The 144,179-nt window shown below is 42.8% G+C and overlaps 1 protein-coding gene across 1 annotated transcript; it reads right to left on the reverse strand.

Moving 5' to 3' along the window:
- Window positions 1–5,899: 5,899 nt before the first annotated feature.
- ADRB2 (adrenoceptor beta 2) lies at window positions 5,900–101,782 on the reverse strand. The gene is made up of 2 exons (XM_054978523.1): window positions 99,705–101,782; window positions 5,900–8,118 (listed from the first exon to the last, which is right to left on the reverse strand). Exons 1-2 carry the CDS (start codon window positions 100,903–100,905, stop codon window positions 8,084–8,086), a joined length of 1,236 nt encoding a protein of 411 aa, XP_054834498.1. The 5' UTR covers window positions 100,906–101,782; the 3' UTR covers window positions 5,900–8,083.
- Between the last annotated feature and the right edge of the window lie 42,397 nt (window positions 101,783–144,179).

Raw genomic sequence — 144,179 nt, forward strand, 5'->3', positions numbered from 1 at the left:
TTCTCTACAGGCTTTAATGACTGGAATTCATCAGTATCGGTATCATCTCCCCTTTTCACCAACTGGGAAATGAATAGAACAAATAACTTGTTTGGATTGCTGTTAGTTTTCATTACTCAAATTAATGTAATGAATGGGGCTTTAGGGTTTAATTTTTTTACATTTGTTTTGTAAGTGATGCACATCTGTGTAAAGTACTGGGAATCTTCCACTGATTATTTTTTATTTCCAGATTTTGTACTGAGTGCTGCGCATGCATGCAGCTTTCAACTCATTCATGCCATTCCCCCTCCTGCATTGTGTACTTGGTGCACTGATAAAAAATGACATAAAAGTAATCTGGAGTCAGAATGCTGCTTTTTTGCAGGTTTATATCAATGCACGCATGCACATCAATAAAGGGGGGGGGTGCCAATGAACTGATTAAAAATTGCAACATATTATGGAGTTAATTTTAGAAGTTTTCCTGTTATACTCAGGGCCTGTGCCAGGGTTTCTGGCGCCTGAGGCAAGATACCTACTTGCGCCTGCTGCCGCCCCACCCCCCGCTAACCAATATTAAAAAAACAGAAGAAATGTAGGAAAAATGAAAAGCACAAAACTTGAAACTTTTTACATTTTAAATTTAATTTTTTATTTCTTAATCTAAATTTTAAATTTTAATTTTTTAAATGTGTGAGAATAACAACAATCTTTGTTTTTCTTATTGTGAGCCAAAAATCTATTTTATGAGCAGAAACAGCAACTTGCATTGAAGTTTTGAGCACACCTCCTTTTGTATGTGTGTGTAAAATTGTTTCCCTCTCTCTTTCTTCCCACCTCTCTCTGAACCCAGAGACTCTTGGCAGTAGAAGGAGGGCTTCTCTTACGGAGCCCACTTGGAGGAGAGATGTTTGGAAGGGGGAGACTGAGCTGAAGCCTTCTCTTTCTCTCCGACCCTCTCCAAGCCTTAAAATATTGATCACCTTTGTCAGAGATCCCTTTCAGGAACTACATGCTCATCCTTCTCCCCCACCTTTGGGTTTGAAGTGAACGGCAGCTGACAGCTAAGCATGTGCTGTATAAATATTGAAATAAACTATTGGGGGAGAGGGGGAAGGTGGGGCGATACACATAAACTAGGGAATGAGAGAAGGAAAGTGATAAAGAGGGGGGTGCAGTGCGGGGGTGCTGCTCTGCTGGAGTGAAAGGGGAGCAGCATTGAGATCAGAGAAAAGCAAGGGGAGAGAACTAAAGGGAGAAGGGGGGAGAGAAGTAATAGAATTTAAAACAACAACTTTAAACAGTGATTTGCTCCTACCTGTTGCACAGGGACTGAAAGGGAATTGTGTGTGTCTTACCTCACTTCCTCCTTCCTCTGTGGCAGTGCACACACAACCAGCCACTCTTTCCACCAAAAGCAGCCCCCCCACAAAAAGCCCGAGGAAAGGTGAGAAGTAGAATTGATGCCAGCTGGGGAGGGGGAAAGGGATGTACTAAAAGCAGGGCTCATTTTGCGGGGGAACACACAGGAACACAGTTCTGGCAGTTCCCCAAAGAGGTCACATGTCAGGTAGCCCTGCCCACCTGACTCTTGGCCATTTTGGGCCCATTTCGTTCTGGATTGGGGCCGAAACGGCCTGGATCGGGCTTCTGATGGGTGGTGGATCACTCTCCCGCTCATCAGCGGCCTGATCCTGACCATTTTGGGCTCCTTTTCAGCCATTTTCAGCCCCTTTTTGCCATTTTGGGCTCAATTTTGGCCCTGAATGGCCAGGATTGGGTCCAGAACAGCCAGAACAGGTGATGTCAGGGGTGTGCGGCATATGCAAATCAGTTATACTATTGACACACTTCCAGTGATGGCAAGAGGCGTGGCATATGCTAATGAGATATGCTAATAAGTTATGCCAATGAGTTCCTCCAGCTCTTTTTCTACGAAATGACCCCTGACTAAAAGGAATGACAAGAATGCCCATTGGAAATAATGGGAGAGGCTTGAAGGCTCATTGGAGAAAATGGGAGCCAGGAATGCCGATTTACTTCCATGGGCTCCATTGAAATGCATTACAATACAAAAAAAGTACAAGAGTCCAATAGTGAAGCTGTGGCTCATGAAAGCTCATACCTTACCACAAATGTTGTTAGTCTTACAGGTGCTACTGGACTCTTGCTTTTTTCTACTGCTACAGACAAACACAGCTACCACACAGGCCCCAGAGTGGAATGACAGTCCCTGGGAGAAGAATCAGTGGACTGGGACTGGAATGGCAGTGGGTGTGGAATGACAGGGCTGTCATTCCAGTCCCAGAGTCCTGACCCTATTCCCAGGAGCAGTCGTTCCACTCTTTGACCTGTCATTCCAGTCCCTGAGCACAGGTTCTATTCCTAGGGGCTGTCATTCCACTCTAGAGCTGTCATTCCAGTCCAAGAACACTTCTGCTACTCCCAGGGGCTGTCATTCCATTGTGGTGCCTGTAATTCCAGTCCAAGAATGCTTCTCTACTACCAGGGGCTGTCATTCCACTGTGCAACCTGTCATTCCTTCCCAGAGCACTGCACTCTAGGGGCTGTCCTTCCAGTCCCAGAGCACTGAGCCTATTTCAAGGACTGTCATTCCACTCTGAAACTTATCCTTCTGGTCCTGCAGCACAAACTCTACAGCTAGGGACCGTCATTGCACTTTGGGAGCTGTCATTCCACTCCCAGAGTATTCCATCTGGTCCCAGAGACCTTTATGGAAAATCCATTCCACATTTTCCTTGCAACTTTTTTTGTGTTGTGATGCATTTCAATGGAGCCCAGGCAAGTAAATTGGCATCCCTGGCTCCCATTATCTCCAATGGGCCTTCAAGCCTCTCCTATTATTTTCAATGGACAATCCCCCTGTCATTCCTTTTAGTACATGGCGGGGGGTGGGGGGGGAGAAGCAAGCAAGAAAGGAGGGAACAAAGGAGACAAAAGGTCAGACGGGAGCTTGCTGCTCCCTAGCCAGCTAGAGTGTCTCTTGCTCCCAGAAGCTTCTCCCAAGGCTTAAATTGAGAGTGAGAGAGAGGAAGAGGGGGGGGGGGAAGGCAGAAAGAGAAATGTCCCCGTTGATGGGGCTGAACTCAGGTGCTGAACTCCTCAGGCGCTGGCTGAACAGGAAGACAGGGCTGCCCTTCTGCACTCCAGAAGAAATGCCTTGCGCCAAAAGAGGAGAATTCCTGTGTGAGTGCACGGGAGCGCGCACACTGCAGGGAACTCCAGTTGTTGGGGGGCCGGCACAGCGTCTCCTTCAGAGTACAGCGCCCGAGGCGGGGGCCGGCTCCGCCTCAATTGAAGAGCTGGCCCTGCTTATACTGAATTGTAACACAGCACAGAATGAACAGCCTGTTGATTACTTGGTTACTTGTACACCCAGCAATTCAGACCGCACGATCATGACTGATCTGATGAGCACCTGTGTGGGAGCAGCAGAGCACACTCTGTTTACCCATTCACTTTCAGGGTTCTCCTTGCTTCCCTGGCATTCTTCCTCACAACTGATCTATGGAATAGGAAGAAAGTTATAGTAGGAATGGTACTCCTTGCCCTGTATGGCTTCCTGGTGAAAGGACAGTTGCTTGTAGGCTATTGGATGTTTGTAAACTCCCACCAAGAGCCCTGCAGCATGTACCTGCCAGCATAAGTTACTTATTACTGCACTAGGAAGAGAGCTGTAGTGTTTACTTGGCCAACTGGATGTGCTTTGTGAGTGATCCAAAGACGGAGGTTTCATGGAGTCATTTGGCCATCCCTGTATCTTGGTACATTCCTTCTGTGTACAGCTAATGTAGAGGAGGCACAGTTGGGGTACAATGCTGATTGGTGTCTGCTTGTGACACTGGAGGAATGTTGATGTGGTTACAGAATCTCGTTTATTGTTTTAGTTATTTACTTTGCTGTTTTATGATTTTTGTGACAATATTGTTGTGATTTAATGCTGGCATTATTCACACATTCCATTTTGCAAATGACAAACATCATACTATACTTCCTTACCAGTTCTATGGGTTTCACAGTGTTATTTGCATGTTTGTATTTTGCATGGTGCCACCTCCATTAGTCTTTTCTATGCAACTTCAAAATAAATGTGATTATATTATGGTCTTGCCTTTGCTAGGAATGGACCTGGAAGCAGTTTGGTCAGTGGCATCTGGTGTTACCACGTTTAGAGAATAATTGGTACTCCCAAACAATAATCTTGGAATGCCATCCCTGGGCTATCACATGTAGCTTGTTGGAAACCATGATAAGACTCAAACTTGATCTTACAAAAGAGATTTTCTTCTAGCAGAGAAAACATAGCTTTACTTTGCAGAATATGGTAAAATATTTTTAGATCTGGTTTCTGCTATTGCCTTCTCTTGTTTTCTGGTTTTGCAAGAATTGTGTAGAGGAAGTTTGAAGGGAAACTTGATTACTTGGCACCCAAAGGGTTTCAAGCCCCCAGTTCCTCCTTCCTTGTCTTCTTGCTACTAGTGTCCATGTAGCCTGTGATGAACTGAGCAAATTCATTTGAGCTCTATTTGTCTCCTACCCTCCACTCTTTTCCCTAAGAGTAACCACCCCTTTTCTTTACAGCCAAGTCCCTCTCTCTTTTTTTTAGCTTTCATTTTCAGTCCCCCCCCCCCCCCATTACATCTTGCAGTTTAAATGACATGGCAAGGAGGGATTTTCAAAGTCCTTTGCTATTCTGAAGAAGGATTTCCATGTAAATGTTGTCAAATGGTTGTACAAAAGATATGTTGACAAAGTGTACATGTTAACTGCTTTGTCTGACTCCAAATGTATTTTCTTGACTTATGTAGAAATCTGGTCTGTTGTTTCATATTTGGCATTTTCCTCCTTATATCATGGACCTGTATAAGTTTGTCGTATTAGAAGCATCTATGGAAAACTGCAAACATAGCCAGGATATTCTACAAATTGCAGCTATCATCTGACTAAACGCCAGTAAAACGGAAACTTAATTTGATGCAAAGCTTTTACATTTTTTGTTAAAGTCTGCTCTGTGACTATAATTTTAAATTTCAGTTGTTGCATACACAGAAGGGATTAGAGGCTAGAACATGGATCTTTTCCCAAGACCTCTTTGATGGATTTGCAGATATGAGATGCAGCAAAAAGTCTCCAGCACTATTACTGCAGATAACTTCCTAGCGATTAGGAATAAGAGGATCCAAACATGGCAATGTAATGGTATGTAAGCTGTGCTAAGTGAGATTGGTAGGAAAATAAAGACATCCCTCTTACTTTTAAGGTTCAAGATAACATCCAACCTCTGTCAATCCATAAATTGTCAGTTACATGAATAACTCCTTGATTTCAGTAAAAGTTACCCCTCATCTCATATGATCATTCTTACAGTGGAGAAGGAACACTCATACATATCCTGCTGAGTTATACTTCTTCTGTAGAACACATCCCGATAGATGGTGGTCACGTCACGTGCCAGTGGTTGATGAAACCTGTTTAATTGCAATGCGTGCCTCCACAGCTAGTTCCAAAGCAGTGTGTGCCTCCGTGCCACTCACCGCTTATGACTGCAAGACATAGTGGAGAACCTCAGCTGGAGAAATATGCAGAGATAAACATAATGACTTCAGTAAAACTAGGCTGGTTTATATCCACCGAGGCTCTAGGCCTGCAGATTGTACACACGGAGGGCATGCAATGGACTGCTCTGTATTAAATCAGATTTGTTTTTCGTATTGCACATAGTGTAACTAAGAAAGCAGCACTGAAAAGAGAATGCATACTGAGGAGACTGCTAATGAAGTATATAGAGAAATTCTCCCATGACCCCTTTTCTGGGCTTGCACAATTAGAAGGAAAAGACAGACTACATACCACCAATGATTCTTCAAAGATTTTCGAAACTGCAGTGCAATATCTTCAGTTTTATTTGGGTGGAGCCAGTGGCTCATTGCACTGAGAGATTTATCACTGCCTTTCTCCTTAGAAAGGAAGAATAAAAAGCTAGGGGGGAAAGCCCTGTTCAGTTGTACAAAGTGTGTATCATGAAGGAAAACAGGACTACCTCCAATGGTCCCACTTGAGATATCCATGGGTACAGATGAATGCTTGCAGGGAGCCCTACATGTGGACGTGCACATGGGTATTTATATGTGATTGGGAATGCTGTGATAAGCAGGGTTCCAACCATGTGTACAGAACCTATGTTCAACCACTTGTATGCTCACAGGGTTCCCTGCAAACATTTGTCTATATGCATGGAAGATCAATGGGTAAGGCCAGCAAGCACAATCTTGCTCATCTCTTCACATTTTGAATATCTGAACAGGTTTAAGAAATTCTGCAATCTCTTCTTATGGCATTGTATAATAAATAAATAAATACTAGTCACAATTGTACAGCAGCACAGGTGGAAGCCCAGAGAGTCTCAATTTCACACCAAACATTCCTATTCTGGATTCCTTCCTTCCCCTCCCTGCTCATGATTCTTCAGGGTCCAAGAGCTAAAAGCCAACTGATGAGTAAAGGTTCATGCTTGTGCAGTCACTGAGACTAAACAGCAATACAATCATTTGTCATTCAAAATAGCAAAGCCATCAGCTGCTCTTCTGGCTGATTATCTTTCCCACAGTTTTTAGCATGAATTTCTTCTTCTCTTTAGCCACACAGATGAAGCCTGAATGACCTTTTGATTCTTGGCATTATCACACTTCTTGCAGACGGGATGGCATACAACATAACTAGTTGTCTGAAAATAATTTGTGGAGAGCTCCAGGCATCTCTTAAATCATATGGGACAAAGTCTCTACCAGAATAACCAAATCAGTAGCTTTTCTTCTATATTTTTGAGCTGAGCTGGAAAATATTACACTTTTACATATCAGAGTTCCTAATACCTAGGGAGAGAGGCTTAGGTATAAAATCACAACCACGAAGATTCTCCCTTCTCCTGAAGCCACCTTCTATCATCTACTTCCCTTTTCTCCCCCTCATGCTGAACCCTCTCACCCCAGCACCATTTTTACATTGTCTTTTCCAGGCACTCTGTACAGCTCCCCCTCTCCTTCCAAAGGCTTGGAATAGTCCTATTGTCTCCTTGCAGCCATGCTAACATAGGGCATGACCTAGCAGCAGCACCTGTAGGGAGGTGAGTAATCCATGTCAGCCCTCTCAAGAATCAAGAGGAAGGATTCAGTTATTCTGTGATCATCTCAGGCTCGTGCCTGAAAACCTAGCTTCCAAAAATGTAAATGATGAGCATCTGGATGCTGAAAAGTAAACAAAAAATAAAAATAGTGCAGCTGCCTTACAATCTTGGGCTCTTCAGGTCCTCACTTCCGGTCCTTTCTTAGATTGCATGGAAGCCGTATCATTAAGAGCCGTGTCTGAATAAGCTGAATACAAGTTCTTAAATTCTATCACAGAGTGATAATTTACCCCCATCTGTGTGATATCACATGACTCTAGGGATGTTGGCTTGGGGAAAAAGTCAGGAAAAAGCTTTCAGCAAAAGAAGCTGATGTAGAAAGCACAATATTAATCAACTGGGTTGTGAAGATGCTTCTTTGTTTATTTCTTCCAAGGTTCTTCTCCCATTTGAATTGTGAAGGCCGGCTAGAGGTCCAGACAGAATCCCAGCACTCTGCTAGTTTCACCTCAAAGCCAGATGTTTGGTGCCCCTTCCACAAGTAAGCAATGAAAAAATGTATTTTCCAGTCCCTTGAGGATATTTGCTGTAGAGATTGAGTGGATAAGAAATGTAACTCTGAAACTGCTTCTGGGGACCCATATCTTTCAGCTTGGAGAAAGTCTTTCATTACTGCATTGTCTATGTAGTCTTCAATCCCATCTCAAACTCTGTTTCACAAAACTGATTCTGTTTCTACAGCTGGATCCTTGAAACAGCTCATTTGCTGCACTTGCCCCACATTTCTCAGCCTGGTTTCTCCGCTTGCTAGCGGCCCTTTCTGTTACTTCTCTGTAAAGGAATGTATGGGAGAAAGAGCATTAGTTCCCCATACTGGCAGAAGTAGGGCTGAACTTGGGCTTCTCTCTTCACAAACTTCTTTGAGTTGCAATTGGTGAGGAGGAATGCTTTGCCCATTCAACTTTCAACCACTCCAGGACATCCAGGAATCTCTGTGGAGTAAAGAGAAATATGATTGGTCAGGTAAGTATATGAAAAACCCCTCAAAGTGAGGTGGAATGGTTATATTGTTTAGAATGTGCTCTCACCCATAGTTATAACCCTAATTTTGACAGACCAGTTACACATTATATCCTTACTTCCAAAACAAGTGAGCATGCACTACTGGAACATAGGAATATGACTATTGGTGGATCATAATAAAAATCCTTCTAATTTAGCATCTTACTTCCCATAGTGGCCAATCAGATAACTCCAAGAAGACCACACAACTAGGGCATGAATGCTTCAGCCCAGTACATACTGCATTCAAAGAGAAGCTAAATTTAATCTTAGCAGAACCTCATGAACAAAAACTGTGCAGTCAGTCAAGTTTGAACACATAACTTCAGCTCATTCAGTATGGTGGCTGCATCTGTAAAACAGGTCAATGGAGAAAGAGAGCACGGAGTTTCCATTACCCGACCTAGTGTGAAACTGGTTTCTGTTGTCTGTGCCATCTTTGATATTCCATAAGTACAGATAGACAAGCTTTGGTCTTAGCCCAGACCCCCTTCCCTGGCAGAACCATGGCCACACCAATCAGCTTCCTGCACTCACTACCATTGTTGCTGGATTGTCTGGGGAATTTGTTTCACTTTCATTTCCCAGGCATCCCAGCCCAGCCTGTTTTCTATAGGATGCTGAATATACAAAATTATTCCAAATATCCAGAATTATAAAAATTTAATTCAGAAATATTAAAAATATTTGATATATTGTATTATTTAGTGAATTCCAAATATTTCTGAATTTGAATTACATTCCTACTTTGCAGGTGTAAGAAAAGAGTACACTAAGCTGTTTTGGTTTCCTGCTTATAGCTATCCATTGTTCTCCAGGAGAGCATAGCCTGTCCTCATTTTGAATAATGGCTTGGACAAAGAGATCTGACTTTTGGTTGGGTTAGAAGTGCAAGGCAGAAACTGAAGCAAAACAAGACTTTTTGCTGGTTTAGGGCATCCCAATTTCCTCAAGTCCTAGCTAAAGGAGGTTGATTTTTTTGTGGGAGATGGATCTCAGAAAAGTAATAGAAAAGCCAGACCTGAGCTAGGAAGAACCTTTGGTGAGCAGAGGTATCTGGGACAGGTCTCACTGGAGGGGAGGAGACTAGCTGCCATAAATTTTAAAAAGGAATGCTCCTAAATGGAAAACAAACACAGTCCCATTTCTGCATGGAAGCTGGCATGCCACAACCTTTAAACCTTTTTTTAAAAAAAGGTCTTAACTGGCTGTACTCAGTGGTCCAGGCGGGGCAGTGCTCTTACTGGCTCCACCCTGGTTACAAGCTTTCATATATTGCCATTGAATATTCAACACAAGAAGGATATTGTGTAGCTTATGTTTAGATTTGCTGTTTCTGTTTTTGAAGGTCCAATAAATTTTGCTGAATGGCACGATACTTTTACAGAGAAAGCTGAGTCATCTGACTGGCTGAGATCATGCAAACCTGAGCTGGGAGTTTTAAGACAACAGCCTCTTTTTTTCATTTGGGGTCAGTTGCTCAAGCAGGACGGCAATGCCATGCTGATGCTGCAGTTAGTTTGCTACGAGGGCTATGCAATTTAAGACGTATACTGGTCAAATTTGCAGAGATAATTAAGGCAACCCTTTTGAGTTCCCCTGCAGCCATGCACTGACTTCATACCTTTATCTTTGTGGAGTTTAAATATTTTCTAGTTTAATGACACGGTCTCTAGGCATGTAACACAGCTCCTATCTATAATTTTTCACTTTATTACTTTATTTTTTGCCCTTAATAACAACAAACAGCAGCAACAACATTCAATTTATATACCACCCTTCAGGATGACCTACTCAGAGTGGTTTACAAAGTATGTCATTATTATCCACACAACAACAATCACCCTGTGAGGTGTGTTGGGCTAAGAGAGCTCTGGAAGAGCTGTGACTGACCCAAGGTCACCCAGCTGACTTCAAGCAGAGGAGTGGGGAATCAAACCCGGTTCTCTAGATTAGAGTCCCACGCTCTAATCCTTTGTCGTGGGGATAATAATAATAACATACTTTGTAAACCACTCTGAGTGGGCATTAAGTTGTTCTGAAGGGCAGTATATAAATCGAATGTTGTTGTTGTTGTTATTAACCATGTTGTTGTTACTAATTCAGACTAATAAATCCTTGTCTCCGATCCTGACTTCCTTTTTCAACATCTCCATAGACTTCTTTTTGGTCATTAACAAGCAGTTCAAGTCTAGTAGATGTATTTTATCAGAAATATCTTGTCATCTTCTGATCTTTAGGTATTAACAATGTGGACTGACATAGCTTCTCTGCACAAAGGCTCTAAAACCTGTCTCTCATTGAGGGTTTTTACTGGCTCCCAATACAGGAAGGCTATACACAACCACATACTCCAAAGCCTCTTGAGTGTGCGGCTGGCCGTTTATTTTCTATCTGCTGTGCCTGTGACTAGTAGTACTTAATGATAGGCACAAAAACACAATTTGTGATATCACAGCTCAACTCTCTTTAGGGCTGTTGGCAAAGGCAGAATGAATCACAGTTTATGGCAGCAGTGGAGAACTCTGAAGGCCCTCACTACAGTATCATATCAGAGAGAATATAAGCAGCGAGCCAAGTACATGAGAGCTAAGCTACAAGAGACGAATTACACGAGGAGGAGCACGTGAAGGGAGTCGCAATGTTAGCCGGGAAGCTGAGTTTTAAAAGAGATCTGAAGGCTTTGTCAATTTTCCCTCTCTACAGAGCCAGGGAGATGGCTGCTCAGAAGGTTTGTCTATTGTCTCTTAGAAGGGGAGGTGAAACTGACAGAGTCTTTGGGAGGCAAACAGGAAATTAACAAATACTCTGAGCAGCAATCTCCTTGACTCTGAACAGAGAGGAAATTAACAAAGCCTTCCGATCTCTTTTAACATTCAGCTTCCCGGCTAACATTGCGACTCCCTTCATGTGCTCCTTATCGTGTAATTTGTCTCTTGTAGCTTGGCTCTAAGGGATATTTGAACCAGACCTTAGTGTGGGATATTGTTGGGATTTTACGAATGAAGAGCTGAACATTGGGAAGGCTGCTAATCTGACCAGAATTATTTCTGACACATGAGAGCAGGCAAAAGCCTTCCATCTGACTTATCTGGCACCCTGTTCTCTGGTTTCATTTTCAAGAGCAGCAAGAGGGCCAGGGCAGCAATGGGAGAGAGTGAGTCAGCACCAGCAGTTATGTGTGTAGCAGGGACACTGTCTAACTGAGAGAGAATTGGCCTGGTTTGCATTTTTGTGCTTGGGGTTTCTACTTTATGCTAAGTATTTCATTGCCTCTCTGGTTTGTGGAGAACATTGTGATTCTGTATAACTACAGGTCCTGGTGGCCAGAGCTATTCCATTATCCAGGGATATGCATGTGTTAGACTAGACTGGGGAAGAAATTCTTTGGTTGTATCCATTGTAAGGCTGGATAGATAGGGGAGAGAATAGATGCACCAAGGCTGCAACTTGCCTCACCCTCATTGATAATGAGAGTATCTGCTAGCCTGCCTGCCCTGCAAAGAGCAAAGAGAAACACTGCTTGCTGGCAGGCAGCTAGGGCTGCAAAGATGAGGGGCAGTAGGGGCCAAGCCGCTTAACTGTTCTGAAGACAACTTGGAAGTGGTAGAGACAGAGCCTAAAGCTTCCCTCACCCGGCAGCAAAAATATACACATATGCATCAAACTAGACAAGATGCGAGATATCAGTGATGGAAGAATCAGACCATCTCTTTATATAAGGGAAATTAGAATCTGAAATCTTTCACCACCTGCCAAAGTCACACAAAAGCACTAAAGAGCTGCACTTTTCCTCGATACAAATCATCTCCTCTCATTATCAGCCCTAGTAGTGAAAAAAAAATCCTCAAGTAGCTCCTCCTTTTAATGTGTAAAGAGATGATCTATTTGTAAAGAAAGCAGAGTGCACGGGTCACTGGAGTTGGTCAACACCAGCCCATATCTTTCTCTAGTGCTTAAAACATTTTTCTCCCAGCCAGGCTTTAATACAAGAAGTCAGCCAAACTGGAAGAAAAGTACTGAAAGAAATGGATTGCAGTGAGGTAAGATGCAAGTGGTCCAGGGCACAGCACATTCACCTTTATCTTTACTTCATAGCACCAGGCCTCCATGTATGAGTCATCTACATAGTGTCTACATGGAGTCATCCTGTTGGTTGACAGGATAGAATAAATTTGCTAATAAATTCATGAATTTTTGACTCTAGTGAGTCAGGAATAACTGATTCTGGGATCCATCCTGGAGAGAATTATCAGAATTTCTCATTGTTGTAGAAAGGTTCTGGAAAAATTCCACTTCTTGGCTTTGTTAGGCTCTCACCAAGGCCTCATATGCTCATGTTGGAGCACTAGGTCCGGCCGTAGTGAAAGATGGGGAACAATACAGCCTCAGTCAGAAGTGCCACCTGAAGCCTCTACTTGTTAGAGTTCAGGCTGCCCTATAAAGTATAGGCTATTTGTGACTTTTTAAAAGAAGGCTGGGGAAGTGAGCAGGCACCAAGGATCAGTTCTACTGATCCAGTAGCTCCAGCTCCTGGGTGGAGGTAGGGGCAGCTGAAGCAGTGGCTGAGGAGGCAGCAACAATAGAGATTGAGACAGAGGAGAAGGGTGGGTGGGAAGCCACTGCCTCTCCAAAATCTACCGCCTATAGTCACCTCCCCTGTTGACCTTGTTATAAAGCTGGCTGTGATAGTAAATAATTCAGAATCCATATTTACACATCAGAAATGGTGTGCATGATGAAATTCCCAAGCTGAAAATATACAAGAAAACAGCTGTTTCAGGTCGCTACTATGATTTTCTGAAATACTACAAATCTGAGATTCTTAGGCATTACAAAAAACATCTCCCCCCCCCCCCAAATCTGTGTTGTTTTTCATGTTTGGCTGTTTAGCGTCTGTCATCTTGTTTTTCTTTGATTTTCCAAATTTCCCAGGCAGTGCCATTTCTCCCTTCCAATCAGATCCTTGAAAAGGATCAGGAGGTGAGTTTTCCAGCCATTCACCTTTTGAGAGAAGCTCCAGAGAAAGAATTTCTACGGAGGAGTCTGTTCTGAGCTGTGAGTGCTCAAAAATTACTCCATGTACTGCTCCAAATTTATGCAAATATCTTCCCACTGGGCATGCTTTAGCATAAGGAAAAAGGCCGGTGGCAAAACAAGAACCCTCTTCCACATGTGTTGTCCCTTGTCAGCAAAATCAGCTTCTATAACTTTTAAACAATGTTCTTGGAGCTGACATGTGACTCTGATCAAAGCGTTGAACCCAGAGACAATCAATAAACAAAAATAAAATGTAGCTTAGCCCTCTTACTCCCCCACACCCCAGCTCCCTACTACCCTGTCATCCTCCTCCTCCTTTAGGAATTCCTTAAAAAGTAACAGGACTCAAGACGAGACTAATTAAGGGACCCCTATAGTGGATGCCCAGTACATGTGTCTTACAGCAATTGGATGAATGACTAATCACATGCAATCACAAACACACGATTGTTTTAAAAATGTGAACTATTTTTTTAAACTGCAGTTCTGGGTGGGGCAGGGCAGGGTGGGATTTCTGCAAAAGAAGTCTTTATTTTGTGAAAGGAAAAAATGCACCACAGCAAGGAAGGATGGCAAACACAGCGTTTTCAGTGGAAAGGTAATTTTTTAACTAGTCAGGCAGTTACTGTAAGATTGCATGAAAAAGATAGATGCAGACAGGAGGTTTTTCAATGTTGGTGGCTGGTGCCATTTCCCCCTGATAGGAATCAGTGGAGAGAAGCGTGCCTGCACCAAAGGGACCTGGTTTGAGGGTCTGTAAAATCAAGCCCCTTTGGCCATTCTGCTTGAAATCTGGGAGTCTTTCTATTAGAGAGATGTGAGGCTCCTTCTGCATCCAACACCCCTCGGCATTTGGAGATTTTCTAGGAAGGTTCCCCCAGGCCTCAGAATAGGGAAAGGAGGGGGTTGTGTCACTTTGTTCCTTTTTTAGTGCTGGATTTGGCCTCTCACACTGCAGAGCCACATGCAGCTTCTTCACCAGCCTGCTTCTGGACGCTCTCTTTTGTAGGCCTCTGCTACCTCCCCCCTATTAGCCAATCCTGATCCTCCTGCCAGGAAGACAGGGAGGGCTGCCTTTGGCTGGCTGGCTCCCTGTCACAGCAGCCATCACTTCTGTGGTGATGTTGCTGGCTAATATAGGGCAGAGGGCCACTTCTAACAGCCCCACCCCAGCTTCCTTAGGCCTGCCCTGACTGGGTTCCTGCCTCTTGAGCCCACCCCAGGGGTTATTCCCTTGCTGCCCTGCTAGCCTTCTCCAGGCTGAGCTGGTTCTGCTGTCAGGCTGGCACAGGGTGATAATGCCACTGCAGGTGCCTCCAAGGAAGGCTGAGCCCCACCTGCAACTACTACTAGTTTCTTCTACAACCTAGTTAGGCTTGCCAATTCCCTGTACCCTCCCAGCACTTTGAGTACACACACTCCTGGCAAGGTGCTATGATGTCACTTCCTGGAAGTGACATCATTGTGCCAGCAACAGGAGTGTTCCCATGCTTTGCATGGGGCCATTTCAGCTCATCTGGGGCCAAAATTGGCCCCTGCAAAGCACGGGAGTATGTCCGCTACTGGAGTGATGATGTCACTTGAGGAAATTATATCATTGAGCTTTGCTGGGAGCATGCTTTCCCAGGTTGCCTTCCAGTGGTGGCCAACTGCTCGGCCATTTGCCAACTCCTGCCAGTCACTAGCTATCGATGGGCATCAGGGCAAATCCCCAAGAGATTGCCTGCCACCGGCAGGCAACTGGAAACCCCAAGCCTGGGCTACACTCAACTCTTCTCCTCCAGACTTCTGGCTCCTCCTTCTCTCCCACAGGTAAACTGGGCCAGGGGGGTGATGCTGTCCCTGAAAGAGATTTGCAAGTTCCAGCAGTGGGCAAGCTGGCCCCAGTTTGGGTGACAGCCGCCACAGTAAGTTCAGGCCAGGCATTGGCCCTAGACAAGGGTGGACTATGTTCTGTGCAAATTTGGCACCATTATCTTTAAAAACTGCTGCCCCAGACCTTTGAATTGGTTTCCCATTGAAAACAATGATACTGAAAATATGGAACCTGACATTTGAAATTTGAGCTGGTAATGTCCTATCGGCTCCAAAACCAGCAACCATCCTTTCTCTGAATCCTGGATATGAAATTATAACACAATGTTTCCCAGTGCACACCCCTACAAACTAGATGTCCAGACAACATCTTGAAAAAAAACCCTAGTATGTCTGAATTATTTCTGGAATGGAAGAAACAAACTTCATATGTCCCTAGTTAAATGACGTCAGCTCTCAGAATAATATAGCATTTCAATTCTTCTTTCATTTAGATTAACTAAATCCATTTAACAATTTTCAGATGATTGATAAACTACCATCACTACTATTTTTTATATTTGCATGTTTGGTAATCTAAAGTATTTACAATCATCTAGTGACAATGATAATATCTCCTGTGAATGGACATTGTTGATGTTACATTACTGTTCTAAATATGCAACAACCCATATTCCCAAGCAGGGAAGCCTGTTGTTGCTGAACCTGTTTCTGGGTCAAGAAGACAATATAATTGGGATTATGGTTGTTGTGGGTTTTCCGGGCTGTATTGCTGTGGTCTTGGCATTGTAGTTCCTGACGTTTCACCAGCAGCTGTGGCTGGCATCTTCAGAGGTGTAGCACCAAAAGTCAGAGATCTCTCAGTGTCACTGACTTTTGGTGCTACACCTCTGAAGATGCCAGCCACAGCTGCTGGCGAAACGTCAGGAACTACAATGCCAAGACCACGGCAATACAGCCCGGAAAACCCACAACAACCATCATTCTCCGGCCGTGAAAGCCTTCGACAATACATAATTGGGATTGTATTACTTTCTGTGTAAACCAAACAGTACTCGGATCATGTTCAGCCATAAGGCTATGCAATGCTTCTGGAACAGCTCTCAGCAAGCATTTCATCTACAACCCAAACCAACTTACTGGTGACTGTAAAGCGATATTAAGGTCGAGGATTTCCTGTGCAAAAAAAAAATATTTTTTTGCCATTTCCTTTAAGTAAAGTTTTTCAGCAGTTGCTCTCAATAAGCTCTTCTCCTTTAGCCAGTTCTTGTCAGAACATTTACAGAGAATGAAGACGTAAGATAAGACCAAGGTCAGCATAACTTGGGACATTCTTCTACTCAGATCATACTTAATATCTAGCACTTGCATTCTTCTCCTTCAACTCAGAAATGGTTTATTTTTGTGAGACTGCTGGAGCTGAAGAGTTTATATACAATTAGATTGCTGAAGAGAAAAGGCTGTCTGTGTTGCATCTTTGATCAGTGTTTCATTTTTTACCCTGCCAGAGCACATTTGCCAGTTATGCTTATTCAGCTGACCTCAAAGGGATTTCACGGAAAGCAGCATGGGGCATCTTTCATTTGCCACTACCTCTTCATGACAGTGATAACCCCCTGATGTTTTGTGAAGAATTCTTCTGTGAAAAGACCCAAACATACAACAGTTGGCAAACCATTATTTCATCTCTCTGAATCTTAGTTCTGTGAGTAGGCTAGGGATCTCTAGCAAAGACATGGCAGCATCTTTATCCAATTGGCAGGGAGCCTGCTTTGCATGCAGAAAATCTCAGGGTCCATCCCTACCATCTCCAGCCAAAAAGATCTTAGAGAGCAGTTGTTGGATAGTCAGAGAGAACAATACTGACTTTGATAGGACAAGGTTTTGACTTTGTACATGGCATGATTATTCAGGTACAGTCAGGGGTTTTTTTTCTGGGAAAAGAAGTGGTGAAACTCTCAAGAGGGAAATTTGGAAGAAGTACACAGGATTCTTTGAAATAATATTATTTTCACGCACTATTGCCAAGTATTTTCAAGAGGTGCCGGAACTCTGTTCCACTGCGTTCCTGCTGAAAAAAAGCCCTAGGTACAGTCCACAATATTATCTGGCTTAGATTCACTGGAAATTTCCATGGACAGAAGGGGGTTTCTGACCATGAAGTATCATCATCTCCTCACCCCACAGTACAGAATATCCTTCTTCCCAGATTTTGCTCCCAGGGTACAGGGGACCCCCAGGAACAACATGAGGGAGAAGTTAGAAGTCTTTGCAGTGTAGATGTGCCCTTATGGAAAGTGTAGTTCTCTCTCTGTGATGGATACATTCCTCCCTGCTGTTTTGTAACTAAGGGGCAGGACAGTAGTCCTGTGCAGACATTCTAACTGGATAGAATGAATGTGACATGAAAGGAGCGGTGGTAAATTCCCCACCTCAGCTTCTGAGGAATTTAGGGTTCCTGATAATGTGCAGAGAATACATTTGAACGAACATAGGCTCTACAATATGTACCAATTTGCATGCAGTGATCAGAGATGGGGCTGGATGGCAACAATATTTTCTTCCCAACACCACATGCATTCACTTCAATTAAAAAGGGCATGTCTCTCTTTTTTTAAGGCTACATCTTTGCTTTGCCATATAAATGACCATCAAGAAAGCTTATTCAAGATGACCCTTGGTGAATTTATCCTGCTGTAAAATTATAGAAAATGTTACAAGAATTCAGCTCGAAACATTGTCCACATTGTGATGGAAATTGGGGTTATACATTTAAACATTAAAACGAAATCTTTATTGCTACACACAAAACAGGAATGAGATAAAGAGAGATATTTTTTTTAAAAAAAGAGCAGGAGGCTTATTTTTGTGAACATCTGCCTTATGAAGTCAAAAATCAGATGTTGTGCTGGAATTCTAGCTATCTGCTGCTTTTTGGGTAACCCAGTGGGAGATTTAGCTTTTCTGACCTCTCACGGCCATCCCTCTGACCCATGAATCAAGTTTGGCTGAGTTCACTAAGCCAGACACTTCAAAACAAAAGTCAGCTGAAGAAAACCCTCTCAATGTCTGCTTGCCTGCCACTCACCACTGGTTACCCCTAATGAAATCTTGAGTTTGTGATAATGTAAAATGAGCTGCCCTCGTTCTAGAGGGCAATTGGTGTTTCTTATAAAACCAAGAAGTATGACTGGCTGAATGAATCACATGAAACACTAAACACCATTTACTACTCATTTGCCCTCCTTGGTCCATGGGCCATCACCTATACATTTTTATTTATATTTCTATAGCAAATTTTTATTCTGTCTTTCCAGGGAACCTGCCTGAGGAAGCTTACAAATGAACAATAATAAAAACACAGCATTGAAAGTTACTGCTTAAAATCCAGTGTTACAGACCCAGCCACAACAACTCGCTACTCTGGAGGGCCAACTGGGTATAGAGGCCAAGGTGTTTCCCTGATGTTGCTTCCCATTGCTGGAATTCACAGGTTTACTACCTCTGAATATGAAGGTTCTCTTTAGTCACAGAAGCCACTGATAGATCATCCTCCCATCTTCTATCTAATCCCCTGCTTGCGGCCATCACTACAACCTCTGGCAGCAAATTCATTGAGTAAAGTATTTCCTTTTGTCCATCCTCAATCTGCTGCCCATCAACATCATTGGATGCTCTTCAACTTAAACTTCATTGGATGCCCTTGAGTTCTAGTATTTCAGGAGAGGGAGGAAAAAATTCTCTGTCCATGTTCTCAGGCACACTTTTATAAACTTTTTTCATGCCCCCCCCACAGTTATCTCTTTTCTAAACTGAAAAGTCCCCCCACTCTTTTCACAGGAAAGGTGTTCCAACCACTAAATGACCTTGGTTGCCCTCTTCTGTGTGTGTTTCAGCTCTGCAATGTCCTTTCTGATATACAGTGACCAGAACTGCACAGAGTATTCCAAATGAGGCCACATCATAGGTCTATACAGGGGCATTATAATATTGGCTGCTTTATTTTCAGTCCCTTTCCTACTTTGCCTTTTTCACCACTGCAGCATACTAGGTTGACACTTTAATTGAGCTATCCACTATGACCCCAAGGTCTCTTGCTCTTTCAGTATCATTAAGTTCAGACCCTATTAGCATATTACTTGAAGTTGGGGGTTTTTGTTCCAATTTGCATCACCTTATACTAAAGTACATTGAACTGCATTTGTCATATGGGAGGGGGATTTATCAAAGGTGGCCAGTACCTGGCAATGCTGCTTGCTGCTCATCTAACCTCTCTAGCACTTTAACAGTTGACAAGGCAAGGGCTACTACCACCCCACTGCTACACTAAAATTATGCAATACCAGATCTGAAGGGAACAAAGCTGTAGGCCTTACTAGGTTGTTGCAGGAAGAGGAAATAGATGTGGCTTGTATAACTGAGAATTGGTTGGGTGAAAATGATGTAATATGTCTGCCTAGCTATGTGGTCTTATACCAACCTTGCAATAGTTGAGGAGGAGGACTCCTTTGTGAGTTATTCAGCTTCCACAGACTTCAAGTACAAACTACAGCTGGCATCAACTGTATGCTCCTTTCACTGGGACCTAAAGATAGACTGGCTGTTCTGCTTTTTTTATCAAACATGCAGCACCCCAGTAAGCACCCGTTCTGAGTTGACAGCAATGCTCTCAGATGTAGTGTTGGAGACACCTAGATTGTTTTGACTTCAACATTCATGCTAAATGCTCCACATCAGAGCTGGCCCAGGAATTTATAGCTTGCCTAGCAGCCCTGGGCCTCTCTCTGATAGTGACACCCCCCCCCTGCATGAAACAGGTCCCACCTTAGACTTAATTTTGCCTTGAGCTTTTGAAGTAAGGTCTTGTTTCAGGGTTGCAGATTTGGCCTGAGGTCTGACCATTATCTACTGAATGCAAAAGTGATTGATTGATTGATTGATTACATTTGTAGCCTGTTCTCCCCACAAACGGACTCAGAACAGAAAAGTGAATATGGCCCCAACACCCCAAAATAAGAAAGGACCCATTAAAATGGTTCAACCACAAAGGCTGATGAACCCTTTTAGATTCCAAACTGTCCTGGGAGATCTTAGGATTTCAAACACTTGTTCTCTTTAAGCTGCAGTAGGAGCTTGGAATGTGAAGCTCCTCAAAGCTATTGACAACTTTGCTTCTCGCCAACCTCTGACCCTTGTGATGGAAGCTGGCCCTGTGGTTTACCATGGAGCTGGGTGACCTAAAGAGGGCTGGAAGATGTCTGGAAAGATGCTGGTGGAAAACTTGCTCTGAGACTGATAGAGCACACTGCAAGCATTGCAGCAATTACTTCACAGCCATTCCAATTTTCAAGATTTCTCTCAACATCTTCTAATTTCTTTGAACCTTACAATCTCAAGAACAGGCAATTAGCAGTGGTGCCTTTGCAATGTGTTTAAAAAAAATAAAATAGCACTACTGTGCTTTCATCTAAATGCCAGTTTAAAATAGCTGAGGTAGAAGAAAAGCTTCATACACTATCTGGCCCATATACAGACCAGTTTGACCCAGTTAGAATGATGGATGTTAACAGGATCCTGGCATCTGTGAAAGCCACTACTTGTGTGCTGGATCCTTCCCCATCTTGGCTATTAAAATCAAGTAAGGATTGCATAAATGCACCTTTGAGGCCAATGATAAATCAGTCACTAACGCAGGGTATCTTCCCTAAGCTATTCAAACAGGTGGTTTTCCGCCTGCTAATTAAAAAACCATGCCTAGACAAAAATGATGTGGCCAATTATTGCCCAGTCTCTAATCTACCCTTTCTGGGCAAAGTCATTGAGAGAGAAGGAGCTGACCAACTCCAGGTCATCTTGGATAACTCTAGTGCTTTGGACCCTTTTCAGTCTGGATTCAAGCCAGGCTATGGGACAGAGTTGGCTCTAGTAACTTCAGTTGATTATCTTCACCTGAATGTAGACAAAGTCCATACTTCTCTGTTGCTTCTCCTGGATCTATCTTTAGCCTTCCCCCATGTTATTCAAACCTCTATGTAACCCCTTTAGGAAAACTCATCTGTAGCTATGGAATTAGATGCCATCAATATGTAGATGACACCCAGCTCTATATCTCACTATCCAAATTACAACAGGATGCAGTAGAGATCTTGGGTCACTGCCTGAGAGCTGAGGTCAAATGGCTGAAAGCAAACAAATTGAGACTGAACCCAGACATGATGGAAGTCTTGCTGATTGGGAAGGCAGAGATCTTGAAGGACATTGTCTGATGCTTGCAGACTCAGTTAAGAACCTAGGTATTATACTGGATCTGGCACTTTTGGTAGAAAAGCAAAGCAGCTGCAAAAATCACTTTCTACAAATTTAGTCTAGCCTGAAAGATGGCCCAGTACCATGACATGGCTGATCTGGGCCCATGCCATGGTAATATCGAGACTTGACTACTGTAATGCACTCTACATAGGTCTCCCCTCTAAGTTAACTCCAGTTGATGCAGAACACTGTAGTTCAGTTATTATTGGAAACTAGAAGGAGATGAATAGTACACTCCATTCGCTACCAGGCTAAATCCAAAGTACTGGCTATCACATACAAAGCTCTTTATGGCCTTGGTCTATCTTATCTATGGGACCACCTCACTCCCTATATTCCACCACGACAGCTTTGCTCATCTGCACAGAGCCTTCTGCAGGTGCCACCTTGCACATCTGCAAAATCAACAGCTGTCCATATACATGTATTCTCTGTGGTAGTCCCCACTCATGGAACGGCCTACCTAAAGAGGTCAGGAAAGCTCCTGGTCTCCTGGCTTTCCATGAACTAGGCAAAACTGAATTATTCCAATGGGCTTTTTTACTCAGATAATAGGAGGGCTACACTGTAAGGAAGTGGTCTCAGAGAGATTCATAAGTGATAGGGAACATAGGCTTTCCTACTATGTACTGTCTGTTGCTGTAAGTATGATCCTATAGAATAGTTTCTATGTTGTTTAATATGTCAGTCTTAGAATTGCTTATGCTCTTTTTAGCATTTCTTCAGCTCTGTATTGGATTCCTGCTAGTTTAAATCTTTGCAAAGTGCATTGCTATACGGTATTACATTGTTTATTGAATTGTCTCTGAAACTGTCTGTACTGACTCACATTGTATAATCCATCTTGTCCTTGAGTCTCAGTGAGAAAGGCACACTATAAATAATGTAAATAAATAATTTTTTTTAAAATGAACTCTGATTTACAGCAATAAAAGCAAACTAAAATGGCATTTAAAGATGCCCTACTTAAAACATCGGTGAACAGAAACCTTTTCATCTGGTGCCTAAAAGACACGTAGTCTTTTTCTGATTGCACAAGTTCTTTTCTGTTCCTAGGGTTATGTGATGACCCCCCCCCCCTCCTTTAGAGATGTACTATTTGAAAATCTCATTGCTAGCACCTTCATTCTGAGAAGGTAGAATGTTTGTGAACAGTAGTCTAGCCCATAGAGCAAGAGCTGGAGCATGAATATAGGCAAAGAAGAGATAGGTTTATCTCACTGCATATAATACAAGATAAATACTGAATAGTCAGACTGAGCTGTTTTATCGTATGATCACAATAATTATAGAGCCTGTTCTAAAAAGTGATTAGTTGACCATTTGATCATATTGATTGTATGAATTAGCCTTTTATGTCTATACATCAGTAGAATTAATGACAAAGCAAATTACTGGCTCCAGGTGCACGTGCTATGAGAATCTGATACCTATCCTTTAGGACAGATACTTCTCACTGGTACATGTGCTCATTAAGGTATCTCTCTCTATATAAAGACAAGTGTCCTGACTGACTCATCAACACCCAGCCCAAACCCCTAGATCCAGAAATATGAAATTTGAGGAGAACATTCCTTTCATGATGTAAACACCTACTAAGAAGGGATTTTTAGAAATTTGACCCCTAGGGGAGTAAAAAGGGGTAAAGTGTTTCCCCAAAGGGATAGAGCTTCCCTGTGTGGCTGGCAGGCTGCTGCCTGTTTTCGCCACAGCCCACTGCCAGCTCGGCCACTCTTCCCTGATTGGGCCAGCCTTTTAAGGTCATTTGCATATGCAGGCTGATTGGGGCTCCCAACATTCCACACCTCATCACCCCCCCCCCCCGCCCCGAGACAGTTGGAACACAGAGGTCATTTGCATATGCAACCTGATTAGTCCTCACTCCCCACATTTTAAAAGTATGGAGTTGCTATTGGGAGTCATTGAATGTGTTCTGAGGTGAAATGCACCTCCCAGTCTTCCCCTCAAAGTTAACTAGGGTTGCCAAACTCCCTGCGGGGCCTGGCTTTCCCCTGTGTGGCTGGCAGGCTCCTGCCTGCTTGCACCCCCCTCTCTTTGATTGGTCAGCTGTTTAACACTTTATTCTGAGGTAAAAATCAGGTAAAGGAAACTGCAGACAGTTGAAGAAAGATGGTACAAGACTACTGAATAGGGATTTTATATAAAAGTCAGTATGGCAACTGAGTCTTTAAATGTTCATGGGGAGATGGCGCACAAGCTTTCTAGGGGCCATTTCGATGCAAACCTCTCACATGAACCTGCTGAAGTGCCCACCACACCACCCCTCCCCCAGTCCAACTCCACCTCACACCTCTCATAGCCATCACCTCTTACTGCCCCCAAGAAGCCTCCTGGCAGAGGTCATGCAAGATATACGGATGCTAAAAGGAGGAAGCAACTTAGAGATGCAGCAAAGAAATACGCACATTGTTTGACCTGAGAGAGGACTGCTTCTCACATGGGCAGTTCTACATGGCCTGCTGCAGAGTGAGTTCACCCAGCAGCCTGGTGATTCTAGCATTTGAGGGGGAAACCACCAATGAGAACCCTGGCTGAACATAGTTTCACTTTATTTATTGCACTACAATCTTTGCCTTTTAAAATCTCTTCAATAAATGTTACATTTCAAAATTCACTTAATCGGTTTTTGGCATCAACACGCTTCACTTTATTCAAACACCTTTGTGAAGCTTGGGTACTATGCTATTATACTACAAAAGCAACTTTAAAAAAACACAAATCAAAAAATGTTACATAGCCATAAGTATTATAACTGTATTTAAAGTAGTTAAATACCGTAGTGAAGCACGGGTATCAAGCTAGTACAGTATATACTAACTGCTCAGTGACCACTTGTTAGGATTGGTTCACTAGAGACAATTGCCAATTAGTATTTTTTCCAAAATTCCAAGAGCTCACAGGAGAGTGTGTAATTATGCTCCTGTTTTGCGAGGAAAAGGCTTGTGATAAAATTGTTTCATTTGAAAAGTTGGGAAATCTGAGAGATGTAAATGGTAATCATGGTAATGTGAGAAAGATGTTTTATGGGAGAAACTGTTCTATTTACTCCAACATCCCAAGAAATAAAGGGTAAGGAATATTCAGATTCTTTCCCCATATAGATTAAAATGGACTATCCAGGACTCAACATTCTACTTAATGGTTTGAGTTGTTCATAACATATTCCGTTTTAATCTATATGGGAAAAGAAGGATTACTTTCCTTAAATTCTCAAATATTTCCCATTGAAATCAAAGTGCTTTATTTAGGGTGAACTGCTACAAAGTAACATATAGACTCTCTTGCTTTTTGCAGGCAGATTTTTTTTACAAACTATACAAACTATATCTCACTCCTTCCCTCATAGTAGCAGGCGATGAAAAGGATTTTTTCTACCAAAAATGGCTATGAATAGGACTTACCCAAACAATGCTCAGTATATCCATCTGTTATTTTAATAACGCTGCTTTTTAAGAGATAGACAGCTCGACCCCTTTCTTGTCACTGTGCTACATTTTTATGGCACCCAAATAACCTACATAGGAAGAACATTCATTTTATGCACCACTGAACCATCATCTGCCATTCATGCCCTGCATGACTCTGCCTCTAAAACACTGCCTAAATAGCCTCTATTCTTAGCCATAAAAGCACACACATAATGAAGTATACTGAAAAGAAATAATTCCCTAGTTGGTTCCTCATAAAATGTTAAGATTATTATTGGCAGGGTGGTATGAGGGGAAGCAATGATGACATGCAACAGCTGGAGCACAAAGTCTTTAGTATGCCCACTTCCTGTGGCTGCGGTGCACGGGGTGCTTTTTGAGGAGCCCTTCATATGTGCATCCAGCAGTGATGCTGCTCCACTATGGCACAATATTCCATGCCGCTGTGGGCACGTCTGAATAAGGCAACAACATAGGAGGGATGCCACCCTCTGGTTGCTGCATCTCCTTGCTGTTTGTAAAAAAGAAACCCAAGAGATGTGTTTTACTGGAACTATAAGTTATTTTTGCAAGGAACCACTGGGTGCTAGGAAATTACTGGTCCGGCATTCTACCTTAAGATGCAGGTGTAAAGTGCTGCTCTCTACCCCATACATACTGACACATTCCAGTATTTTTAGGAGGTTCTCATAATTCAGCATTGAGGTGAATCAACTTACCTCAGACAATATTGGACTCAGCTGCAGCGCTGGATGTTCTTTAATGTTTGATTAGTCTAGAGTGGCATTTGGCTTGCTAGTTAGCATGAAAATATCTACAGACAGAATAGGGCCATGGCTCCATCAGCTTTGAATAAAAAAGAACATAGGAATGGAACATCATCTCTTGTCTTGCTATAGAATTTGGCTCTAGTGGCTTTCAAATCAATGAGGCTCTTTAATGTCAAAGAGGAGGAAAAGGTTCAAGCTTTCACACAGAGGGTTCAGTACATGCATTTTGTTTTCCCTACCTGAAAGTTAGCATAACTTTTCCTTAGCAACAAGCAGACCAGCAATCATCTAGGGAATCATTAGTAATGTAATATATTAATGGTGTGACCTTACAGTATATTAATGGCAGTGCTATAATGTTAAAAGGCCTCTTAAGCAAAGCGTATGAAAAGTCACTAACTGGAATCCTGAGCAGAGTAACATGCTTCTAAGTCCACTGTCTTGGAAGGGTGTGGCTCTGCTCAGGAGTGTACTTTAAGTCCTGGCATAGTTGGAGATGTCTTGCCCTACATTTGTTGTATTTTTACACTTACTTCAGTAGCTTTGAAGCTGAGAACAAGGCAGATCATCTGTGTCCTCTAGTTTGTAAGGTCTGCTTCATATTTTGAGAGCCACGGGCATTAGGAAGTCTGTTTTACCTTGTTCTATTCAATTACCACTTTTATGTAAACAAATAAGAACATCACAATTTGGGGGTGCCCATATGCCAAAGAAACAAATTGTTTCTAGATCTACTGAGGGTAAGAGAGTGTTTCTTTACTGTATCAAAGGGGGGGAAATATACCTTGAAGTTTAGGGGTTCCCCCACCCCCAGCAATAGACAGTTCTGAAGCTCATCATGAATGTAGAGTAGCTGTAAGTCAGCAGGCAACAACAAAGCACAATTCTGTATTTCTCTTCCTTGTTTACTTTGCCCTTTACCTATACAAGTGTAGTGACTGGGAAAGTCTGTAAAGACTCTACGTGAGTGTGGAGTTTTAATGATTATCCATAGAATCAGTGAACATTTACCAGCGTTTGCATGATTGCCTGCCTGCAAGTCTCCTTTCAAAGGTAATGACATATCTGTTTCCCATGTAATGAATGGAAAGAAGAGCTTTGGTATGGGATGGGAGCTTACTGTTGAAAGCTGGAAGAAAAACATTCAAAATCCCACCCCCAACCCCAGTAAAATGGAGTTCATTGTTTTTAAGGATATGGATGGAGATTAGAAACTAGAGAACAGAAGCCCGCCTGCCTGCATGACTACTTTGTGTTGATTCATGGGAAAGTCACTCCTGGGACTGTCATTTGTCCCTTTGTTTTTTTTTTAAAAAAATCAAACTAGAATTGGGCTCCAGAGTTGGATGAGAGACTTTACCATGCAATGAAGTTTCTATTTATTTACAGACACTTTAACAACTGAGAATAAGGAGGACGGGTATGTGTTATAGATAAATCAAATCAAAACACAAAGAGCACAAAATGACTGACGAGGGATTAGCATTTCCAGTTTTGACCATATTTCAAAAGGAAAAGATCTTTTGGTGGAGGGATGTACCAGGTCAACATCTGAAAAATGTTTTAAGACTCATACATTAGCATAGGAATAGAATGATGGGAGAGCTGTGTTGCATGCTGTCCTTCACATTACAGGCAATAGCCATAAATGGTACGAGCACTCATACAGCCATATTCTACACAGCAGTTGTAATGGACACACTATTTATTAAGCTCCCAGATGAAAGAACGGATTATGCCTACCTTGCAGGCCCTGCACAGTATCATGTGAATCCTGACAGCCATGGACTCAGGGAACTTTCCGAGGTGGAATGAATGGGCTATATGCCTCCAGTTCCTTGTGCCTGCTGAAGTCCAGCATGCCTGCCTGGCCCTCCCTCTCCATGGACCCTTTCCAAAGAAGCATCATCGAAGCCAAGTCTGAACCTTCCCCTCCTCACACATAGATTCAGTTCTGGCCTGGGCAAGAGGAGGCAGGGCAGGCAGCACACATTTGCCATAGGATAGGAGCAGCATGGAAAGAGGCAGCTAGGTTGCCATCTTCCTCCTGCAAAAGGAGATGAGAGCAGGAGGAAAGCAGTGGTGGCAGCGCATGGAGGGCTAAGGGGCAATTCCCCATCTCAGGCACACTGGGGTAAATAGGCGAGGCCATGCCTCCGGGTAAGCTGGCCAGCCAGCAAGACCACACAGCTAGGACTGCTCCACTTGTGCCTATTGTGGGAGAGGGGGGGGAGGCTTTGCAGCTCTGTGTTAAAAAAAACTACAAATGAATTAAAAATGGTGTCAGCACAGCAGACATGAGTATAAACCCAGGGAAGCTGTCATTTCTAGCTTGGCTCTATGACTCTTTGTAATATTGTGTTTCTGTGAAACTGGGAAATGGAAGAATTGGAGGAGGTATGTGCATATATAAAATCCTAGCATACTTTTTACATTCTTACTATCTACAATGAAAAAAGTTCTGAAACTGAGAAGGAGATGGGAATGCAAAATAACTGATTAAATCAGCAATGTCAGGGGGATTAAAATAACTAAATACAGTACTTTCAGTGGTTGATGAGTGCTTTGCTCTGAATATTGTACTTCATGGCTGTGGCTTATATGCAGAAGGCTAATTGCTTCCATTCCCTCCTGCCATGGTTACACAGTCAGTCATTAAGTGTCAATTGTCACATTTAATTTCCTTGCAAAATGCCTCCCCTTTGATTACCACTAGCAACCCTGTGCCATCTCAGCTCCAGGCAGGCATTCACGCCACCCTCACCCATACTAATAGAATATCACAGAGCTCTTGAAGCTGACTGGGAGCAATCATTGTGAAGCAGAACCCAGAGAAGCCTCTCTACATTGCAGTCTCACTCAAGGACTCCTGTTATTAAACACTAACAGCATAAACCTTCAGTGAATGTCATTTAGAATGAGAGGAATCACATGTGCAAGATTACATAGTTAACTGTTTTCTCAATTAAACCTGAAAGATTATTACATTAAATGATGATTATGAATGCTTGGTTTTTACTCTGGATTTTTTTTGTTTTGTTATTATGGGCATTTATTTCTGCCTATAGATGCCCCTAAATTAGTCCCATAAGTATAAACTCACTATAAGTGGCAAGAAGAGGTTCCCATTTATTTCTGTACCAAACCAATGACCCGTTGGCTCTTAGGTGGCAGGATTCATGTTAAGGGAGAGAAAATATTGCCTGTGTGCTCTTAAGGCCCAAGACACCTTGAGTACATTATGCCTATTTTAACACATTAAGGAAGACAAATGTTGGCCAATGGATGACTCCTTGACATGTGTATATGGCTTTTACATCAATGTACATTCATCTTTCTCTCCACACATGTAGCATCTGAAGGAGACAAATACCTTTTTCAAAAGATGTGTATATTTATGTTAATGTACATGTGTTAAACAACAGAAACTTTTTTGGGATCCCTGCCATATGTATACATCTTATGCACTAATAGCAAAGTGGCCCTGATCTGTGGATGCTTAAATCCAGAGACTGGCCATGAATGGACAAGACAGATCTTCCTACACACCTGAAAAAATGCCCCAGATTTGCAGAAAAATCTGAAATTGAAAAAAAGAAAAAGAAAAAAAAGGGGGGGGGGGAGTTTTAAAAAATGATAAAAGGAACCCCTGTAGTTTTAAGAATCAGATGCCCTGAGTGGCTGTTGCTAAGCAGCCATGACAGTAGTCCAGGCTTGGTTGCTGTCGGTAAAAGGAGAGTGCCCTTTCTAGGGCTGTTTGGGCCTTTGAGGGAGGACTTATTGGGGTCAGGCCCAGAAGCGACCACCAGACAACTTAGATACCACATAACCTGCATGACTCACCCAGACCCAACTGCTTGCTACCGCCCAACAGCATCCCTTCCAACCCTGAAAGCCAGTGTGGTGAAATGGTTAGAGTTTCAGAGCAGGATGTGGGACAGCCAGGTTGGAATCACCGCTCTGTTGTGGAAGTTCACTGGGTAACTGATACAGTCACCTATTCCCAGCCTAACCTAACTCTCAGGGTTATTGTGAGGATAATGTGAAGGCCAGGAGTTTGATGAAACCTTCTTTAGGTCCCCACTGGGGAGAAAGGCAGTATATAAATGAAGTAAATTAATAAATATAGATTAAGAGGGGGGACAGGTAACAGCCAAGTCGTTTAGTGGGTTTGAAGGAGAGAAGGATATAGGGATAGGTGAGCTTACGGAGACTGTCAGAAGAAGGAAAAGAGGAAATAATGTGGGGAAGGGGATACAGAGAAAAGTGAAGTACCCCGACAAGTCCTTGCAGACTCTCCACCATACTACAGCCTGGCTCACCCAGCACCACTCAACTGGGCCACAGTGGAGAGGCTGCCAGGGTAGGGTTGCCAGCCTTCAGGTGGTGGCTGGAGATCTCCTGGAATTACAACTCATCTCCAGGCAACAAAGCTCAGTTCCCCTGGATAAAATGGCTGCCTTGGAAGGTAGACTCTATGGTATTATACCCAGCTGAGGTACCTCCCCTCCCCAAACCATACCCTCTCCGAGCTTCATCCCCCAAATCTGTAGGAATTTCTAACCTAAAGTAGGCAACCCTACTCCTGGGTGTGAACATAAGCAACATAAGCATAAGAACATAAGCAAAGCCATGTTGGATCAGGCCAGTGGCCCATCCAGTCCAACATTCTGTCACACACAGTGGCTAGAAATCCAGTGCCATCTAAAGGACTGTCAGTGAGGCCAGGACACCAGAAGCCCTCCCACTGCCTTCCTTCCAGCACCAAGACACAGAGCACCACCTCCCCACAAAGAGAATACCATCTATCTCCTGTGGCTAATAGCCACTGATGGACCTCTGCTCCATATATTTGTCCAGTCCCCTCTTGAAGCTGGCAATGCTTGTAGCTGCCACCACCTCCTGTGGCAACGAATTCCATGTGTTTATCACCCTTTGTGTAAAGTAGTATTTTCTTCTATCTGTTCTAACCCGACTGCTCAATAATTTCATAGAGTGCCCACGAGTTCTTGTATTGTGAGAAAGGGAGAAAAACACATCTTTCTCGACCTTCTCTAACCCATGCATTATCTTGTAAACCTCTATCATGTCTCCCCTCAGTCGTCTTTTCTCCAGGCTAAAGAGCCCCAAGCGCCTCAATCTTTCCTCATAGGGAAAGTGTTCCAACCCTTTAATCATTTTAGTTGCCCTTCTCTGTACTTTTTCCAGTGCTATGATATCTTTTTTAAGGTGTGGCGACCAGAACTGTACACAGTACTCCAAATGAGGCCTCACCATCGATTTATACAGAGGCATTATGATACCGGCTGATTTGTTTTCAATCCCTTTCCTAATAACCCCTAGCATAGCATTAGCTTTTTTTATGGCAGTCGCACACTGTGCTGACGTTTTTAGTGAGTTATCTATCATGACTCCAAGATCTCTCTCTTGGTCAGTCTCCGCCAGTTCAGACCCCATCAACTTGTATTTATATTTTGGATTTTTGGTTCCAATGTGCATTACTTTGCACTTGGCTACATTGAACCTCATTTGCCACATGGATGCCCACTCTTCTAGCCTCGACAGATCCCTTTGGAGTGCCTCACAATCCTCTCTGGCTTTCACCACCCTGAACAATTTCGTGTCATCTGCAAATTTAGCCACTTCACTGCTTAATCCCAATTCCAAATCATTAATAAACAAGTTAAAAAGCATTGGACCCAATACCGACCCCTGTGGCACCCCACTGCTCACCATCCTCCACTGTGAGAAGTGCCCGTTTATGCTCACTCTCTGTTTCCTATTAATTAGCCAGTTTTCGATCCACAAGAGGACTTGGCCCTTTATCCCATAGCTACTGAGCTTACTTAGGAGCCTTTGATGAGGAACTTTGTCAAAAGCTTTCTGGAAGTCAAGATAAACAATATCTATCGGGTCTCCCTTGTCCACTTGTTTGTTCACTCCCTCAAAGAACTCTAACAGATTGGTGAGACAAGATCTTCCCTTACAGAACCCATGCTGAGTTTTCCTCATCAGCTTTTGGTCATCAATGTGCCCACCCAGTGTGCTCCCAGGGTGGCACAAAAACATCACACCCAGTAGTGATTTCATCGCACTGCCCTGGGAGTTGGGACCCAAATCAGTCTGCTGTGAAATGTGGGAGCAATCCCAGGCCCTGCATGATATTACTTCTCAGATGTGACATCATCATGCTGTCCTGGGACAGAACGGTCAGTGCATAAGGGTAGTTGTGAGGTAAAAAAGGGATCTTTTTTCTTAAACAAAAATAGAATTTATTTATAAGTACATAAGCATGATAGTTGCGGAGTTTTGATAAGGGTATTGGTTTCAGATTAGTTTTTAAGATTGGTAATTTCAAAAATAATTATATCTTCTTGAAGGTATATTCACAGACACAGTCACACAGACTAACTCTCCACACAGATCTTCACTAACAAAATAAACTCTCATCTCATCCACATAGATGTAAATTTCAACACTTTCAACACTGCTTGCCTGACCTAGATAGATTAATCTCTGTCTCAGAGACAAGCTAGAAGTGACTTCTTTCACTTGGAGAACACTTGATTGTTCTTGCAAGTTTACCTAGGAAGTGGAGACTCCTTCCCCTCTGAGAGAATCGCTGACTGAAGAGCCAGAGAGAGCTGGCAGCAGCAGAAGCTTTTTGCAAATTGTTCCTCCAGTCACAAGCCAGCTGGACATGAGGGCCCCCAAAGATTGTTTGGGGGCGGGCAGCTGCTACTCTCTCCCAGGGAGTCCTGTGGGCTGCCTGCTCCAGGGGAGCTGCTCTGGAGAAAGCCACTGCGTTGGTGAAGCTCCAGCTGCAGCGACAGCAGAGGAATCTGCTGCTGCTGCTGCTCTAACAAGCCCTCACTCCAATTTTTCTCCAGCTCAGGAACAGGGGAAGAGCATGTTCCTGACCATATTCCATTCCTGAGAGTCAGGGAATTCTCCTGAACAGCAAGGGGACAAAGCAAGGGGTCTATAGTAGAGGTGAGCTCAAACCGAAAAATGGACCAAAATTTGACACAAACCAGCCCAGTTCAGCATTCACGAACAGGCGGATCGTGGGATGCGCATTTTTCCTGGATGTGACAACTTTGGGGCTGGTCCGTCAATCCATGAAACCAGACATCCTGGTGCCGAGCAAACAATTCCCTAGGCAATGTAAGGGAGTTGCCTGCAGACCATCTGCTGCCTTTCGAACACATCAATCTTAGACCTGAAAACCTTGATAGGCAGCTCTGGCTGACAACCAGAGAGCTCCCATTATTGTCTATGAGAGCAAGCAGTATATATAGCACCCCGCGCTGAGCTGCGGTTTCACTTTCCAGCTGGTTACTGAGGGAGGAACTGCTTGTTGAGGGAATTTTTTTGGAATGCACCAGAGGGAGACTTGGGGCGTGTGCTGCAGCAAGGCTCTGGGAGCAAGCTTATTGGGTTTCCTCAGCTGAGGGCTCACTTTTCTGTTTAATATTTTTTTAATTTCATTTCTTATTTGCTTGTGGGGTGGTGGGCTAGCCTAGGGCTCTGCCCCAACCCAGTCTCAGAGCAGCAGTAAGGCTCTGGGTGCAAGCTTATTGGGCTCCTTGAAGTCTTACTCTTCTGTCTCATTCCCCCCCTTTCAGTTCTTATTTGAATGTGGAGTGTTGGGCTAGCCTAAGGCTCTTCCAGTTGCTGCAAGCCAATGCAAGCCAATTGGAATTTGTGGCTCCTACTCTATCTACTGGAAGTTTCCTGGGGGTGGCCGCTTTGGGGGTCTGTAACTCGAACCTCCGAAATGCAATCTTGGCCGAACTTGGAGTTTGGCATCTCTGAGTGTGAAGGGGGTGGTCCTAGGGTCCCCGGAAGTGACAGACCATGGATTGATGAACTGGTCCGTGAACAGGGGCAGCTCTGTGAAAGTTTGTGCTCCGTAAAATGCAACAAACCACGGTTTTTTCCCAGTCTGTGCCCATGTCTAGTCTACAGTAGTTGGGAGAAATCAATACATTGTGCTCCAAATGATGACTATATTTTCTGTGGTTCTTTGTATCCCTGGATAGTCCTCAGCATGGTCATAGCAACGCATAAGGGCCCAAAGCCTGAGCTTTGCTACTGTGGTGGTTTCCAATGCATCCTTACCCTGGAAAATGTGAACACTGAAGAGAACTCCCAGAAACACCTCCAAGCCAAATAGATCCATTTTTGATCTGCATGTACTCTGGTCAGGTTGCCAGGTCCCCCGGAGCCCTAACTGGAGGATGAGAGGGTTGGGGGGAGGGGTGCACAGAGGGAACTTACTCCAGAGGACTTCCTTGTCGTGATGGGAATAATGTCATTCCTGTTGTGACAAGGAAGTCCTCCAGAGTGCGCAGGAACTCTCTGGAGCTCCCAGGCTTGTTCTCTGTACTTTCCCCCTGCCCTTGCCAGCCAGGTAAAAGAAGGTGGTGGAAGAGGCTGGAAGCAAAGGATCCCCCACCCCACCAGGGGAATGGGATCTCTATATTCTGGATAAGCATCAGTGTGATTTACCTGAGATTTGTACCTGAGGAAGTGGATACCAAAAACCTAGCATCCAAATCTACTGAGGAGGACTATAAAAACTGATATGTAATTTCTTCCCCTTTTAGGGACAAACTAGATGTGACTAGACTTACCAGTCCCCCAGTGAAGGAAGGGAAATCCCTCCCCAGGCTCCCTACCACCTCTCATCCAGCTGGTGGGGGGAGGTGCAGGAATGTGGGGGGGGGGGCAAAGTGCGCTCCAGAGTGCTCCCACATCATCCTGGGAATGATATCATTCCAGCTGTGACATGGAAGTGATGGGTCGTGCAGGGAGTCAATTGAGTAAAAATCAGCCCCCGATTTAGTGTTTGGGGTCAATTTAGTGTTTGGGGGTCATTCCTGGCATGATGTTGGGCACTCTGGAGTACACACATGCTGTGCACATGAGCTAAGTGCCCCCTATCTGACTCCTCTCCATGAAACCCCATCCCCTGCTTTTATCTCCAGGGGACCTGGCAACCCTAGATGTAACAGCTTCTTCATGTCCAACCCAAGCATATTGCCACTATTTTAAATAACAACAACATTTGATTTATATACCACCTTTCAGGACAACTTCACACCCACTCAAAGCGGTTTACAAAGTGTGTTATTATTATCCCCACAATGATCACCCTGTGATGTGGGTGGGGCTGAGAGAGCTCCAAGAAGCTGAGACTGACCCATGGTCACCCACTTGGCTTCAAGAGGAGGAGTGGGGAATCAAACCTGGCTGTCCAGATTAGAGTCCTGCCACTCTTAATCACTACACCAAACTGGCCTAAAATGGGTAATTAAAAGATTCTGCAAAGGCCTGCAGCACAGCAGGACCAAGCACTTTTGTTCCCCCATACACCTTTTCAAGTGTTGTGTTGTACATGAGGAAGCCACGACGTCTAGTTTGGCCCTTAGATATTGTCCCATCCCTCCTTTATCATTTTCAGTATTCATTGAAAACTATGAAATCCTGTTTTAGACAAAGGTCGCTGTTGTAGCATAACTTTTTTTGACACTAAGGTCTTATACACACTGATCCATCCAAATAATTTTTTCTGTAGCAGTGTAAGACTAATCAGAGATTCTACCTGTGATACATCATATTGCAGACTTCACCAGCAGTTCTAATCATGAGACTTTTCCAAGAGGAAAAGCAGAAGGGAATACACAACAATCACAACAGGCTCGCTACTTTATGAGGGAGAACATTAAAAGTATAAGTTTAAATTTTTTTTTACAATTTTTAGGTTTGTTTTAGAATAAGGTATCCAACACTGCTAAAATCAATACCTAGGTGGGGGTGGGGATGTATATCAGACCAGGTCAAAGGCTTATGTCAATTTGGGACATGACGCAAAGAGATGCAAGGAGATGATGCGAGAGGTTTGAGATTTCAAGATAGGGTTACAGGGACCTTCCTTATTGGCATGTGAACATTTTAATAGCTGCAGTAAATTATTTTCAAATCTTTCAGAATAAAATGGATCCTGACTCTTAATGAGGAAACCTCTGTAAACACTTGGCTCCATGTGATGGAAATATTTCTCCAGATGTAAGGCAATTGTTTGTGGAATTTGAAAGAGCTGCAATTCCCACAAGCAAGTTAACTATTGGAACTATTTCTGGGAAATGTTGCTTCCTCATGATCATACTCCTGGGTTTCTTTCTGATGACAGGTTTATGAGGTACTGACAACAACCAGGAGGTATATGTGCAGTCTTTACAACTGAATACAGCTCTGACATCACTTCTTCTATGGCATGTATCCTAGGGCCATGATAACTATCAGCACATGTACATCTGCATAGGCCTGTACCACAACTACCTTTCTTCTTTCCAATCCTAGAGGCTACTCTAGAGATATTTGTAGATCTGTCAAGATATCTAGCCAGTTTCTCTATTTTTCTTCTACAGAATACATTCATTTTGAATTATCATCCAAGAATTCACAGGCAGGTATAATCCTCCATGAGCATGGTAAAAGAATATTTAACAACGAAGGCAAATTGTCGTGGGCTCTGAGTCCTCAGAGGATGAAGACCTCAGGGAGGACGACAGGAGTGGGGATATTCCAAGCCCCTCCAGAGTCAGCCGCTTGGAAGACCAACAGGGAGTGGAGCAGCAGGAACCCTTGCCAGAGCAGGCTGAGGAATCCAGGGCAGACTCAGGGACAGAGGCTGTTCCCTTACCTGCACCAGCAGTTGAGACCAGGGCAACTTCCCCACCAAGCTCCCCTGAGCCTGATAGGCAGCACAGAGTGAGGCAGTGTCTTGCTGCACAGGAAAGGAGGCGAAGTGCAAGGCTTCAGGCACTCAAACAGTGGCGTAATGACCTTGAGTCTTAACAGGATGCAGCACTGCCCTGGAGGTGAGAGCTCTTAAGCCAGGACGCCCTTTCCCTCGTTGCAGAAGCACCTGTGCACAGACCCGCCCGGCTCTACTGAGACCTAGCTCCGCTCTGACTGCTTTCTTGGCTCTGACCTTTGAATTCGGCTCCCTGGACTACGCTCCCTGTTTGCTCCCCTGTCGGCTTGGTTGAACGCTGGACTTTTAGAGAAGCTCGTGGCAGACTCCCTGCCTGCATTCCAGCACACAAATAAATGCACTATTGTATTATCACAATGCGATTAATTACTGGCAACCCAAACAAAAAGTTATCTGAATTATAGACAAAACAGACTCAAAGAGAAAACTAACCAAGAGGAATGATATATAGAGATATAAATATTAATATAAATTTTTAGTATTTAATTTCAAATCACCTAATATTCTTAAAGTGCAAGTGCCTAAAGGTGCTCAAGAGGTAAACCAATACAAAAGTTCAAGCAGTTAATCAAAATACAATAGTCACATTCATAACCCTCAATAAAATATAGTATGCCAGCAGGAGAAGGGGGAGCTAGGAACTTACCAAAGGGGGCACGATCTTTGTCCCAACATGATGACACAACTTGCAGCAGACCTGGAAGTGACATCACTGCGCTAGGGACAATGCTCTAGCATTCACCCAAAATTCTATGGAAACCATAGTTTCAGGATGAGTGCTAGCGCGTTGCCCCCAACATGATGACATCACTTCCAGGTTGTGCCAGAAGTTATGGTGTTATGTGAGGTTGATGATTACATCCTCCTATTTGGCTGACAGTTTCCTCCCATTGCCCAGCTGAGTGGCAACAGGTAGCGGAGGCCCACTGTGGGAAATCTCCCGCTATTAGTAGGTAAATGGGAACCCTACTGATCTGACATAAATTAATCTTACAATGCTCTTTGGTGTCACACTGATCTGGTCCTGCAACTGAGATCCTGATTAATGGGGGAGACCTCAATGAAATTCACATTTTACGTGTAACCGCACTCACCTTCAAAATGGTTGCGGGGGGGGGGGGGGTGGACTCATGAACACACAGAGGGAGGAGAGGCTTCATCAGTCTCAACCTTGTGGGCTTTTGCAGATAAGCCAGAGGTGGTGGTCTGTTTGTCTTATTGCCAGAAAGACATGTCTCCTGGGCAGACACATGAAAAAGGCAATACCGCCTATCCCTCCATGGATCTTTTGTATCTGCAAAAGCACATTGGGTAGAAAACAGGGACTGACAAAGCTTCTAATTCCTCTGTGTGTATGCTCATAAGCCTATTTCCCTCCCTTAAACCATTTCAAAGATGAGGGTGGTCACACGTAAAATGTGAGTTCAGTTGGAGTTTCCCCCCATTAAACTTGTAATCAAGCCTTCAGTAACAGAGCCCCTGACAGCCACTGACTTAGCTACTCTGATATCACAGTAGTATTAATGTGCCCTGGTGCCTTGGCCCCTGCAGCCAAGTGCTTTGAGCGTTCCTTGGAGACTTGAATCAGAAACCCAAGATCTAACATTCTATTGAAACTATTGGCCAGTATGATTTGGGCCTTCAAATAATCATTTGTGGTTGTATTTCAGCTCAGAGGTCTCAGAGCCTTTTGCTGGAGATGCTCAGAAGGTGGGATGAAATTAGCCAGGGAGAGAAAATGGTGCAACTTATTTTATGAATATCAGACTCTGTGGGCATCCAACTAACTGAATAATAGATAGACATACACTTGGAATGCAGTCTACTACTGTAGCACATGAAAGCTAACTTTGCTTCTACCATTTGGGAAATTGTTACTCTGCTACATGATGCTGCTGCAGGAACGAACTAAAACAGCTGAACAACTGATATGGTTTAAGCAACTAGATACCAGACTTCATAAAGGTGCCTTCACTCTCCTCTTTATGCATTAACGTATTTCAAAATTCTCTTAGAGATGCATCAGCTAACAAAATACACTGCAAGGCATACATTTATACTGCTACTTTTTAAGAAAGGTGCACAATTGAATATCTAAAAATTAAGTCAACACCTGTCCAAGCAAATATTATTAAAACAGATGGGGGGAGTTATTAGAAGGCACTAGTTTTAAATTGGGTACTTATTTCACTTTGCTGTCTTGTGAACAGATGATATCAAGAAATTTACAAGTGTTCCATGATAAACATCAACCATTATAGAACACTTAGAAAAACAACTATAGCCCAATCTGAAGGCGTGTCCACACTAATACTCTTGTTATATTATACTTCCTTTCAATTATCATTCTTCCTGTCTTTGAATAAGACTTTGTGTGTTTCCCATAATACCTTCAAATCTTCACACGCACATTCACAGGTCTAAATTAAGTTTCCTTTGCTGCAAGCGCTTAAAATTGGAGAGTTGCTGAAATATTGAGTGCACTGCTGACATGCGGCAGAACTGCTGCTGATAGCTTTGCCTGAGTTATGATAAATTAGTTGAATGGAAGAATTACTGCATGCTGCATTACTACCTGAACTCTAGTCCTGAGCTGAAATCACCACTATGGGAATAGCTCTTCTTTCTCAGCATCTTTGCTTGGGACATTAGATCATTGCTGAGCACCTGACTACATTTGGGGCCAGTTCTCCAGCCAAGCCATCTAAATGACTGCTTGATACGGCGTAGTCAGGATGGGCTTTCTTCTGGCCATAGGTGGTGCACGAGGTGATGGGCAGTGTTGCAAGAGACAATGCGTGTAGTTTGTTGGGGTGATAAAATAGTTTGAACCAGCCCTTACCCTATATGCCAGCCTAACTACAATTTAACAGGAGCAATTCTTTCAACTTGGAGGTCACCCTAGAAGTGGACTAGATAGGACATCAAGCAGCAACTGCACCTCAAAGGAATGCTGAGTAGCATTCAGTCCGAGGTTTCTATCACATATCAGGTGAGCAAGAAGCAGGGCTTTTTTTCTGGGAAAAGAGGTGGTGGAACTCAGTGGGTTGCCCTCAGAGAAAATGGTCACATGGCTGGTGGCCCCGCCCCCTGATCTCCAGACAGAGGGGAGTTTAGATTGCCCTCTGCGCCACATGGCGCGGAGGGCAATCGAAATCGAGATCAGGGGGCGGGGCCACCAGCCATGTGACCATTTTCAAGAGGTTCCGGAACTCCGTTCCACCACGTTCCTGAATAATGAAGATAATCCTTAGATCTTTGAACTCATCCTTTGATATAAAGCATAAGCATCTAGGTTTCTTCCTTCCAGCACTGCAAGTCCAATTTTTTCACAGAGAAAATTAAACTCAGGATTTGTGCAACTGAACCCATTTGTCCCTTGATAAATTTAAAAGAAACAGGGAGATGAGCTTGTAAAGTAGGATGACTTTGGGTTCCTGCAAAAGTAAGCTTTAGCTCCAAAACAACCAATGTAATTGACAACAGATGCAAATGACACTGAACAAACTGACCAGGAGGGGCAAGGCAAAACAACGGACAGTTCAAAGCATGTCTGAAACAGTTGCATAAAACCTTCTTGCTCTTTAATGAGGAAGAAAATTCTTCATGAAAAAGATAAGGAAGCAGAGAAAAAACAGATGAACATCCCGAGATGCTGTATGGCGTGTGCCACTTCTTTGCATGAACATTTGTAATAGATCATGTGAAAAGTTGACACATGGAGGAAACAGCAACTCAAGTGCTCAATACCAAAAGCAAGACAACTGTGGATTGATATTAAAACTCTTATAACCTTTTTTACAATAAGTAATAGTAGTTCTATATGTGGTAGGACAAAAACCACAATTAATAAAGATAAATGTTTCTCTTGAGCTTCACAGGATGTGGCAGAGGATATATTGCCTCACCCACAACACTAGTTTGCCCCATCTAAGAATGTTCTGAAACACAAGCTTTTAAATTTCTGGTGTGACATGAGAATGAGAGCTCGTTTTTAGAATAAGAATGTTTCGGGCTTCAAAAACGAATTCAGGACAAATGATGCTCCCTAAATGGATAGCAGTCCAAAGTCCACATATCCTAGCCTGTCCAGCTCTGCCAAAGAAACTCTCCAATATCACATTTGAAAAAAAACCCTCTATAGCTATATGCCTAAAGCACAGTATCACATGTGAAGACGATAGAGAAACTGAAAGCAGAAATAATCAAATTTTTCACCGTATGGGCCAGACCCTCCACAATCAGCCCAGTTGGTGAGTGGACTTATTTCTTTTAATACTTCCTACTCCTTTATAGGTACTTTCTTGAACTCATCGTGAGCAAATGGTTATAAGTGGTTAAAAGGCAGATTTTTACTCCCAAGCTCCCTGTGATAACCAAGAGCAATGGTGTGTTATTAACATCCTAAGTTCTTATACCACACTTACCTAACAGCATTTATAATGAATTTTCTTCATAAATTTATTCATAAATCTTTCTTTACATAAGAACACAACAGCAGTTATGCAGGATCAGGCCAATGGTCCATTTGCAGTGCAATCCTATGCAGTTGTTCCAAATGCCCTACAAACATGGCATGGGGCCATAGCATCTCCCTGTTGTTGCTTCCTCTTTACAACAACCGATATGTTTACATATCATTCTTAAGGAAGATGTTCAATACAAGGCAGTAAAAGCTGCTGAAACAGAAAATAATGGCTCTTACTCAGTTTTTTATGTCTGACACTAAGAATTCATAACAACTAAAATACATGAAGGGCTGGAGGCGGGATTATGGACATTTCTGTTCGTTCAGGGAAATGCAGGGATTTTTCATTCATTTTATCAAAGCTCCACCTGGAAATTCACCCCTACCTAATTATAGTTCTGTTCACCAGCTACAAGCTCAGCAGTATAACCCACATTATAGAACCTTCTTAACATTCTGCAGGATCTGATCTGATTCTCAGAAAACCTGAATGTGAAATTTATAAACCAGTAGCGCTGCACAAACAGAGAATATCAAGATACACAAATTAGCACAAAGAAATATAATTGTGAATGCTTACTAAAGAGCAAATCTAATCTACCAATCATCTTTGCCAAGCTCCTGCAAAAAGGCATCAGCCTTTTGGCAAGGATGCCATTTCAAGAGTAGAACTCTACCTGGATATTATTTGGATATGTGACTGCTTCGAGGAAGATAACGAAACAGGGCAACAGAACGAACTGGGTGACCAATACAGTCACATGTGATTTCCGGGCTCCACTATTCAGCTGCAGATTATCTCACAGCAACTTGGGACTCTGATTGGACTTATGAAAAGGAATTACAAGTGAATGGTGTTTTTGTATGTCCAGAGTTGCTTGTGAATTTTGGATAATGATTCTGAAGGGAATGGTGTAATACTTGATTGATTATTTATTATAAATTTTGAATATTTATTATAAATTATGGATTTGTGAAATAGATGTGTTAATAGGATCAAGCAGTAGCACCTTCCAGTCATGAAATGGTATACAGTAAGTGTATTAACGGGTAATTGACATGTGAATGTTTTATTGTATTAGTGGGGATTGTGTCTTGGAGGCTGCTTTATCTTAGTACCCTTTGTGATTATTTGCCCATCTCAAATGTAAATAACTCATTTATTCAGGAAACCCCATTGGGAATTCACAACAATCAAATATCCAGAAGCATGAATTTATACCTAGGGAATTAAGTGTTTCAAATGCATTAAGTGCTTTATCATTAGCATTCACATAGACTATTTTTAAAAGAACTCCGGAGCTACTGGAAACTCTTTAGTCAAAACCATCTCCCAAGTGGGTCTGGTTGGAGCCTTCATGACTTAAATTGGTATCCTTGAAAGAGCTGCCCACCTTGTATTTCAGCACCAGGTAGGCAAGTTTGCTCTTAACAATGGCAACTGTGTGAATGGTGTGGACACCTGTGGGGAAAGTGTTTTAGCCTAAATCCAGCAGTTTAAAGTACTTTCAAACCTCAGTATGAAGTTAATGGATTAGCTATTTTGATAAAAGGAACTTTCATAGGATATCATTGACCTGGGAGTGAGAGAGGATGTTTTATACAGTGCTTTGGAATAAAAGTTAATCAAGTTGCTCCATGTTTTTAGAAATGAAAAATTCTTCAGTTCCAGGTAGGATTGCCACACTTTCCTGACTTATTTATTTAAAAGATTCATATGTCACTGCTCTATCATTTTGGTCTTCAAGACATCTTACAAAAGTATGTAAATGAAGTTGTCAGTCTTAGCCAAATCTGACTTCTTTTTACAGACAGCTTGACTTGATGTCACTTAAAATCCTCACAGGTGGGGGTTTAATAAATACATAAAGCTGCCTTATACTGTGACAGTCCATTGGTTCCACTAGCATAGTATCACTGTTGACTCTACAGGTTCTTCAGCAGAAAAGACCTTTCTCAGCACCTGCTACAGTGGTCCTTTGCCAGGAACTGCCAAGAACTGAACCGGACACGTTCTGCATTCAAAGCAGGTGCTCTATCATTGAGCCAAGTTTCTCAGAACTTTTTGCAGGCATATGTTCCCAGGCATACATTGCAGGCATACCATTCTCTCCTGCCTGCATTCTTGATGTAACTTCAATGCACAACCCAAAGGACAACACTGAGACATAATTAAGCATCAGAAATGCAGCAATTCGGTGTACTACTGGAGATCCAAGTTCCTTGATCCAAGCAGCCTGTTAACTGTATGTGCAAATGCAAACTTGCATGCTCTGGAGACAAGGAAGACTGTGAATGATGCGAGTCCAAAACGTTTCACCCTCTCTTTTCATCCAATCAGGCTGCTCTTTGCTGAAACACAACTGGTGATTTGATACAATTTGAATCTACAACTCATTAACCATATTTTGTTGCTGGAAAAAAAGGACAATTAAGCTAAACATTGCTGAGCTGAACACCAGTGTTGTTACAAAGGAGACTTTTAGCACTCTTCTTCTTTTGGTCTTGTCCTAATTTGCAGTACATATGCTCTACTTCCACATCTCACTTTTTCATATTAAAAACACTTTGCTGAGATCAAAAATGCAGAAAAATGTAATGAAGGCATCAGCCTTTCATGAGAGTGGCTACCAGCTTGATGCAGTGGTCAAAGTGTTAGACTAGGGTCTAGGAGAATCAGGCTCAAATCCCCACTCTGCCATGATGCTAGGTGGCCTTAGGCCAGTCACACACTCTTATCCTAGATTTCCTCACAGGGTTGTTTGCAAAGGTAACATGGAGGAGGAGAAAGCCATGTGCACTGACCTGAACTCTTTGGGGAAAAGGTGGGATGCAATGTACTAAATAAATAAATTCAGTGTCCCTTCAGTGGCACCAGGCAACGTTCATGGGGTGCCTTAACCTTTGGTAATTCACCATCTTTCTTCATGCTAGCTACCATCTACTTAGCAGGAAAGAGAGAAAGCCTTAATGGTTCATGTCTTTAGCAGCAGCCGCCTCCATAGACCATAAACAGGTCCCAAACACAAGAATCCTTCCCATCTCTCCTATCCTTTCATATGCTCTGAGGATGACCACCACATTAGAAACCAAAGCCACATGGTTTATAAATACAAGGTTAGGTGAGTTCTTTTGTAATAGTGCATGTTTAATGCTGTATCACTGCCTCTGCATATATTATGAACAGTAATTTACGGATGTGACAATGCTGTACAGGCCTACATGGTGTTCACTTTGTGCAGTGAGATGTGTCCATATTGTACAAACGTAAATCCATTTTGAAATGTGCTTGATGGTTATCATTATCAATACAGAGGTAGGCCACCATAGACAAGGTTATTTCAGGACAAGACTGAAAAAGAAATGGCCAAATCCATTCTCACAATGGATTCAAAAGAGGCAATTCCCTATAAATGTACTGTAAATGGAATCTTAAAACTCCCTGAACTTCTGACAAGAACAAAAGGAAATTCTATCCCGTTTCCTACCTAGAATGAATGTGTCCAGGGAAATGAGTGCTACAAGAAAAAAGACCAGAAAAAGGCCTGGTCTAATATTGCTGATAGGATTGCACAGCTCGTCTCACTTGTGTTCCTTGAAGTCTGGGGCAAATATATCATTGGCGGAATAAGTAAATATAATCCAGAGTCAGAGTGCTCCTGGTCTTTTTTCTTGTAGCACTCATTTCCTTGGACACATTCATTCTAGGTAGGAAACTGGATGCTCCTATGAAAACAGAGTGTGAGAAATAAAGATAGTCTCATTTATAAACTAATAGAGAGCTTAAGTACCTTGGGCAAGATTCTCTATTGATGTTATAAGGAACCAGATGTTATAAGGGAAACGTGGGGTCTCCAATCCCGTGGGGTCTCCGATTACAGATAGTGAACAAACCAGGTATAAAGACTGTAACACATGTTGAACTGTAGAAAAGCTGCATAAATGATTGTATAATGATGGTGCCTACTCAGCTGGCCTTGCCTTCCTACAGGATGTTGTTTAAACATTGCTTCCCTCTCATACCATATGCTGATTATGGATATAAAATGGCGCGCGTGCACACACACACAAATCAGTCCAGAGAAGCATCCTGACTTCTTCCAGTTATGTTCTGCGTGTGGTAGGCAAACTTCACATGTTCTTACTCTGTACTCTAGTTAACAATATTTTATGTGGAACACTTTAGCCAAGAGGAAGCATTAGTTGAGCCATTTGTCTTGCTGTGCTCCAGGCTCAGAGCTCCCTTTGTGTCTATTAGTTTTGTCTCTGATAGGGAGCGGCAATGAAATTCAGCTGCTAAGGTCTTAGGGAATTTCCTTTTGTGACTGTAGCTATCTTCTCTATACTCGGACTCTATTACGAATGCAATAACAAATCCAAAATGTGAACTTTGTCAAGCCACGGCCTATGGCCTGCTTCTAAAAATGTTCTTCTTATCAGGCTTCAACATGGCAACTGCTGATGTGTGACTGAGCTAGAGTAGCTGCCCTCTGACTTTCTCTATTAATTTAATTTGTTTTTTTCTGCTTGCTGGAGGAAAGCCACTTCTATACAAACATACCCCCCCCCCAACGCGCACACACAAATAAAATACAGTTGCACTGAAACTTTGTTGATGGTAGTCAACTTTCTTCCATGATTGCCAAACTCTGCCTTTTGGTTATCTTTTTCCCCCCTGAAATGCAGGAACATCCTCTTGCTAGGAGGGATGTTATTTTGTCTGTTTCTTTATGCTGTTTTGTGTGCCATTTCATTTGGAAAATATTCTTTGTTAGGGCTGATGAGGTCCAAAGTCCAAGAGGCTGCCAGTTCCTAGCTGAATTCGCTTCCATGCTGTACTTTAGGCTTGGTATAGCTCCTTCTTTCTCTGAAAATCAGTGATGCTTAAAAGGAGTCTTCTTTTCTTTTACTCCAGTTGCCAGTGAATATTATTGCAATCTGAGCCTCCCCTCCCCAAACAGAATGAATGTTTGCGTACAATTATTCTTTTTTAGAAATCAACCCATTTCTCTGAAAGTATTAAAGATTTCTAATTGAACAATATTTAAATTGATTCAGTTTGTTTGAATCAGTCATTACAGCTTTTGCTCTTTCTTTGTGTACACACATGTACAGATGTACAGGCTCCCTTCCCTTGACCTGGGAGAGGTTAGCTTCTCCATGTTCCTATGGAGAAGTAACGGTGTGCCACCAGAGGACTATCTATGAACAATTGTACCCTCTGAGAAAATATCAACCATCTGTTCTGAGCCATTAACCTAACAAAGGCATGGTCAGCCAACAGTTGCAGTAATACTATTACAGATCACAACCAGGCATGAGCTCCTGAGAAAACACACCCAGTAGGGGACAATAATAATATCTCAAGTATAAAAGAAAGAAATAGAGACAGAGAAGCAGTGTGTGAAAAAAGAGACCATCAAGAAAAGGAAAACAGATTACAGAAATACGTTTTCACTTCAATGGGGTTCAAATAAGTTTGAAACTGTCCTGTGGCACAAAAGAACTCCTTTGAAACTTCCTGATTCAAATTTAACTGTGAGGAGTGTGAGAATATATTTTATAAACCTAAAAAAACACAACTTCCATTGCTCTAAATAGTGGGTGAGTGTTTGTCCTCTGCTGATAACATTGCTATTGTTATTATGAAGTGTTAAAAAGGAATGGCAAAAATGTTATCAAATGCACTGTCTTTTTTTGCAGTTTGTGTGTGTGTTATGTCATGTGCTGTCAAGTCACCTCCAACCTATGGCGACCCTAAGAATGAAAGACTTCCAAAGCATCCTATCATTAACAGACTTGCTCAGATCCTGCAAACTGGAGGACATGGAGGACATGGCTTCCTTTATTGAGTCAAGCCATCTTGTTTTAGGTCTTCCTCTTTTTCTACTGCCTTCCTCTTCTCCTAGCATTATTGACTTTTTCCAGAGAATCTTGTCTTCTCATGATGTGACCAAAGTATGATAGCCTTAGTCTTGTCATTTTAGCTTCTAGGGAGAATTCAGGCTTGATTTGATCTAGTACCCACATATTTGTCTTTTTGGCTGTCCATGGTATCTGCAAAACTCTCCTCCAGCACCACATTTCAAATGAATCAATTTTCTTCCTGTCCAACCCTCACATCCATACATGGCAAAGGGGAATACTATAGTTTGGATTATCTTGATCTTAGTTCCCAGAGAGACATCCTTTATCTTTAAGGATTTTATCTTGCTCCTTCACAGCTGCTTTTCCAAGTCTCAATCTGATTTCTTCATTGCAGTCTCCCTTTTTGTTGATAATTGAGCCAAGGAATAGAAAATCTTGGACAATTTCAATTTCCTCATTGTCAACTTTAAAATTGTGTAATTCCTCAGTAGTCATTACTTTTATCTTCTTGATGTTTAGCTGTAATCCTGCTTTGGCGCTTTCTCCTTTAACCTTCATCAGTAGTCGTTTCAAGTCTTCACTATTTTCTGCTAGTAGTGGGGTGTCATCTGCGTATCTCAAATTGTTAATGTTCCTTCCACCAATTTTCATACCACCTTCTTCTGGATCTAATCCAGCTTTCCTCATGATATACTCTGCATAGAGGTTGAACAGGTAGGGAGATAATATGCATCCTTGTCTGACACCCTTGCCAACTGGAAACCATTCTGCTTCCCCATATTCTGTCCTGACAAAACCCTCATGTCCAAAGTACAGGTTGCGCATCAAAACAATCAGATGCTGTGGCATCTCCATTTCTTTTAAGACTCTCCATAGCTTTTTATGATCCATACAGTCAAAAGCTTTGATGTAATCTAGAAAACACAGGCTAATTTTCTTCTGAAATTCCCTGGTATGTTCCATTAGCCATCGTAAATTTGCAATGAGATCTCTGGTGCCTCTTCCTTTTCTGAATCCAGCTTGAACATCTGGGATTTCTCGTTCCATACATGGTAAGGGTCTTTGCTGTCGAATTTTGAGTATCACTTTGTTTGTATGGGAAATTAACGTGATAGTCCAATAGTTGCTGCACTCTGGCACACCCTTTGTTTGGAATTGGAATGTAGACTAAGCGTTTCCATTCTGTGGGCCATTGTTTTGTTTTCCGTATTTGTTGACAGATTCTAGTTAAGATTCTGATGGACTCCATTTTTGTAGCTTGAAATAGCTCTATTGGTATTCCATCTACTCCAGGTGCTTTGTTTCTCCCAATTGCTGTGAGTGCAGCTTTTACTTCACTTTCTAGGATTGCTGGTTCTTCATCAAAAGATTCTTCATCAAAAGTACCTGTCATCCTTCCATCTCTTTTGTATAGTTCTTCAGGGTATTGTTTCCATCTTTCCTTTATTTTGTCCTGATCAGATACTGTATTTCCGTGTTGATCTTTCAGCATTCCAAGCTGTAGCTTGAATTTCCCTTTGATTTCTCGGATCTTTTGGAACAGATGTCTTGTTCTTCCTTTTTTGTTGTTCTCTTCCATTTCTTTGTACTGGTTATTATAACAGATTTCTTTGTCTCTGCGTGCAAGTTGCTGAAAAGCTGCATTAAGAATTTTGACCCTATTTGTCACTTTTTGCTTTTGCTTCTCGTCTATCTTTAGCAATTTTAAGAGTTTTCTCAGGTATCCATTTAGGCTTCTCCTTTCTTTTGGCTACAGGAATAGTCCTGAATATATCCAAGAACCGACTTTTAAAACTGGCTGAAAACTCCCTCTGCTGAAGCTGCCAAATGGAACTCGCTGCTGTTAATAACCTACATCCATCCATGGTAATTTCTGGTCTCTATGTTTGTATTTGAGTGGAATCCTGAATTTTTAAGTGTTCCTTTCTGTCCCATAGTTTCCCCCTATAGCTGCATTATTGCCTTTATGTTATGACAAGGGCCAGAATTGCAAGGGTTTTTTAAAAAGTCCTCCTCAGGTTAATTTTTTTTACTTAAGATTTTTCAACATTTTGAATTTGAATCCTAAAATGTTGCCAACTTTGAAACTTTCGTTACATCTCTGCAATATTTGTCATCATAAATAGAGTGAAGGATGAACAACAGGTTTTTTGCCTTTAATTAGGGATTTCCATCACACTTATAAGGAACTTGGTTAAAATATGTTAAACTTTACCTCATCTATCATCCTGACACTATAGCAAGTCAAGCTACTAACCTCCTTCTAAAATGCTTGACATCACTTGCTATATAGCAAACAAAAATTAGCAAGACACAATAGAGTCTATGAGTTTTAAAATATAAATACAAGACAAGTAATGACTTGAATCTTATGGGTGGGGCAAGAGTAACACCCAGCTTTAAGCTTCTTTTTGGCTGTGATTGCACCATGTCATCCCTTGGGGATTTTTTGGCAAAAACATTTCGTAATAGAGCTAAACTAAAAAGGAAACCTATTTTCACAAACATTTTTGCCAGCATCAAAAAACGCTGCCACTTCTCCTGTGGGTTCAATGTTCATCTATTTAAGAGCTGCGGCACAATAGACATTGCCTTCCTTTGCAATGTCATTGTGTTGCTTTTGTGAATCCTGATTGCTTGGGATCACTCTACGAAGGAGAAAGAAGTCCTAACCTGGAGAAAAAATGGAGGTGAAGCACAAGGACATAAGGGAAACAAAGGGTAATGAACAGGATCACAAAAAGATGAACATTGTTATGAACTGTTTTTCCAGGAAACAATTCAACCCCTCCCCCAAGTGCTACCTTTGCTCAGGCAAACATTTGATGCTGCCCTATTTAATTATCACCAATTTAATCTGGGTCGCTATTTACCATCTAGATATAAAAATGATGGCATCATAGTTTCAGTTTTGGAAATATTAAGTGTTTGATTGGCACTCCAATACCTTTTTTTATCTCCCCCCCTAGGTATCTGATGAAACTCTTAACTCTAACTTTAACTCTTGGAAGCTTATACATGGGCAATCTTGTTGGTCTTTAAGGTGCTACTTAGGGGTGTGCCTAACAGAAAAAATGAGCCAAAAATACACAGAGAACTTGCTAGTTCGGCTGGTTAAAGCAGCTGCCAAAATGGTGAACCAAATCTGGGAAACTAAACTGAAATGAGTTTCTCCCTCCAAAAAGTCTGTGTGTTTTGGTTTGTATCTTCCAGAAACAGGGAGGCACTGTGCTTGCTTGTTTTCCTGAACAGCAACAATCAGATCCCAAGAGGAGAGAGAATGAAGGGGCAAGTTAGTAATTAAGTCTGTTGACAGGAAGGGGGAATGAGACCAATGCATGTGGCATAAGTGCATCTCCCTGCCCCTCCCCCCACCCAATAGCTACCTAGGAAATGGCATTCTCTCCTCCATGCCAATCTGGTCCTCACAAGGGGAGACCCCTCCACTCCCCTCCTATCAGCTTTGGAAAAGTTTAGAAGGGAGACTTCAATCATAGGCTGCAATTCAAAAGACACTTCCATGAGAGTAAGCACTATTGAATAACATGGGACTTTCATTTGAGTAGACCTGTTTAGGATTGCTTCCACAGTCTTTCAGGATTCTCTTTGTCTGGCAAATATGTACCTACTCTGCCCTTTCAAAAACAATCCTGCCTGTCCACACAGCAAAAGGAAAACTTACAGAGAAAACATAGGTCTGGATGGGTGAGTAGAGTGTTCAGCCAATCACTCTGCCTGCCTGCACCTGGGCTATGAAGAAGATTGGCAGTGAGAAGGCCCCATTTTGCAGCGGAATGCTGAGCATCAAAAGGAGGTGTTTGGATTTGCCCCTCAATGTGGAAACAAAGCACAGGAAACACAAAACCAACAGGCAGCAGCAGAGGAGAATGGTAATAAGTCTCCTGGAATTACAACTCATCTCCAGGCCACAAAGACCAGTTCACCTGGAGAAAATGGCTACTTTGTGTGTGTGGGGGGGGTGGACTCTATGGAATTATGCCGTGCCGAGGTCCTTTCCCTCCCCAAACCCTGCTTTCTCCAGGTTTCTCCAGGTTTCACCCCCCCCCCCCAGATCTCCAGGAATTTCCCAACTTGGAGCTAGCAACCCTGTCTAAGAGTATTACTTCAATATTTATGAACTAAGAAAGCAACAACCTAGTGTTCTCCAGCTCAGATCTTCTAAAGACACTGGCTTGGATCCTAAGCCTTGCTTCTGTTTGCACCTCTCTTTAGCCATGGCAAAGGTAGTCATCTGCTGGGCATCACTTTCCTCTGGTGCTAGGTGCTTTTATGTCCATTGAAGGAAACTGGTCTTGTGTGATCAAATGTTCCTACCATTGAAGGGATGCGTTTTGCAAGAGAGGACTGCTTTTGCTATAGAAAAGAGTGCTGCATTAGCAAAAAGCAAGGGTTAGGATTTTAGCCTTAATACTGCTTATTTCATAATATATTACTCCAAGCCTATAAGAGCTGAGTTACTTAAGCTAAAGCATTATCTAAAAGTAGAAGATCTGATATTCCACAAGGGGGAAGCCATATTGAAATTCTTCCATCAACATTAGGAAAGATCTATGCTGCTTTATCAAATAGCATTCCCAAGTCCCTTGAGCACAGGGCTGTGTCTGGACTGGAACCTTCATGTTGTGATCAGAGATGTTTGTCTGACTGCACACATAGGTGGTTCCAAAGGATTTGGCATGACAGTGAGCCAGTATTTATGATTCAGCTTTTGCCAGAACAAAAGAATTACAGAAGTTTAAAATATTAAAATAGAATTACCATAACAAACTGAAAGCATGCAGACATTTGACTTGCCCAGGAATGTGCCAACTACTCAAAGAAATCTTAATTGTTGCAACCTGCAATTCTTGTGAAATATTTAAAAAGGTGGTGATAAGTGTACATTTTGATCCATTAAAAAAATGGTCTTGTATGATCAGAAGCTCCTGCCCTTGGAGGAATGAGTTTTGCAGGAGAGGACTACTTTTTCCATAGAAAAGAGTGCAGCATGAGCCAAAAGCAAGGCTTAGGAGCCTAGCCATCACCCTATCTTAAGGAATCGCCTTAATTGTTGCAACCTGCAATTCTTGTGAAATGTTTAAAGAGGTAGTGATAGGTGGATGTTTTATTGGTGAGTATATTTATTATAGAAGAAGACATCAAAAGCAGCCACGATGTAAACTTGCCGCTCCCAGCACCATTACTTCAAGCCTTACACTGCATTCCCAAGTGTATTATAAGGTCCTAATGAAATCAATGGGACTATAGTATCATACATACATTTTCAGATCTGAACAGTAGAAGGATTTTCTTCTGAGCTCACATGGTTAAGATTGGACTATCATGCAATGGATCTGAGCACATTTCCATATATATTTTTATTGATTTTAAATATTTAAATTCCACATTTCTCCTGAAGGGCCATCAGTGGCATACCATAGGCATCGAAAATTGCTATTAAAAATTAAGCAATTATAATAACTAAAAATACATTTAAAATTGTGAGTTAGAGGTGATGAAAACCATCATTTCTGCTTGATTTTTGCAATGCAGAAACTGAGGACATCGGCCTATGTGCCAAAGATACCACATGGTTCCCTTTTTTTTTCTTAGCATACTCTTGCTTTTCAGTGTGTATAGAACTGTGGTTCTCAAGGCATGTAAGTGGAAGAAGACTTCCTAAATCAAGGGATGAGGTATTTGAATCTCATACCGTTTCAATTCTTTAAAGAAGATGTAATCATCATACTTCCTGACCACAGAAATGTTCTAATAAAATTGCACAACATGGTTCTGTTCCAGTATCGTCTTTTGTGACTTCTGATAACTCTAGTGCTTTTGAATCACCATGGCAGCCCACAGTGTTGCATATTGATCAAGACTGGGGAGCTCCTATCCCTACCTACATCCTGGGCCTACGGGCAAAACCAATTAAACAAAGAGCATGCTGAGAATTACGTAACATCCTTCCATATTATGGCCAGCTTTGAAAAGGCCAAGCAAAGCAACTGCTCTGTAGAATTAGTGCTTTATTATTGACTCTCATCAAGAGTGTGCCTAGGATGGAGAAATGGCACACCCTTCCTTTCAGTCCTGTTAGTGCAGAATTGTGAGGCTAAAATGTCCTTAAAGAAAAGTTAACAAAAGCTGTTATCGCAAAGAACATAAGATTAGGAAGTTATTTTATTTAATGAGGAATTACAGAACAAAATTAACGACGGGAAGATGCAGGCAGGAGGATTGCAACTCAGTATCTTTCCCCATAGAATGGAATATACTCAGGAAAGGTTTTCCAACATTTTAACCTCTCCTAAACATGGGGAGTGTCTTCCTCTGCACTAGCTAGAGAGTATGTGTGTGGTGATATCTGAAAGGGGAAATGTATCATCTTGTGAACTTTAGAAATGTACATTACCTTAAGTGGGGAAAGACTCCTCCTGAGCAATCATCACTGACAGTGTTATTTTGGCATTTGAGTATGCCATGGTCCAAAGTCAATTAAATGGTAGGCTTTGAGGAAGTGACTAAAACATCACAATTTGTCTTTTCCATTTATACTGCTCAGCTTTTGTCATACAAATCACCTTTCTGGACCAGACTGCTTGAACCACTCACCGGGCCAAGATAGGGTTCTCCTGCTTTTGGAATAATGTATACTGTGTTTCTTGGTGAATCCAATTAATGTTCAGTTTTCCACAGCTGCTTATGTCACAATGCTTTCCTTGGGGCTGGCTTTTACAGACAAATTATGTTATTGCTTAACTGGAAGAACCATCAGACAGATGGGTGTGAAGGAGGAAAGTTATGTGTAAACAGAAACCTATTTGTAGCTAGCACACGGAAGGAAATAAAAAAATAACTACTGAACTTTTCAGGAAAATGATAGCCTTTGATATAAGTATGGACTCCGCTCAAGTGATTTAGCACATAGAATCACTTGCTGCATGATAACTGCAACTATTCCATGTGTGAATCTACTTAAATCACACAATCAGTTTCCTCCATATTATGAACTCTTACATCAGGCAGTTAGTTACCTAACATTCAGGCTGGGTGGTAACAAACCAGTCATGGGCCAGCTTTAATGTAAATGGAGCATGTGAATTCATCTAGAAGTCTTACCCTTTGAAGGAACATCTTCCTTCCCTTAAAGCTAATGCCTGTTGGGCTAAAGTTCTTGGTGCATAAAAAAAAGTTTCACAGGACTCTGGGTTGTAAAACTTGAGTGAACAGATTTATACAGAACAACATCTTGCAGCTAAAAATAGGTCTGTGGGGAGGTGAACAGAGAAAGACTTGGATACCTACCCAGGATGCCAGCTGGTCAGCAGTAGGCAATTCAACCAATCATCTCAACAGCCATTACAGAGACTGAGGTAGCTAATTATTATCATGATTTTAAAGATGAGGGACATATACAGGGGTAGTGAGTAGTTCAAAGATGAGAAAGAAGCTGTGCTTCCAGGTACTCCCTTCTACACATCTTTATATTTCTAGGGATCAATACATTTTTTCAGGTTTTTTTTTTCTGGGAAAAGAGGTGGCGGAACTCTCAAGAGGGAAAAGACGAAGAAACACACGGGATTCTTTGAAATCATATTATTTTCAAGTACTATTGCCAAGTATTTTCAAGAAGTGCCGGAACTCCGTTACACCGCGTCCCCCCTGAAAAAAGCCTTGCATTTTTTTTTCTTAAAGAGACTTTTCCTTTGTCCAGCAACTGTTCCCAGAGCAGCTCTCCATCCAGTGATCCTTTAAACATCGCTCCTGGAAGATGGTTCTCAATTCATTAATTACAGGGGAAATTAAGATCAGTCTGGTTACAGCAATATTAATTGTTCAGGGCAATGTTTCATCATTATCACCAACATCAGCACTGCAGCAGAGGCATCTGTACAGAATATATTGCCATTCTGAACAACCACCATGATACAACACTTGGAAGCTGCTATTACCATCACTATCAACATAATAAAGAGATCAGATTAGGAATAGAATAGGAGATATGCAAAAGAAAGTTATTGTGGATCGTCTGTAAATCTTAGCACAGTTTAGAATCTCTCCTCAAAGGAGAAGAGTAAATCACGTTATTGGTGGATCTCCCTGCCCCCCTGATGTTATTCATAGTCACTCTGTCAACAAGTGGTTGCCTCAGAAACAAGTTATGCATGTTGCTATCTGTCAATGGTACAGTCATTATGAGAGTCAGAAGAATGCCTGACAGGTATAAAGGGACGAAAGGCATTTTCTTTCCACCACAGAACAGTGTCTGTAATGCTGACAGACAGCAACATGTCTGCTCTACGCCCATTACGAGAATGGATCTGCACACATTTAGGAGCAGCCTGGAAGGAAAAGGTTGATTGCTTTTAATCGTAATGGGTCACACCACATAAAACTAAAACAAACACTGGGCAAGGCTTGGGAATTGAAGAAAACAATGGACCAACTGTATAGTTCCACAGATAACAAGCCCTGAAATGTCAGGGGCCAATTTAAGAAACCTTATTACAGAACCTGTTTTATTAGACCCTCCCCCCAAAAGAGGAAGAGGAAACAATGCCTTAGCAAAAAAACCCTGCTGTGTCGATTAAAGTGGCAAAAATCCGTAAGGGTTGAAGGGCAGGGTTGATATTGCCGTAATGTGTGGGAATGGGCTGTTGAAACTTATCACAGCGTGGAAGTAAATAACATCAAGGAACCTAGTAAATAACATCCCTCTGTTAAAGTGATAGGACATTCCCCTCCTCCAGCCTTGTTGGCAAAGCTATGTGAGGAGGAGGTAAAACTGAGATGACAAGAAAGCCACCTCTTCAGCCCCGTACAGAAGGCCAAAGTATGAATGAATGCATGAGTGGAGGAAATGGGAATCTCAACTGCGGGCATTATCTTGACTTTCATACATTCATAAGGACTTGTGTGCAGGCACCTGAGTGCACACACCCTACCCCAACACACGGATGCTTGAAAGATGGGATCTGTACCCTCATTTCTTGCATGATGGAAACTGCCACTCATGTTAAGGTGCAGGCATGCATAAGTTCACTGGAATGTGTAGTGTTTGAAGGCAGGATCAGCAGAAGTGATCTCATTCCTCCCCTCCATGCAGTCATTTGTACCCTTCTTGAATGTATATAGAGTGAGTCAAAAGACCAGTCATACCAGCAAATTATGTGGGAAAGTATCCACCCAAACTATTTACTGTTTACAATGCCCTAGACAGAGATGTTTCTTAGTAATAGTATCTGGGCACATTGTCTGAAGCAGCTAAAGGTGTCTGAGCAATTACTCATGAACAAGAGCATATCCAGCAATGCACTGAAGCAGAAACACAGTAACAAGCAAGAAAATCAAACAAGCAAGCTTATGGAAAAACAGACTGTGTTGCTTTATGCCACAACCAGTGAAAAAATATGGGCTGTAGGTGTTGACTTCTCCAGTTTTAAAAGAGCTGCTCCCAATTCTGCCAACGTTTCTACAATTTTAAGTGCTTTCAAATGATGCTGTAGCCCTAATGTGGAGCAAAAGTGGACACTAGATTTGTTAATTTAACTGACGACGGTATCTGAAGACATGAGCTGTAGCTCACAAAAGCTCATACCCTACCACAAATTTTGTTAGCGTTATAGGTGCTACTGGACTCTTGCTCTTTTCTATAAATGTGGTTGTCTCAACATAGGCCACTGCACTAATTATGGTGAATTAGGGTTCATCAAGCAAGGATCTGAAACCATGGCTATAGTTTGCATAGTAACGACAGTTATTCTTAGTTGTGGTTTCAACTGAGGTATGGATGTGGGTGTCTCAGCTTAATCTGTGCTTTTTCCTGGTGCTACCCTAACACATTCCCTGGACAGAGAGTTGCCTGGCCAGAAGAAAAACAATTAAGTCAGGACTAGTTGAGGCAAATCAGGACTTGAATGATTTCAAGGTGAATCTTGGTTTCTCAAATAAACCTTAGTAAAAATAACCCATGGTTGTCTTTCTGGCTTTTGATATTATCGGCTATATTAGGAAAGGAGCTTTGTTCTTGCATCATACAGGAGAAGAAATCTATGAAATCTGACATGCTTCCAGGTACAAGGGTCGAGATATGCATCAAATAGTTCTAAAATGCCTGACAGATAACGCTCATACAAGCAGTGATTTTGAAATACATAAGAGTCAAGGTACATGTAATGCTCAGTTGCACGCATGCTTCACTTGGCTTTTTAATCCCACAAGCAGCCCTGAGAAGCTGCAGTCTGAAGATCACAGAGAGAGAGGAGCACTTTCTAGGCCCTTCCTTGCATGTGATCTTCTGTTGCAGGCTGCAGCTTCCCATGGTTGCTTTGGGTTTAAAAAACAGGGACAAATATACACATTATTGAGCATCATGCATAACAGGATATTATGACTTGGATCCAACAAAGAAGCTTCCATGGACAAAAGTATTTCTGTCCACAGAGCGCAATGTTTTTACTCTCTTCCTCCCACTGCAACACCTCCGAAAGTACTGGCTCTTGAAATACTGCCATGAAATTGGGGGGTGTTTTGTGCTGCAGCAGGTTGGAGAGGTGAGAAAACTGTATTCCAGAGACAGAAGTTCTTCGATATGTGGAAATTATCCAGCAGATCCAAACAACTCTTTAGGTAAGCAGAGCAGCAAGCTATAAACTCAAGAAGATGAATGCCACACCAGTCTAAAGCAATTTACCATAAATGATGCATTTGAAAACAGTGAAAGAGAAATCAAGTCTCAAATCATATGCATTGCAGTTCAACAGGACTGAGAAAGTGAGGACCCATGTTTGTGATATTACACTGAAAGAACTGATAGATTTTGTTTGTTCCATTGAAACAGCTGAAGGGCAAGCAGCAAGCATTCAAAAGTCAGATCAACTTCATGAGAAAAGAAGATCAATAAACTGCTGGCTCAGAAAGGGAATAAAACGAGCACCACCACCACATGTCCATCCTGGAATTGATGTTTTAGCTGAATCAGTTGCTAAGCACCATTCCTGCTTCTTAAGAACCTAAGAAGAGCCCTGCTGGATCAGACCAATGATCTACCTAGTGCAGCTTGCTGTCTTACACAGTGGCCAAAAATTACTCTGGAGGGCGAACAACAGGACATGGAGGCCAAAGCATTCCCCCGATGATGCCTCCTGGCACTGGTATTGAAGTTTGCTGCCTGTTGATGTTGAGATTCCCTTTAGTCACCAATAAGGGTGTGCATCTAGAAAGTTTCTGTTTCAGTTTTTGTTCCGGGGGTTATGGAACAATCGCATCTAATTACTGGTTTGTTCTGGCTGGGGCACTGCTAACTCAGAAGTTCTGATCTGTTTGGTTTCTCGTTTTATGAATTTTGGCCCCTTGTGCATGTGCTGACCACACATATGCAAACACATACCTTTTTTTTCAAGAGGGCAAAGCTCTAGCACAACTGTTTTGTGTACAGGCACCAAAATCACACAGAAAACACAGAACTCCCTCTAAGCAATTGACCCACCAAGTTTGAAAGCACACAACGGGGATCTGTTTATGGATGACAAGGAATGGTGAGTGGTGGTGGGGGTAGAAGGCTGGAAGCTGGGGATTCCCTGCCTCCATCAGTCCAAGTATATAATGTCTTCTGGGTCATAGTTTTGTACATGTTTGTTAACTCTCTCAAAGAACTCCAAAAGATCAGTGAAGCATGACTTCCCTTTGCAGAAGCCATTTTGATTTTCCCTCAGCTACGTGCCTAATAATTTTATCTTTAATTACAGTTTCTATTAATTCACCTGGTGCAGAAATTAGGCTAACTGGCCAGTAATTTCCTGGTTCTCTTCTGGGCCTCGTTTTTTAAAAAAATGGTGTAACATTTGCTAATTTCCAGTTCTCTACTAATTTTTAGTTTTAATTTATAAAAGTGCCAAAGTGCAATGCAAAAATGCAATATCAGTGAAATAACTTAATAAATACATAAATAGGTGTTCAAAATACAAAAGGTGCGCCCATACATTATATACAAAATACAATAAATGCAATCAACAATTCACAGTCCGAAATATAGGAGTAAAGTGCAAAGTTCCAGCGAGGTGGAAAAGCGCTGCTTGGTGGAGAGCCAACCGAGTGTCTTCTCATGAAGATTCACAGTCCCAAAATAAACCCATTATGGTGACATAGTCCGCAGACCAACTTTGGAGCGGTGGGAGAGCAGAGCATAGAACTGTTGTGAATTTCATAGTCAGTCCTAATTGCTTCATGCCTGATGATGAAGTGAGTTTGCCTCACGAAACGGGTTAAATAGAAATATTGCTTGCTAAACCCCGTCGGCACCATAACGGGTTTATTTTGGGACTGTGAATCTTCATGAGAAGACACTCGGTTGGCTCTCCACCAAGCAGCGCTTTTCCACCTCGCTGGAACTTTGCACTTTACTCCTATATTTCGGACTGTGAATTGTTGATTGCATTTATTGTATTTTGTATATAATGTATGGACGCACCTTTTGTATTTTGAACACCTATTTATGTATTTATTAAGTTATTTCACTGATATTGCATTTTTGCATTGCACTTTGGCACTTTTATAAATTAAAACTAAAAATTATAATTCTGGTGGGTTTTGTAGTTTTAACCTTTGGTCCACCGGATTTGCCCCCCTCTTTTGGTAGCTAGCTTCTGAGATCTGACAAGATCAGGTTTACCTAGGCTATCCAGGTCAGGGCACATTAACATGAATGATGAACTTAAGAATACTGTGGTCACTGTCCCCATTTGGTGAAACAATACATCTAGTACCAAGCCCTGCTCAGAACTAAGTCCAAGACTAAGTCTTGGTAGTTTTACAGAATAGCGAAAGAAACTATTGCAGTTTTTGTGTTAAGGAGCAAAACTGTGTTTAACTAGGTAACCTAAAGCAAAAGCTTCAAAAGGGGACCAATAGACAAACAAACAAAAACCCAGGGAAATCCAACAGGCCAAGATCTGAGTAAATTGTTACATTTTTGGAGTAAAGACTAAAACTGAAGTATATTTAGTTGCAGGCAACAGCTTAAAACAACTATTTATGTGGGTCACACTGAAATGCCATTTGTTTTGCATACAAGAACATCCATTAAGATTCTGCTAGAGTACATGAAGTGACCTACGATATTGAGACCTGCAGGATTCTTCATCACTTGAACACACACCCACTGCAAATATCAATATAGATCCAAGAAGAAGGCATAAATTAAAAAAGATGGAGAACATGGCAACCATTCATGTATCTGCAGAGAATTCGGGCTCATTTTATGCTACAAATCAGCCATTGACCAGGAAATTGTAAAGATGACTGACACATTAAACATTTGTCTAACTACTACACCAAATGCAACCCACTGTCTTATTTTAGAATATCTATAGCCTGCTTTAATATTTCAAATAAATATTCAAAGAGACTTGCAAAAGAAAATTTTAAAAAATAACAGAAAAGAATGAATTTAAAGTTAGATTAACAATCAGTTAACAATATCTAAACACACTTAGGCAGTGCAATCCTAAACAGAGTCACATCCTTCTAAGCCCACTGGCTTCAGTGACGGAGGCAATTCTGCTTTGGGTGGCACGGTAAAAACGTCAGAGGAGGATTTAAGTAAAACAGGCCTTCTATAACAGAAAACATTTCCACCTAATGGCAGAAGGTTGCTGGTGGGAAACACACTCACAGTGTGTTGATAAGCAAGTTCCAAAGCTCTTTCGGAGCTCCAAATGGCTCATTATCCCCAGATCCATGGACAGAACTAGTATGTGCAGATTTTGTGATCCTTTTTATGAGTATTCCCAATACCCTGAAGTGGAGACTGAAATTCACACCTGTTTAAGCAGTCGTTCCCACACTAGACTCATCATCACTTGGTACCTGAACATGCTCAAAATTAAGAATGGCTCATCTCATCCATGAGAGGAATTTGTGTAGTTTTCAATTTATAAAAAGTTTCTTTCAGGAAACTACATTTCTATAGCCCAAAGCAAGTGGTGGTGCAGAGATATTCATGAGAGCCACGGGCGAAGCAAGGAGTCAACAGCTGAGGCAAAACACGAAAACAGGAAACATTTATTTTTCTAAGAACTTACTGCAATCTTATGCAGACTGAAGTAAGTGCATTTCAGTATAAAGAACCACACAACTGGTGCTCTGGTTTGTGTAATTTTGAACAGAAACATGCACATTTCATTAGCAGAGCACAATGCACAAACATATGATGAACTTGGCCAAACTCTGATGAGATGGTTAAAAAGGAAGCTCTGTGAATAGAAAACATGATAGCAAGGAGTCTATGATAAGACGAGGAAACTTGGTTTTCGTGACGCCAAAGCAGGAAGGCATAATGTCTACTCTTTTTGATGCAAATCTAATCACAGCACACAGAAGAAATTGTTGAAAATTCACCTTATTTGATGGTAATCAAAGAACCATTACACAGACATGATAGATAAAGATATACTATAACATAAGAACATTTAGTCTCAGCAAAAAATGGTGATTTCCTGGAAATAGAAGGCATCCACCAAAGAGTATGAAAGTAGGACTGAGCTAAAACATAGTATAATACAGAGAGAAGGCATCACATACATACTCATGAACATTTAGGTTGTGTGCCTCCCATACTTGGTGTGCATGTGGCAGCTCCTTTGTGTGCCTTTTTACAGCCCAGATTGACTGCAACTGCAACACCATTTGTGTTCAAATTACTTTTTACCCTAGTAACAGTGATAGCCCATCACATTTGGCTACTTGATGATGTCCCTGTGGGCAGCTGAAGCTGATTTATAGTGAGGACAATGCATCCTGAATAGGACTTACTTTCCCTATAAATTAGCCACAGTGGCTTTAGCTACATCAGCGCATATCCAGATCTGATTGGCTACATGATAACATCTCTCTTACTAGAGTGATGTTAAGGATGTTAAGGATGTTAAGGAGTGATCCTTAAGGATAAGGATGTCTCTTTGGGGACCAAGATCAAGATAATCCACACTATAGTATTCCCTATTGCTATATATAGATGTGAGAGTTGGACAGTGAAGAAAACTGACCAGAAGAAAGTTGATTCATTTGAAATGTGGTGCTGAAAGAGAATTTTACGGATACCATGGATGGCTAAAAAGACAAATAAATGGGTTCTAGATCAAATCAAGCCTGAATTCTCCCTACAGGCTAAAATAACGAGATGGAGGCTATCATACTTCAGTCACATCATGAAAAGACAAGACTCATTAGAAGAGACAATAATGCTAGGAAAAGTGGAAGACAGTAGGAAAAGAGGAAGACTTAAAATGAGATGGCTGGATTAAATAAAGGAAGCCACACCCACCAGTTTGCAAGATCTAAGCAAGGCTGTTAATGATAGGACATTTTGGAGGTCTTTCATTCATAGGGTCACCATAAGTCAGAAGTGATTTGATGGCACATAACACACACACACTAGGAAGAAATGCAATTTTTAAAAAATGATGCTGAAGCAACAGCAGATGCCATCTGTCTAGAAGCATAGTATATAAGCAGTTGTTATATTATAAAACCAGGTTTTAAAAAGTGAGAAATGGTAAGTGTAATGATTTTAAGTAAATGTGTGTATGTATCTTTAAATGCTTGGTGAGGTACAGATAAAGAGCGGGGGTGGAAGAGAGGGATGAGTGAGTGATATGATTGGTTGACGACAGAGTATGGGCGGGGAGAATGCAGTTTTAGACTGAGAGTGGAGAAAAAAAGATTCAGTCACAGCAAGAGAGGCAAGCTGTGTGCAGCCTGAGTATTTTTAAGCAGTTCTGAGAGAAATATTTAGTCAGGAGAAAGCAGGCAAGCTGGTGGTGGGCATTTGAGGGGCGGGAAGGCCGTATTCGGCCTCCTCCGCCACCCTGCGGGCCCATGCAGTGACGGAAGAGCCCAAAAACGGCCTTTCCACCCCTCGGGGGAGGAGGGGGAGGACGCCACAGGCCCACAGGGCAAGGTAAGTGTGGGGTGGGGGTGGGGGCTTGGGTTTGGGTAGTTTATAGGGCCCTGCCACTTGCAAGCGGCAGGTCCCTTTAAACTATCAGCTGGCAGGCGGGGAGGGGGGGATCCCCCCTGCTGCCTGCCAGCTGATTGTTTAAAGGGACCTGCCACTTGCAAGCAGCAGGAAATGTTTATATGGCCATTTCCCTGGAGAAATGGCCATTTAAACTGTCCCTTTAATACAATCCAAACAAACCAGTAGACCAGTTCGTGGAAGTTCGTGGAAACAAGCTTCCACAAACCACTGCTTCACGAACCGCAAACCGGCCTGGTTTGTGCGTTTTTTGGGGGGTCATAATTCGATTCGTACCAATCTCTACTTGTAATTGAGAGAGAAATTAATATCAAAAGCAGGCAAACTGTGTGTGGACCCTGAGAGAAGATCTGTGTGACTGGGTTTAAATAAAGTAACTTTAAGAATTGAAAACTACTCTTTAGAAATCATCAAGTTTTAGAAATAATACGAAACTGATATGCTTCTTATAAAAATAAAAGTTTACTTTGTTTTTTTTTTTATATCCCAGAGTACCTGTCATTCCATTCCTTTCTTCAGGGCCACATAGTACCAAGAAGGAGCCTGATGTTTGGGCACGTTACTAAAGGGGAAATTTAAATAAAATATCTTGGAATATAATATTCCTGGTGGCAGCAATCTACCCAGAGAGTGTAAGAGAAAGATTAAAGGCAAAATCTCTCCAAAAGAAAGAAAGGGGTTGTAACAGTAACTTTTGGAGATTCTTTTAGGAGACTTTTGGGGCCCTATGAAGATCCTTTTTATGTTGAAATGTTTTCTGTAGAACATTCATATCACCCCATTTAGCGCTTGAAGTTGCGTTAAGTGGAGTTTATGTGAAATAGCACATCAACCTAGTTGTGGAGTGTATGCTCTGTAGAAGTATTTATTAGGTGGGCAGGGTATAGTGTCCTGTGATACAGAAATGTGTTAGTGTTTCTGTCAGCTTAACAAAATGAAATCCAGAGGACTAAAGAAAGGTAACCAGGAAATGGCAAAGCAGGATAGATAACTATGGTTGTTGTGGATTTTCCGGGCTGTATAGCCGTGGTCTTGGCATTGTAGTTCCTGACGTTTCGCCAGCAGCTGTGACTGGCATCTTCAGAGGTGTAGCACCAAAAGACAGAGATCTCTCAGTGTCAATGTGTGAATATGGGCTTAAAAATGTATAACTCTGGTTAGGATTGCATGAATTTAGAGAACCATCCGAAGAACTGATTCCTTAAAGTAAGACCTGTTGAATAGACTTAAGTAGGATTCCGAGTCAGGGTTGCGGGATCCTCTGGGGGCCAAACTGGGGAGTGGAGGCAGTGGGGGGAGACTGGTACCTACCCTGTGTGTGCTCTCATGCACTTCTGCACCACTGGAAAATGACATCACTTGTGGTGCAACACAGAAGTGCCAGGGAATGATTCTCTAAAAATAACCCCAAATTTAGTGGGGGACTGGCAACCCTATTCCAAGTACGCCTGCCTAGGATGCAGGTAATATGCTCTTTCAATTACTCTTTACGTGTAAGAATATTTGAGGTTTGAGATGCCTTGTCCCTGCCTGTACTCCATTTGTGAAACATAGCCAGAAGAATATAGGCCAGTAACACTCAAACTGTGCGTTGGGACCCAAAAGTGGGTTGCAACTTTCTCAAAGGTAGGTTGTAATGCTAGGAGAGAAGAGGAAGAGGAACAGAATGAGCTCTGAGAGGCTTGGTGGCAACTTTTGGGTTTTCCTCTCCACAGTGTGTGAAATGATCATTGAATACAGCCTGTTGATCAGTAAATATATTTATAAATATAAAACATGAAAAATAAAATTTAAACATCCGTAGAATTAGCTGATATGAGATCTCTGTATTTTATGTTGCGGAGGGGAATTAATTAATTTGAAATTACTTTGGAAGTTGGTCCTGAAAAGTACAGTAAGTTTATAAGTGAGTGACCCACATGCTTTGGTTGGTTTTAAATGGTTTTAAAATGTGATTTTACAACGTATATTTTAATTTGTTAGCTGCCTTGATGGCCCTTCTGAAGGCAGAAAGGTGGGATATAAATGTTGTTAAATAAATAAAGTTTGAGAACCACCAGTACAGGTTGATCCATGGACAGTCAATTCGAAGAGCAGCCTACTACAGAACAATAGGTTTCACTTTCAGCTCTAGAGTTTTCCAGAGAAAGTGTCAGGCTCTAGTTCCTGGATACTGGCTGCTCTCAATTTACATATTCCAGTCCTGCACAGCACTGTGAAACAAGGTATAAAAACACTTCAAAGTCCGAGATATCAAAAACAATTCAACAGCCTGGTTGAAGGGAAGGAATGTGGCATTTTGCTTGCCATGATTCTAAGCAGCACTGCTCCCCCCCCCCCAGCCTTACTTTTAAACACCAGAAATGGCTGGAAAGGGTGAACCCTCAGTTTGTTAGCATCTTCCAGCCATGTAACCTCTTCTAACATCTGGTATTACTCTGACTAATATTTTTGCTCAGGTTAAGAAACAAGCACAGGTACTGAAGACAGGATTCTACTGGTAGTTTGGATAAGCCCCCCCCCCTCCCCAGCTCATAAATTAAGACAGCCTTGCAAATGTCCGCAGAAGATATTTGCACACAAGCCTGCCAGTTTGTATGCCTGTTTTACTCATTTAAGGAATAAAAGAACCAACTGGAACAATTCTCTGCATGGATGCCTGAAGGTGATTCTTATTTATGACAGAAGACAAATTACTCTTTATGAGGCTGAACTAAGGTCTTCTGCTAAGAATCAGAAAAGAATATGCATTCATTTCCAAAAAAAAAATTAAAAATAGAATGCAAAAGGTCCACTGGCTCCACTCATGTGGCTAGCTAAACTGAATGGGCAAAGCAACACATTAATGAATGCCAGTCATTCATTTGTGGTCTTGCCTGCAGCCTTCTTCCTCCGCTGTCTTCTGCTTGTGGCATCAGCAGTCCAAGCATGCAGGGGGTCAGCCTAACATTATGCCATGAAACAAAGAATATCCCCTAGTGGTAGAAATAATGTCATGGAGCAATAGTGCCAATTTCATGTGTTTTTCTTTTTTTAAACTGATGACTATGGCAAGAAGTTCAAATGGAGGTTGAATACTGACACTTATACTTGATGACATGTGTGAAAAATAGGGATCCCAGACCCCTGGTGGGGGCGGGGTATCCCCTGCCCCTGCTCCCCCCCACCTCCACTTACCTAACCGGCAGGGGGCGTGCACCTTCCCTGCGGGCTCCCCGCAGCGTTGCGTGCTCCCATGCGCAGCAGCCACTGGGATCAGGCCCGTTTCGGCCCGGATCGGGGCCGCTGCAGAGCACAGGAGTGCTCCTGCACTCCGCAGCGCCTCAAAAACGGGCCCGATCCACAGCAAAATGGGCTCATTTTGGGGCACTGCAGAGCACAGGAGAGCTCCTGCGCTCCGCAGAGCCCCCAAATGGGCCTGTTTTGGTGCGAATTGGGCCAGTTTTGAGGCACTGCAGAGTGCAGGAGTGCTCCTGCACTCCCACAGCGCCTGAAAATGGGCCCGTTCTGCCACAGAACAGGCCTGTTTTGAGGCACTGCAGAGCGCAGGAGCGCTCCTGTGCTCCGCAGTGCCTCAACAATGGGCCCATTTCAGCGTGGATAGGGCCCGTTTTGAGCCCCTGAGGAGCCTGGATGTGCTCCCAGAGGTTGTGCAATGACATCACTTCTGAAGTGATGTCATTGCGCTTGTGGGGGCGCACGTGCCCGTGCTTTGCATGCGCACACCCCCCTCTCCCCCATGGTAAATGGCAGGCCCCTATCCCCCGGCAACCCTAGTGAGAAAACAGCATAATCACAGAAGACAAACACATCCAAATTTGTTTGAACATATCCAAACTGCTTGACAAATGATCAGCTAGCTTCCTGCTCACAACTGACAAGCAGGATGTGAACCATACCAGTGGATGCTCCTGTATATCACTGCTGAGGTCATTAAAAGGAAAGAAGGCAGCCTGGATCCTTTCTATCATGCCTGGACTCAGACGTTGTGAACCCCTTTTCCAAACCACATTTTGTAAGAGGCATCTGAGTATTTTAAATTGATCCTTTGAGAGCCAATTCCTGGATAAAAAGCAGGTTATAAATACAACAAACTAACCAACAAAACCCCACTGCAACTTATAATATTGTGTATTGGCTGGCAATAAGATTGAGATAAAGAGGGAATTAGATGGCAAGAAAGCAAACCTACTCTGTTGTGATATCTCCTTTGCTTGTGACTAGATTACTAAATTGATTTCTGATACAATGGCAACAAACTAAACCCTTTTGCTTTCCCACAAACTGCTAATTTTCATCTGCCTTTATTTCCCCTGCCTCTACTCACAAGCTACGTTTCCTCATCAAAGGAACTATGTTGCCATACCATGCTTTCACCTTTGTGGCTCCAGAGGGCCAAGCTAGGGGATAAGTACAAAGAGAGATCTTTATTTTCATGGTTTGCCATGACTGAAAACAGTGGAAAGATCCTTAGAAAAACAGTAAAGGACTAGCTGTTCTAAGGGGGAAACGGCTTAGACCTCAGGAGGGGAAAAAGCATTAATAATCTTAATTAATAATGGCCTGAAACCCCTCTTGGATATAGTAAACATTTTCAGGTTTTCAGGTCATATTGGGTCATATTAATGTGTAAGGATAGTGCTTGCTTATAGCTCAGTCACGGAGGTGCCCAAGCATACAACATATTGGCAAAACAAGGCCCAATGGTGCCAAGTTTACCTCTGTGAAATCACTGTTTTGATCAACCACTGCCAGGCATTCAGTGAAATTCTTCAGGAAAAATGCAAACTTCAGTGTTTATTGCATGAAGCGACTGAAATGAAGGATGAGGCTGAAACACTTGCAAAAAGGTCTGTCTGGAGGAGAGTCAATTATGAACAAGGCTGCTGTTTGTGAATGTTCCCAGAAGAAGCCAAGAGAAGGTCCAGCTTGACTCCAATCCCAGCCACGGGTGGCTCTTGGAGGATTAACTTATTATTGAGGCATGTCACAGTCTTGGAGTGCAAGGAAAAAAGGCTTTGAAAAGGTGTCTGTGACACAAATAGCTAAGAAGAAGGGCTCGAGTATCTTATGAGGAGCTGAAAAGATTCACAGGAGAGTGGAGTGGCCAGATGCAAATAATCATGGAGAGTGCAGATAAAGCTTCAAAGTGAGTATGTGTACAAACAGCATGCAAATGAAGACAGAGTATTAAAATAAATGAGATAGACACTTTCCTGAATGATAGACCTACCAATGATAGCCAAAGAATGAACTTCTTATTTACTCTCTCAAAATCTCTCCCACAAGTGAGCGCTGAAAAGAGAATTAACAGTCCATAAATTGCAGAAGTTTTTCTTGCACCTCCCCCTGAAGTATCTACTATTGGCTGCTAGCAGAGGAGACCCAGAAGACTCTTTGGCTCAAGGATTGATCCATTAGGGTTCTGAGACAGCATGGTATAATAGTTAGAGTGCTGGACTAGTATCTGAGACACCTAGGTTTGAAGGCCCGCTCTACAATCGAAACATGCTGGCTGACCTTCAGCCATTCACTGTCTCTCTCAGCCTAACCTACTTCATAGGGTTATTGTTGTAAGGATAAAATGGAGATGGAGAGAATAATGTTGTAAGCTGTTTTGGGTGTCCATTTGGGAGTAAAGAAGAGTATAAAACTAAAACAGGTAAATGCAGGAAGAAAAGAAATGGGCGCACTCCTTTGTCATGATTAGACATGGGCACGAACAGAAAACAAACATGGTATTCGTTGTTTGTTGCCATCCACAAACAACGAACAACGAACATTGATGAACATGATCCTGTTCACGAACATGTTCTTTATTCGTGGGGGCCAGCAGGCTCTCCTCCAGCCATCAAGATCCCTACCACACCACTCTCAGAGACCCTACATGAGCAGGCAGCAGGAAAGGTACCAATAATAAATAATAGCTTGGCCCCAGAGCCTGGCAGCAGCCCTGGAACCTGAAGGGGTAGATCCATATCCCACCACACACAAAGAAAATTCAAGCTCCAATGCACTCACCCTCTCTCTCTAACAGTAGCTGTCTCTCCCTGAAAGCTAGAGCTGGGAGCCCCCCTCCCCCCTAGTCTTTTCCTCTTGTAACAAATTTGAAGCTCCAGTCCACACTTGGAAGGAAGACCTGCCTATCAAGCTAAATTGGGCTTAGATTGGGGTTTCCAGGGCAACAGCAGGAGTTCAGACAGAGTTCAGACAATCCCTGCCTAAGTTGCCAAGGGAATTGATCGCAGGTGCCAGACTATCTAGCATGACGAACAGCAATGAACTAGGCTTGCAACCAAAAATCATGGCATGAAGCGTCTTTCTAGCGCGATTTCCCAGCATGATCCCATTTAATGGCGCAATGATGTCATAAAACACGCCATTAAATGGGATCATGCTGGGAAATCACACTAGGAAGACGCTTCATGCTGTGAGTTTTGCGTGACTTTCTGGAGGGTTAGGGCGTGTGAAAAAGGCCCTGGTTAGTACTTGGATGAGAGACATCCCCTCCCGCTCAAGGAAGACCTGCTTGCTATGCAGAGGAAGGCACTTGCAAACCACCTCTGCTCATCTCTTGCCTTGAAAACCCCTTGAACAGTCACCATAAGCTGGTTGAGACTTAATGGCACTTTAATATTATTATTTTATGGTTTTTAATGTGATTTTAATAGTTGGCTTTTGTTTATTTTTTTAGTTGTATACAAGCTGCCTCAAGCACCTTCAGTGGAGAGAGCAGGATATAAATTATTTAAATAAACTTAAGTGTCCACTGGTAATTTGGAGGTACTTCTCTATTCACAGTACCCCATTATCATTCTGGTTTCAGGCACTAAGCAGGCCTGAGATATCTCAAAGCAAGAGAACCATCTCATGTAATGTATTTTTTTCCTCAGAGATGGGACAGTTTTTCCATGTGACACGATTAATTTTCTGAAATAATGAGATGCCATCTTCGATAAGAGACTGGCTCAAATTAATGGATAAGGACCAAGGTCATGGTAACAAAGAAGAAACTAGCTTCAGAATCTTCCTGTTCACAAACCTCATTTCAAGGGTAAACACTTAATGTAAAGTTGTATATGTGAGTTAATTACCATTCTCCCTCACCTTATGTCACTGAGAACGCCCCTCATGCTTGATGTGTTATTGCAGCGACTATCCGCACGTAAAATACGAAGCACCACTGAGAATCTGCTGTATTGGGAGGGGTAGGGGGGTGAAGTGGATGATTCCTGTCTATTCTAGAACATCTGTAAAATTATCTTACTAATGGAAATAAGGGAAACTGAACCATCCAATAATGTCTTCATTTCCTGTATTTCCCCCCCTCTCCGATCTTGAATGGATTTTCTCTTAGGCATTTGCCTTCACCTTAGCACATTAACAAGGTTACAGCTCCACCCAGATCTTAAGTGGCAAAACTCAACCTGTCCAAGATGATATGCTTTCATAATCGGTCTAATCTAATGGGTTTGGAGGTTTACTATTAGATGCAATTTCTGCAAAGCATGGCTCCACATCTTTCTTCTGATCAACATCGGCTGTAGCATAGTGGTTAAGTGTTAGGCTGTGAATCAGCACTCTGCTGGTTTTAATTCCACAAGTGTCATGAGTTTAGTAGGTGGCCTTGGGTAAGCCACTTCCCTCAGTTCCAGCTATGCTGCTTTATTGTGGGGGTAATAACAACACTGACTTTGTTCACCACTTGAGTGGGGCAGTAATCTGCCTAGAAGAGTTATTCATTATTCACTATAAGAAAGAAAGAGCTCAAAGGAGACAATACCACATCTCACATTTTTTTAATTGCAAAGTAGTTGGGTTCTTGCTTTAACAGACTTCATTGGGTGAACAGACCCAACCAGCCTTGAGTATTTGACTAAGAGGGCACTATGTAATCATGCCAGATGATCTACAAGCACTAGAAACAAATTGTACCCACATGACTGATCTATGGAATATTAATATGACTGTGGCTCATTAGACACATTTATCTATTTTATTTAAAACTTTTATATGTTGCCTTTCTACCCAAATAGGGCCCGCTTAAAATGTATATGCAAAATATTTAACAATACCATAAGTGTTGGAAGAGGAAGATTCAGCGCTGTCCCTTTCTTCAGGTTTCAGAGGAGGACAAACCAAAGAGTTAGAAAGAGAGGTCAGGGCACTCTGTTTACTGCTCTGACTGTCCTTTGATATATATATTGCTATTCTCAGGATTTCCTCCTCTTGACTTCCTCCTTCTCCCTCTTCTCTTCCTGGCTTTATTCTCTCGCCTTCTCCTCCCTCCATCTTGGAAACATGGATGCAGGACTTGTCCTAGCATCCATGCCCATCAGTCTGGATAGGGAGATAGGAGCTATCTCTCCTTTCCTATCAGAGTATGGAGTTCCTACAATAAAGAACTCTTATCTCCTTTCTAAATATAAGCAAGTGAATGTTTTTGTTATTTTCTCTCTAGCCAGCAGAACCAGCTCACAATCACCTATAATCATGCTTCCATTGCGAAACGGTAAACTCTGCTAACGGCCCAAACATGGAATCCTTTAATTAGGTTTCTGGGGCCAGATATGATTTATTTATCAATAAGAACGTGGACTTACAAACATACACACACAAGAGGAGAAGGTCAATAGGAGTTTACTGGGAGTATGTCAAATGAAACCAAAAAAGGCTTCACCTGCTGGCAGAAGACCATGATAGGAGACAGGTGAATCTCCCTGGGGAGGGAGTTCCAAAGTGTTGGCACCATGATTAAGAAGGCCGTTTCTCTGACTAGCCTCAGACAGAGAACGCACCAGAAGCAAGGCCTCCAAAGATGACTAGACTGGACAGGTAGGTTCACATGGGAGAAGGCTGGGCTTAAGTTATGCTGGCCTCAAGTTGTATAGGGCTTTAAAGGTCAATACCAGCACTTGGACTGGACCCAGAAGCAAACTAGGAGCCAATGTACTAATGGTACAGCAAGATGAATCAAAAAGCAAGATGAATCAATGGCTATAATGAAAAAAGTGAATTTTGGAAAGAGAAATTCCCCATCCCATTATAATCCTAGTCATTTCTGGGAGTGCAGGAAATTATGTCAGTGCTTTGCTGGGCAATGTTATTATGTTGCTGATGAGCCCTCCCCCAACCCAATAATAATAACAACAACAACAACAACAACATTCGATTTATACACCACCCTTCAGGATGACTTAACACCCACTCAGACCGGTTTACAAAGTATGCTCCTATTATCTCCACAACAAAACACCCTGTGAGGTGGGTGGGGCTGAGAGAGCTCCAGAGAGCTGTGACTCGCCCAAGGTCACCCAGCTGGCTTCAAGTGGAGGAGTGGGGAATCAAATCCAGCTCTCCAGATTAGAGTCCCGCGCTCTTAACCACTACACCAAACTGGTTACCAGGCTGTAACCTGGTAACATGATGGTTACCAGGCTGTGATAGCATTATGGTCACTGGTCGCAAACGGTACAACAACATCTATATCTTTCACCAAGTCTTGAGGCCCACTTGGAACCAAGTGCAATATCACTACTCCCCTGACTGGCTCTGTGGCAAACTGTTCCAGCGCACAGTGTGCTCAATTATTCATGACATCAAGGAATCTCATTTCTACAACATGGCTTTAGCACATGTTTACCCAGTTCATGGAAGGGTAGTTGAAGTCACCCAGTATTACAAAATTATCTGCTTTAGTCACCTACCTTATTTCCTTTGAGACCAGCCTCAGTGGTTTGGCTAGGTGGGCAACAGTACACCTCCATTTTGAAGTAACCATCAAGACCCAATATTTCCATCCATATCACCTCTCTTGCGAAGTTCATGCCCCTAATGTTTTCTAATTTACTTGACTCTATGCCCTCTTTGATATACAACACCTCCCCCAACACATCACTCTCTTTCTTACCTATATAGACCTTATATCCAGGGATGATCATACCCCATTGATTTTCTCCATTCTACCATGTTTCTGAGACATTCACTGTATCTACATTGTCATTTAGCATCAAGCACTCCAGCTCCCCCATCCTGACTTAGAGGCTTCTAGTTTAGGCATATAGATCCCTATAACACATTTCCCTCTCCAACACCCCCCCCACACACACACGGGCCATTTTGTCTCCACAAATGGCCCTCCTTTGCCATCCTGTGTAGCTGACCCTGCATGTGGAACCAACCACATTTCTGAGAACACTACCTTTGACTTTCTGCCCAGTAAACTCCAGGACCACACAACAAAACATTTCCCAATGTCATTGATGCCAACATGCACCATGACCACTGACTCCTCCCCTGCACTATCTATCAATTAATCTAGACAGTGTGCAATGTCTGCAACCTTCACACCAGGCAGTCGTCAAAAAGCTTGTCACAGATCCTGCTCTCTATATTCCTAATAAAATATTCTCCCATAACCAAAAGCCCTAAGGAGCATACCTACAATTTCTGGTAAATGGTAAGCCTCTCAGAGAGACACGTTTCAGAATCCTGTCTTCCTGTAGGCTCTAGTAATGCCCCAAATCGTTAGTATCATTGGGGCAATCTTGTAGGATGTGAGCTGAATGCAGTAAATTGCTGCAGAACAGAAAGAATTTTATAGGTGCTTGGTTTTATAAAGATGTCTGGAATGCAGAAATATTTGGACATGATGCCATCATCCTGACCCATAAACATCACATACCAAATAAATGATTGGTGCCTAACTATCATCCCTCCACTGGAAATAAGCCGGCATTGGGGCTTCACAAGGATACTAGCGTGCTGCTATGTGTACACATCCATGACTGTTCCTTTGCTACTGCACATGAAAGGTTTTGCACCACTGCAGCAGCTTCTTAATTGTGCTGTATGGTCCGCATGCAGAAACCTGTTTTTATACACTTTCGCTTGCAGGACCAGGGTACTTTTCCTGAAAAGCCCAAAGAGGCGTGTACTAGAACTCACTGAGATTTTAACAAGGCTGGATGTTTATGAAGTTGACAATTATTTTTAAAAAAAGCCTGAGTTTTCTCTTGGTTTGTGTTGCTCTTTCATCACATTTTGCCTTTCGGAGCCAAAATAAACGAGCTCTGCTGTGCTGAGAATTGGTTTCGCTTCTCTGAATAGCTGCTGCTGCTTTCAAATCTGAAGCCACTAAGCGACAGCTTGTATACCGAGTTCCATCCTGACCTTGACTATGCTGCTTGTTGCTTGCTATTAAGAATAGTGGAGCCGCATACCCTCTTCTCTCCCCCTCCCTCATCACTTCAGCATGGTTTTGTACAGTTTGTCATCGCCCGCCGTTGCAAGTGAGATCTGACCACAGCTGACGCTTAAGAGGCTGCTAGCACATCAGCTGCAGGCTTGAAAGGAAGGAGGGGCACAGAAAGAATAGCCCGTATGTTATTCTGCTGGTGGCAGTCTGAAAGAAATTTATTGTTCTAGGTATTGCAGAGGCACCTTTATATAGAGTTTCCATGATGGAAACGTAGCCCTTTTGATAATGCACTAAGAACACAGCTGCATGTTATATGTAGTTCAAAGATACTTTTAAAATATTCCCCCCCCCCTCAAATACAACCACTGGGAGATTTGAAGGGGACTTATGGTGGGGGAGGGGGATCCACTTAGCCCTTTCTCGTTTCCTACTGAAAGCTGCCCCTCCCCAATCCACCAAAGAAGCTTTTACCACATAAGAAAAAACTTAGAAGCACACATCAATTTTCCCCAGCAGGGATAAAATCAGCTTTGTGGGGGCAACATTCAGTAGAGACAGGATGTATTTGCTTCATAGATGGGGAAAACAATAAGAAAATCCCTTTCCTACTGTGGCAATCAACAGCTTTAGATTATAGTCCCAATTATTACATTGTGTTTTTAAAAAATTAAGACTGATGATTTCCCTACATGGGAAATGTAGGCAGCTTGGCGGAATGTTGGACAAGTGACAGTTGAAAAGTCCATTGGACAGCAGTCAGAGAGCCAAGCTGCAAGTCTAGGATGCCTACATTTCCCATCAAAACTTGAGGGAAGCTGACAAGTGTCCAACTAGTGTCAGGTGTCACTTGTAGTTTGGCTCTGACTGCCAGAGGATGCAGTAATGGCCATAGGCATAGACAGCTTTAAAAGGAGATTAGACAGATTAATGGAGGATAGGTCTATCAGTGGCTATTAACCATGGTGTCAGAAGGGAACCTCTACATTCCAAGGCAATAAACCTCTGAATACCAGTGCTGAGAGGCAACATCGGGGAAAGGCTTTGGCTTCTACGTCTTGTTGTTGACCCTCCAGGGTAACTAGATGGCCACTGTCCAAGACAGGATGATGGACTAGATAGACTACTGGTCTGATCCAGCAGGGCTTTTCATATGTTCTTCTTGACCTCCTGGCAGACAGTTGCACAGTGATACAATCACATGAACACAACATCGTGCAAATAAACTTATTCCAGTGACATCTGATCTACCTGTCACCACAACTCCATCATCATGTGAATCTGATCTCATTTTTTTTAGATGTTTTAAGGTGCTGGCTCTGCATGCAGGCTTAGATGGCCAACCTTTACTTTCTTTACAGTCAGATGTCAATAAATATTTCTGAAGTAGCCAATTGCACTTTAGAGAATACAGAAATATTCCTGCCATTAACAAAACTAAATCATAAAATCTAACTACTGCATTACTCTGGAGTAGAGGTAAGCACGGTCCGGAAAACAGACCTAAATTTTACACAGTCCGGCCCAGTTCGTGGTTTGCGAACACATGGTTTGTGGGACTCAACTTTTTCATGAACTTTGATTGATTTGGGCCAATCCGTTGGTCCATGGTCCGTGAGTCCAGACATCCTGGCGCTGATCTATCAATTCCCTAGGCAATAGAGGGGACGTCGGCAGACCTTCTGCAGACCTTAAAAACTTGATATGCAGCTCTGCCACAGAGCTCCCATTCTGCTCTTTGCGAGCAAGGAGGAAGGAGTGGATGTTCTGCAGCCATAGCAACACCAATCTTAGCCCTCAAAACCTTGATAGGCAGCTCTGCCTGCTAACCAGAAAGCTCCCATTCTACTGTATGGAGCAAGGAGCAAGAATGAATTCCCTAGGCAACTGCTGGGAAGGTGTCTGTGTGGTGAGTGAGGGGGCTCTTCCCCTACCCTTTTCTGTTTGATTTTGCTTCATCGCAACTTTTTGGTGCTGCTATCCAATGCAAGTCAATTGGCATTTGCAACTCCTAATATCTACTGCAAGTTTCCTGGGGGAGGCTGTTTTGGGTGGCTGTGTAATTCAGACGTCTGAAATGCAATCTTGACCAAACTTGGAGGGTGGCTAGAGGAGAGTATTCTCTGTGAGTCTGGGCTGTCTGGGTGTAAAGGAGGCAGAGCCAGGGCTACCAGAAGTGACAGACCATGGACCAACCAACTAGTCCGTGAATGGGGCTGGTCCGTGAAAACTTCGTGGTCCGTGAAAATTGACAGATCACGGGTTGGCAGTCCATGGCATTTTCCTGGTCCATACCCACCTCTACTCTGAAGAGTTGCTAGTGGGAAGCCAATGTGCTTTAATTCCCATTTTTTCCTTACCAGAATTTCAGTGAACCCCAATGAGCTCTGTTACTGTCTAAGAATGTATGAGCAATCCTGCTAGATCAGTCCATCTATTCTATCACTCTGTTTCACAGCATGGACATTCAAATGCCCCCAGGAGGCCTACAATCAAAGTGTGGAGGCCCCAGTTTCTTCCTGTTGTTGTTAACTCCAAAAATATCAGCAAGAAAAACTTGTAGGGGTGCCAGGTCTCCTAGGGGCCAAACCGGGTGTGTGTGTGGAGGGAAGCAGGGTACGTACCTTGTGCACTCTCATGCCCACCCATCACACACCAGAAATGACATCATTTTTAATGATTCACTAAAAATCACTCCCAAAATGCCTCCTTCCCCATGTACCTTCCCACTTCCAGCAAGGTGAGTGGAGGTTGGGGGGCAAGGGGTTGCGAAACCTAAAAACCTGGCATGAAAAAGGGATACACCCCCAGCTGTCTGAGGATCTGCAGCATAACAGAAGCAATACAGAGGGGGTGGAATTTCAGGATTTACATTTTGGCTGCATTCTTAATGTGCTATAGGCTGAAATCCTAAGAACACTTTCCTGGGAGTAAATCCTAATAAATAAAATTGGACTTCCTTCCAAATAGATCTGTTTAGAATTGCTTCCCTAGAATGCAATCCTGTGCAGAGTTACTCGAGGATAAGCACTAGGAAAAGAAATGATTGAAGAACATTGTTTGCACTTTGGATCCGTTACATAAAACCCTCCTGAGCCATTAAATAAATAGCTGTAAACACCTATTGATCCTGCTATCAATTGTGCAATGCAGCCTGGGCTTTCCATGTCCAATCAAACGAGACTTATTTGTTGCATTGTCTTCTGTGAACTAATTCCGAATTTATGACAGCACAGTGTGCTGCACAACCTAGCTTTGGAAATGAAAACTTTACTGAGTGAAAGGAGAATCATATCAAAATCAATGGACCTGAAACTATATTATGATGAAATATTTCAATATCAGTGAGGCAGATCTGGAGCTATGAGAGTGCATTATATTGGAACTGATTTTTTGAAAAGGGAGTCTTTGCCAGTCCTCGGACCATTTCCAAATGAAAAATAACAATTGGGGAAGGGGGTTATCTGGGACCAATTCCCGAGGAAACTCAAACTTTTTCTACAAATATTTAGGACTTAAAGTAGAGCGCGCAGATTGAAATTTCCTTCAACTCTTTAAGAATTCCAGGATCAAGACCTGGATTATATGGTTGCCTGGTTACAACCTGGCTTTTTCATATAGCAGCTACAAAAATACTAGAAGCAGAAGACACAGCAGAAACAACCCCTTTTATCCTTTCCTTACTCAGACCTTTTGTCTACCTCAGTTCAGGGTCTTGAGGCCTAATGTTTCACTGAAGTTTTGCAAGTGAAATTCCAGATTTTTAATTTGGTTCTAAAAAGCAGCTCTGAGGCCCCACCAATCTCAACCAGGCCTGTGGCACTGTTCCCGATTGAAAATGCCCTCAGCTGTTTTAAGCCTAGGGTTGCCAATAAAGCTGCCAGGTCCCCTGGTGGGGGCAGGTGATACCCTGCTTCCACCCTCCTCTTTCCATCACCACTCACCTGGAAGGCGGGGGGGGGGCATGGGAATGGACCTCCTAGGCATGATCCTGGCACAGTGCAATGACATCACCCCCAGGAGTGACATCATCGTGCAGGCCCCAGGAGTGTTCCGTGCTTTGCACCGGAGCCAATCTGGCTCATGAAATAGAGCAATGTTCCTCCTTTAAATACCTAGGCATAGTTTTCCAGGGGTCCCAGTCATGGCAGGTTTACCTTAATACTACTGTAACAACTGTGCGATGGACTATGGATATTATTTTAAAATTCTTTTTCTCAAAGGGTGGCCAATTAATCCCGCCAGCCCTAAGGTCTTTCAGGGCAAGGTGATAGCGCAATTTTTACATGGGGCAGAAATTTGGGGGTGGAATGAAAATTGTTTAAAGCAATTATAAATCATCCAGAACACCTTTCTAAGGAAAATCTTGGGCCTCCCCCAGGGAACCCCCATGCTCACTTAAGACTGGAACTTGGTCTACCATCAGTTACCCCAAGAGTGCAAGCTATTAAAATATTATTAAAAGCTTGACAGCGCCCCAGGTGATCATTTGGTAAAATACTGTTTCCAGTATTATAGTGACATAAACTAGTGGTCTAACTACTATCACCTATTTTACATCTGTATTCCGTGCCCTCTCTAGAGATGGTAAAGCACTGAGATGCAGGCAAAATATGGGAGCGTATTTTTGGTAAGGTTGCTTTACGTGATATTAGCCCGGTATGCCACTCTAAATTCTCTCTTTGGTACCCGAGGTTTAAGAAAAATAAATTTCTTTTGCATTACTTAGCTGACCTTCCTAATGTTCATTTAAGGGAGGCTTTTACCCGAGCACGTTTCCAGACCATGCCATTAGCATATATCCAGGATAGATATCCAAAAAATATCAGAGGCTCAGTGCCTTTGCCCTTGCAGTTCCAATGAGGTGGAAGATACTGTTCACTATAATTTATGCTGCCTCATTTATGAGCTCATTATAAACACATTTTTGAACCCACTCCTCACAAATTTCTCTGGTTCAGAGGAGGAATCCATTGAATTTTTATTGGCTGATGCCATCCCAGATGTTACTTTTAAGGTAGCCACTTTTATCTTTCTGCCAACAAATGAGACTACTCCCAGCTGCCCCTACAAGACTTTTAGCTTCCACAAGAATTTTAGCTAAACTATAAATATATTACATCCCAGGGTTTTATTGTACTATTTATTTGTATAGATATTTTAAATTTTATTAACTTGTATTTTGTTATGATGAACTGTCTAACTGGTATTGAAATGAATTGTGCTATCTGTATTTTGTTATGATGGCCTGTCTAACTTGTACTGAAATGTACTGGGCTATGGGGTTAGGATGTTATGGCCCACGGCTACAACAAAAAATATTTTTGTACCTTTGTACCAATCTGGCCCATTTAAGGTCCAAATCGGCTTGGTGCTAAGCATAGGAAAGCTCCCAGGGCCTATGCAAGACACCAAAGTGGTATTATCATGCCTTACCAGGAGTATGCACACACTTTGTACATGCACGAGAAGACAAAAAAGGTAAGTGCCTCCACCCCCAATATAAAGGGACCTGGCAAACTGTAGTTGCCAGGCCCAGGATGGAAAATTCCTGAAGATTTTTGGGGTGGAGCCTAGAGTGGGCATGGTTTGGGGAAGGGAGGGGCCCCAGTGGAGTATAATGCCATACAGTGTACCTTCCAAAGCAGCCATTTTCTTCAGGGGAGATTAGTTGTAATTCCAGGAGAACTCCAGCCACCACCTGGAGGTTTGCCAGCTCCAGGTTGAGAAATTCCAGAAGATTTGGCGGAGCCTGCAGAGGGGAATGTTTGAGGAGTGGAGGGATGAGTGGGGTATAACTGTGTAGCCAGTTTGGTGCAGTGGTTAAGAGTGCAGGACTCTAATCTGGAGAACTGTGTTTGATTCCCCACTCCTCCACTTGAAGCCCGCTGGGTGACCTTGGGTCAGTCACAGCTTCTAACTCTCTCAGCTCCACCCACCTCACAGGGTGTTTTGTTGTGGGTGATAATAATAACATACTTTGTAAACCGCTTTGAGTGGGTGGTTAAGTCATCCTGAATGGCGGTATATAAATCAAATGTTGTTGTTGTTGTTGTTGTTGTTGTTGTTATAGTCTATCCTCCAAAGCAACCTTTTCTTCTGGGAAACTGATCTCTAACATGTGGAGAGCTGTTGTAATTCCAAATCTTTGAGGTTGACGATCTGTTTCTTTTTCCAGGGTTGTACCTTTAAGGGAGGGAGGGGCTGTACATTTTTTCCTGCAAGTTCAAATTCTTTTCAAAATAAATCCAAGTGTTTATAATCACTGGCCACCACAATGTAAGATAAAAATAATATTAGCACTGTATTACAAAGTACAAATAAATATTCAAATAAAAATGCAAATTAATTTGCACAGATAGATAGATAGATAGACAGACAGACAGACAGACAGACAGACAGACAGACAGACAGATAGACAGATAGATAGATAGATAGATAGATAGATAGATAGATAGATAGATAGATAGATAGATAGATAGATAGATAGATAGATAGATAGATAGATAGATAGATAGATAGATAGATAGATAGATAGAGCATCTTGGTTAAAACACAACAACTAAACTGGATGATCATGTTTCTCATTTCTAAATTGCTATCATATTTATTCTAATTTCCAATCTGATTCTAATTTTCATAAAACATGTCACCCCCACCAATGTATACAGTCCTTTATCTGAAACTTAACATGTCAAATAAAGAAGTATTTCTATTATTACACTGGACACAGTTCATATTTTGTAATAATTCAGCTTGCAGTTTTACTATCAATGCCTCCACTTGTTTTCCATTGTTCTGCTGTCTAGTTTTTTGTCTCTTTATTTCATAACATTTGTGCTGAAATTTCCATTTATATATTTTGATTTTTTTTAAAAAAACAACTTTTTTTTATCCCAGTGGCCTAGTCTAATCACTAAATCTATCTGACTAATCACTAAATATATCTGATAAATTTGAAAAACTGGTCAGCAATATTTAGTACGAGTATAATGCTTTCAGAGGTCAGACATTTCACATGTATTATCTTGTTATAATCCCTGTAAGGAAGGCCATTATTCCTGTAATGCTAAACCCAGGAGTTCTCAAAAATTTTAACATGGGTCCCATTCTAAGCTTCCCGCTTCCAGAATCCACAGCTATAGTCCAGAACTTGATTCAAACCAAGCTGCCCTTCATGGTTGACAGATCCCCCACAGTAGCAGGGGATCCTCTGCCCCCATCCTCCACCAGACTCTGCCCCATGCCATTGCTCACCTGGATGGCAGGGGGAAAGGGCACCAGGAAACTGGGGAGCCATGCCTGAAGCATATATGCAAAGTGCACGCTTCCATGCTTCCAGAAAATTACATTATTTTGATGAAATGCAGAAGCAACTGGTCCCGACAGGGGCTGTTTCTCTAAAAATCAGCCCCAAACACTAATTTGGGGGCTGATTTTTTAGAGAATCATCATGACCTCTCACTTCCACATGATGTCATTTTCCAGTGCCATGGGAATGAGTGCACTTGAAGCACACCACCCCCCATCACCTGATTTCGCCCTTTGGGGATCTGGCAACCCTACCCCTGGTGCAAGTCAAGGAAGAAATATGAGAAGACTGTCTGTTGCCTCCTGTACCACCACTAGCTAGGAGGAGCAAGCAGAGGCCCTGCAGTAAGCTTGCCAAGTTCCCGCTGGGGACAGGAGATGCCACTGCTCAGCTTGGCTTTGGGAGCAAATGGGGAGGGGGCAAGGAGTGATTGTCCATCTCCCAGTGTGCTGACATGAATATATTGCCGTTGATGTTGTTATGTTGCCAGCAAGGTTCATCTTCCCATGGCAAGTCTCCTGCTGCTGGTTGTCAGTATTGTGCTGGCAACCAACACTGCAGACCAGGGTGGGTTAGCCTTTGCTATCAGCAGTGTGGGTTCAGGAAGCAATGGCCACAGGCTACACTCGTCACCTCCTGCAACACTAATGGCTGGGACCAAACTGGGCCCCTGGGAATGAACAGTGCTAGAGGGCAAAGGAGGAGAAAGGGCCAAACGCCTTTTCTTGTTTCTTGGAACAAAGGGGGGGGGGAAAAGCTCCAGAGCCTGAGCTTGTAATGAAACTGTACTGTGATATATAGTAATACTCAGAAAATGCTAGGTTTTAAAGGGCTTTGCTTACTAAAAGTGCTACAGAAATAATGGGTAGACCCCCGCTTCCAGCTGTATTGAGGGGATAATAACACTAACTTTGTTCGCCGCTTTGAGTGGGCACTGACCTGTCTAGAAAGGCAGTATATAAGCACAAGGTTATTATTATTGTTATATTATTATGACCATGACCATGACTCAAAATCAAATCGTAGTGGAATACAAGTTAGAAAAGGAGAGTGCTACTCAAAAAGGGAAGATATGTAGCTACACTGGGGAAATGCTAGGTTTTAAAGGGCTTTGTTTACTAAAAATGCTACAGATATAATGTAATCAAACTGTACTGTTATATGGCTCATTCGGCCATATAGGCCAATTATAGTATTACTTCTGTAGTACTTTTGAGATGTAATCCTATGCTGTGTTACTTTATTGAACACAATGAGACTGAGAGTCACTCTAAACATTACTTTTTTTTTATGAGTTCGCCACAGAGCCAACCTGTGCTCTGCACAGTCACACAGGAGCGCTGGAGAATGGCTTCTATTAAAAAAGGAAAACTTAAATGGGCTCAGAAAACTGCCAGTTGGGGAGGGAGAGCTCTTGTCTTTCTCCCAAGCTTTCCCCCCTACAAAAACCGTGCGTGTGGGGGGGGGACAGTTTTCTCATTTCTGCTGCTGCACACAATACTTCCACGTGGAGCAGCAGTTTTTGCACAGAGGGAAGCTTGGGAGAAAGGCAGGAGCTCTCCCTCCCGCAGCGGCAGCTTTCCGAGCCCATCTGAGCTTTTTTTAATAGACGCCTTCACCAGAGCTCCTGTGGGACTGCACAGAGCATGGGTTGGCTCTGTGACAAACTCATTAAAAAAGTAATGTTTAGAGTGACCCTTAATGTGCATACAGGATCAGGGTTCCTGTGCACACAACATATTACTGTCTATTCATGCCCTTTAATCCTCGTAATAGCCTGATGAAGTATCTGAGATTGAAAACAATTTAGTCAAAATCCACTGGAGAATCTATGACTGAGAGGAGAGTTGAACTGTGGTCTCCCATATCCAGCCCCAAATCTTTACCACTTAGACCAACCTGGCAATCAAGGCTGGATTCTTGTTCAGGGTCTGATCTTGGGAGTTGCTCAGTACTCTCTTTCCCAGACACAGCTGACGTCCTAGAGCATTCAGCTGAAAACCAGCAGCCAGAAAGGAGACGTAATTAGAACACTGATGATATTGTAGGTTTCATACCACCTAATTAAATCCCTTTATATATACATGCCTATCTATCTCCAGGATATGTACATGCCTCACTAGTGCAGCTCTTGAACTGCTTTAAGGTACCATTGGATCTCTATGTCTCTCTCTGCCCACCTCCCAGCCCCTGGCCTGCTCATTTGACTGTATCACATTCTATTGGTCTTTAGGGTTGCCAGGTCCCCCGAAGGCAAAAACAAGGGGGCAGCAGGATGGTGGGGCAGCAGGATACTTGCCCACATACACATTTGAAGCACACGTGCGCTCCCACAATATCCATCACACCAGAAAATGACCTCCAGACTCATGCCTCTCTCTAGCTGCCTTCCCTCCTGCAAGGGGATGGGACCCCTATTGGTCTTCTATGATTCTGGCCCACCTTCTAGCCCCTGGCCTGCTCATCAGACTGAATCACATTCCATTCGTCTTCAAGTGAGCAGTCCAACCAAATCTGGATTTGCAATTCATAGTTCACATCTGGGGGGCAACAGGTGATCCTGGCACTTACAGAAGGGTTTCTTTATTGCTGGAGTCCCCTGACATTTCAGAGATATGCTCACAGATTATTTTTACACTGAAAGTGCCTTGTGCTCTGCAGGCAGGCTGGGTCTAAGCTCCTCTGGAGTAAGGCCTCAGGCTTGGCAGGCTAGACATGGCCATGTAGACTGAAGCTTGAAACACAGGGCTTATGCCTAGCAGACCCATTCATCCAGCAAGGCAGCACGCTCAAGTCTCACCTTAAATGGCCCAGGAGTTGATCTGGCTCAGCTGCTCTTGCTGGTAGGTGCTGAGGCTCCGTCCTGAATGCTGTGCTCTGGTCAGGATCCTGCAAAGAAGTCCTGCTCCCAGAGCCCTTTCCTGGATTGATACTGAGAATGTGTACTGCAAGTCTGCCACTTTGCCTTCTTTTCAGTACCTAGGCCTGGGCCTTCCACTGATGCCACTTTTGTGGTATGGGGGCAGGTCCTGAGGAGCTGTGGACCAGATTCAGGTACTGCACTGCAAAGGCCTAGTGGCTATCTCTGAGGCCAGTGGCCAGGTGTCTCCTGCAGGCTCTGGCAGGATAGACTCTGGGACAGCTAGAGCATGGTCAGCAGGTGCCTCTGCTTTGAGTCCCCATAGGGAAGAAAGGTGGGGTATAAATGAAGTAAATAATTTTTTAAAATGCATCAGAGATGTCAGACACTCTATTCTGAGCAAGATGTCAAACAAATGGAGCTTTTAATAAATAATTATTGGACTCAGTCTATACATAGTTATAAAATTAGTCTTAATACTTCAATAACTTCAATACTTAATAACTTCAATAGCTTGATATTTCATCTCCTCCCTAACTCTTATGTTCAGTTTTGCAAAGGTGACCTTAAAGAGTAAATAAAAATAATTTTCCCTGTGTACTTATTTCTAGTAATACCACAGAAACATACATACAACTCTTTTCTATTTCAAACATAAAAAGAAAAAAAAAGTCCCAATATTTGGGTGAGTTTCCTGTAATAAGGTTTCTAAGTGATTTGTTAACAAAACGGGGGAAACTGGCCACATTCCCTGAGAAAGTATAGGGTCAATTCACAGTTCTGCCATGATTTTCTTGTGGCCTTAGTCAGGTACTCTGTTTTGTTTTTCAGATTCATACCCTAATGATTCATTTCACAGGACTGTTCTGAGGGGAATGGCATTTCAGACAGTGTATTCCAATGTCATTGTGTGGAACAACAGGACCCTATTAATTCTCAAAGTGTCCTGCAAAACTATTTCTTATTCTTGCCACAAGGCATCCATTTGCTGCCTCACACATATACCTTTAAATCTCCAAACGCAGTGACTGTTGAGACAGCCAGGTCTTCTCCTACCCACTCCCTTCATCATCTCCAGCCTGTTGCCCTACTATCCTGCTTATCCTGCTATGATATTATCCTGCTATGATAAGCAGGAGAAATCATTCCTATTTCAGATTCAGCACTGACCCAGTCTTAATAAAGAAAGAAATGTTATGTGGTTAGTTGTAGATTTTCCGGGCTGAATATGTGACACTGACACTGAGAAATCTCTGTCTTTCAGTGCTACACCTCTGAAGATGCCAGCCACAGCTGCTGGAGAAACGTTAGGAACTACAATGCCAAGACCACGGCAATACAGCCCGGAAAATCTACAACAACTAACATTCTTAGGCTATGAAAGCCTTCGACAATGTTATGTGGGTCAGATTTCTGGTGTTGATCAGGTATTAAAGATGGAATAATGATTGACATCTATAATTCAGATCCTATAAATGTTGCTTCTGTTTTTAATACTGGATTCTTAATCAGCTGAGTGCCACGCACAGATCAAAATAATTTAAAGTTGTGTTTAGAAATGCCATCAAAGAAACAGAGAAACATTTTAAAGCACATTCAGATAAAAGTGACCCAAGAATTTCCAAAGGAAATTCTGTTTAGACACCTCCAAGGAATTTTCAGTGCTGCATGCTCATTATGACAATGTGGCTCTAGGAAGTGTAGTATATTTCTCATTCATTCAATAGCCTTTGCATGGAAGAGGGGTTGGCACATGACATTTTCTTTAGAACATGTTGTTCATATATTAGTGCAGTTGATACGCGGAGATAGCAAATGGCAGCTTGGCAACTTAGTAAAGGTACGGTATGTATTGGGGCGAAGGGAAAAGGATGAGTCTGGTATAGGGAAATGAACATGCTGTCCCATGCACAGATCTCACAAGGAATGGATAAGTCACACAAATAAAAAGAAACACACAAAAGATGATGAATGAGATATGGTTGGAATGTAAAATGGAAGATCTGAAAAAGAAGGGGAAACGAAGGAACAGAGCAGTGAAGAAAGGGCTTCCTTAATGAAAATAAAGGACTATTCATACAAGGTTAGAGCATTTGCTGATGACATAATGTTAATTGTAGAAGATCCATTGGAGAACATGCCAAAAGTGATAGATAAGATTAAGGAGTTTGGTGACTTGGCAGGTTTCTTCATTAACAAAAAGAAGTCAAAGATATTATGCAAAAACATGACTAAGCAGAAACAACAATTGTTAATGGAAACAACGGACTGTGAAGTAACTAGTAAGGTGAAATATTTGGGAGTTGAGCTGACTGCAAAAAATATAGATTTGTTCAAGAATAATTATGAAAAATTATGGACTCAGATAGAGAGAGACTTGATCAAATGGAATAGACTGAATCTGTCATGGTTGGGCAGGATTGCAGCAGTTAAGATGAATGTGTTACCAAGAGTAATGTTTTTGCTACAGACAATACCAATCATCAGAGACTCTAAACAATTTGAAAAATGGCAGAGGAAAATATCAGATTTTGTTTGGGCAGGCAAGAAGCCTCGAGTGAAAGTAAAAGTTCTACAAGATGCAAAGGAAAGAGGCGGAATGCAACTGCCCAACTTGAGACTTTATCATGATGCAATCTGCCTAGTTTGGTTAAAAGAGTGGATGACGTTAAAGAATAAGAAACTATTAGCCCTAGAGGGATATAAAAAAATTTTTGGATGGCACGCATACCTATGGCATGACAAAGTAAAGGTCAACTCGATGTTCCTGCATCATTTTGTAAGGAGAAGTTTATATACAATCTGGAAGAAGTACAGAATTTACCTACAAGAAGGAACCCCCTTGTGGGTGGTTCCATATGAGGTGATAGATCCGAGAGCTGTTGATAATGAACAACAATGTTTAACGTACAAAGAAATAACTAAAACTGAAGTATCTAAACTTAGAATAAAGACGCAGGAGGAACTATCACCTAACTATGATTGGTTCCAGTACAGACAGATTAGAGACTTATACAATTCGGACTCTGCAAAAGGGGGCATACGAACAGAGAACTCGGAACTAGAGCAGACCCTTCTTAAAGAAGACAAGAAAAGAATATCCAAGGTATACCAAGTACTGTTGAAATGGTACACTGAGGATGAGATAGTTAAAACACAGATGGTGAAATGGGCTATAAATTTCAACAAAGAAATAACAATGGAGGCATGGGAATACTTGTGGAAAACTACAATGAAGACAACGACATGTATCAATATTAAAGAGAACATTTTCAAAATGATCTATCGTTGGTACATGACACCAAAGAAGATTGCGCTAGGGAACTTGAATACTTCTAATAAATGCTGGAAATGTAAGAAACATGAGGGCTCCCTCTATCATATGTGGTGGTCGTGTGAGGTAGCTAGGCAGTTCTGGGGGGAAATAATAAGAGAAATGAGTGAAATTTTACAGTTTCAAATAAATAAGAACCCAGAACTCCTGCTGCTAAACTTGGGAATGGAGGGAATTCCAGCCCATTATAGGACGTTGATTTTTTATATGACTGCAGCAGCTAGACTTTTGTATGCGCAGAAATGGAAAGTACAAGAAGTGCCAACTATTGAAGATTGGATCTACAAATTGCTGTATATGGCTGAAATGGACAAGATGACAAGAAAACTGAGAGATCTGGACTCAGGGCAGTTTAACACAGATTGGGAGAAGCTGAAACAATATCTGGAGAAGAAATGGGAGGTGGGAGGAAAACTGTGGCAGTTTGAGAACTACTGAAGTATAATAAAAGTATAAAAGAGAGGGGTGACTTTACCGGGGGAGGAAGAGAAATGTGAATTTATAAGCAGTTAGATTAATTGATTGAGATATATATAGATATGTATAGGTTAACTGATAGAGAATAATTAATGATAAGGTTTAAACATGAGGATTGACTAACTAACAATATTTTCTTTCTTTGACAAGATTTATATGCACCAAACTGAATGTATAGAAGAGTTAAATTGATTGAGTATCTGAGGAGTTATACAGAATTACCATAAAAAGATGAAATGAGTAATACATAGAGAACAAATCAAATTGTTTGATTTAAATGTGGGAAATTTTTATGGTTTATGATATATAGGTTTATATAGAAATATTCAAAACTGGAAAATGGGATAAATTGTTTATCTAAAGACGTATAGTTTGGGTGTATAATAAGCAAGGGAGTTAAAGATGTACTGCTTAATATAATGGAGAATGTATATCTGTTTTAGATAGAGGAATTTAATAGAAGTAAGGGAAAAGGGACAGAGGGTGGGAAAGCTGTTGGAAGTCAACAAAAGGGGGGGAAAGGGAGGGGGTTAGAAACGAAAAATTAGGGGAAAATTGATTGTAATGCAAAAATAATAATGCTCTAACCCAATAAAAAACTTTTCAAAAAAAAAAAAAAAAAAAAAAAGAAAGGGCTTCCTTAGACAGCAAGTTGATACAATAGCTCATGAAATTTAAGCTACATTATTGTCCAAAACTGATAGCCTGTTTCTAGGAGCATAACATGCAATAGCAAAACCACATCCTTTAGAAAAAACAAACAAATAAATAAATGCATAAAGCATTTAACAAGAGCAGGATTTTTAAACAAACATCACATTTGGCCACATGCCATCCTGGTATCAAGCATTCATACTTGACACTTCTGCTTATTTCCTCTTTTCTGCCAAATTCTCTGAGCTCTCATTGATTCTGTTTAATTCTTTTTAACCAAATTTCTTGGCATTTCACTGAAATGGAACTTTTGAACCATAATCCATAGAATATGTGACATGAAAAGAATTTTTTTAATGTACAGCCATGGGATATACTGTATTTACTCAAAAGGGAGGCTACCTTGAATGTAAGACAACCTCCCTAAAAAAAGTTAAACATCATTTTTTTAAAAAACGACTAGACATAAACACAGTATGTGAATGTAAGATGACCCCCCTCCTTTTTTTTTTGATGGCATACCTGGAAAAAAACAATCTTGCGCTACAGTACATTAAAATGGCTTTTTAGTCCTTTGGCTCACTGAGTTTCTTGTCCAAACATGTCTTTTAAAGTAGCCTAAAATGTGTGATTCCTGAAAATCCCTTTAGATGCATAGAAGGAGGTGTGCCCCAGGCTTTCACCTTTCCCATTGTCAGCACTCCTTTAATCCACTCCTTCCACATTCACACAAGGCTTGTTTTGCAGCATGGGATGCTGGAGCCAGAGGGATGTCAGAAGCACATCTTTAGTGCTCACATGATCCATAGCCTGTACTGTTCCACACATTCTACTGCCAGCTACCTCCTAGAGTTTGCAAATTCAGTAAATGTGATTTATATTATGTAAAGTTGATTATATACTTGAATCAAGATCCAAGAAGTCAGAAGAGAGGTTCTATATAGCCAACAACCCCCCCCCCCCCAATCAATGGGATTGCACAAACTTCAGTGAGAATGCAAGCAGCAGAAGTCATGGATCTTTGCAACATTAGGGTAGTTGGAGACCCTGCCTTGGCTTCTCGTATACAGAAGATTCCACCTGTAAGATGATCTAAAGCAATTAATATGCTGATAGTACCAACTTGCCTCTTGCTGATGTGTCAGCTGATAGATTCCTAATCTTCCTCATGGCTCCTGAAATGTTTCCAGGCAGTCTTATGAGGGCACAGAATCATAGTGTCACAACAACTCAGTATCCTATGTCAGCCTTGAATGAAAAAGGGGAGTACAGGCTGCTCCTGATGTGCTAACTTGCACGAACTTTTTTGACTGCAGTTTTTTTTTACTGTACATGACATTGTGACTCTTGGATTATTAGCAGTTTTAAAAAGGCTTAATTCATATGAAATCTCCTCACATCTTTATGGGCCCAAACAGCACAGATGACAATGACTGATCAACAGCCAAATAGTCAAGCATAGACTATGCTCTGCTCCATCCAAAAGGTCAAGTGATTGCTCAACATAAATAGTCTTGTACAGATGGCTAAACTGGATAGAAAGAAGCAAAAACAGAACTGCATCTGCTGGCCAGCTCCTAACATCCATACATTGATCAAATCTTCTGCATGATGCGTTGAATGCATGATCTGTACCTTTTTTTATAAGGTACAGATTGCATGTTCGGAGCATAGGCAATGCACCTTGGGGTTTGGAGCCCCAGTGCAGAAGTTACAATGAACACATGGAGACTCGGGGGTGGGTGGAACAGTAAGCATGATCCCATCACCCCACACTTCATAAGCATGCTTCTGTTCAGTTTGATTGTCCATGTAGGGTTCACGTTAGGGTACTTTTCTTTTGTAGATTATAAATCAGAGCTACACATCCTTGGCATGCACATCCTTGAACAGGGCTACAAAATGGCCAATGTGCAGCTACTGCAATCTGACTTCTGAAGGCCTGGACAAAATTAACTATTCTATACATAGGCATATTATGGGTGACATATTGCAATATGGTATATGGATTACCCTTAAGATGTCTTTCGTCAGCAAATAGTGTGCATTCATTTACTTCAAATTCCAGCCCAGGCGGCATTAACTGTCTATATGTGCATTAACTGTCTGCATGTCTACATTGGACTCTTTGGGCAAAGTTTGGTCTCAACAATAATATAATTAATTGCAATGCTAAACATTGCAAAAACTGGTTCCTTTGCTCCTTGTGCTGTATTTCTTCCAAATTTTCTGTAGCTCAAACATGATGACCACTAATTTATCACATGTCAAAAGGGCACATGATTATGTTCCCAGCCACGAGGAAATTTAAAATATCAATCATCTGCCTAGTACATGTAACACATCCACATGGTTTCCACTGAGACGGGTCTCAAGTTTAGGAGAGAACCTTGTATATTTTATTCTGAAGTGTTCCACTTTATTCAATGGGATTTACTTCCAAATAGCTGTAGTGCAGTCTGCACAGATGTTGGTATATGAGCACTTGGAATTCAGGGCCTTAAACTATCAGTGCAATCCTAAACAGAGTGACTCCAGACTGGATTGCCCTGTACAACTTGCCTGATGTATCCTTTCATTCAATGTTGGCTACCATTGGTAGTGGTCCCCATAAGGTTCCACAAAGAGGGAAAAAGCCCCAACAAAGTAGCCCAATGTGAAATTGTATATGCTTATTCCAGATGAAAGATATAAAAGTATAAACCAAGTCACAAGTTAAAACTGCACTGAACTTAATAAAGACTGGTATGCTTTTCATTCCAAATGAGAATTACTGTGCAATCCTATGCAATTACTCTGGTGCAAATTGGAATAACTCTGCATAGTATTGCACTGTTAGTCTTCGGCCGAATCCACACTCACTCACCATCCGCTTATCTTGCGCAGTCGTGGCAATCAGGTTCACTACCATGCTGTGCATCATCACATTCACCCTTCCAGTGCGTCTTCATGGCACAATCATTTCTCCACACGCCACTGAGTAAAGCGTTACAGTGGGCGGTTCCATCCTCCGCCGTCAGAATTGACGGCGCACGTCACATCCCCCTTTTTTTAAAAAAAAGGTCAATTTTCCGGTATACTGATATTCTGACTTAAGAAATGGCAATGTACCCTCCCCCTCATCTTTGATTGGCTCATTTTTTGCTCGTCACAGACCACTTTCTAACAATTGGCTGGTTGTTATGGCAGGCAAATTTGAAATTAGATTGTCACATTAAAGGCATTGTCCGGAAATTCTGCTGCTCAGAGTGTTTTTCTACTTTTAGTAGTTAACAACATGGATGCTCAGAGTGTGATATTTGTGATGATGGCTCAGATTGTGGTTGGCATGCTTCACAGCACAACCACGCGACACCATGAGATGATGCATTCTGTCTTTCGCACATGGTAGAATCTCCCACCTGCGTCCTAAGCTTTCAGGAATATATTTGTTTTCTGCACCTGCCGTTTACTGGAGACGATTGTTGTGGGAAATACAGGATTGCTCGGCTTGGCTCCTTGCACTCTTAAAAATGGCGGGACACAGTAGGGGAAACGGTCCCCATGTGACATGCGCATGCTCCGGTGACCGTTTCTTTTCCTGCACAAACCGCTGCTCACTACAGTTGGTTTACCGGTATACCGACCTTTCTGCACTGTGCAAAAAAAAAAAAAGGCGTGAAAACTGATTTCCGCCACTATCACGTGGATTGGAAGGAAGGAGCAATTGTGACGCGGTGATGGTGGGGAACACGCGGGATGGGAAAGCGTGTGAGTATCTTCATGAACAGCGCACCGCTTGCGAAAAAGGCGCGGAAACAAAAAGGAAGTGTGGATTCGGCCTTCCAGTGCAGAGGGATTATATTTGTATTTCAACAAATGTGCTGCACAGCACACAAGTATCCTGTATCTAAATCCTTGCGCTCTGTAAAAACTGCTTCATTAACAAACAGAGCCTGATTTTCCAAAGTCCCCAGATCTTACCCTGTGTCAGGTTTCATTGTACTAGGACAGCCTGTTAATGTTTATCTGAAAAGAAAATGTTTTTGTAGACCTGGTGACTTTTTTTCAGTTGTGTACCCTTCCAGTGTCATTATTCCACGTACTGCCCTTAGATGGGGCCAAGCTTCATTCTCACATGAAACGGTACACTGCAACGGCTTATGAAGTACCCACCAATATCCTTAGAAAGAAGGCTCTGCCTCTTGTTAGAGCAAATTGGCCAGGGGCCTGAAAATACCAACAAGGTCCCCTAAAATACAGCCCACTGAATGCTAGTGAGGAAAGTCTGCTTGTTCACCAAGTGCTGAAACATCAGATGAATTTTTGCCCCATCTAAACCTTAGCCATAGACCCAAACTAAATCCATTGCAAGATGCCATGAGAGAAAAGCTATTAGCAGACTTGCTGGTCAAAAAGTGAAATCCAAAATAACCATGCTCTTCCTAACTTTCATGTGGCCCTTGATATTAAATCAGGCTTATTCCTAAATCAAAATAAGATTTTGTCTAGCAATGCCTTACCCCATTGTGAGTCTATCTTTCTTTCATGGCCACAGTCCTATGAGCGCTTACCTGATTGAATTCTGTAGGACTTTAGGATTGGGCTACATGTCACAGATTTTAAACTGAACAGTCAAGTAGCTGAACAGGTCAATTCATTACTGCTTGTTGACATCTTTGCTTGCTTTTTTGCTTGCCCTTTTTAATGCTCAGAGTCTACCTCTTAAAATGTCCCGGACAGCTGTTTCCAAACAGAAAGGAGATTTGTCAGACAGTTTCCTTTCCAAAGCCTGTAGCAACGTGTCCTTCCTCTTGCATCTAACTTTAGGAAGGGCAGGGCTTTTCACTGCTGTAATAATTTGGCCAGAGCAGAAAGAAAAATGCATGACAGCCAGGGTACAAGTTGAAGGGGTTATGAAGGTACATTCTGGTATGGGAAATGGCTTGCTAACTACAAAGTTGTGTTTGGTTGTATTCAAAGAGTAGACAGCAGAGCTCTGGGAAAGAACTAAATTCTGCCTGTTCTGCAAAACAGCATCTTCTGTAGACTCAGCAGATCTGATACCATTTCAGCCAAGGGAAAGGGGCATGGGGCAGGAATCTATCTCTGACTTTCAAAGTAAGGCACATGCCCATCAGGCATATGTACAATGAAGATGCAACAGTCAAGGGACACCATGAATAGACAAGAGCTATCCCAAGCAAAAACTGGAGCAGTAAATCACTGAATACGTACAAAGCAGAAGAACCTTGCGCTATGAACCCAAGTAGTTCTTCATTGGGGGGTACATTTTGGTAATCACTATACAGTTCATACATTTGCTATTGCTTTAATGGTCATTGGTAGATCTGAGTGTTTGTTTTAAGAATTGGTGCTAGACTAATGTTTTTGTTTTCACAGAATCACAGAGTTGGAAGTGGGCAGCTGTGAACAGGATGCAATTCAACATAGATAAGTGCACAGTATTACATCTGGGCCACAAAAATGGACCTTCTAGTCCAACCCCCTGCCCAATGCAGGATGAGCCTAAAGCATCCCTCACAAATATTCATCCAGCCTCTTCTTGAAAACTGCCAGTGAAGGGGAGCTCACCATCTCCCTAGGCAGCTGATTCCACCTTTGCACTACTCTGACTGTGAAAAAGTTTTTCCAGCCGGTACCTTTCTGCATGTAATTTAAGCCTGTTGCTTCAAATCCTATCCTCTGCTGCCAACTGGAATAGCTCCTTGCCCTCCTCCAAATGACAGCCTTTCAAATATTTAAAGAGAGCAATCATGTCCCCCCTCAATCTCCTCTTCTCCAAACTAAACATTCCCAAGGCCTTCAGCCCAGACCCCTGATCATTCTTGTCGCTCTCTTCTGCACCCTCTCAATTTTGTTCACATCCTTTTTGTAGTGAGGCCTCCAGAACTGCACACAGTACTCCAGGTGCGGCCTGACCAAGGCAGTATAGAGAGGGACTATGACCTCCTGCGATTTCGATGCAATGGCCTTTTTGTTACAACCCAAGACTGAGTTTGCCTTTTTTGCCACCACATCACACTGACTGCTCATATTTAGTTTACAGTCCACTCTTACCCCAAGATCTCTTTCACATATACTACTGCCCAGAAGTGTATCCCCCATCCTGTATTTGTGCTTCACATTTTTGTGGCCCAGATGTAATACTGTGCACTTATCTACGTTGAATTGCATCCTATTCACAGCTGCCCACTTCTCCAGAGTATTCAGGTCTTGTTGAATTTTAATTCTATCTTCTTGGGTGTTTGCTACTCCTCCCAATTTGGTATCATCAGCAAATTTAATGAGCAGCCCTTCCACTCCTTCATCCAGATCATTGATAAAAATATTGAAAAGTACCGGGCCCAAAACCGAGCCCTGTGGCACCCCACTGGACACCTCCTTCCAATCTGATGAAACGCCATTGACCACTACTCTTTGAGTGCGGTCCTCTAACCAGTTCCCTATCCACCGAACTATCCTATAGTCCAGTCTGCAGTTTTCCAGTTTACCCATTAGAACGTCATGAGGAACCTTATCAAAAGCTTTACTGAAATTCAGGTAAATCACGTCGACAGAGTTCCCACAATCCAGTAAGCTCGTCACTCGATCAAAGAAGGAAACCAGGTTTTATTGAGATGCTTATCCTCCATTCAAACCAAACTGAAAGACAGCCAGTGTCCACTTCTTATTATTTTGCAATCCCCTTTAAAGTACTTTAGCTGCCCTTGTTTGAAACAACAGTACTTCAGATGATAAACAAAATAAAATAATATAGCAATGTGAAGTACTTTGTCCACCTCTACTGAGGGAAGCATGTGTACACCTGAAGAAAATCTATTTCAAATAACTCTTGGAGGGAGGGAGGGAGGGAGGGAGGGAGGGAAGGAAGAGCAAGCAAGCAAAAATGTTCTGAACCAAAATGTTCTGAATCAGCATGTGCCCATTATTGGTCATGAAGTCTTTCAAGTAAAAATTAGCTGGATGTTAATGCTTCCAAAGCTCAATAGTTACAAAAGTGAAAATTTTGTGTTAACAGGCGGTCTCTTAACAATAAAAGAGCCAAGCAAAGCTCTTTAACTAGGACAGAGCAGCACAACAATTTTCTGTCTTGTTGCTGCTCAAAGAATAATTTCAGGTGGACAGAAGAATTTTCCCATCAGATGTTATAAGGCATAACTCAAACTCAAATCATCTCTTCTCCTTAGATATTCAGTAGAGATGAGCAGACTCCTGCAGTTCAGCTCCATTTCATTAAGGGTGCAATGCTTCTCCATTTTTCAAGATTTGATTAAAGACCTGTCAAAGCTTGAAAACTTCAGTGGAGCAGAGCTCCAGAAGCAGAGGGGAACACTTTCCCCCTCCCCTCCCCCTTTTATCCCATATTTTCTCCCAGGGTCTGTAAAGACCATGGGCACCAAGAGAGAACATGTTCTAGAAGTGTACTTGTAACCTCACAATTTACCGCCAGTCTATGCAAAATTACTTTAAATCCATTGGGCTTAGACTGGAGTAACTCTGCATGGGATCGCACTGTTAGTGACCATGGCAAATTTGCTCCCATGGCTTCCCTGAAGTTATTTTAACACTTAGGAAACGTTCTCTCAGCCTCAAACTATCTTCTTCGGGTGCAATTTCAGGCTTTAAAAGTTCTTTGTAGACACTGGGGTTAAATGGGTAGAAACTGAACTTGGTTAATTCAGAAATGCCATGGAATGGCAATTCAATCCAATCAGCAGTTGGGGGTGGGGGAGTGATTTGATTGCAAATTGAATCTAATTTAGGGTTGCCAGCCTCCAGGTGGTGGCCGGAGATCTCCTGGATTTACAATTTATCTCCAGGTGACAGAGATCAGTTGCCCTGGAGAAAATGGCTGTTTGGAGCATGGACTCTATGGCATTATATCCCACTGAGGTCCCTCCCCTCCCCTCTCCAACCCTCACCCTCTCCAGGCTCCACCCCCCCCCACCCCCAATCTCCAGGAATTTCCCAACCCAGACCTGGCAATCCTAATCTAATTCAAGTTTGCAGTCATTTATAATTTTTAAGGAGGGGTGAGGTGCAAACTCCAAGGGCTGGGTCAAGTCCCAAGGTTAAGAAAAGCTATTATTGTGTTGGAGGAAGTCAACAAAACAGCAGGAAGCCACCTCAAATACCCTTATGGACTTCTAAATGTTTGCTTCTTTGCATTCCCCATTTCCTCCTCCTGTATTCTCTGGACACCTCCCCATTTCACAGTCTCATTTTGTTTCTCTTCCTCTTTCCTTTTTAGGTCCTATTATTAACCTTCAGTCTTAATAACATGTTGCAAGCTAATGTTACCAGAAGTGTTGCATGAGAATGTATATATTTTGCTTATTATATTTTCTGTTCAATCGGATGATTTCAGTACTATGTGTGTATTGGGTGGGAGGAATCTGCTCTAGGAAGCTTAGAATAGCTCAAGTCCAGAAAGGTCAGAGCAGCTTTCCGTTCCACAGTCCATAACCAAGTGGAGAAATAACAACAAATCCTCCTCCTTCTCAACATCATCCTCATCATCTAGAAAAACAGAGATGTAAACATGTGTGCCAATCCTTATAAAAGATGCCGATTGCAGTATTTCCTCTGCTCGGCTTCTCTTAGGCACTTTCACATTCTCTTGCCAGTTATGCTTTGAAACCTCAAAAAGATTTTTTTTTAAAAAAAGAAGCAACATTTTAAAATCTCAATGAAAAACTGTGTCACCTGCAAAATTGTTCCCGAGTCATTATTCAGCTGAAGACCCTGAGATTTTAATTTAACTTTCCTCTTTGCTCCCCGTGTGTGTGGGGAGGGAGAGCTGTGCTGGCCTTCCACCCACCTCACACCTTCTATCCTCCTCTTTCGTGCACCTGTTGACTCACATCTGAGTATCAGCTTCCTATCTGACAAGCCTGCAGGACTAGCAGGGAACAGACACAAACCCGAGAAAGAAATGAAACAGGACACAATCAGGCAGCCCATAAAACAAACCAGTCGCATCAAACTGCAGACAAACAACCACCAGGCTGGGGGACAGAGGGCTGACTCAGCATTTGTTTTGCAGCGCTGTCAAAGGTATCATGCAATCCTCTCCAGGAGACCAATCGTCAATAAACAAATGGTATTTGAACAGCGAGGTGACCTCTTGCACCAAGCTAGAGGGATTTCCTGTCACACTTTTGCAAGATTCAGTCATTTTCTACCACAATCCTCTTCTGTTGTCATCAAACAAAAATATAACATTGAGATTTTCCAAACAAGGGCTCAGCATTTAGTGAAGAACTAAATGCTTTCTAGAGATTTTCAGGAGCTCCTTTCCAAGTGCTTCTCATTCCTTTTGAAATACAAAATTAAGAAATCTCTAACTTTGTTGCAACCTGCCTTCCTAATTCCAGATCCCCCCACCCCGTCTTGTCTCCTCCCCCTTCCAATTTGTACATCCTATTGTTGAAATTTCAGTCTTAGTTTAATTAACATAGCGATTGGCTATAAGCTTGTCATAACCAGCCATTGGAGGGAAACGGGTTCAAAGGGATTGTCCCTGATAATTTTTTTCACAGCATCACAGAGCATTACAAAATGAGGTATGGACTTAGCACCCCTCCCAGATGTAAACAGAATACAAAGGCAATCTGCTCAGGAATCCTAGTAAGGCAGGAGAAGAGGAAATGCCTGTACAGCCTGGTGAATCTAATACACTAATGGCCACACAAGCCTTTAATTGAGGATGACCACCTGCAGGGGGTGACAAGGACAGCATCTGGGTGCAAAGGCCACAATAAAAAATTATGTAAGCAGACAGGTCAATCCCCTTTTTTAAACTACAGAATTCACTGCCAAAACTGAAAGAGCCATTTGGAGAGTGACAATGTTTACTATGTTGATTATGGCTTAAATAGCTTAACGCCTTTAAAATCACTCCATACACTTCAGTTGTTATCAAGGAGACCTTAAACGGGAACTGCGAATTGGCTACCTGTTGCAATGAGCATTTAAATACCTTTACCATCCTACTGGGCTAGAAGGACAAATGAAACTATTTGTGGAACAGGTGATAAAACCCTCTGCATTTGAAAATAAGACTTTTTTTTAAAGTGTAGCACAAATAAGTTCTTTTGCTGTTATCTTCTGGGAGAGGCCAACTGCAGCTAGAAACTCTTGATTAACCATTTTACAATAAGGAGACTAACTCCTCACTAGTCCCCTTGGCATCTCAAATCACACTTTGCCATCTGTCTAGGCTCTAAATATGGATCCATGAGTCCATGTGCAGGACACCCACAAAATACAAGGGATAGAAGAATCCAATTAATGAGCACGAGGGAAGGTTGGTTTACCTACAAATCAATGCTAGGCACAGTCTCTGTTTCACAACTACCAGGGATTTAAATAATGCTGGCAAATGAAAATGAGATAACATCAGAGTTGTGTGGGTGGGAAATAAATATAAATTTAAAATGAAGGAGAGTTGAAAGGTATGTTTATTGTGCTATTATCAGCAAAAATCTGGTATTAATGAGGATTTCAGAGATTCTATTTGAACAGGTTCCTACAGAGTGCACTTTCTGCAGGCAAAGAACTTGGAATAGTCAACTACCATGAATAATCTGTTCAAGACACCAGGTCACTATAAACAATATAAAAATGTAAACAATTGACTATAGTATTTTAAAAACCCTGTACGACCAACCTTTAAATAAAATCCTTAATGTCAGTATCTCCTAATAGGAGGGCATGTCGTCAATACCATCAAATTTCTCCTTAGGTTAAAGATTTCATTTTTAAGATTGCAGCTCAGTTCAGTAGTAATCCTGCATCAGTGAGGTAGAGGAATAGTAACATCGCATCACAATAATAAACTCCTTTGTGGGCTGGCCCCTACAGTGTTTTGACTCTTGGCTGAAGGCTCTAACATAGATATATACAAACCCAAATATGTCATTCCTGAAATACTTCGTATAGCCTATTGATGAGCCAGTTTTGGACGCCTCCCATATACTGGTACATCTTTTGCTCAATTTTGTTTGAGCAACAGCCATTACATTCAATTCCCTGTTTAAGTGGCATTTGGAGATAATGAAGACCATGCTAACAAGGAACATCTGTCCTACACTCAGCTCTCTGGGATTCAATGCTACCATGCAAGACAGTACCTTTACAGTGTAAAAACTCTTCCCCAGTAGGGGGGCCTCCTTCTTCATTCAGCAGTTCACTAGCCTTCTCTTCTCGCATATGATAGCCATTGTGATCCCCAATGAAGTCAGCTTTCCCGTTACTGTTCGAATATCCATTTACATACATTTTCAGAGCAGACCTCCGGATGCAGAGAATCTCCTGGAAAGCATACCTAAAGTCTGGGCTGCGGCAGTAGATCAAGGGGTTGAAGGCTGAATTGACATACCCCACCCAGTTCAAAAAGATGTATACAAATTTGGGGACACAATTCGGATAGATGACAAAGACAATGTTGACTATGAAGAAAGGGAGCCAACACAATGTAAAGGTGCCCATGATGATGCCCAGAGTTTTTAGAGCTTTGTGCTCCTTCAGACAGAACTTGGATGCTCTCCGATGGCTTGCCCTTCCCCCATTCTGTTCCTGTAGAGCACCGCTGTGCTGATGGAACCGCCCTTCACATCTGTCAATCTTCTTTAGCTGCTTCTGAGCAACTTGGAAAACTCTGGCATAGACAAAAATCATGACCACCAAAGGTAGATAGAAGGAGATGATGGAGGAAGTGATGGCGTACTCTCGGTTGGTGAAGAAGTCACAGCAGGTGGCATCCTCATAGCACTTGCGGGCCGCCTCGTCGTCCTTACTGGCTCTGTACCAATGCATCTGGATAGGCAAGAAGGATGTCAGGATAGAAACTATCCAGACTAACAGGATAACCAGCCTGGCTTTATTCTTGGTCAAGAGGCTTTGATATTTGAAAGGCGACGTGATGGCAAAGTACCTGTCCACAGCGATGACACAGAGGGTTTCAATGCTGGCCGTGACACACAGCACATCTATGGAAGTCCAAAACTCGCACCAGAAGTCCCCAAACTTCCACGTGTTTAGCATGATATGACTGGCTCCGAAAGGGACAACCGCCAACCCCATCAGGAGGTCCGCACAAGCCAGGGAGGTTATGAAATAGTTGGTGACTGTCTGCAGCTTCTGGAACCTGGCGATGGCAGTAATGACCAGCACGTTGCCAAAGACGATCGCCAGAACAATCAGAGACATGAGGATGCCCATGCCCACTAGCCAGCTTTCTGCCGTCTGGGTAGAGTTGCCCGCACTGGGGCCGCTGCTGCCATTCTCACTCACCGTGGCGGGCACAGAGCCGGCGGAGCTCACCGTTCCCATTGCTTTCGGCTGCTGGAAAAGTCCCGATCCCCTTTGCCGCCGCTCTTACCGCCCGCAAGCCTGAGGAAAATCCTGGTGCACCGCACGGAAGCTCCGCTCGTCAGGCCACTGCGCGGTGGACCCGAAGTCCCCGACCACTTAACCTTTGCAAGCGCTCTGGTCTCAGCTGCTGCAGGCACGCTGGAAAAGGTCCAGGCTTGGCAAGCGCACGCGGGGCTTGGACTGCGCGCTTCATGCGGCCATCAGCCTTGAAAGTCACTCTCCAATGGGCGCCTCGGCCAGTTGCCGTCCCCTCCCTGTGGGCCCTGTCTGCGCGCCCGGCAAGTAATCTTGGCTGCCTAAGAACTTGTCCAGAACCCGTTATGTTTAGGGGAACATATAGAAACTCCCAATTGTGACGTCAGGCAAGCCGCGGCCAATCAGCTGCCAGGAGGGGGACACACACAAAAAGACACAAGCGAAGCGAGCTCGCGCCGCGGGGACTGCTCGGCTACTGTCGACCGCCGTGGCCGGCCTCTGCGCTGCCCCAATCCAGTCCGAAGCCGCTTCCCGAGCCAGATGAACGGACAGCTTCCAGCGCGTGCCGCCGCTGCCGGTTGCCAACTCTCCTGCTGTTGAATATTCAGAACTGGAGCACGTGGTCAGTCTGGCTGGCAAGCCGCCTACCCCGCTAGTTTCGGCCCCTAGAAGGACACCGGTCTCCGCTGGAAGCAGCCCCGGCTCTTTTGGTCCGGATCAGCCGGCTGGACAGAAGAAAGGGCGCACGAGGCTCGCTCCGCTCCGCGTTGTGGCTCTGGGAAGCGAGCCATTTCGCGGGAAACACGGACAAGATCGGGACTAGGAAGGCGTGCGCCTTACAGCGCATCGTCGGGCTTGGTCTTCTGGCGCTGGGAGCTGCCAGCCAACCTGAGCCACAGGCGGGGCAAAGCCCCACCCAGGGAAGTGGAGTCTGGAGGGACGCTTTGCGGCACACCCTTCCAACACACCTCTTTCCTCAACTGCGGCGCTCCGCGTGAATTCCTGTTCCCCAAATTCCCAACGCCAGGTCACTCTCGCGTCCCCATGTAGCGGTGGCACTCCTGGGCAGTAACGCTTATCCCACCGGAGTTTCCAATCCGTTCCATTGCTGGCACCCAACCAAAACGGCCTCTGCCTGAGAGAGGGAACTCGCGCTCAATTAGCGCGCCTCGGTGCGAGAAGAGACCGCGGGTATGTGCGCCATGGGTTCTGAATACTGTGCATCTGCCCAGGGCAGGGGCAGAGCGGGAGGCCAGAGTGGCCCTGGGAAGGGGCCGCGCCGCGTTCGCTGCCAGGCACCCTCAAGCCGCCACACCCCTCACCTGGCGGAGGGCCTTGGAGCCAGCAGAACAGGAAGAAGTCGCTGCTGTGCTCATCCTCCCTGGCCACACCACACCCAAGGGCAGATGCTGCTGCCGGGCCTGTGCTTCCCCCCCCCCAGGGCGGTTCCATGCACCGCCCAGCCAGTGCTCCTCCCCGCTGGCCAAACGGAGTGTTCCTCTTTGCAAGGCAAAGCAGGGAGCAGCTCTGCCAGTGCTCCTCCTCACAGGCCCTGTCATGTCGGAGTTCCTCCTTGCTGGCCAGGCTGGGTGCCACTCATGCTATTCCTTGCCAGCAACATGAGACTCTGGCTGGCACAAGGAGAAGCCGGGCCCTGATGTACCTGTGGTCCTCCTTGCTAGGGTGCAGCTGGGTACCACCAGGCCTGGCCTCCTCCTTCCTGGCTTCACAATGTCTGGGGCCAATGCCACCTGTATTTGATATGGGGTAGTTCAATATGGGGTAGAAGTTTTGCTGCCTTATAGGAGTGTCTGTTTGCCTTCCACTGCGTTTTCTACTTGTATGTTTGTAAATAAAGAAAATACTACAAAAATACTCCTGCAAAGAGGAGTAAGTGCTGCCCATGGAATTTCTCACTGAACAGAGAAGTAGGAAGCATGTCACAGTATGTAATACATCAGAACTTTTAAAAACCCACCATAATTCCACCTGTTCATTTCCTCCTTCCCCAGTCACCGCAACAACAGATGATTCCCGTGCCAGGTGAGTTCCAACAACTGCATGTAATGATAGATTCCCATAGTTCAGTACTGTTTGGGGTTTGAGCCCTTTCCACACCTGGGAATTCTGGCGACCTGCCAATATTTGAGAATTTCAATACAGCAATGCCCCAGGAATTGGAGCAAATGGTCCCCTTTCCTTTTAACCTGTTCTCCATTTCCATCCCCTAAGTGTCTGCAAGATGCTGGGGACTCCAAATTCCATACGCAGAAGCACTTATGCAAGCTTGCAATATAATGGTCTTGGTAAACTTGCCCCATGGCTTCTGTAAGATTCAGACACCTTAAAGAAGCCATGGAAGTGTCTTTGCCAAGAAATTCTCATGCACAAGTGTTTCCCTACAGCATTTAGAAATAATTTTCTAATTGTTCTTAGAGTTCCATAGCATGCATCATTGCAATTTTAAGAGCTTAGTTTGCACTAAAAGAAATTATTGTTTGAAGATAGCTTCTTCAAGCCTAGATTAGGTTCTACATTCTGACATTATAAGAGGCATTCTGTGGACTTACAGACACTTACAGAAAGTATATTGTTATATTATAGTAATATAATAGTATATTATACTATTATATTACTATAATATAATATAGTATATTATAGTAATATAATATTATATTAGTATATATAGTATATTATTATATTAAAATATATTATTACAGAAAGTACATGTGTTTGCAGCTGTGACTGATTGGTTGAAACAGAGTCGACTGAAACTGAACCCAACAAAGACAGAGGTCCTGTACTTGAGCCACGGAGGACTGGATTCGGGACTCCGGCTCCTGGCCCTCGATGGGGCACAGCTTGTGCCAGTTCCGAGGGTTAAGAGCCTGGGGGTGATCCTAGATGCCTCCCTGAAAATGGAGGCACAGGTCACAGCAGTTGTCAGGGCTTCTTTTTCCACCTGCAGCAGACCAGGCAACTTGTCCCTTACCTGTCTATCTGTGACTTAACTACAGTGATCCAGGCAACAGTCATCTCTAGGTTAGATTACTGTAACTTGCTCTACGCGGGACTACCCTTGAGCCTGACCTGAAGGTTACAGCTGGTGCAGAATGCAGCGGCGCATATCATTATGAAAGCACCAAATAGGGCGCATATTACACCAATATTGCACGAGCTGCATTGGTTGCCAGTGGAGTATCGGATCAGGTTCAAGGTCTTGGTATTGACCTGTGCGGACTGGGGCCAGTGTACCTGAGGGACCGTCTCTCCTCGTATATTCCCCAGAGGACCCTCCGATCGGGAGGAAAGCAATTGTTATCAGTCCCTGGCTCCAAGGAGGCCTGCCTGGTCTCGACTAGAGCCAGAGCTTTCTCAGTTCTGGCTCCTACCTGGTGGAACGCTCTACCGAGACCAGGGCCTGGCAGGATCTACTATCTTTCCACCGAGGCTGGGCCTCCGCTGGCTGGAGGATACAACATCCACCCCCCCTCCCTGTGAAAGCTGCCCACCACTGTTCTTAAGCTGCTGTTATATTCAATTGTACTGTTGCATTATTTGTTATTAATTGTATTGCCGCCATCAGGAAAAAGAGTGCTGCTATTTTTTAATGATATTTTTGTATGATGCTTTTAAATGTTTTATAAGGAATGTTTTAAATGTTCTTAATGCTGTTATCCACCCTGAGCCTGCTTGCATGGGGGGGGGGGCGGAATACAAATATGATAAAATAAATATATTAAGCACCAGTATACTTCCAAGAAGTATACTTTGAGAAGCGATATTGGTACTTAGAGAAAAGGTTTTTTTTAAATAGTTGTACTACTAATTGGAATAGGAATCTATTCAACCAGCAGTTCAAGAAAGGTGGGGCCAGGACTCAGTTGTGAAGTTCACTCTAGTCTAATCTAGACAAATGCTGCATTTTGATTCAAATGGCAATGCATTTACTCTGATTGTATCCATATTACTGTTCCATCATAACACATGTCTTACCTGTACTATGTAGGTTCAATGCCCCAAAACACCTAGTTGGATCGCCTTCTGTTGATAACTCACTGCTGAGAAAGTGAAATTAAGACAGAAATTAAGAAGGAAATTAAGAAGAATTCTAGTAAAGGACATTCATGGTTTCAATACTGAAGTCCTAAACAGAGTAATACTCTTCTAAGCTCATTAATTTTAATGGAATTTTAAGTGTGGTTCTATTTAGGATGGCACTGTAAATGTTAAAGATTGCGGTACTGCTCATTTAATTCAACTTTGGGGAGCTGAACAATCCTTGGTGAGTTCCTGCAATGCCCCCTCCTTGGGTTTTAGACAATCACTTGATTTTTGCATATGTGTTTCTGCTTTTTCCAGCCATTCGTGGAAATGCAAATATTTCACAGAAAAGCTCAGTTTGCCAAAAGAAAAAAATCATGTTTTCTTTTTTTTACAAATGGTGTACTGAAAATTTAGCTCCTATGATCACTACCTTGGAACAGGTTGCAAGTCAGGCAACCTTGCACCCTGCATCCTGGTTTCTTATGCTGTGAAAGAGGAAGTAAGTTAAACCTTTTACTGTATAGCAACTAGCCACATTTGTATCTGTATAGCAACTAGCCACATCTGATACCATCACAAGTAGCAGAAAATGATAATTGTTGTGTAGGTATGTAGGAGATCACAGACCTGGAAATGAGAGAAGCCTTCATAATATGTTCAGAAACTAACTATGAAAGCTGCAACTTCATATGTTGTGCAGATAGACCATCCCATACCATTTTCACTTCAGATTTCTGTTTGCTAGACTGCTGTTTATTCATGTTATTAATCTGGAAAGAAAGGAAAGGTGGAGGATTCTGTCACTTAAACAGAGCAAGCATGCAGGGCAAATTGAAATATTATGGACCAGACAAAAGCAATGTCCTAATTTCAAGATGCATTACTTAAATTTGCTTTTTCTGTAATGGATACATTATGCAGTTATGGACTTACAGAACCTTTCTATCTATATAGGAGTAGAAAAGAGCAAGAGTCCAGTAACATCTGTAAGACTAACAAAATTTGTGGTAGGGTATGAGCTTTCAAGAGTCACAGCTCACTTCTTCAGATATAGCTAGAATGTGAGCCCATCTGTCCTTATGTCTTGATGAGTGGAGTGATTTCAGATGCCGAATCACTCTACTCATCAAAATATAAGAACAGATAGACTCACATCCTAGCTGTATCCAAAGAAGTGAGCTGTGACTCAGGAAAAACTCATACCCTACCACAAATTTTGTTAGTCTTATAGGTGCTACTGGACTCTTGCTCTTTTCTGCTGCTACAGACAGACTAACATGGCTACCCATCTTGCTCTATATTAGGAGGATAGTTAAGTTCGTCCTAAACCCATTAATAGTGAAAGAAAGACCTTATCCTAACTTGAATTTTGCTGTCTTTCACAGTCGGTTGAGCAGCACAGATGTAGAGGGTTCTTTTAAGTTGTGACAATAATATACAAAGAAGCAGATTGCAGAACATGCCTAAATGTTTCAGGATGTTTGGTTGTTCAGCTTTCTTGTAGGGTTGATTTCATAATCTTGTACTTGTTCCTTAATTTGGACATTTATTTAAAAAATCACTTGAAAAGAAAAATTAAAACAAAACCTCCAGTTGAAACAATTACTAATAGATACGCAATTCTGGCTTGCCCTGCTCCTTCCCTCCCTCCTTTGTGGGGAACAGGACACTTTTTTTCTTTGCAAGTATGATGGCTGGGGGCATCTTGTTCAGGGGCCTGTAGAACTGGATCCCTTGGTCTAATTATCTTGAAACTTGGGGTCCTTTATTGGACAGGCAGCACTAGTTATGGTGCAATTCTGGTGATGTGGTTGAAAACAGCTGCACCAGCCTCCTCTAAAAGGTACCCCATTGGGTATAATGGTAGAGCTGTGGGATGGGATGGGATAGGATGGGGAGGTTGTCTGGAAAGGAAGCCTTCCTCACTTTCCTCACTGAAAGGAAATGAACAACAGATCACAAGGAGGGATGGCACAGTTTTCAGTGAAATGTAAAAAAAAGATCTGTTAGTCATTGTAAGAGTATAACAATGAAATGGGTGCATACAGTTTTTGGGTCCAGAGGAGTTAGCTGTGTTAGTCTGTAGTAGCAAAATAGTAAAAAGTTCAGTAGCACCTTTAAAACTAACCGACTTTATTGTAGCATAAGCTTTTGAGAGCCACAGTTTTCTTTGTTAGATGCACAGGTTTTTGTGGGGGGGAGAGGGTTAATGTTGATAGGGTGCCATTTCCCCCCAAGAGGAATCAGTGGAGAGAAGTATGCCTGCACCGAGAGCTGCCTACTTCAGAGATCTTTAAAATCAAACTACTTTTAGACTTTGGGGATCTTTAGATTAGATGGAGGACTACATTCTGTGCAAATTTGGTGTCATTATGAACAGCTTCCCCAGATCTTCAAATACATTCCCCATTGAAAATAATGATCCCCCAAAGCCATCTACCCAAACCACATGGCTTTGAACCCCAAGCTGGTAATATCTTACCCAAAAATCTGCAGTCATGATAAAAAATACTTCCTCAATTCAGATCCAAAATTGTAGTGAACTTTTTTTGCACAGCACACTCCTAATCGATAGATTTAATTCTCAAAATCTGTGTATTCTGTGTAATTCCAGAAATTGGAGCCATGAACAGTCAAGGCAGATCTTTCTACAAACCTGGAAAAAACCCCAGGTATGCTAGGCAATTCGAACAGTATTGCCAGGCTTCAAGCCTAGGTTTCTGTCAGTGAAAGGCCAAAGGTAGATATAGGGCTTTTTCCAGGACTGTTTTGGACTTTGAGGGATGACTCACTGGGGCCAAGTCTGGCAGCAACCATTGGACAACCTGCTACCATCCAACTTGCATGACTCATCGAGGCCTGGCTGCTTACTACTGTTCAACAGCAGCCACCTCACAAAAGCCAGTGTGGTGTAGTGGTTATAGATTGAGATCTGCCATGGAAGCTCACTGGGTGACACACATTCTCAACCTGACCTACCTCACAGGATTGTTGTGAAGATAAAATGGAGGAAAGGAGAATGATGTCAGTTGCCTTAGTTTCCCATTGTGGAGAAAAGGTGAGGTATATATGAAGTAAATATTGCAGCTGAAGATGGAGGGACAGATAAAAGGTAGGTAGGTGGGTGGGAAGAAAAGAAGAAAGCAGGGCAAGCTGAGGATATGGAGGCTGCCAGGAGGATATTGGAAATAATGTGGGGAAGGGGATACAAGGGAAACTGAGGTGCCTCCTTCACGTTTTTATAGTTTCCCCATCATACACCTGGGCCTAGCCTGACTGGTACCACACAACTTGCCCCAGCCCCGTGGCTAGCCCCTCTCAACTGCGCCAGACTTTTCCTGGGGAAAGACTACTAGGGAAGGGAAGGAAGGAAGGAAAGCTAAAGATGGGGCATATTAAGGTAGGTTGGCTGCTGGGGGGAAGTAGAGTGGGAAACGGGACAAGGGGTGAGGCTATGGAGACATTTAGGAAGAAAAAGAGGGAGGGAAAAACAAGATACCCTCTGCTAGTTCTTGTGGGCTCTCCACTTTTAAAATATAAAGAACTATGCTAGTTCTAAGAAAAAAATTCTAGTGCCAGGATAGGGTTGCCATTTGCCAACCTGAAAGTGGAGCCTGGAATTTTCCTGGAATTACAACTGATCTCCAGAATACAGAGGTTGTTCCCTCTGGAGAAAATGGCAGCATCGGAGGGCAAACTCTATGGTATACCATTGAAAGTGCTACAGGATGACATTTTTATAAACTTGTATACATATTCAGGGGATTTTAAAGAAGCCGATGGAGTGTATTGTCAAGATAAGTGGCTACAAATTGAATTTGTCCCTGTATATGTGTTATTTTCATTTTGTTTTATAGTGAGGTTCCGTAGCACAATTGAATGAGACGTTTTTAAATGGCTGATTATAGAAAAGTGCAGACTGAACTTAAAATAGCTCTCTGTATAACAGTGCACTGTCATTGGACATGGTCAATTTCTCCTAGGAATGAAAAAAGCCATGTTTGTAGCTTCCCCTTTCCCTGAAGGGCATATGAAGGTACTGGGAAGAAGCTTTCTGGCCTGGGATTGGTGGGAACCTTCCAGAAGCCAGTATGTGGCTTTCCTTATAAATGGGAGACACTTACAGTGCAATCCTGTGTTTAGGATCGCACTGTTAGAGTCAGTCTCTCTGCACCAGACATCTTACACAGGGATGTTCAAGTGAAAGATATTACACTTGTGCTCGCATTGTGGATGCACATGCACCGCTGGGGAGAGAGTTCACTTGAATATAAGACCATGCAGAAAGTAAGTCACTTGAGTGTCCCCGTGTTAAGATGTCTTGTGTAGAGAGACTCTGGGGAACTGACAGACCTATACTTCAGGCAAGGAAGGGAGCCCCTGGAGAAGACTGAAAGGATCCATGTAATGCTAATCTTTAGAAGAGGAAGTTTGAAAAGGAGTGCAGAGGAGAACTTTTTCCAAGCGAATCCAAAAGCATCTTGCAAAGATTTCCTAGCCTCAGGTCTCTAATATTGATCTTGAATATGGAGGTCTTGATAGCTAGGGGCCAGAAGTCTTCATAGGAAAGCTGTTAATTTACTGCTGTTAAGGTCTTGTGTTTGATTTGAAAAAGAATTTTTTTTCAGGATTATCTGTGTAACGCTTATTCTCACAAAGGTTGTTCACTCTATCTACCTGCCAAACCACACTACTGTATGCACTAGACACAGTTCTACTTGGATCAGTACAGGTAGCAGAACTTACAGATTTCCAATTAGTGGCAGGAGTGAGTGGTTACTGAGTGGGGTCTGAGTGGGGCAGATATTTGGTTCAAGAAATCTGCTAATGTCTCTATAGTGAGATAAGAACCTTAAGTCTATTCAGTCCTCGGGTGCGGGTGGGTGGGAATTGTTCCGAATTTGTGAATAAACTCCATTTCTGTAATCTCACATTGTAGTCTTCCATTGAAGTTTCTCTGTTTGAGGACAGTCACTTTTAGGTCAACAGCAGTGTCCTGGAAGATTAATATATTCTCCCACTGGCTTTTGAGTGTTGTGATTCCTAATGTCAGATTTATGTCCATTTATTCTTACAAGTAGGGACTGGCTTGTTTGTCCAATGTAGAGAGTAAGAGCATTGATGACACTTGATAGAATATATAACATTGGAAGATGAACAAGTGAATGATCCTGAGATGGTATCACTGGTGTTGTTCAGTCCAATGATCATGCTGAACAGGCATCAGAACTTCATAGAATGACCATCTAAAGAGCTAATTACATGTTACATAGAAAAACATAAGAGAGTCCCAACACCATCGGTATATCTTCCCACCGGCATATCTTCGGGACCGCCTATCCCTGTATGTTCCCCGGAGACCGCTTCGATCAGCGGATAAATGTTTACTGGTGGTCCCCAGCCCTAAGGAAGCCCGCCTTGCTTCAACCAGGGCCAGGGCCTTTTCAGTCCTGGCCCCAGCCTGGTGGAACGCTCTGTCAATGGAGACCCAGGCCCAGTGGGACATATTATCGTTCTGCCGGGCCTGTAAGACAGAACTGTTCTGCCAGGCGTTCGGTGGTTGAAGGGGGCGGTGCCATGTCGGCCTCCCACCTTTGGCGTGGGGGGGGGTTCTCCCCACCATTGCACTTGGTTAATTAATTTCATTATTGTTTTGTATGTTGATTTTAGTATTGTTGTTTTCTTGTTTTTATTGATTTTAACTTGTTCACCACCCAGAGTCCCTGAGGATGGGCAGTATATAAATTGAAATATAAATCAATCAATCAATCAATCAATCAATAAATCTCTAAAAATGGGAAGCTCCTTCAGGAATGTAGAAGGAGAAGCAGCAGGGAGACACCCACCATTTTCCTGATCCATAAATATACAAAGCTGCCTTATATCTAGTGAGATCACTGGTCCATTTAGCTCAGTAAAGTCTGCTCTAACTGGCAGTGGTGCCCGCTATCTAAGATCATTTAATGAGATGCAAAACATAAGCTCTGCTACTGAACTGTGGCTCTTTCCTAATCCTCTCTCCTCCGTCATCCCAGATGTTTTTTTTAAAAACAGGAATGAACACCTAACTGGAACCCCAGAGATGTAAAAGCTTTAGAGTACTCAAGTGCAGTTTGGAATGTAGAAAAGGCAGGTGGGAAAAGTGTTTCCTTTCCCTTTTCCCAATAGAGCCAGAGGCTCTTCTAAATGCCCCTTCTCCAGCATGGGCCATTTCATATTACAGAGGCACAACAATTAATCAGGATTAAATGATCAGGAGGATGTATACCCCCAGAGAATACATCCTTCTAAGCCACTTTCTCCTTGTTACTTACAGGGTGGTTTCCTTCCCAGTTTAAATGATCTTTTGCAGGGAGGGAGAAAATTTAGTTGAGAACATGCACACCTAAGGATTATTTTTTTAAAAGCAGAATTTTGCTGCACTCCCATCTTATTCCACCATGATTTGCTGCCCTATGCAGTATGCCCCATTCAGCATCCAGTACAGTTTCATTTTGAATGAGGAAGCTGAAATGATGCTCTAAATTCATTGCTATGGTACTTCAGTTGCGTTGGGCAGAATACTTCTGATAGCAAATGTGATGGCCCCATGTAGTGCGACAAAATGGAGCAAGTCACAGACAAAACAGTGGTTTCCACAGTTCTACAGAAAAAAAATGAGTATGTAAATTAGAAGGGGGGAACCTAGTGAGCACAAAAGATGATATCCTAGAGGACAGGACTTGGGTTAAGAAATGTGCTAATTCCCCCTGCCCCCCCCCAGGATCGTGGCTTTGGCAGGGGGAAGAGCAGGTGAGTGAGGCTTGCCCACCATCGCTCACCCCCCCTCGCTCCCCAGGATCATGGCTTTGGCGGGAGGGAGAGTAGGCGAGCAAGGCTTGCCCACCACTACTCGCCCTCTCTTGCCCCCCAGGATTGTGGCTTTGGTGGGAGGAGAGCATGCGAACGAGGCTTGCCCCCTGCCACTCACCCCACCTCACGTCCAGGATCACAACCTGGGGGGACAGGGCAGGTGAGCAAGGTTTGCCACCACCACTCGCTCCCCCTTTCCCCCCAGGATCACAGCTTTGGCAGCAGGACAGGCGAGCAAGGCTTGCCTGCCGCCACTCACCCCTCCCTTTGCCCCCCAGGATTGTGGCTTTTGCGGGGGGAGAGGAGGCAAACAAGGCTTTCTTGCTGCCATTTGCCCCCCCTCACCCCCAGGATTGCGGCTTCGGGGGACCGGGCAGGCGAGCGAGGCTTGCCCACCACTGCTTGCTCCCTACCCCCCAGGATCACAACTTGTGGGGACAGGGCAGGCGAGTGAGGTTTGCCGCTGTCACTCACTCCCCCTTGCCCCCCAGGATCACTGCTTTGGGGTGGTATGGCTTGTCCGTGCTAACAGGGCTTCCCGGGCCTCCATGTTGCCGAACAACTAAGGACTTATCCCCGCGTACTGCGCATGTGCAGGGATAACCTGTGAATCGTCTCGAACACACTCAATTATGTTTAAGGATGGGAATGAACAGCTGAAGCTTTTCATAGCATGGAGGTAAATAACATCCCATGTTATATAGTGTCCATTAAGCTCTGTTGAAAGGGCAGGACATTTTTCTCCAGGTTAGTTGGCAACTCTAGGGACAGAGTTCTGGAGCAGGCTGACATTAAAAGAGATGGAACTGCTGCCACCATGACTGATTTGGCCTTAGTTGTTTGCATTGAAAGGAGTCCTCCTCTCCTTCCTCCCATTGCATTTACTGTGCTGCAGGTCCAGGCACACTGGTCAGCATCAGCACCCTAACACCTGGCTCTCAGCCTTTCTGCAGCAAAGTACTGCAACACAGTTTATTAATTGACTCGCATAGGAATGTTATACATGAATCAGTCCCTGAATTGTACCTAGGCAGGAAGTGTTCTGGTCTAGTGATGGGGTAATAAGATGCAGATAAACCCAGAAGTTCAAACATGCTCACACTTTCAACTGAATCCCCTCCCAAGAAAGAGGATCACCAGTTATTAATGGCAACCCCATTGTTTAAATTGTTCTCCAAAAGGCACACACCTCTCCCATTTACAACAGCCAATGTAATATTTAAATAAACACTTTTTAAAATAGGGTATATAAAACCACTATGTTATGAGGATTTACAAGTCCAAAGGTGCAGCTTCAGGCATGGCTTTGTTGACTCTTACAAATACACAGAAGGAAATGAGCAAGACCAGACAATACTTTCTTTCCTATGAAATGGACTTCAGGAATCCAGATTGGTTGTTATTTGGAGAAGTTTTGGGTGGCAAAGGGAAGCAGTATGATGTAAGCTTCTGTTAGGCTTAGTTGCTTGTCTATGCTAACTGGCATTCTCAATACTCACCACAAAATGTAGAGTGGCAGTTTTCCCTTGCCAGTATCCAGAATCTTCTTTACACAAGTTCACCATGCCTGTTGAACAGGGAGAGATGGAACAAACCAGCACCATTAAACAGAGAACATTCATCTTGTAGAAACTTAGTACTTTTTGGAGATCATGCTGAGATGGTCCATTGAGTCCTTTGCCTGAAGCTTGTTGGGCCTCATTGCCTCAGCCATCCATCTGAAAATGGAGACTTGCTCCCATCAGGAGACAAGGTGATTTGGTGGTTAATGCCGTGTATCTTGATGCCGGGCAGCCTTGTCCTATGGAGTGGCTTTGTGAGGGGAGGGGGAAAGTGCCCCTCTGACGGTGGTCAGGTCAAAGCCAGTTTTACTGTGATCACTCAGCAAGCAAAAGGTCTAGCTCTGACATCATTAGAATGGGAAGCTGTAAGCTGGCCCTATTTCCTGTCACCTGCAAATCTCTCAGAGTTCATTGCTTTGTTCTTTTTAAGTTTATTATCATTATTCAGTCAGCAGGAAAAACCAGAAAGCTTTTGAGTCATTATTGAGTTATAGCTTCTAGTGCTAGCTACTAACCAGGGCTTGAAACTGTAAGCAGCAGCTATATTTTGAGAATCCTAAATTCCCTCTTGGACGGGTGCGACTGACTGACGATCCACATCTCTCTGGTCTCCAATAAGCAGCCTCATGTGCTGGAAAAACCATAAATCCCATTTTAAGATGAAGTTTCAGAAAAATGGTCTCAAAGCTATATTGGAAGTTACAGTAGCATTCTGCTTGACACCGTTTAAACCACAGTTACTATCTCTGGATTTACGTGGCATATTATGATGGCTTCGGGTATTTTTATTAAGAGAGCAGAATATAAATAGTGGACATATTGGAAGATAGTTCAAAGGAGACAGAAGAGGCACAATAAATGGTTTAGAATGCAAGGTGTTTGGCAAGAAGGGCTGGTACATTCAGATTAGCAACAACAACAACAAAAAGATTAAAAGAGGACAGGGCCCCTAAAATATTTATAGGTCTACAAAAAGACAGAAAACAACTGATTTCTTGAACTACAAAAGTTGAGCAAGAATGAAGTGTTACAAAGGTAAAAGGAGGCAAATTCATATTAGTGGGGGAGGAAAACCTTCTTGAAAGTATTACATAATAGAATTAACTTGCAGTTAGTGTCCTAAAGGTCACCATTCTTCAAACAAAGGAATTCAAAGGGAGAGTCCAGTATGAAATTACTGAATTAGAATTTGTTGGCTTGATACCATCCAGTTTGGACTCAACAGGGATTCTGTGTTCCACTCAGACTAGAGTTGAATAAGTTTATCAAGTCTAACAAGATTGCATTATCACCTATTATGGCTGTTGTGACTGGTCACTGTGTTTATCTTGTATACACTTGAGCTTTGCATAGAAATGTCACAGGCTGTCCTTCTTGCATTTCATAATTTTCATTGGCTTTTGATCCCAGTGTTTGCTACTGTTTTCTTATCTCTTTAAGGGTGATAAAGGATTCCCTTTGAAACTAGAATAAGTTGCTTAAGAAGCTGTGGGATCTGATACAAACTGTTTTTTAAAAAAATAAGTAAGCAGCCGTCATAGATATATCATGTTTCTTAGCTCACATCTTTGTAGCACCCTTCTTTTTCACCTGAATTTTAAGTTCCAGACCTGGAGCAAATGTTTCATGGTAGTCCCAGGAAGAGAAAGGGAAGGAAGGCAGTGCAGCATCCTAGTATTTTATTTATCAGAATGGGGCTGAACTTCCCCAACAGGCAGGGCACCCTTGAGTAGAAATCCCATTCTCCCAGTGGCGGCAGGGGATCCCCTGCTCCCAGCCTTTGCCCCCTCCACTGGCTGGTGGGGGGAAAGGCACAGGAATGTGTTGAACTCTCCCCTCCCCCCGAGTGTGGTCCCATGCTCTCCAGATTGCTTCCGTGTCACACCAGGAATGGCATCACCCCTAGTACTAGGCGAAAGCAATCCACAGCACTTGATGCCCAATGTGCACACAAGTTAAGTTCTCCCAGCGCACCCCACCCATTGACCCACACACACCCTGGTTTGAGCAACACCTGGCAACACTACCTTCAAGGGTACACTTTACTGGGGCTTGGGGGTCCAAAGGAGCTCAGGGCAAGCTGCTACCCCTATTAAATGGAGGGGAAAATTGAAGATAAACTGTAGATCATGCCTGAAGATATTTACAGAAACTTCACTCCTTGTATCTATTGTTCAGATCATAACAAGATTTGCTGGAGCCAATCAGAAGCTGTTAGGGTTGCCAGGTCCCAGCAGGAGGGGGGACCTGGTTCTTTCCTCATGTCCTGGAGGTGGCAACATTAAAAGCAATCCTGCTTTATGTTCACTTTTTTCTTTTTCTGTAGTGCCAATAAATTATTACCTTTGGCGCCATGTTTTCTTGTACTTACTCCCAGGGAAGTTTTATAGGGCTTTGATCAAGTTTGATTGATTGAACAGATCTCGCACATGCACACACACCCCTCAGCACTTTTCCTTATGGCGGTGGGAGAGACAAACCAGTGCCTGGGTAGCGCTGCACCCCAGCAGATCTACTCAGATGTAAGTCCCATGTTATTCAATGCCTCTTACTCCCAGGGAAGAGTCTTTTGAATTGCAGCCTATGATTGAAGTCTGCACATTTCCCCTTCCCATGTTTCCAAATCTGATAGGTGGGCAGGGATCTCCCCTTGCAAGGATTCACCTGATTGGCATGGAGGCAATATCATTGCCTGGTTAGCAATGAGCGGGGGGGGGGGAGAGGCACAGTTGTGCACTTTGCACTCATTCCCCCTTCCCGCCAATGGAGTTAATAAATAACGTAAGGGCTCTCTCTCCTTGGGATCTGATTGGTGAATGCTGTTCAGGGAAAAAAAGATGCTGCTATGCAAGCCCAGTGTCTGCCTAATGCTGCTGCTGTGAGGTACAAACCAAAAAGAAACACACAAACTTTTTAGTGGGAGTATGTCATTATAACTTGGTCTCCCAGATTTGGTTCACTGTTCTGGAAGCTGCTTTAACAAAATGAAGCTATGATTTCTGGGTGTATTTTCGGCTCTGTTTTTTTCATTTTGCACACCCGTAGTCTCAATTTTTATTGCTTTCCAATAAAGTCATGTGAACACATGAAGCTGCCTTATTCTGAATCAGACTGTTAGTCTATCAAGGTTAGTATTGTCTACTCTGACAGACAGTGACTGTCCATGGTCATTCCAGGATTTCCAGGATCTGTCTAGATATCTTTCACAACACCTAATACCTGAACCTTTCAACTGAAACGTTGGGGGTTGAACCTTGGATCTTCTAAACAACAGATGCTCTACCACTAATTAGTGACTGTCCCTAAATTAAGGAAGCAGCTGAAAATAATTTTAGTTTTAGGTCAGCAACTTCTACCAGGCCTTGATGAGCTAGAGGGGATGAGAGAACTCTCCCCCTGCTGCCTCTCCTCTGTCCATCAGAGAAACAGTTTTGCAAACATTCTGTCTGTAAAGCAAAACTGCACAAAACTTCATGTCACGCGCTCTTGAGGTTTGCAGCATCCATAAATAGAATGATCTGAGGTATTCTGGTTTTGTGACCCTATATAAAGAAAGGTTCTTTAGATAAAGTAATATGAGATTGTGTGATTGAGTCACAGCCTAGTAACCAAGAGTGGAATTGGAGTGTCTTGTTCAAGAAGGGACATTTTCTGCATTTCCTAGTTATCTAGTACTTGAGATGGACTTACGCACACTTGAAAGCTGATATGTGCTCAGATTTCTATTATGTGCTGGGCTGGCTGCTATGGAATCCATGAGTCCCAATGGCAAAGCACAATTATTGTACCGGATTAAAGTAATAAAGAAGATAACCATCAGACCTACCTGACAGAAAGGATTTTTTTTTTCAAATGGTTGCTTGGGTTGACACTGTCAAGTTGATTGTGAGGTCGTTTCACCTTCAAACAGAAGAGATTGGCAAGAGTCCTGCATCTTTCATGGCTGGTTGCTGTGGTAACATAAACAAACTCCAACGAGAGCATAAGCCCTAGGAACCCAATAAATCTATGATTATAATATCAAAATATTTTGTTATTTGTGTCTTACTCACCATGTAAATACAGAACATGTACATTCAATCAAAATTTACAATATAAATACAACAAGTACATACATCTGCCCCATAATTTCTGCAAACAGTCCAGAACATAGCTATAAACTGGATGTGCTGGAATAGAAATAGTTCATGAAATAATTCTTCCTCTTGTCCTCGTGTCAGGATGGTCAATATAAAGGTAAATGTCCAAACAGCAATATCAGAAGAGTCTAGTAGGATCCCTCTGGATCTCCAGGTAGGTGGCAACGAGCCCGCCAGCTTAAAATTGCTCATTTCGGTTTCCCTTCATCCTGGCCTCCTCTCTAACATAAAGGTATTAATAATTATAAACCATCCTTACTAGACATAATATAATATTCTCTATATCCATTGTATATTACATAACATACATACATACACATGAATAGTCCCAGTCACACTCTCCAAATAGATATTTTCCGTTTCCAATCAATGCTAATTCACAGCAGGTGCTTGACTGCAGTAACGAGCTCTTTTAAACACGTCTGCATACATGCACTCACCTCTCTTAAAGGTAAAATACCACAATCATTCTGTAACTTACAAAAATACTGCAAAATTGATCTCATTATTTAATCCAAGTGGGGTTATGCAGTTCATTATGAAAATCCATTTGGCTTCACTCTAATAACTTCCTATTATCATTGTCATCAGATTGCACTACTTCCAGAACCGAGTATTTGAGTTCCCTTTCATTGTTATGATTTCTGGCAAAATGATCCACTAGAGGGGCTTCTAAGTTTCCTGTACGGATCTTAGAGAGATGTTCTCTTATTCTCACTTTCACTGGTCTCTTTGTGCTACCCACATAAACCAGGGAGCAGGGGAGCAGGAGATGTATGTACTTGTTGTATTTATATTGTAAATTTTGATTGAATGTACATGTTCTGTATTTACGTGGTGAGTAAGACACAAATAACAAAATATTTTGATATTATAATCATAGATTTATTGGGTTCCTAGGGCTTATGCTCTCGTTGGAGTTTGTTTGGATTTGGGAACCTTCTCTCTTCTTTGTTGTTGTTGCTTGCTGTATATTGAGAGATTATGTCTGATTATACAGACACATTTGCCTTTTCCCGTGAGGAAAGGGAGAAGATTCTTTCCATTGTTCCCTCCATATCTGCTAATCAGGGTGCTGTCCCGAGTAGGGATTGGGATGTTTTGTTAGAAAGAATGACCAAGGAAATGAAATTACGGCTGTATGCAGCCTCCTTGACTGAATACTGCAAGGAACATATTATTCCGAGGGGTTTAAGGATGTATAAACCCCCGGGGATGTATAGGGACGATGAAACGTTCAAAAAACGGTGGGCTTCGATATTGAATAAATGTTCCTTTGATCTAATGTTACTGCTAATAGAGAGGATTGTGAGGGAGAAAGATGAAATGAACACTGAGATAGTAGAACTTAAAGAACAACTTAAGACATCGTACACTGATGATGAGTTCCGTCAAAAATTAAATGAAACTGACAGACTGGTGAAGGATTGCGAGAACAAGTTGAAGGAATTGAAGTTTAAAAAGATAAGCCGTGATAAAAGGGATTATAGTTCTGGCAATATCTATGATTGGAAAGACACTAAAAATAGGAAGAGAGTTACTTGGGCAAAATTACCGGAAAGCGGGTCCGAGTTCAAAACGTCGGATCCATCAGATACAGACCAGTCGGGGGAGGAGCAGGGAGAGCGCACCTTACGTAGTCGCACCATCCCAAGATACCCTAATAGAAGTTTTTTAGGGCGAGGACGCCCCCCCAGACGGGGGAGGTACAAAACTTAGTCTTTAATCTATCAGATAGACCACTGTCCCCGGATGAGGCTTCGTTACTGAATAAGGGTTTAGGATTTGTACCAGCGCCCAAATATGATTCCTTTCGCACTAGGGTGGATTTATACAAGCTGTTCTGGCAAATAAAACTTAAAAAATATTTTGGGGCTAATACAGGTGATGTAAGAACTGATACTTTCGGTATTAAATGTAAGTCTACATTCATTCCAAGAGTCACGGATGGCTTTATTGACACGTTTGAAAAATTAGTCCTCAGAGATGTTGTAGCGATAGAGAACCAAAATAAAAAGGTTTGGCATAACTTAAGTAGAGATGAGAATAAACGTCTTAGGGAATTAAGTAGTGACAGGACTATAATTATCAAACCTGCAGACAAAGGAGGGGGGATTGTAATCATGAATACAGTGGATTACATCAAAGAGGTTAATAGACAGTTATTGGATGAGACCTTTTACAAAAAAATCGATTATGACCCGGTTTCTGACATTGCCAGGGTGATCAAAATTGTAGTGGATGAAGCACTGGGCTCTAATTATATATCACAGAAATTACACCGGAGCTTAATAAACACAAGTCCACGCACTCCGGTTTTTTACTGCCTCCCAAAGATCCACAAAGAGACCCGCTCCCCCCCAGGACATCTGATTATTTCAGGCTCCAATTCCATCTTAGAGCCTTTGGCTATTTGCTTGGATAATATATTACAGCCATTTGTGAGGAAGATACCTACTTTCATTAAAGATACAACTATGTTTATTAATTTTATTGAAGAGCTCAGGGTACCGAAGGACACCTTCTTAATGACCTTAGATGTACAGGCATTATACACCTCAATTCCTCATTTAGAGGCTAGGAGAGTCATTGAGAGTATATTAATAAAGAGACGAACAGACGGTCCTCCAACCCCGTTTCTTCTGAATATGCTAGACATAATTCTGGAGAGGAACTATTTCCGTTTTGGAAGGCAATTTTTCTACCAGATCAAGGGAGTCGCTATGGGCAGCTCGGTGGCTCCCTGTATTGCCAATCTATTCATGGCTGATTTGGAGGAGAGGCTTATTTGTAATCAAGCTAACAACCCTTTTTTTGAACAAATTATTACTATGAAGAGATTCATTGACGACATTTTCCTCATAATGAGGGGGCGGGACTATGTAAATGAGTTTGTGAACTGGTTAAATCAGATAGATGACAATATAAAATTTACATATCAAGGACATGATCAATGTATTTCATTCTTAGATGCCACAGTATACAAAATCTCAGATACTAGGCTAGGAGTTAGACCTTTCAAAAAACCAACTGACCGGTCTGCTTATCTTAATTATTCATCCTTTCATAGACATGACCTCAAAAATAATATCCCCTACGGCCAATTCCTTCGACTGAAGCGCAATTCCACTAGTGATTTGGATTTTGAGCAGGAAGCAAGGGATATGTACGGAGCATTTACATCTAGGGGCTACCCGAGGGATATTGTAGACAATGCCCTGAGACGAGCTGAAATTAGGTCACGTCAAGATCTTCTGCACCCTCGGAACACACAGAGACATGAAGATCGGGGCATAACGTGGGGATTAGAGTTTTCACATTTAGCAGGGGATATAGCCAGGGTCATTAGAAGACATTGGCATGTCATCAAAGACGTTCCAGGATGTGATACCCCCTTAAGGGTTGGATTTAGATGGACTAAAAGCCTGCGAGATTCTTTAATACACTCTGATTTTAGGGAAGCAGAAACACAGCCACACCTCCCCTTGGGACATTATACTTGCGGGCATTGTAATGTCTGTGCCCTGAGTGTACCGCTTTCATCTATAAAACATCCTGCCACAGGTAAACCACTCTATTCGAGATCGTTCTCTACCTGCTCCACCTCACAAATAGTTTATATAATTCAATGCCCCTGCTCCCTGGTTTATGTGGGTAGCACAAAGAGACCAGTGAAAGTGAGAATAAGAGAACATCTCTCTAAGATCCGTACAGGAAACTTAGAAGCCCCTCTAGTGGATCATTTTGCCAGAAATCATAACAATGAAAGGGAACTCAAATACTCGGTTCTGGAAGTAGTGCAATCTGATGACAATGATAATAGGAAGTTATTAGAGTGAAGCCAAATGGATTTTCATAATGAACTGCATAACCCCACTTGGATTAAATAATGAGATCAATTTTGCAGTATTTTTGTAAGTTACAGAATGATTGTGGTATTTTACCTTTAAGAGAGGTGAGTGCATGTATGCAGACGTGTTTAAAAGAGCTCGTTACTGCAGTCAAGCACCTGCTGTGAATTAGCATTGATTGGAAACGGAAAATATCTATTTGGAGAGTGTGACTGGGACTATTCATGTGTATGTATGTATGTTATGTAATATACAATGGATATAGAGAATATTATATTATGTCTAGTAAGGATGGTTTATAATTATTAATACCTTTATGTTAGAGAGGAGGCCAGGATGAAGGGAAACCGAAATGAGCAATTTTAAGCTGGCGGGCTCGTTGCCACCTACCTGGAGATCCAGAGGGATCCTACTAGACTCTTCTGATATTGCTGTTTGGACATTTACCTTTATATTGACCATCCTGACACGAGGACAAGAGGAAGAATTATTTCATGAACTATTTCTATTCCAGCACATCCAGTTTATAGCTATGTTCTGGACTGTTTGCAGAAATTATGGGACAGATGTATGTACTTGTTGTATTTATATTGTAAATTTTGATTGAATGTACATGTTCTGTATTTACGTGGTGAGTAAGACACAAATAACAAAATATTTTGATATAATCATAGATTTATTGGGTTCCTAGGGCTTATGCTCTCGTTGGAGTTTGTTTGGATTTGGGAACCTTCTCTCTTCTTTGTTGTTGTTGCTTGCTGTGGTAACATAACAGTCTCACCTACGACCATTTTCCCCTCCCATTCTTCACTGGTGGGGCCACTTGAGATGTATCAGAAGCTGTGAATAAGACTTCCGGTTTGGGATCCATGAAGGTCTAACGCAGTCCAGGGAGCTGAGCTGTCCGTGCCGCTGTTTGTAGGGGCTGGAGGGGCGCAAATTGCCCATAGCCCCCTGTTCTCAGGCGGAGAACAAGCAAGTATGCTCAAGACCTCGAGAGTGCATTGATCTCGGGTGTGAGGGGGGGTCTATGCAATGATCCCCCATCCACTCTTGAGGTCCCACTCGTAGACCTCGCAGCCAAGATCTCTGCAGCAGCTCTGGAGTCAATTTCTGACATAAGACCCTCATGCCCAAGCCTCAGCAACACCAAGAAGTACTTTGAATCGATTGGATAATTGAAGCAGTGATTACAACCCAAGAGAAATGTCTAAGAAGGTAAAGATTGCTATCTCTCAGTACGGGACAGATTATAATAAGAAATAAAGTGATAAAGAGAACTAGAAAACTGTGAGAGACTTAATAAATAATTGAGAAAGTTCTGGTAAATAAACTGCTAAGAAGTGATTTTTTAAAGAGAAGTTAGAGAGGAAAAGTGAATATTGTTTACATACCTGTGGCTTGGAGGAGATAGCGGACTGTGAGAAAGTTTTAGTATCACGAGAGCTGCTGTGCAACGGAGAGGAACAGGAAGTGCGTCACAACCACAAAGAGACGGGCGAGAAGCGGCTTGTAACTAACGGAAATGGAATACCGCCATTTTGAAGAAGGGCAGAGTTTTGACTTCAAGGAAAACGGAAGTAGGACATCTTGGATAAGGGTAAGGGCGGCAGCCTCAAATAAGATCATAGAGAAAAGACGCCCGGCATTTTGGATTTCGTAAACACTAACTTTTGGAAAAACAATTTAAATTTGGACTTTTAAAAATAAAGGAAAAGAATAAATTTGCGCCACAGAGTTAAGGAAAAGAGCGGACTCGTGGGAGCGAAGTAAATCTAGCCCCACGATGTCGAAAAAGGACTGGCAGATGGCGCTGGAAAATTTAGATAAAAAAGTAACAGAGGGAAATAAAGAGATGGAGAAAAAAGTCATGGAAGGAAATAAAGAGCTTAAAGATATGATGCAAGAGATGGCGAAAAATTTGAAGGACTTTAAAGAGGCATTTAAATCAGAGATGGCAGAGCTATCTAAAAATATGGATCAAGTCCAAAAAGACTTACAAGTCACACAGCAGAGAGTTAATGCAGTAGAAAACGCGGCTGACACCTTGGTGGATGTGCACAGAATGGAGATGAGAGGAGTGAAGGGAAGAATGGCCGTAGCGGAATGTAAACAAATGGAAAAACAACTTAGATTTCGTGGAATCCCGGAAGTTTTGGACAAATCAACCCAAGAGCATATTACAGAAATTTTGGCAGGTTACCTGGACAAAGAGGAAGTGCAAATAGCAGCTTTTCTGGATGTGGCATACAGGATTAATTCAAAATTCGTGGCCCAAAAGAACCTACCAAGAGATATGATTGTGCAATTTACAACTAGAAGCATCAGAGAGTCAATTGTGAGTAAACAATTCCAAGATCCATTAGAAGTCGACTGGAAAGTGGTGAGAATCATGAAAGAGCTGCCCAGATCGGTGTTGCTGGAGAGGAAAAAGTATAGAGAGCTGGTCCAGATGTTAAAAGATTTGAAAATTAGATACAGATGGGAAATACCTGAAGGACTGGCTTTTGAATTTAGTGGAACTAGGAGGAATATCAGATCTGGTCAGGAGATGGAAATGTTTATTAAAGACAATGAAAAAGACTTACCAAAGAGTGCTAAAATTTGATCATGGAGTGTAAAATTATATCTTGGAATGTAAATGGACTAAATTCACCTTCTAAATGTAAGATTATATTCCACTGGCTTTTAAAACCAAAATGTAATATAGTATGTTTGCAAGAGACACGTATTAAAAAGCAGGATGTAAAATATTTAAAACTTGCAAAACTTGGAAATGAATTTGCAGCGGCTTCCAAAAAGAAGAGGGGAGTTGTATTGTATATAAAGGAAGAACTGCAGCCTAAATTAGTTCTATGTGATACAGAAGCCAAGTATATAGCAGTGGAAATAATTTGGAATTCAAAGAAGACTTTGGTGATTGGAATTTATGCACCTAATGGTGCAAAAGAAAATTTTTTCAAGGACTTACAGAAACAGCTAGATTAACTGACCTATGATCAAATAATTCTGGCAGGCGACTTCAATGGAGTTACAAACTTGGAAGAAGACAAGAAATCTAAAAGCGCACACAAAAAAAGAGGACTTTTGCCAAAATCTTTTTTTGTGGTTAAAGAACAAGAAAGTCTGGAGGATGTATGGAGGAGACAAAACCCCAAAAATAGACAATACACATTTTATTCAGCAAGACATTTTACATTATCAAGAATTGATATGATCTGGGCCTCCAAGGAACTGGCGATATGGACTAAAGATGTGGAGATAATGCCCAAGGTAGGCTCAGATCATAATCCAGTTATGTGGAAATTTGGGAAAAATACTAAAAGAAGAGGATGGAGGATAAATGAGGATTTGCTGCAGATAGAAGATAATATGGTATTGCTACGAAGAGAGACCAAGTTCTTTATACAATATAACATGAATAAGGACGTGCCAACTTACAAGGTATGGGACACATACAAAGCTGTGACAAGAGGAATATTAATGGATTTAAATGCAAGAGACAGAAGGAGAAAGGAAGAAAAGAGATATGAAATTATGGAAAAAATTAAAGCCAAAGAGATACAACTTAAGAAAAGACCAGGGAAGAAAATATATCAGGATATAAAAATTCTGCAGGAACAATTGACGACAATGAATAATAAAGAATTGGAGTGGAATTTGAAAAAAATGAATCAAAAATCATTTTTGAGAAGAAAACTATAATTAAGATCCGAGAAGAGGACAAAATACTGTTGGATCAACCAGCTATTAGTAAAGCTTTTTATAAATTTTATGCAAAATTGTATCAAAAAAAGGAGGTGAATAGAGATTAAATAGCGGAATATTTGGAGAAAACGAAGCTTCCAATGATGTCAGAGGAATGGAAAGAAAGGTTAAAAAGGGAAGTGACAGAGGAAGAAATAAAAGAAGCTATACAAGCAACTAAATTAGGGAAAGCACCAGGTCCGGATGGAATAACGGCAAAGTTCTACAAAATGATGGCTAATGAATTGGCATCTTTTTAAAGAGAGGTAATGAATGAAATCTTGCAAGGCCAAAGGATTCCTGACTCATGGAACGAAGCCAACGTACCGTTGATTCCAAAAGACGGACAAGATCTGACTAATGTTAAAAATTATCGGCCAATTTCGTTGTTGAATAATGATTACAAGATATTTGCAAAAATTTTGGCGGAGAGGTTAAAGGGATGGCTGTTGGAATTTATTGCAGAAGAACAGGCTGGATTTCTACCTAATAGACAAATTAAGGATAATCTAAGGACAGTAATAAACGCTATTGAATACTATGACAAGCATTGTGATAAGGAAGTTGGTTTCTTTTTCATGGACGCGGAAAAAGCATTTGACAATCTGAATTGGGACTTCATGTTTGCCTCTATGGAAAAGCTGCAAATGGGAGAAAAGTTCATACAAGCAGTTAAAGAAATTTATAAAGACCAGTGTGCAGCGATTGTAGTGAATGATGACTTGACCAAAAAACTGAAAATAAGCAAAGGTACAAGACAGGGCTGCCCTTTGTCTCCATTGTTGTTTATTTTGATTTTGGAAATATTGTTGATTCAAATACGAGAGGACGATACAATTCGAGGCATAAAAATAAAGGAATATTCCTACAAAGTCAGAGCATTTGCGGATTATGTAATGTTAATAGTAGAAGATCCAATAGACAACATGCCAAAAATAATAGATAAAATAAAGGAATTTGGAGACTTGGCTGGATTTTATGTGAACAAAAAGAAGTCGAAGATATTGTGTAAGAATATGATAAAGCAAAAACAGCAAGAACTAATGGAGATAACGGATTGTGAGGTAACTAATAAAGTGAAGTATCTAGGTATTGAGCTGACTGCGAAAAATATAGACTTATTTAAAAATAACTATGAGAATGTGGCTACAAATATAAAGAGATTTGATAAAATGGAATAAATCAAACTTGTCATTGTTGGGAAGAATAGCAGCAGTGAAGATGAATGTGTTACCACGTGTGATATTTTTGTTGCAAACAATCCCAATTATCCGAGACTTCAAACAATTTGATAAGTGGCAAAGGAAAATTTCAGACTTTGTGTGGGCAGGCAAGAAACCCCGTTTGAAAATGAAAGTATTACAAGATTCGAAAGAAAGAGGTGGACTGCAACTGCCAAATATAAGATTATATTATGAAGCAATATGTTTGGTATGGCTAAAAGATTGGATAACGTTAAAAGACTGTAAACTGCTGGCTCTGGAGGGATATAAAAAACTGTTTGGATGGCATGCCTATTTGTGATACGATAAAGTAAAAGCGGATGCTATGTTTTTGCACCATTATATTAGAAGAAGCCTTTTCACAATCTGGAAGAAATATAAGGACTATATGGAAGATGGAATCCCCTCATGGGTGGTACCATATGAAGTAATAGATCCGAGAGCTGTTTATAATGAACAACAATGTTTAACTTACAAAGAGATAACATTAATGCAACATAAAATGTTAAAAATAAAAACGGAGGAAGAGTTATCTCCCCATTATGGATGGTTTCAATATAGGCAGATCAGAGATCTTTACAACTCGGACTGTTCAAAAGGAGGAATAAGACTGGAAAATTTGGAACTAGAAGAAGTGATTTTACCTTTAGGACACTAACTGCAAGTTAATTCTATTATGTAATACTTTCAAGAAGATTTTCCTCCCCCACTAATATGAATTTGCCTTCTTTTACCTTTGTAACACTTCATTCTTGCTCAACTTTTGTAGTTCAAGAAATCAGTTGTTTTCTGTCTTTTTGTAGACCTATAAATATTTTAGGGGCCCTGTCCTCTTTTAATCTTTTTGTTGTTGTTGTTGCTAATCTGAATGTACCAGCCCTTCTTGCCAAACACCTTGCATTCTAAACCATTTATTGTGCCTCTTCTGTCTCCTTTGAACTATCTTCCAATATGTCCACTATTTATATTCTGCTCTCTTAATAAAAATACCCGAAGCCATCATAATATGCCACGTAAATCCAGAGATAGTAACTGTGGTTTAAACGGTGTCAAGCAGAATGCTACTGTAACTTCCAATATAGCTTTGAGACCATTTTTCTGAAACTTCATCTTAAAATGGGATTTATGGTTTTTCCAGCACATGAGGCTGCTTATTGGAGACCAGAGAGATGTGGATCGTCAGTCAGTCGCACCCGTCCAAGAGGGAATTTAGGATTCTCAAAATATAGCTGCTGCTTACAGTTTCAAGCCCTGGTTAGTAGCTAGCACTAGAAGCTATAACTCAATAATGACTCAAAAGCTTTCTGGTTTTTCCTGCTGACTGAATAATGATAATAAACTTAAAAAGAACAAAGCAATGAACTCTGAGAGATTTGTGGGGAAAGTGTCGCTAGGATCAGAAACGGTCCATGAAGCACCTTTGGTCGCACACTACTTATCAGTCCATAATAGTATCAGTGAGCTTAGGTTTCTGTGTTCGATTCAGTACAGGAATCCTGCCTTCATGATGATGTAAAAAGGAAATTGTTGCAATTAGAGACTAAGTGGATTTTTGAACTTCAGAGCCTGGCCCCGATGGGTCTGAACCAGGAAATAGACTTTTCCTGCTTCCTCGGTTAGCAATGAGTCAGCATTTACATTTTACATATGCCGTGGAGAGATTGGGAATCTCCTTTTTTCTGTAAACTATATGTTATTTCACTTGCAGCTGTTGAGCTTTGCAGAGGATGTTTGTGTAATATAGGAATGTGTACTTTTATCTTTGTATATTTAACTTTTGTATGTTTGCTAAATTGTCGGTCCCTTTTAGACCGGGGAAGCGTTTATCGCTTTAACTAATTGGTCTTGTTTAAAATGGGTTCCCCACCCTACTGAGCATCTGTCCGTGGATAACCTTACAGTAAAAGACATGATCTAGGAGTGTTTGTGACCAGGAGAACTTTGCCCTGTGAGTAACAGATTTATTGATTTTGACTGTACACTGATCATTGTGATCTTTAGAGACTTTTAAAGACTTTATAATTAATTTATTACAGTCCATGTTCATTGTGCCTAAGAAGAAGTGTTTCCAACATGAAACGGGAACTGGGAAATCTATGCATGCATCTGCCCGTCGGCACATTCATCTTCTACCCCTGCGTGGACTGGTCTACTTACCTGGTACTTACCTGGTACCCTGGCACACCTTTCTCCTACCTCCGGATCTCCCATTGTGGATTATTTATGGATTTTGTATATGGACTTTGATGAACTGAAACTGCATTCATATTCATATTTATATTCCTTTATTGCTATTGTACACTATTTACACTGTTTGCACTTTGCACTTATATTTAAATAGTAAGATTTGGTTAACTGGTGGATTCCCGGCTTTTTGTATTCAGTGCTATCTACTATCCGGGTTTGTCTCCCCCATTCTTGGTAGCATTTTCGCTTTGGGAGCTATGTCGGACTTAGCAGAATGCTTTGCCTATACAGAAGCAGAGAGGGAGGCAATTTTGTCCTTAAATAAATCCCTCCTGGGGACCAACGCCCCGGTTCCACTTGAGGACTGGAATACTATGGACCAGTTGGAGATGAAGAAATGTAAACTGCTACTCAATGCTGCTTCATTGACTGATTATTCTCTGAATAAATTCATACCCAGGGGCTTACGTATCCATAAACCCCCCAGTATGTTTAAAGAGGACGAGGAATTTAAGACACGCTGGGTGGCGATACTTAATAAATGCTCATTTGATCTGATGCTGTTACTTATTAAGACATCTAATGCAGAAGCTGAAAAGCTGGATTTAGAGATGTCTAAGATGGAGGAACAACTTAAGGTGAAAATAACATTGGAGGAGTTTGAGTCTAGGAAGGCAGAGCTAGATAGTTGTATTGAGGAGAGTAAAAACAAACTGAAAGAACTGAAGCTGAAAAAGTTTGAAAGGGATCGGAGGGATTATACTACAGGCAGAATTTATGTATGGAAAGAGGAGAGTTTTGGCAGACCCCATAAACGAGTGTCCTGGGCTAAAAATTTACAAATGGGCTCTGAATTTGAAACCACGGAGCCCTCAGAAACAGACACCTCAGGTGATGAAGGGTCGAGCACCAGAAGTTTGAGGAACAGGAATGTGCTATACACATCCAGGGGGCCTTTTTTAGGCAAGAGCAATGCCCGCCCAAAGAGATCCAACAAACAGAGGACTTAGTCTTTAATCTCTCTTCCTGCCAGATTTCCGTTACGGAACGCTCCATTTTGAATAGGGGTCTTGGTTTTGTGCCGACGTCAAAATATGTTTCATTTAACACCAGACTTGATGTTTACAAACTGATTAGACTTATCAAACTAAGGAGGTTTTTTGGAACTGGCTCTGAATCTTTTGGTAACATAGGAATTAAACCTAGGTCTACATTCTGCCCCCCTGTGACAGATCCCTCTATAGAGTGTTTTGAAAAGGTAGTCCTGCGTAATATAGGAAACTTGGAGAAAGAACAACGCGCAATAAGATATAATCTAACCAGGAGCAAATGGGAGGCTTTGAATTCCCTTAGGAGGGATAATCGAATCGTCATAAAGGCGGCCGATAAAGGAGGGGGAGTGGTCATCCAAGATGTTGCTCATTATATTCAGGAGGTGGAGAGGCAGTTGGCAGTCCCCACTGATTATAAACGTACTAGATGTGATCCATTGACACACATTCAACGAATCATCAAAGTCATCTTGGATGAGGGCCTTGTAGCTAATGAGATAGATAAGAAAACACACGAGGCTCTAATCAATAAACATCCCTGCACTCCCATTCTTTACACTCTCCCAAAGATTCACAAAGGGGGTACCCCCCCCACCGGGGAGGCCCATTATCTCAGGCTCCAACTCTGTGTTGATGCCCTTATCCTTCTATCTTGACCATTTCCTCCAACCGCTTGTCATGCATATGGAAGTTTACCTCAAGGACACTATGCATTTGATCTCTTTGATTGAGTCTCTGGTGGTTCCCAACTCCTCCTACCTCATGACCTTAGATGTGAGATCACTGTATACCTCGATCCCCCACGAGGGGGCAAGGTCAGTAATAGAAAATGCACTTTTGTCTAGATAGTCTCAGCATCCTTCCACCCCGTTCCTGCTTAACATACTGGATGTGATAAGGGAACAGAATTATTTCAAATTTGATGGCAAATATTATTTTCAAACAAAGGGGGTGGCGATGGGGTGCGCCGCCGCCCCCAGCATTGCCAATCTTTACATGGCAGAGTTGGAAAGGACTTCCATCTTGAATATCTCTAATAATCCCTACATGGAACACATTGTCTTTTATCGTCGCTATATAGATGATGTCATAGCCATTCTTAGAACGGAAGACATGGCCGAGAATTTCTGTCACTGGATCAATAGTGTTAGCCCCGATATCCAATTCACCTGGCATGGGCATTCAGAGTGCATTAGCTATCTGGATGTCACCATTTACAAATGTAATAATAAACTGCGGGTCCATCCCTTTAAGAAACCTACAGACCGTGCATCTTATTTGCACTACACTTCTTTCCATCCGAGGCGTCTCAAATACAATATTCCCGTTGGCCAATTTCTTAGAATCAAACGTAATTCCTCCAATCTGGAGGATTTTCAACGGAGTAGTGGACAGCTAGCCAGAGCATTTACCAGCAGGGGGTATCCACAACCCACAATTGCCTCTGCTTTGAATAGGGCAGCCAGTACCCCACGTGAGGAACTACTCAAACCTAAGGTACGTGAGACTGACAGGCAGATTAAATGGGCTATAGATTATACCACTCTAGCCACTCCTATTAGCCAAATTATACGCCAACACTGGCATTTGATCAGCAGCGTTCCTGGATGTGAGCAACCTCCTGTAATTGGATATGGCAGAACTAAAAGTTTGAAAGACATACTCAATCAGAATTCAAAACCACTGAACCCCCCAAAAACTTACCAACGGGACATTTTCCATGTGGGGACTGCAATGTTTGCAGCCTCATGGTAAGATTAGACAGCATTATTCCGGGCAGGACTAAATCTAGAAGTTTTTCCACTTGCAGGACGTCTTATGTAGTGTATGTGATCCGTTGCAGTTGCATGCTTTGTTACGTGGGCAGTACTACACGCCCTTTAAAGATCAGAATCCAAGAGCATATCTCTAGGATCAGAAACAGGGTCCATGAAGCACCTTTGGTCGCACACTACTTATCAGTCCATAATAGTATCAGTGAGCTTAGTGTTTCTGTGTTGGATTCAGTACAGGAATCCTGCCTTCATGATGATGTAAAAAGGAAATTGTTGCAATTAGAGACTAAGTGGATTTTTGAACTTCAGAGCCACTGAATCACTAAAGAATGAACTGTATTTACTTTCAACTGCTTCCTAGACTCTAATTGAAGATTAAAACTGAAATGTTACATAAAGTTTGTGCAATGTTTTGCCATCTAATTAGTGTGTGTGTTTTATTACTGTTGGTTCGTGTGGGGTTTTTCATGTTTGTTCTTGTGGGTTTAAATACAGGATTCTGAGGTGAAAAGGAGAGGGGCTGAATGGGTGAATGGAGTATGCTGTGATTGGATGGTAGCTGCTCCCTAGGAGGTGGAATGAACTGCAGTTAGTCTGAGAATGAAGGGAAGAGGTTTTCAGTCAGTCTTTGGGTGTCTCAGAGAAAGGTTTGTTCGAGCTAAGTCAGGCAAACTTTGTAGAAGCCTGAAAAGATTTCATTCTGGCTAAGACAGGCAATCTGGTAGAGCCAGAACTATCTGTTTCTCAGAGAAAGTACTTCTATCTAAGTCAGGCAAACTATCTGTACTTGGGTCAATCTGTGTATATCTCAGAGAATTTATTCTACCTAGGTCAGGCAAGCTTTGTGAAAGACCTGAGTGAATCTATGTCTGTGGATGTGAATCTATGTCTGAGTGGATGGGAGCAGTGTTTATATAGTTAGTGAATACCTGGGTGGAAATTAATCTTTGTAACTGGGGGCAAAGCTACAAGTGACAAACGACACTTGAATGGCAAGTGTATTTCTCCCTGTTCACTTGCCCTCCACACAATTCACTTGCTGTTCAAGTGTCATTCGTCACTTGTAGCTTGGCCCTCGGTCTGTGAATATGCCTTTAAGAAGTTATATTTATTTTTGAAACCACCAAGTTTAAGAACTATTTTGAAACCAATACACTTATCAGTACTCTACAACCATTAAGCTTTTGTATTTATAAAGAAATTCTACTTTCAGTTAAGCAAGACAGGATCCCTTTTGAACATACAGCTGATGGATCTGTCATACTAGTATCTATAAATAATCCTTCCTATAATACCAGTTAAACTGAAGAGATTTAAGGTGAAAGCCTTTGCTGGCAGTAAAAACCTTTGGTGGCAGCAATATACAGGGCACAGAAAAAGGGCAAACTGCCACAGGTGGTCCTACTAGTGGGATTCAAACCTCAAAGTGAAGGTGTTCTCAAAGTAAAAACCTGGGTAAAGTAGACATTTCGTTCTCTTCCAGTGTTGAGTGGCGCTGCTGGAATAACATACTCCATATTCAATGCCACCATTTACCTTCACGATCATGGTTGTGCCTCGGTTGGCAAGCACTTTAGAGCGATAAGATCTAAGCGATATGATGTAGCATGGCTTTCCCTCTCATCCAGATGGCATTGCAGTGTCCACCCTCAAAGATCCGGTCAGAAACATAGTTGATAATATATTCAAACAAGCCAACTTTTTGTCACCTATACAAATGCATTATGAGTGCCATTGTGGTCATGAATTGGCTTGCATAAATAATATAGACATTAATTTAAATAATTGCATTTAATTCTAATAAAATTAAATAAATATATCTAATTCTCAATGTGGACCCATATGTGGATATTTAAATCCAGACACTGGACAGACAATACAGATCTTTCTACAAACTTGAGGGGGGAAACTTACAGTAGCTTTGTAGAAAATTCTGAAATCTTATTTTAAAAAATCATGGAGGTTATAAAAAAAACCCAAAATGGTAGAATCAACACTTGTAGCTTTAAGAAACAGATGCTCTCAGTGGCTGTTGCTAGCAGTTGCTAGCCTTCAAGCCTAGGTTTCTCTCAGTAAAAAAGGGGAGGCAAATAGGACCCTTTCCGGGGCAATTTTGGCCTTTGAGGGAAGTCTCACAAGGTCAGACTCACCAACAACCACCAGGCTACTTGCTACTATGTGACTTGAATGACTTCCCCAAGTCTGACTGCTTGCTACTTTCCAACAGCAGCCACCCCACAAAGCCCAGTGTGGCATAGTGGTTAGAGTTTCACTGTAGATTTTGGGAGACCCAGGTTCCAATGTCCAGTCTGCCATGGAAGCTCACAGGGTGATCCTGGGCCAGTCACACACTCTCAGCCTAACCTATCTCACACAATTGTTGTGAGGATAAAATAGAGGAGAAGAGAACTATGTAAGCTTCTTTGGTTCCCCATTGGGGAGAAAGGTAAGGCATATATTCTCCCCTTTGGGGGAGAAAAGTGAGAGCTGGCATGACGTAGTGCAGTTCTTATATATATGTGTGTGTGTGTGTGTGTATGTATATGTACATACATACACATCACAAAGCCCCCTCCTCAATCCCACCAGGAGAAAGGGGGTGTAGTCTTTGGAGATAGGAGTGCAGCAAAGAGAGTAAGTCGAAGCAGCCATTCATACCAACACATCCCTGTTGAAATCTGTTTGTGTGCTCACAATTCTGTAGCCTCCAAATAGGGTTTCAACATTGCAGGAAAATGTGTGCCATTCAAGCAAGTGTCTCTAAGCATGTGCAGAGTGTTTCACTGCTGAACAATCCATGGCTCTTGGAGAGGAAAACTCCAGATCCAGATGGCCCAGGGTAAGGAGAGTCCCTATGACCCTCCACCATCCAAGGAGGAATTCCACACTGAATGCAACAAGCAGATCAAGCAAGACTGGACAGAAGTCTTCTCCCCAACTCAGGCTGCCCTGCAGGAAGCAGCAGTGGCACAGCAGGCCAGTCAAGCACCTACTGGGGTGGGCTCAGCTTGGGTACCCATGGTGCACCTCTCTTCCAGCATCCCACAGTAACAGGCCCCTTGCCCCAGCACATGTCCTCCCATCTTTGCTTAACCTGCTCCCTAGAGACAGAGGGGGATCATCCCACCTTACCCGGTGAGGCTGAACCCCCCACATTTTGCCCCTTGAGATTTCACCAGAGCAACCTTTTGGCCAGGGCAACTGCCAGTGCTCTTGCCCTCAAAGCCAAGGTGGGGAGACTGCCTTACCCAGGCAAGCCTGTACACCAAGAAGGACCCTCAACTAGCCCCCCCCCAAACCATAGGCCTAGAGTCTGCCCTCCCCAAGAAAAGAGTCCCTTGCCCCATCAGCCTCTCATTTCCACCCAAGAACCACCAACCCAGATGTGCCTCCACATCACCCCACAAAAGGGAGAGCCCCCAACCACCACTTCCCTCAACACTGCCTTGGGCACTTCTGTCTCCCAAAGAGAGAGAAAGCCTGAAAACTTGATCCCCGAAGCAAAGAAATCCCTCCCCTGTGTGCCTCTTCAGCCCCCTGAACTGGTTCCCAGGAGCTCCAATTCACCCTGTCCTGTGAAGCTGAGAGGAGCCCTCAGCCCAAGATGGGATTGCCCTACCCTCTGTTGCTGGAGGAGCAGGGACCGCATTCCAGCATGGCACCCTGAGCTGGGCTCTTACCTCCTCAGTGCTGCTACACTTGGACATGTTCAGCCAGCCTGGGGAAGACCCTTGCCATCACTGCCAGGGCTTTCCTGACTTCTCTGCCTGCCTCTCTCCCTCCCATGTGGCCAGAGTTACTCCTCTCACTCTTGTCCAGGAGCTACCTGGAGCCTGGATCGCAACACATGAAAAAAGCTGAACTGGAGACCATACCAAACTCTGCTGGTGCGGGTGGCCCATGCAATAGGATGCAGCCACCACACCCTTTGGAGAGGCAACCAGCTGCTCCCTTACCCTTCCAAGAATGCTCAGCCACCCACAGCCACTTCTCCAAGTGGCAGGGTCTGTGTTTGGCTTGGAGAAGGGGGTAATTTCTCTCTTCTTTCTCCCTCTTTCTTGCATTGTTTTATTTAACTAAATTACTGCTTTTAGATAATATAGGTATTTATTTAACTTAAAAGGCATGACAAGTATCAGGGTAATGAAATGTTTTGGGAAAAAAATTAAATACATGTACTTATCCCACGCATACAGAAATTCAGTGGTTCCTGGTAGAACTCTGCTCAGTTCTTACGTTGAGTGTTATGAAGTGGCAACATGTATGATGAACCAGGTAATTACAAAAATCAGCATCTATCACTAGTCACTTTATCCACTCTCTGCATTTCCAAATGACAGCCCGAGGAGTCTTCCTTCTTCAGATCTTGATTCCTACAATCTCTTGCTGTAGTTGACATTCACCAGCTCTGTGAGTGACACAGAGCATGCCTCATAATCTGTCATATTTGTGGAAAGCTAGGGTTTGGAGTGGCATGATGCAACTTACTTATCTCCATCCTGAGGGCCAGTAATTTATTTACTAAGGTCAAGGCTGTAGCAACTTCCCTCCTCCAGTTCTTGAGTGGCAAACAAGCTCATATAAGGAGATGAATTCTGCCTTGGTCTGTTAGCGTGTGTCAAGGCACAAACAGTAAAGAGCTCTGTCACACCTTAAGTTTTATTACGGTGGAAGCTTTTGCAGACACTTCTGAAGTATTTTGAACCTGAGCCATTAAAGTAGTGGTTCTCAACCTTTTGAAGTAGATTCACTTTTAACTTACTCTACTTCTTGGGACTCACTTGCAAAGTAACTCCATACTACTTTCCCCCTCCCCAACATAAAACACAAAAATCTTTCAGTGAAAACTGAACAAGGTATGTTTTTATTTTTCACGGCTCATTATTTATGAATATATACTTATAAATATGGTTAGTTTTTATGAATATATAAATACAGCATCAAGCAGTATTTCGTTGTTATTTCACATATTATGCAGAGGCAAACCCAAACTGGCCATTGGGCTTCCCATCCCAACTCACCCAATTCCTCTTCTTAGCCTCACAACTCAAGGGAGACACGAGGTCTGCAATTTGAAAACTACAATAACCAGGAGTTGGAATCGGATCCTAAAGCAAGAGCCAGCTGGTCTAATTAGCCACAGATATGGTAGGGATATAGGGGAACAGTTTCTGAATGTGACCAAAAAGATCATGGAAGATGCTTCTACTCCTGGAAGATGCTTCTACCCCAGACAGAGCTGGTGTAGCTTCTCAGTTAAATATGCTGAAAGGGAGTTTAGAGACTCAGAATAGAATAGCCTTGGAGAAGAGCAAAGAACCAAGAAGTAACACAATTATAGGACCTTGTGTAGATTAGAAGTTGTGTAACCCATATCAATAGATATTATGTGTTGAGGCCCAGGTACAGAAACATCTGAGAATGGCAAGAATGTCTAGATTCACAAAAGTTAAGATATAGTTCAAAGAAGGAGTGTATTGGCTGGGGGTCAAAAGATAGTCATATGTATGAGAAACTTGTAATCACTATTTTAAAAATAGACGTTATTAACATAAAAAGTATCAAGAATGAAATTGTGATTTTAAGGTTTAAGTATGGGTAACATTGTATGATGTTTGAAATTATGAGATGACTAGTTAGACGAGAATGTGTGTGTGCCCTTATCAAGTGAGACAGTTAGCTATTGTTTGGAGATGATTTTAAAAGCTAATACATGTGGGAAGTTGAATTGATTGGGAGTTTATACTCAGAAGGGACTCCCTGCTTGTGACCTGCTTATCTTTAGGTAAGATATTGTTATGTACTCATGCACTTGCTCTTCCGTTAATTATCTATGAATCAGCAATGGATGGTATAAGTTTTTGCAGAGTTAGTGTTAAAAATACAAAGTAGTTATGCTTTAATAAAAGATTAAAATGGAAGCAAAGGTTTTCTAATAGTATCGCTTGTGGGCTATGCCCACAATGAACCTAAAATGTTGCTGAGGTGTACCTCTTTCCAGGAATTAAATGAGCTAGGCTTCTTAAGTGCACATCTATATCTGCATCAGGCCTGACCAGAGTCATCCAGAACTAGGGGTGTGCAAGGAAAAAACTTTCGGCTTTCTTGTTTCGGGATTACCCGAAACAAGATTCTCTACCGGCATTAGCCGAAAGCCGAAACAAGAATCTCTTTCGGGATTCGGGATTCGGCATTATTTCGGCATTCTTTCGGGATTCTTTCGGGTTTTTTTGCTGGGAAAATGCCTCCGTCTTTCAGGACGCCTGGAGGAGGCATTTTCCCACCAAATAAGCCCAAAATTGGTGGGGACCTTCCTCTAACCCTTCTCTAACAACTACCCAAGTTTCAGACAGATTGGACTTTGGGGGGCCATGTTATGGCCCCCCAAAGCAGGTCCCCCCATCCTCCCCATAAGAAAGCAAAGGAGCAGCATATTGTTAGCATGCTGCTGCTGATCTCTCTTCATTATTTCCTATGGGGAAAAAATGAAGAGGCAGGCTTCCTTTGCCAGGGGTGGCATTTTGCATGCAAAATGCCCCCCAGCCCTCAGGGGCCCTTCTACCACCCCTCCTCCCACCCCCCACCAAGGCTCAGCCTGCTCCCACTTGGGGGGGCCATTTCATGGCCTCCCCAAGTAGGTGCTCTAATCTCTACCACTGACAGCTGGGGGAGGCTTGTGTTGCCAGGGGTGGCATTTTGCATGCAAAATGCCCCCCAACCCTCTGGGGCCCTTCTCCCACCCCTCCTCCCACCCCCCACCAAGGCTCAGCCTGCTCCCACTTGGGGGGGCCATTTCATGGCCTCCACAAGTAGGTGCTCTCTGCCCCTAAAGTCCACCCCTCACAGCCCCACACAAACCCAGTTCCCCCACCCCAGCTGCCACACACAGACCCAAATCCCCCCAGTAGCCCCTCACAGACCCAAATCCACCCCCACCTGCCCCACACCCACCATAACCCCAGGAACAGGCTGGCCTGCCCTCCCCTTTTGGGAACCCCAAAACTCTCTTTCCCAGGGCAGTTCTGCACAGACAAGGGGTGCCACAATGGTGGCAGTGCCAAATCGTCCCTGGGAAAGAGCACCTGCCCTGGCACACAGACAACCACCCCCCTGACCCCCCCCACCACCCGCAGAGAAGGCTGGCCAGCCTGCCCCATTGTTCCCTATGCTGGGAACCAACCTCCCATCAAAGAAGGGAACACAGACACACAATCATTAAGTTTAAAAAACCTTTATTTTCTCATTTTCAAATTACAAGTGGTCAACAAATCACAACATATTACACTTATTGTCCCTCATAGCACAACACAACACAATTAACTACACATCAGAGAATCTTAAACACAATTTTTTTTTTGAAATGGACAAACAGTAAAGTTTTGAACATTACAACAGGTCACATAGTGAGCGGGCACAACAGGGCATGGAAACAGAAGATGATCATAATAACTACCAGCCTAATACAACTCTCCCTCCATAACATGACTTAATGGGGGGGAACCACTGCAACAAAATCCCCCCCCCCAACCCTCTGGGGCCCTTCTCCCACCCTTCCTCCCATCCCCCCACCAAGGCTCAGCCTGCTCCCACTTGGGGGGGCCATTTCATGGCCTCCCCAAGTGGGTGCTCTGCTCTCATCTCTACCACTGACAGCTGGGAGAGGCTTGTCTTGCCAGGGGTGGCATTTTGCATGCCAAATGCCACCCTCACCCTCAGGGGCCCTTCTCCCACCCTTCCCCCCACCCCCCACCACATGCATTCCTTGACAATCAAGAAATCTGGAGTTAAATATAATGTGCATGTAAGTCCCTCAAAGACAGAAGCAATATGGAGGTAATGACCCATTTGATTTCCACAACCTCAGACACAATTAGGGATCCGTTTCCCCTTGGTGGGGGATCCCCCACTCTCACCTATCACCCCGAAGGGGGAAAGTCAGTGAATGAGCCTTCAAGGTACGCTCCAGGGGCTGCTGCCGTGATGTCACTGATGTCATCTGGCTGCCCTGAGAGTATGCCTGTGCTTTGCAGTGGGCTGATTTGGTCCCTACAGGCCAAAGCTGGATCCCTTGTGGCCCAAATCTGCCTGCTGTGAATTGTGCGTGCTCCCCAGCCTTGTGTGATGATCACATCACCTCCTAGAACAAACATCATCATGCCAGAGCATTGCCATTAAATGATCATGCGTGTGTGAACAGACCCCAAGTATCCTGTAGGCTTCAGTGATGGTATAGTAATGTTGTCACTCACATTATAGAGAGAGAGAGAGACAGAGAAGGGGGGGAGGCACTGAAGCTAGATTATTTCTTCTATTTTACTGTCCCCTTCCAAAGCCAGGGTGGCATTGGCACAATGCCCCCCTCCCCCCGGCCAGAGCCTTAGTACCAGTATGCATTGACAGGCCCATGCATCATAGTCCTTTTTGAGACCCAGCCAAGTTGTGCCTTTTGGAGAAAAATGTTCAAGTTGCTGGTGGGGGTATGAACAGTTTTTAGATATCCACTGTAGTGCAATGGCTAGAGAGTTGGTCTAGAATCTGGCAGACTCTGATTCTGTGCCTTGTAGGCTTGATGGATGTTCTTGGCTCAGCCTAAGTAAACAATTGTGTTGTGTTTTCCAGAGGCAGTCTACGTGATTTTGGGGCCCTGGACAAATGTTCTGGACGGGGCCCCAGAACCAGTGCCGCCCCACCACTGGCTCCTTGCCAAGGCCAAGCAATTTGGTCACCTAGGCCCCAGATAGAGTGGGCAGGAGTGCGTTGTTTCCTTCCTCCCCCCCCTCCACCCCCTCCAACAACTAAGAAGGCCATCGGTGGAGTCACTCCAATGTGAGGCATGGAGCAGCTGTCTATTGTTAGCCTGGTTGTGATGAGGGTGAAACAAATCAAGGGAGAACAGCAATGTGTAAACCACTCTAGGTTCCCATGGGGGAGAAAACCGGGGCATAAGATAAACCTTTAATTTGGTGGGGAGGGGGTATATACATTTTATGTGTATGTGTCTGTATGTTTTATGCATTCAAATCACTTGTGGTGTACTTTAGAATTATATTGAGCTCCACAGTATCCCAAAAACCTTGTCCATGTATTGCAAACCGAAGTCAATCTACCACATCTAGGGTATTCTTCTTTTCCCTACTGCCTTCAATTTTTCTTAGCATTATTGTCTTTTCTAGTGAACCTTGTCTTCTCATGATGTGACATAAGCACTATCATCAATTGATATCTTCAAGGGAGAAAGCAGGCCTGATTTGGTCTGGATCCCACTTACATGTCTTTTTCGGAGTCCATGGTACATGTAAATTGAAACTTTCTTCCCACTTCACAGTGTGAATGCTTTTTCCTCCTATGAGCTTAGTCTAAATTTTACTGTACTGATACTGCTCATTTGGCCAAAAGGCCTGCCCTTGATCAATGCCACATTAAATACTTCATAATAAAAATATGTTTTTAGAACCATTTAAAAGTGTCCTTAAGTGCCATACGCTGATTTAAAAAAACATAAGCTAAATGTTTGGGAACACAACCAGATATGTGAATGACTGAAATGCAGCCCAATCCCACTGCTACTTAAAATCCATTTTTGATGGAGGTCTGGATTATCTTACATTGGTGTCATTGGGCTTGGAATCAGGAACCTGGAAGCGTTCCATGGGGGCTACAACTTTCATGCCAAGGCTAAGAGGGTGGGAACGGGATCTCTCTGGGGTGGCAAACTCTGGCCTTGGAAGTTACTGGCAATTTGGGGGTGGGACTTGTGGAAAGGAAAATCTGAGTAGGGATCTCCCCCAGAATCCATGGTCCGCATTTGCCCTCTAAAGAGATTGCCCTTGGAAGCAGCCAGTTTCTCTGTAGGGAACTACTCTCTCTAACCTGAACTCAAGCCCAACCAGGAGTTTGGCAGCCCTAGGAAAATTTCAGAAAAAGATGGCAAAGGAGGGCCAGCAACTGATGGAGGCATGGAAGCCCACACCAGGACAGTAGCAGGGGCCTACTTGGGCACAAGGGACAACCAGTGCTCTCATCCCCCATAGTCCACTCCTTACAGCCCCACACAAACCCAGTTCCCCCACCCCAGCTGCCACACACAGACCCAAATCCTCCACTCAGCCCGTCTCAGAACCAAAACCACCCTCAGCTGCCCCACACCCAGTACCCCAGGAACAGGCTGGCCAGCCTGCCCCATTGTTCTCTATGCTGGGAACCAACCTCCCATCAAAGAAGGGAACACAGACACACAATCATTAAGTTTAAAAAACCTTTATTTTCTCATTTTCAAATTACAAGTGGTCAACAAATCACAACATATTACACTTATTGTCCCTCATAGCACAACACAACACAATTAACTACACATCAGAGAATCTTAAACACAATTTTTCTTTTGAAATGGACAAACAGTAAAGTTTTGAACATTACAGCAGGTTACATAGTGAGCGGGCACAACAGGGCATGGAAACAGAAGATGATCATAATAACTACCAGCCTAATACAACTCTCCCTCCATAACATGACTAAATGGGGGGGGGAACCACTGCAACAGGGTCCAGCAGAACCTATGTCATTTCCTGTGGCTGTGCTTTCAGTTCAGACACACAAAGCTGAACTGGGCACTTCCAAGGCACTGGACAATGGTATTTCTGGAGCAGTTCTGCAGAGGTCTCCCCCCACCCCCACACCAGCCTCAGAATTTACCTGGGAACATCTGTGAGAGATCATCATTGGCCGGTGCCCATCCACCACTCTACCCGCATCCCCCAACCATGCAAACCCAACATTAACATCAAATTTTTTTTTTTTTAAACATGAACATTCAATCAACTTTTAAAAAACATAATCACAACATTTTTTTTTGGTTTTTTTTTTCCTTTTTTTTACATGAACGGAACATCAACTTTTAAAAAACATAATCACAACATTTTTTTGGGTTTTTTTTTTTTATGAACATTCAATCAACTTTTAAAAAACATAATCACAACATTTTTTTTTGGTTTTTTTTTTTTATGAACATTCAATCAACTTTTAAAAAACATAATCACAACATTTTTTTTTGGTTTTTTTTCCTTTTTTTTACATGAACGGAACATCAACTTGCAAAAAACAGTACAACAATTCTTCTACAATTTTTTTTTACAAGGAGTTCATCTGATAAAAACACCTAAGCAATCCCTATCTAACCTGTTTCTCCCTCCAGTAGCAATCCATGTTTCTGGGGCATTATTTCTCATAATAAATTTGGTCCCACAGGGTATGTCTCAGTGATGGGAGATGTTTTGAATACCCTGGGGGGGGGGCTTTCAAATTGCTGGGTGTTTTCCCTTTGCCACTGGTTCCTAACCACCCTCCCTCTACTGGCCGGTTTTAACTGTATATACAGGGTTTTATACAGGGGAGAGCGCGATTCCAAAGGATTGGACTCATAGAGGATGCAGGCCACAAGTTGGGCTCACCTCAGTCACTCTGGAAGTCCAGTCCTGAGAAATCGAAGAGGCGAGAGTTGACCTTCAGGAAGGTCAACTGCTCGACTCTCCATGGGAGAAGGCGAGTGCGATGTGGGCCGACAATGTCGCCCGCATGTGAAAAGACGCGCTCGCTCTCCACGCTCGTCGGAGGGCATGAGAGCAGCCGCTGCGCCTCGAGGGAGAGGTCCGGCCAGACCGACTCCTTCCTGGCCCAGTAGCTGAGCGGATCGGTGGAGAGCGACTCGCAGGGCTCCGCGAGGTAGTCCCTGACCATCGCCTCCGCCGGATCCTCTCTCACGGTCCTCACGACCCCAGAGGGGACGAGGGCCCACCGGAGCATCTCCATCTCCATCGGCACTCCGGTGGTGGCCTCGGGGGGGGCCTGCGCAGAGGGGGCGTCAGAGGGACCCGCACGGCAGGGCCCCTCTTGCGTCCCCCCTGTCGACAGGCGTCCCCTCTTGGCCTGCCTGCGCCTCACCCAAGAGCAGAGCCCGTCTCTGGCTTGGGTGAGGTTCCCGTCCCGCTCGGCGAAAGTGCCCTTTATGCGCGGGTCACACATGGTCGCCAACATGTATGACTCTTCCTTAGTGAGAGGAGTTAGCCTGGCAGCTATGCCCTGCTGCAGCCTTCTCACTAATGCGCGCACCGCTGGAACAAGGTCAGCACGGGGCGCGACCCGGTCTGCAAGGGTGGCCAGATTCCTCTGGAGCGTGTGCACCAGGGGAATGACCAGACCGAGGGTCGCCGTGTCTGACGAGACCGCCACAGTGAAGTCCTTGAAGGGCTTCAGGACCTCCACTGTCTGGGTGATGGTGAGCCAATCCTCCCGGCTGAACTCACCCACCTGACTCGCACCGCGGTGCTCGGAGAGCCACGCGTGGAGTGCGGCCTGCTGCTCCACCAAGCGCTCAAGCATGGCGCAGGTGGAGTTCCAGCGAGTGCTGACGTCAGTGATCAGAGCGTGCTCTGGCACACCTGTCCTGACCTGTGTCTGGCGCAGTTCGTGCGTGGCCTTCACGCTGCGCGAGAAGTGACCCGTGAGCCTCCGACATTTCTGGACAAGTAACTGGAGTTCACGGGTCCGGGTATCCACGGGTTCCTTCGAGGAGCCCAACCCCAGCGCATCTCTCACCACTAGGTGAAGCTTGTGAGCGGCACAGTAGACGCTCTCTCGGCTCACTAGATGCGCCGCTGCCCTCATGTTCTTGCCACCGTCCGTCACCATGCATCCCACGGTGGCGGGTCCCTGGCCTATCCACTCGTCCAACTGTCTCCTTAAGGTGGCAGCGATGTTCTCCGCCGTGTGGGACACGTCGAGCACCTCGGCGTGAAGCAAGGCCTTGCAGTAGCCGGCCTGGCGGT

The sequence above is a fragment of the Eublepharis macularius genome, chromosome 4 (genome assembly GCF_028583425.1).
Source record: "Eublepharis macularius isolate TG4126 chromosome 4, MPM_Emac_v1.0, whole genome shotgun sequence".
Taxonomy (NCBI): Eukaryota; Metazoa; Chordata; class Lepidosauria; order Squamata; family Eublepharidae; genus Eublepharis; species Eublepharis macularius.

Bases quoted from the DNA above. Each gene is read 5' to 3' on its own strand.
- ADRB2 (XM_054978523.1), bottom strand. From the start codon at position 100,905: ATGGGAACGGTGAGCTCCGCCGGCTCTGTGCCCGCCACGGTGAGTGAG. The intron at 8,119-99,704 runs GTACTGTCTTGC...TTTACTCCACAG, and splicing joins AGAGTTTTTACACTGTAAAG to AGATTCCTGGATGTCCTGGA.